The sequence below is a fragment of the Sebastes umbrosus genome, chromosome 15 (genome assembly GCF_015220745.1).
Source record: "Sebastes umbrosus isolate fSebUmb1 chromosome 15, fSebUmb1.pri, whole genome shotgun sequence".
NCBI lineage: Eukaryota > Metazoa > Chordata > Actinopteri > Perciformes > Sebastidae > Sebastes > Sebastes umbrosus.
The window spans coordinates 25,892,741-25,998,211 of NC_051283.1; the positions used below are offsets into that span (position 1 = coordinate 25,892,741).

General features: G+C 39.7%; 4 protein-coding genes across 17 annotated transcripts; 3 read left to right on the forward strand and 1 right to left on the reverse strand.

The window, feature by feature from the left end:
• Nucleotides 1-498: 498 nt before the first annotated feature.
• meaf6 (MYST/Esa1-associated factor 6) lies at nucleotides 499-6,502 on the reverse strand. 2 transcript variants are annotated; one of them, XM_037795106.1, is made up of 8 exons: nucleotides 6,365-6,502; nucleotides 4,391-4,506; nucleotides 3,632-3,719; nucleotides 3,488-3,533; nucleotides 3,187-3,379; nucleotides 2,008-2,037; nucleotides 1,456-1,489; nucleotides 499-962 (listed from the first exon to the last, which is right to left on the reverse strand). In XM_037795106.1, the coding sequence occupies exons 1-8, from the start codon at nucleotides 6,452-6,454 to the stop codon at nucleotides 948-950; spliced, it is 612 nt and encodes a 203-aa protein (XP_037651034.1). In that variant the 5' UTR covers nucleotides 6,455-6,502; the 3' UTR covers nucleotides 499-947. The 2 variants fall into 2 exon arrangements, with proteins under 2 accessions (XP_037651034.1, XP_037651035.1); XM_037795107.1 differs by lacking the exon at nucleotides 2,008-2,037.
• Nucleotides 6,501-12,531, forward strand: stpg1 (sperm-tail PG-rich repeat containing 1). Its single transcript, XM_037795103.1, has 8 exons — nucleotides 6,501-6,694; nucleotides 7,861-7,985; nucleotides 8,066-8,167; nucleotides 9,518-9,697; nucleotides 9,782-9,890; nucleotides 9,995-10,157; nucleotides 10,260-10,450; nucleotides 12,261-12,531. Exons 1-8 carry the CDS (start codon nucleotides 6,673-6,675, stop codon nucleotides 12,332-12,334), a joined length of 966 nt encoding a protein of 321 aa, XP_037651031.1. The 5' UTR covers nucleotides 6,501-6,672; the 3' UTR covers nucleotides 12,335-12,531.
• A 7,749-nt stretch (nucleotides 12,532-20,280) lies between these two features.
• Nucleotides 20,281-72,147, forward strand: LOC119503357 (MAP7 domain-containing protein 1-like). Of its 6 annotated transcripts, none has more exons than XM_037795097.1 (18): nucleotides 20,281-20,633; nucleotides 44,223-44,432; nucleotides 48,592-48,660; nucleotides 48,888-48,908; nucleotides 51,801-51,964; nucleotides 53,130-53,238; nucleotides 54,047-54,151; nucleotides 59,206-59,325; nucleotides 60,485-60,627; nucleotides 61,907-62,049; nucleotides 62,576-62,823; nucleotides 64,600-64,951; nucleotides 66,477-66,657; nucleotides 69,183-69,287; nucleotides 69,407-69,457; nucleotides 69,555-69,609; nucleotides 69,694-69,948; nucleotides 71,523-72,147. In XM_037795097.1, exons 1-18 carry the CDS (start codon nucleotides 20,567-20,569, stop codon nucleotides 71,531-71,533), a joined length of 2,409 nt encoding a protein of 802 aa, XP_037651025.1. In that variant the 5' UTR covers nucleotides 20,281-20,566; the 3' UTR covers nucleotides 71,534-72,147. The 6 variants fall into 6 exon arrangements, with proteins under 6 accessions (XP_037651025.1, XP_037651027.1, XP_037651028.1 ...); XM_037795099.1 differs by having other exon boundaries at nucleotides 60,509-60,627; XM_037795100.1 differs by lacking the exon at nucleotides 54,047-54,151.
• Nucleotides 72,148-76,607: 4,460 nt separating this feature from the next.
• Nucleotides 76,608-102,321, forward strand: thrap3b (thyroid hormone receptor associated protein 3b). Of its 8 annotated transcripts, none has more exons than XM_037795091.1 (13): nucleotides 76,608-76,629; nucleotides 88,271-88,425; nucleotides 88,751-88,798; nucleotides 91,869-92,681; nucleotides 93,942-94,553; nucleotides 95,338-95,504; nucleotides 95,667-95,778; nucleotides 95,869-95,944; nucleotides 96,586-96,761; nucleotides 98,356-98,587; nucleotides 99,022-99,225; nucleotides 100,621-100,671; nucleotides 100,761-102,321. In XM_037795091.1, the coding sequence occupies exons 2-13, from the start codon at nucleotides 88,304-88,306 to the stop codon at nucleotides 100,986-100,988; spliced, it is 2,841 nt and encodes a 946-aa protein (XP_037651019.1). In that variant the 5' UTR covers nucleotides 76,608-76,629; nucleotides 88,271-88,303; the 3' UTR covers nucleotides 100,989-102,321. The 8 variants fall into 8 exon arrangements, with proteins under 8 accessions (XP_037651019.1, XP_037651017.1, XP_037651023.1 ...); XM_037795089.1 differs by lacking the exon at nucleotides 76,608-76,629 and adding an exon at nucleotides 81,090-81,437; XM_037795090.1 differs by lacking the exon at nucleotides 76,608-76,629 and adding an exon at nucleotides 81,488-81,509.
• The last annotated feature ends 3,150 nt before the right edge of the window (nucleotides 102,322-105,471 follow it).

Below are 105,471 nucleotides of genomic sequence, written 5' to 3' on the forward strand. Positions count from 1 at the left end.
TAACAGCTGTAACTTTCACAAACATTTGTTGACCAAATAGTATGAAAGAAACAACTTTCTCTGTATTTGAATCACCTTATTGTTAAAAAACAGCATTAGATATTCAAGTTTATGACTGACGGAACCCAGAAAACATTGGTTAAATAACATGATACTGTCATCAGCTTGTGTTCTGTTTATGCAAGTTACTATTTTCATAAAACAAACTGAGGACTGTCAGAAGAGAATGCGCTGGCTATTCTCTATATTAGTTGGGTAAACAGTGATAATACTTGGGAATAAACTATTCCATAACACAACTTTTTATGGACCCTATGTGTGGGAACTCCATCCAACAATTGGGCCAATTTCAAAGTTTTCACAGGCAGGCATCTGCCAGTGATTGACACAAGAAAAAACACGGTGATTATTACAGCTGCTTTACAAAATCCCAACAATCCTTTAACTTCTGTGATGAGCGATGCCGAGCACTGCTTTTTAATAAACAACCAAAACATATTCACGTTACTGGGATTTTATTATTTTTTGCAAAAAACAACCATGTAATAAAAGAATCCGGGGTATTCGGGGGTAATACGACTATGTGATGCTTAAAAAAAAAAAAAAGACGTTCTTCCAATTGGAAATTAACTACATAATAAATACAATCTTTTTAACACTATACAAAATGGTGTGTTACTGGAGGGGCAGCCTCGTCAGGCCTCGAGTAACATGCAACACCATATTTTTACTTGGTAGGTTAAAATGTTAACCTCAACCGAAGGTAGGTGTCGGGGGGGGGGGAATGTTTCAAGCAATACACACAGTACAGGCTGAAATATGACAACTGGAGAAAAAAAAAAATGACGAAAAAAAAAAAAGGCATACAAAGTTAATAAAGTCCAGAAATCTTGTGTTTCTCTACAGGTATCCTCCTCAGGTGTGTCCGGGTGTTCCAGTCCTCTTTGTTAAGTTGAATAGTCCTGCAGAAGGAACAGAGGACAAAGAATGAGAACAATTATTGAAGTAAAGACGCAGATCATCACAGTCAGAGCTGCAACAATAAGATTAATCGATCGGCAGAGAAAATTAATTATTTTGATTATAAAATAATAATTTGAGTCAGAATGGTCGGATTTTAAGCAAAAATGCAAAATATTTGGGTGAGTATTCTATGCTTTTTCTTTATAATACATGATAATAAACAGAATATCTTTGGGTTTTGGACTGTTGGTCAGAAGATGCAATCTTCGTCGGTGGGAAATTCTAAAAAGACCATTTTCACTATTTTCTGACAGTTTAGTCACTAATGAAAATAATCGCTAGTTTCAGCCCAAATAACAGTATTATTAGACAAATAAAACAACAATAACTCAATTTATAGCTAAATAAAAACAGAAATAAATCAATTTATAGCTAAATAAAACAAAAATAACTCCACTTATAGCTAAATAAAACAAAAATAACTCAACTTACAGCTCGTGGTTTCTTGTTAACCTTCATGTCAAATCTGCAATAAAACAAAGGAAGGCTGCGTTAGATATTAACAGATCATAAACCTGGTTTTGATGGGAATTACGGTTAAGAAACGGTACCACTACTGTATCATGAAGAAGCCTATAGAAATAAGCCCATAACAAGAACGCTAAATGACCATGTGTTTGTTCTTGTTTGTGCACAGACCTGTAGCCAGCCCAGCATCTGACAACACCAGCAATGCTTTACTTAATAATTACTGGCGTTAGGGGAAGCACACTTGAAATGGATCTGGGGGTCAGAAAGATATGAAAATACCCCCAGTAACAAGCAAGAGAATCTAATGGAGAGATCAGAGTGCTGGATGCTGATGTGCATTCAAGTGATGGAAGTGTTGGACATGCAGTATGACTGAATAAACTAGCAGGCTTAAACTCAACGTCTAGGTCAGCAGAAGCAAGACAGAGAGAGAGCAGGGAAAACAGTGGAAAAGGTGGAGGATGCAGGCAGGATGTAAAGACCACAGGAACAGGAAGTAAAATTCAGACTTACTCAAAGTCATAATCAAACATGGCAGAAGGACTGGGGGGGTCAGCATTAGGGGAAGGAAGAGAGCAGCAACTGTTAGTTCACCAACCTGAGTCTAAAGCCCTACGTCTACATAATAATACTGCAGTCCAGACTTTACAGAGTGAGAGAGCCACTCCGTCACAGTGTGTTAGGAGGAGCACCTGCTGTGTTAATATGTGGTTAGAACAGTGAAGCCTGAGTCAGGGAAAACAGGTTGACAATAAACAGTTACGGTAACACACACACACAGCCACATTACACATATAGCGTAGTGTAAACAACAATTCTACTTAACGAACCAGTCATTTGTGACGACATCGACTCTTATAATAACCAAACTAGACTCACCAATAAACAATCAGTGTGTTTACATGCTCTTAAGTTGGAGTTTAGCTAAGTGTTGGAAATACCCAAAATATGAGAGGTTCTCAAGAAGATTAAAAGGTATGACAGAGAAGAAAATTATATTTAAGTATTACATTTAAAGACCTTACATTTAAATGTTCCCAACATCAGATATTCCCTTCACTTTTTACTTATCCTTGGACTAACAGCGTCTCTGGGAAACTTCCCCAACAGGACTAGTCTGAAAGCATTTTGTATTTTCAGATATTTTTCCAAAAACAAGCTTCGTATTGTGGTCATCTTATTTTCTGGCCACTACGGTATATTTCTCTTATACAAAATTATGTTTGTTTTTTCTTGACTTTTTCTTGTAAAACACTTGATACTTTGACCTCTTTATGTCTCTAAAAAATCCTTCAAATGAAACAACTTGAGAAGGAAAAATCGCTCTTTGATTGAACTGCTCACAACTAATGCTTATACTGAGGCCATAAGCTCTGATGAGGGTTCACAAGTAGCTTCATTTTAAGGGGTCACAAGTCAAAAACATTGGGAATCACGCCTTAAGGTAACCGGGTTATTCTGTGTCTGAATTGGAATCAGAAAGAAGCGTCTCGTGTCACTAAGAAGTTTAAAATGACTAAGCTATGGTACCAAAATAGGATCAGGATAGGCGGGAAATCAGAATCTTGAACAGACCCCTTATTAAGAAATCATGAAATTTGATGTCAATTTAACAGCACAGTCTGAAGCAAAAAAAGAAGCAGAGACTAAACGGCATGCTGACACACTGCGTCTTGTAACTTCATTGTGTACCTGTGTCTGTTTTTGTTCTTCCTCTTCTTATGGCTCCCGTGATGGCTGCCTGAGGAGGAAGAGGAGGCAGCTTTCTGAGGCTTTAGGTCTTGCAACGTCGAGTCCACGTCTTCCGTGTCCTCCTGGCTGGGCTCGTTCTCTTGGTTCTGGAGATCCGGAGAGGCGTCGCTTTCCGTGCCGCTGCCCGCCTCACCTGACGGGGAACCGAAGCGACAGCAGTGTCAGAAAGTAGCAAAGACTACGATAGAGAAACTTTTCCCCAACGCTGCTTGGTTTGAGAAAACTACAAAAAACTACTCACGTTTTTCATTCATGTGATCCGGAATCCCACCGAGTGCGCACACTGCCTGCAAATCAAAACAGAGAGTGCGGTTGCATTAGTAGTCATGCAGCAAATTAGCAACTAATATATTGTGTGAAAAAGTCCAGTGAGAGAGGGACTTACTGCAACTGATGTGACGGATGACTTGCTGAATAAACGCTCGGCTTCCTTGAATTTCCTATTCCTTCTATCAGTCTTACTATTGGAGTTCCTGTTGAAATGGCAGAAATATGGTTATGATCAAATGGAATTGCACAAAGTTCCCACCATGCACCAGCTCATTAATTCCATAACACTTCGACAGTGTTGAACCATTTTCTTGCCAGTTTTCATCATATAACAAAGCAAAGAGATAAAAGTCATAATATTACGAGAAAAAAGTCTTAATTTAATGAGAATAAAGTTATACTATTTCAAGAAAAAAAAGTTGTAATAATATAAGAATAATGTCATAACTTTACGAGAAAAAAGTCGTAATATTACGAGAATAAAGTCATAACTTAACAAGGAAGAAAAGTTGTAATATTACCATAATAAAGTCGTAACTTAACGAGGAAAAAAAGTTGTAATATTACGAGAATAAAGTCATAACTTTACGAGAAAAAAAGAAAATAACGCGCAAAATTACTACTTTATAAACCTATGACTTTATTCTCGAAATCTCACATTTATTTATTTTTCCTCAATGTGGCCCTAATACTCCGTCGTACCGTCGTACCATAGACCTACAACAATGATAAATAAAAATGAAAATGTAAACAAAAAACTGTTATTCATTTCCATTTTTATAAATCCACAGGGAGCCACTGGAGAGGAGCTAAAGAGACGCATGTGGCTCCGGAGCCGCAGGTTGCAGACTAGAGTAATGTATCCGATACTTACTTTTGGTTGGTGAGGTATCGGTCCCATCCTCTGATGATGTTGCCATACATCTGGGTGTCTTCTAGGTAGCTGCCTTCAAATGCATATATTTGTCTTTCCAAGTTCACCAATGTCTCCTAAGATATTGTATAAAAAAAAGAAGAAAAAAAAGATTAAAACTTGTATTAATTGTGAGAAATTAGGTGGAGGAAGGATGAAATGATGTAATGTTACACAACCCTGTCCAGTAGGTGGCGGTATACTCCTTTAACAAAGCTGCCGTTAAAAGCGAGAGAAGAAGAAGAAGAAGAACCGGGCGGCTAAATGTAGCTATGCTAGCTGGTTAGCACGCTGGTTAGCACGCTGGCTGCGGCACAAAACGTTTCATATTTTAAAATCAAATGGATTTAGCAACACATGAGTGAAACGTTAGCTGACTAAACATTACCGGCAAAGTCGCTGTTAGATATCTGGACAATAGTTAACAACGCTCTCTACAGCATTGTCTTAACAGTAGCTAGCTAGCTTAGCATGAGCTAACCAGCTAGCACTGCTGGAGTGAACCAAGGCCTATGGAAAGGAGGCTGCGTCACGCGTCATCAATACGTCATATCTCCGGGGGTATTGCACATGCGCAGTAGAATCTGACCTGCACTCGTCGAGATGGATAGATGATAGATAGATTGATAAATGGATGGATGGATGGATAGATAGATAGAGAGATAGAGAGATAGATGGATAGATGGATAGATAGATGGTAACTTTATTGATCCTGAGGGAAATTCAAGTTTCCAGCATCACAGTTCCATAGTGCAAAACATGTTAGTAAAAAAGGCAGTAAAAAAGTTAATAGTGCAAAGTACAAAAAAAATGTACCAAATATAAAAATACAAGAAGATGAAGAAATGAAGAAAACTGCATTATTATTATCTGTCCTGCAGGCCCTCCTCCTTTGTCGTCGTCGTCCCCCCCCCGAGAGGTGTTGTACAGTTTGATGTCTCGGGGGACAAAGGATTTCCTGAAAAGTGGAGGAGGTTCTGGCAGGAGGTTAAAGTCCATCAGGACCAAAACCTCACGCCATAAAAACAGTTTTTTCCTCATGGCAGTGGGGCTCTCCAACAGCCTCTCACACATATACACCGATGCCCTGCCAACACTGACTCTCCCCCTCTCTTATACACTCTCAATACCACCCCCCTACTGTATCCCTCTCTCAATTTTTTTCAATTCAATTCAAATGTTGTTTGCACTCTGGCAATATTTGCACTATCTGTATATATCATGTTTATTTTTGTTTAAAGCTTATTTTGTATATTGTATATTCTTAAAATTTAAATTTTTTTAATTCTATTTTATTCTAACGTTTTTATCTATTTTGTTATTATACTGTTTGACTTGCACCAACATAACCAAAGCAAATTCCTAGTGTAAATCTCTTACACCTGGCAATAAACACAATTCTGATTCTGATTCTGATTCTGAAATGGCTTTATAGGCATGACGTAACACTGTACATGTTGCCAAAGCATATTCAAATGATGGAAATTTACAATAATTATCTCTCTCTGGTACCTGATTGTTTGCACAATCTGTTTATATCATGTTTATAGATTATATTGTTTATTGTATATTGGTAGAAATTCATTTTTTTAATTCTTATTTTATTCCAACGTTTTAATCCATTCTTTTTTTATTATACTGTTTACTTTCACCAACAAAACCAAAGCAAATTCCTAGTGTTTACCTCTTACACCTGGCAATAAACACAATTCTGAGTCTGTCTGTGGAGCACCTGAGTTACACTGCGCATGCGCAATACCCTCTCACCCGTGTCCCATCCTCCTTCTATAGGCCTTGTAGCCACCGTTAGCAGCATTAGCTTAGCACGTAGCTTAGCCCTTAGCATGGCCTCGGTTTCGCCTCTAACGGCTGGCATCAGAGTCCCGTTCTCTCTGATTCTTCGGTTATTAAACATTCATATCTGATGAAACTCACAGCGAGCTCTTGTTTCCTCTTCACCAGCTCGGCCAGCTCCCGGCGGGTGTCCGGGATCTGTGGTGGAGTCGCCTTCGCATGCATCGCCATGATGGATCGAAGCTATCTGGTTTAGAAACAAAACACAGAGGCGGTTCGGTCGGTTTGGTTTGAAGCGGGCTGGTGGTGAAGAAGGACCGCCATGTTGCCGAGAGATGGCGCTGAAGGACCGGAAAGGACGTCAGCGACGTGTTGTCACGTCGCCATGGCAACGAGATCTTTATTATGGCTTCAGATTTGTACTTTCTACATGATGAACTATAGGCAACATGTACAGAGGATATCATCAAAGTGAGTCTAAGTGAAAACTTTACTTTACTAACTTTACTAATTAGATAAACTTTTTTTAGCAATTAAATAAATAATAAAAAAAAATAATTATTCTAATAAATATAATATTTTTTTAAACATACACAATAATATTTTTAACAGATTCTTCTGCACTATATTGACATTTGTAATAGTCATGTATCTCAGTTGTTACCCTGCACTATATTCAGTTTTAACAGTTTCTTCTGCACTTTGTCTGAAGTGAAAACTTTATTTAATTTTTTATTTAAGCTAATAAATATAATATATCTTTTTTTATAACATACACAATAATATTTTTTTCACAGTCTCTTTTGCACTATATTCACTTTTTTAATTTTAATAGTCCTGTATGACAGTTGTTACCCTGCACTATATCCATTTTTAACAGTTTCTTCTGCACTATATTCACATTTTTAGTAGTCCTGTATCTCAGTTGTTACCCTGCACTATATTCAGTTTTAACAGTTTCTTCTGCACTTCGTCTTAAGTGAAAACTTTATTTAATTTTTTTTTTTAAGCTAATAAATATTTTCTTTGTTATAACATACACAATAATATTTTTAACAGTCACTTTTGCACTATATTCACTTTTTTTTTTAATTTTAATAGTCCTGTATCACAGTTGTTACCCTGCACTATATTCAGTTTTAACAGTTTCTTCTGCACTTCGTCTTAAGTGAAAACTTTATTATATTTTTCTTTAGCTAATAAATATAATGTTTTTTTAACATACACAATAATATTTTTTTACAGTCTCTACTGCACTATATTCACTTTTTTAATAGTCCTGTATCTCAGCTGTTGTTACCCTGCACTATATTAATTTTAACAGTTTCTTCTGCACTATATTCACTTTTTTAATAGTCGTGTATCACAGCTGTTATCCTGCACTATATTTAGTTTTAACAGTTTTCTTCATCTCCTTGTATTTTTATATCTGGTATATTTTTTTGTACTTTGCACTACTAACTTTTTTACTGCCTTTTTACTAACATGTTTTGCACTATGGAACTGTGATGCTGGAAACTTGAATTTCCCTCGGGTTAAATAAAGTTACTATCTATCTATCTATCTATCTATCTATCTATCTATCTATCTATCTATCTATCTAATATAACAATTATTATTTTTGATTTTTAAAACAGATAAGTATGGGGCGTATACCGCTTCATGTTCAATACCAACAAAATACCAAAGAGTGGTGATAGCACATGAAGAAAAGAAGGGGTTTTCATCTCAAGCGAGGAGATTCACTTCAGAAGTCTGTCCGGTAGGGACGTCACTATAAAGTATCAGCTAAAAAAACAAAACAATGCAATATAAACATGAAGATGTGTGTTTGTTTTTCAGAATGTAAATCCAGGACCAGGCAGATATGGCCGTAGTTTCAGCGCTGAAGTCAAAAGTCCTTCCTTCTCAAAGAAAGGCACCACAGGCTTTATTGCATCTAAGGTCAGGTTTCCCCAAGTCATGTGCACTGATTTCAGGTTGCATGCTGAGCAGGGCCATAGACAGGATTATAGAAATACAGAGTTTAAGAAAGAAAAATAAATTTCATACTTATTTGAAACCTTTAATCTGCTATTCATTTAAAGGTCCCATATTGTAAAAAGTGAGATTTTCATGTCTTTTATATTATAAAGCAGGTTTAAGTGCTTTATAAATATTGTTAAACTATCAAAACGCTCAATATACGGAGAAACACACACAGCCCGTATTCAGAAATTGTGCGTTTGAAACAAGCTGTTAGGATTTCTGTCCATTTGCGATGTCACAAATATACAATATTTACACGGTTTTAAGCATAAACATTCTAAATGTGTCCCAGTTTATTTCCTGTTGCAGTGAATGTAAATAACATCAGCTGACAGGAAGTAAACATGGACCCAAGCTGTTGCCTAGCAACGCAATCCCGTTGCAATTCCGTCGAAATGCACTAAAACGGAGCGTTTAAGACAGAGGGTAAATACAGGCATATTCAGGCCAACAGTATGAGGAAAATAAAGTTGTTTTTTTAACATTACAGCATGTAAACATGTTCTAGTAGAAACACAAAATACAAGAATGAAACTGAAAATGAGCACGATATGGGACCTTTAAAGGATAACTTTGGTATTTTTCAACCTGGACTCTATTTTCCCATGTCTTTGTGTGACTAATGGGGACAACACTTTTTGAAATTGGTCCAGTACTGAGGGAGAACACTTCCGACGGCAGCAACTAAACAAGCTGTAATGTAATCATTGACAGGCTCAGATTGTTATTATAAGTGTCTGATAGCATTATGTAAAAGGACCCTACAGAGAAATTAAACCTTTTTTCTTACCTTTCGCTTAATCCGGTCTGTTTGTTATTGTGCGTCTCGCTCGGAGAAGCATCGCTCTGAAATCCTGCATCGCATCCACATTGTCGAAACCACATTGTCTAAATATTCAGCCATGACACTGAAAATCCTTAACAACAATCTGAGCCTTGCAGTGGCAAAAACAAGCACCTTTAGTGGACGTAAACTGACGCTACCAGGTTGCCCCAAGTGATTACATTACAGCTTGTTTAGCGGCTGCAGAGTTCTCCCTCAATACTGGACCAATTCAAAAAAATGTTGTCCCCATTAGTCACTTAGATGTGATCCTTTAAGTGTTTACTTAATTTAACGAAAATTTCTGTAAATCTTATTTCCCAACATGACTAAATTGTGTCCCATGATTGCTAAACCCCCCTAAAAGTGTAGATTCTGCTGATCGCCTGTCAATACACCATATATGTTTTTAAAAACTGTGTGCATTTCATCCTCTCTAACAGACTGCCTGGATTTCCAATAAACGACTGAGATCCCTCCCAGCACCAAATGCATACAACCTGGATAGCTCCTTCATAAACAAGGATAACTTCAGCATTGGAGCCTCCAGGGTGTTCAGGTCGCCTGTGGCTGTGCAGCTGGATGGTCCGAAGGACAGAACTCCTGCTCCGAATCAATATGATGTATGTATGTGAATTATGCAAGTTGCTTTTAAAGACTATGTTGTGCATCTTGTGCAACTTTTTGTGTTTCTTCTGCATGGACAGGTCAGTTGTGGCGGAAGAAAGAGCTTCTCTGCAGTGGATGGTACATCAGCCTTCCGGTCAAAAACTGGACGCGACTCTTTTTACCAAATCAAAAAGGGGCCGTCTCCAAGTAATTACCTCTCTGTGAAAAGTCATGCATAATCTCATTTCATCTTTTTAGTCTTCATTTTATTTATCTTAGTTTAACATCTTACATCACACATTTTGTTAAAGGCCACTACGTGTTGAGCAGCCACTTAATCCAGCACGGCTCCAAGGCGGTCTCGTCCCCCTTCAAATCAACAATTCAGAGATTCCCTCCTCCGGTTGACAACCATGTACCAGGCCCAGGAGCCTACAGTCCCCATCAGAGCCCTGAACCGGTCAAGAGGACCAAGTGAGTAAACACACAATATCTATCGCTTTGCTTATGTGTCCCCCAGTTATTTCTCTTCAATAGCCTAAAAAAATGTGAATTCTGTGAACTGTGTTTTTACAGGAGGGGATATTATTTGGCGATAACAGCGCCTCCTGTGATCGTTCCAAAGGACCCTCCCTTGCCGGGACCCGGGCAGTATGACATAGGGGATTATAACGGCCTGTCGAAGCATCCCATGCCCACTGCTGCATTCGCATCCAGAACTGAAAGGATCCCCCAAAACTCACCGGCCGACATGATGCCAGGTCCAGGTAATGCCTAAAAAACCCAAATCTACTACATAAAACATAAATACTTTTTTTTATAACTTGTATTTTACAGGACATTTTGGTTGTCGGTATGTATGTGTTTTCTTATTTCTGTAACTAACTAGACAAATACAGGTGATGTGATGTCAGGATTATTTAAAGAAAACTCTTTGGCTCCCCAAAACACAATAAACACCAGACGGTCCAGAGAAAAGCTTTCTTTATAGCCTAATCATTATATACAGGATATGTTGAGATACTGACTTCTGCAGCGAGCTGGTTGTGGTGTGAAATATAGTCACGTGCTAATTTGTACATCTTTAAATAAATACATTGGGATTAGATTAGGTTTGCATTAAATTTGCATCCCCGCTCTGGGAGCTGTTAAAATGTGGGGAATGTAGGAAACTGCTGATTTAAGTATTATGCAAATGAGGCCGGGTAAGGAAAAGTAGGTGCACATGAAAATTTAATGACAACATTTTATCATAACGTTACTCCCAGAAGCTGCCTGGGATTTTTCCTTTAACCCCGTCAGTCTCACTGTTTATCTACATCAATAGTCTTCTTCCTTATGAGCAAAATTATCTTAACTGTACTTGTATGGCTACCGAAGAAACATGTACATATAAGTACGGTTCTGTAAAACTTTATAAAGTCAGGGAAGACGCTGGAAAAAATGTCTGTTTGCCTATGTTTATTGGTTATGATGCTTTTGTAAATAATTTACATTCTAGGGTTTTGACCCTTGACACCTATAAAGTCAGAAAGGTTAGTGAGGGTTGACTGGAGTAACTGTTGTGAAATAAACTGTACACTATCCTGCTTATTACACGACAGAGTCTGACATCAAAACTGCATAGCAACGTCTCTATAAAGAAATAACAGACCATAGAACGCCATGATTGACCAATCAGAATTGAGTATTCAACAAAGCCGTGTAATAAATGCATTTTGTAACTGGAGTTTTCAAGGCAAACCTAAATTCTACATGTGTATCGTCATATCATAAATCTGTAATGCAACTATTCACATCAAATGTTTCTCTATTTTTAAATAGCCCTGGTTATCCTTAAAAAAGAAAATGTGCAATACATCCATATTTGAAGCCAAGAAGTGACCTAGAGAAGTAGATTACGATACGATACGATACGATACGATACGATACGTTTGTCAGTTTACATTGAAAGTGATATTGCATCCTTCGGCAGTTCAGTTCAAGATATTTCATAAAGTTACACATATGACAAACAGTTATGACAGTTAAACATCTCACATTTTATCCTCTGGATTCAGATCTTATTTAGCAGCACACTGATTTTGGTTTAGCAAAAGGATAGACTGATGTATAAAAGAATTCTTCAGCCTGTTGTGTTTAAATGTAGGTACTCTGAATCGCTGATTGGAGGGCAGAAATATTCTCTGTTTAAAAGAAGTAGTAGTTTTTTGGCGTGGAGCTGAATGGGTAAATTCTCCACCTACACCAAGCTGTGACACATTTAAACAGGGAATGCCCCTCCTGGACTTTTGGCATTTTAGCGAGAGACCAAAGCTGTTGCTCATTGAACATTCATCTCTGTCTCTTATCGCCCTGAGCATGAGAGAAGTGTAACTCCCCTGCAACTGGTTGCTGTCCTATTATATAAAGTTCAACTTGATTTAAAGCTACAGGCATAATTAGAAGCTCAGGTTGTCCATTTGTCTGACATCACTTTCTCTGGCTATAGGAGAAAGACATGTCTGTAGTCTTTAATTGTGTCATATGATTGCAAGTATGAAAGCATTAAGTTCAACTTTCTCTCCTTCTTTCCAGGTTTCTATGATCCACGGATTTTGCCAAAGCAGTCCTTCTTTTGCAACGAGTCCAGAATCTGGCTACCTGTATGAAGCTTTCAAGGAAAACTGCCCTGCAGATATGTACATTCATCACACACATGATTATCTGTATAAAAACGCTTCTATGCAAGGTATGTGTTTCTATGTTTAAATGTGCACGGGTTCATGTATCTGACTTTTATATATATATAGAGAGAGATCAGTATTTGTTGAGCAAAAAAAGGATGAAAATTAAATGTTTGCAACCATTTAGCCTCTATTTCTATGTTTAAGTAGGCCGATGAGATGTTAGAGATATTTTGAAAGATGAATCACATAGTGTATTTATTCTATAATGGTAATGTAAGGGAGTGCCAAAACACTTGAAAAGCCATACATTTTATCCTCACGTATATTTCCTGATGCTCTAATGTGGAGATGATTATAGAAGTGAGTGTCGCCACGGTCCCCGACAGCTGCTGGTCCAGTCACTGGTACGCCACAGTAACAGCTGAGAGCTTGAGATGACACCGCTGTGCCAACTGCTAGAGGGCAGACAGAGGGGTGGAGTGGGACTGTATGTGAGCAATGTGACTGACTGGGCATGAGGCAGGGATGGCGTTTAACCCGAAAGACAAATGCACACACATCAGTCGTCAGCCTTTATCACATTGTTATATTGTTGGATCAGTGGCTTTACCACTTTTCTGACCTCACGTTTGTTTTGAAGTTTCACATTTTGGGTAATGTGCTTGTTTGCTTTCTGGCATGGAGTTGATTGATACCACTCTTATATTTAAAGCAGCTACAATATTTTCATCATAATGTATCAGATGACAATGGAAAGCCATGTGAAAAGGGTCGCTCGTAGTGATCAGTGGGCAACCTCCGGTTCTCAAAAGTGAAGCCAATGCTGAAGTGCCTTAAACTTGCATTCTTTCTAACAGCCAGCAAGGGGCGACTCCTCTGGTTGCAAAAAGAAGTCTGATCGTATAGAAGTCAATGAGAAAATGAGCCTACTTCTCACTTGATTTATTACCTCAGTAAACATTGTAAACATGAGTTTATGGTCTCAATCTCTAGTTTCAAGTCTTCTTCAATACAGCATGGTGTTAATTTAGTAAATTATGGTCCCATTTAGAGTCAAATAGACCATAAAGCAGGGGATGCTTTAAGGCGGGGCTACCTTGTGATTGACAGGACGCTATTACGGCGTTGTCCGGTCTGAGAGTTGTCTGTGTTTTCGTCTTAAAACTTTAACCCTTTCAGTGTGTTTTCAGTTCATGAAAGTTAATTTAACATTTTGGTCGCCTAAAAATGTCTTATTCAGCTGCGGTTGTACTTGGCTCCACCCTCTCGTGTCACTTCTGCTTGCAAAAAAACGACATGGTGGCGGCAAAAAATCAAGATGGCGACGGCCAAAATTTCGAACTTGAGGCTGAACAAACAGAGTATTATCATCTGAATCTGCAGCTCACCTCGGCTTTACGGAGCTTCATAGTGAGTTTCAGCTCATTTAGTTGTTCGGCCACAATTTATTGTTTTGGTTCACTGCCATAGTGTAGCTTTAAGCGAAAAAACTCTAAAATAAAATCACTGTACATTACCAGCTCAGCATAAGACAGCAGATATTGGACTTAGATTCATCAGGTGACCAGAAACACTGCCTCCAAATGAATGATAATGTTGCTCCGTAACAGCTGGGAGTGTAACATGTTTGCTTTATCAACATAATAGGTGACGAGATGTCATTGTTGCGTTCACACCGTGTTTCCACTGCCTCCAAATGGCCCCAAAAAAATCAGTTTTTGCAGGTTTGAATATGAGGCTACAGCCAGCAGACGCTTAGCTTAGCTTAGCTTACACACTGGAAACAAGGGGAAACAGTTAGCTTAACTCTGTGCAACACTAATAAAAATCAGCCCAACATGTTATATCTTGTTTGTTTAATCTGTACAAAAAAGGACAAAAAAAAAGGAACTAGTATTTCTTGACTTGGTACAGTAACTTGCTGCAGGTTGCCTGGCAAACTGCAAAGTTTTTGCACATACTAAACAAACAAGATATAACATGTTAATTAGTGAATTTTAGAGGTGCTGTTATGCGTTTTTGTAACCTGTAGACCGAGCCAGGCCAGCTGTTTTTGAGTCTTTATGCTAAGCTAAGCTAAGCACCTGCTAGATGTGGCTTTATATTTGACATATAGATAATGTAATTGGTGTAAATTGTCTCATCTAACTCTCCGCCAGAAAGCAAATAAGTGTATTTCCTTAAAATGTTTTCACTCCGGGTAGTTGTCATGGCATCTTGTGTTCACCAGATGCAGCTGTTGACATGGAAACTACTCTCACGGAAAGATTTCTGCTCTCTGGAAATGACAGAATAAAACAACAACATGGTGCCAACGAGTTTTTATTTATACCTCAAGCTTTTTTTTTCCATCTGCAAAGAGCGAGGATGCTATCCAGTTTAAACCACAGTGTCATCTGCTCGCAAGGAAATCAGTCGGAGATTTTTTTTCTCCAGCTCTGCACTCGATAACCGCACCAACTGCAGACATGCTTGACTCCCACACTGTAGCAGCTGTAGTTATATTCAGACTCTGACTTCAGCAGTGTGCTCTCCAAATATGTGTACTCGCCCTGTAAAATCAAACCTTTGTGCACATGAGGGTTTTTTACAATAAGCAGAGCATTTTATGACTCCCTTTTGCAGACTGAAATGTGCTCTCCCCCTCTTGGTCAAACGTGCAGGGAGGATCCAGACGGATGTTTTAAGTGTAACTGCAGGCTCTTTAGGCCGGCGGTTGCCTTTGTGGTCGTGTGTAGGAGGGGCAATTAACTACGTGCCTCTGTGGGTTTATGGGAGAGTCTCTGAACCTCCCCATGTCTCAGTCAGGTGTAGGCGAGTACGGACATGCACTCTCTCAAAAGGAAGTCTCACTGAGAAAGCTCTTTGTTGTAGGATGCATGCAGGTTGAATCGGTTCCTCATCGATCTTTGCTGATTAAAGATCTGACCTTATTCATGCATTTAATAGTCTAACCATATATATTAGGTTAGATTTGGCTCTAAATTATACCAATAATAGTCTGAGAGATCCAATAAAACTAATTTGACTCGCTAAAGTGACGCTGCCTGAATCAGAGTTAAGAGATAATCATGTCTACTTATGTCTGTTGCCTGGCAGTACATCAGGGGATCGCAGGCACAATTCGTTCTGCTGTAATTTTATAAGTCTCGCATAAAACGTTTAAAGACACATGGTGTATTTATGGAATCAGAAATATGAGAAAAACACAGTGAAGCATTTGAGGATTTTCCTATCCTGCTTGTCCATCATATTTAGTTTTTTAGCCATGCTAGTGGCGATTGGGATGACAATGTGGGTCAGTCAGTCGGTCGGTCCGCACCAGACCGCAATAACTCAACAACTAATGGATAGATTGAAACTATAAAGACATTTATGGTCCCCAGAGGAGTAATCTTCATGTCGTTGGTGATCCCCCTGACTTTTCCTCTAGTACCATCATCATGGATGGATTGCAATGACATTTGGTAGTAGATGTTCATGGTGCCAAGAGGATGAATATTAAAGAGGACATATGCTCATTTTCAGGTGCACACTTTGTATTTTGGGTTCCTATACTTAAACATGTTTACATGCTTCAATGTTCAAAAAGCGCTTTACTTTTACCAGCTGTGCTACAGCACCTCTTTTCACCCTCCGCTATCCTCTGTTATGAGCATTTCAGCATGCTGATGTTAGACTCTCAGAGCTGCTAGTATGGCTGTAGACTAGGGCGGCAACCAACGATTATCTTCATTGTCGATTATTTTCTCGATTAATCGATTAGTTGTTTGGTCTATAAAATGTCAGAAAAATGTAAGAAATGTCAATCAGTGTTTCCCAAAGCCCAAGATTACGTCCTCAAATGTCTTGTTTTGTTCACAACTCAAAGATAATCAGTTTACTGTCATAAAGAAACCAGAAAATATTCACATTTAAGAAGCTGGAATCAGAGAATTTTTACTTTTTTTTCTTAAAAAATTACTCAAATCAACAAATTGATTATTAAAATAGTTGGCGATTAATTTAATAGCTGACAACTAATCGATTACTTGTTGCAACTCTACTGTATACTCTGTTATTCTCTTATATTTCTCCTTATATAGAGAGTGTGGCCGTCAACAGATGCATACAGCTGCAGTAGATGGTAAATGAGACCTGATAACTTTAAAGGTTTAGCTCTAGTCTGTTTATCGCCTCACTGCGATCTTTGTCTGAGTACCTTATCACCAGTGCAACAAAGAGTCCCTTCACTGATCGAGATGCATGCGCTCTTATAAGTTAGATCATGTATTTATTTTGAGGTTGTAGCCTTGAAAATAACATCATTCCTTCAATAACACATGACTTACAGTAGTAGAAAAACAACACGTTTACAGTGTGACCAGTGTCATCACGCTGCTCTCAACCTGTCTGCAGCAACAAATACTGTAGTATGTATACGGTAGTATATTGATCCAATGTGTCTGTTCAGAAGGAGACAAAGGTTCTCGTGCAGATAAACAAGATATGTGAGGTTTATTGAGCGCTGCCTGCCTTTCCTCTACAGACGTATTGCATTTCCTGCCCTTGCATTTCCAAATCCCGTTACTGCATCAACAAATCGTTTTTTACCAGAGACTCCAGACTCAACAACAGAGCCGTTCGCTCCCTCACAGGCACCAACAGTTCAGATCCAACTCCCATTAGCCCCGATGGAGCTGCTTTCATGTATCTTAGGGCGCCCAGTGGATTGATTAGCAGTGTTTCAACACATCACAGGCTGTCTGTAGCCTCCATGTACCATGTTTAAAGGAATACTGCAAAATAAAAGAGGGTATTATCTGCTCCCCTCAAGTTTTTTTTTTTCAGAAGGACAGATTTTGGTCATGTGAAATTAGAGTTTTAACTGGCAACGTTTGTATTTATAAGGGAAAAGGAATGAAGCGTCAACCACATAACCAGAAGTCCTTAGTGTCTTCACCAAGCTAAGTGGGTCATGCATATTTTATCTCTCTGGTAAAGCTTGCATACATTTGGCCTTTTAAGTACAGCTCTAACATCATCATGTTGTATCCTACTCTAAAGAGTCTCTAAATGAGCGTTTGGGGAATTTTTATTATGCTTTTTAATGTATATTTGTACTCAGTGCCATCCTATATGTCCTGCAGATAAATGATGAACATAGATGACCTCATCTAAAATTAATCTGATTTTTCTTTTTTGAATAACCAAAAAGGTGTAGTGGGTTCTGGTCAGACTATTTATAAAATGCCTCTTTTTTAAAAATTAATGACACTCCTCCTCAACCGCTGCAGAAGACGCTTTTATCTTCGAGAAGATGTCATCATTTCGATATAATAATCACTAACACAAAAGGGTTATAATATGTCCAAGTTATCCAATAAATGCCATATATATAAACTGAGTTAGGGTTTGTCTCCTTGAGATTATTTTCTTTGTTCTTCCATCCTCTTGCTGCTTCCTTTTCTTTTATCAGATAAGACTGGGCAGCAGATTTCCTCCTGGAAGACTGCCCTGCTCTGTCTCCTGCAGTGGCAGGAAGGTCATGTCAATTGTTAATCAGCTTGTCAACACCAATATCGCAAGCAGCATACTAATGCCCTGTCAGTTTTTCTTATACAACATTTTGTGCTTTATAGTATATCCCTAAATAAATAATGATTTTTTCCCCCTACAATATAGGATTATTTGTCCATTCATTGGTAGGTTTATAGAGACATTTGAAGGGTAGTTTTTCCTTATTAGTATCCAGTAATATTCCAGTGAGGTTTCTGTATTAAAGGTCCCATATCGTGCTCATTTTCAGGTTCATACACGTATTTTGTGTTTCTACTAGAACATGTTTACATGCTGTAATGTTAAAAAAACAACAACTTTATAACCCTCTGTCTGAAATGCTTCGTTTTAGTGCATTTCAATGGAATTGCATTGCTAGGCAACTGTTTGAGTCCATGTTTACATCCTGTCAGCTGATGTTATTTACATACACTGCAACAGGGAATAAACTGGGACACGTTTAGAATGTTTACATTTAAAACCGTGTAATGGTCTAAATATTGTATATTTGTGACATCACAAATGGACAGGAATCCTATAACGGCTTGTTGCAAAATGCAAACACAAAATTTCTGAATACGGGCTGTGTGTATTTCTCCATATAATGAGCGTTTTGATAGTTTAACAGTATTTTTATAGCACTTAAATCTGCTTTATAATATAAAAGACCTGAAAATCTCACTTTTTACAATATGGGACCTTTATTGTACTAATTAAGAGTATTTTTCCTAATATATATCTTGGCCATAAAGAAAGAATGACTGTTACAGCTCCATTAATTAATAGCTGTGATTACACATACAGTGTGCTGTTATGATAACTCACCTCCTTCCAGGCAGCAGGGCTGTTTCAGCTGCTGGAAATCATCTGATGGATTAAACCATTCGCGGGGGTCCAGGAGGACACTTTATATCCTGTTACTGCGGTTTAAACCGACGAAAGAGGCTTTACGGTAAATCAAATGTAATATTTCACGTTTTTAATCAATCTTTGATTGGTTATTTGGGCTGGTGTTTTATGGGCAAATGAGTTCTGTCCGTTGCGAAACAGTTGGTACAGTCCAGTTGTCCGGCATGCGGTTTTTCGTTGCCATTCGATGACGTCAAGTTAGCAGGAAGGAGAGGAAGACCACAGCCGGAAGTTAAGCAATGTTGCCTTCAAAATAAAATGTGATTATTTTAAAATGGAGTGACATAAATTAAAAATTGTATGTAGTTGTGCAATATCATTATCATTATTATTACTAAGGTGTAATTCTCACTGTGCAATATCATTTTCCACTTGTGCAATTGTGTTAATAGTCTGTTTATTGTCAATACTGTATATACTGCTTCTATTTTTATACTTTTATTCTATTTAAATGGTTCATATTTTGTTTCACTTTGTTTAGCTCTTTTTTTTACTGTGTTAGCTGATGCATCTTGTTTTCTGCACTATCCCCTTTGCTGCTGTACTCTGCAAATTTCCCCACTGCGGGACTAATAAAGGAATATCTTATCTCATCTTAAAAACTTTTTTTTGTATTAATAATTGACTATGAATTATTTATTTCAACCATAATAGTAGTATGTGTTTCAATGAAATTACATCGGGGCTGTTCCACTTTGCAGTGAAGAAAATTCTGGGACAACGGCTGTATTTTGTGCATTAAAATAATACAAAATTATTTCTTTTAATTATCTGTCTTGTCTGTTTAGTGTTGTACATCATTGTTTGTATTTTCTAATTGTGACCTACCAAAGGACTGCAGACTAAAATTGGCTTTAAGCTAAATCTGGTGCAATAGTCTATACTCAAGGGAAGCATTTGTGTTTGAGGTATGTATTGTTGTCAGACCTTTTGAACAAAATAACCACACTTTGGAAAAAGCAAAATACAACACAGTAAAAAAAGCAAAACAAAATATGAACAATTTAAATAGAAAGAAATATAAAAATAGGAACAATATTTACAGTATTGACAATAAACAGACTATTAACACAATTGCACAAGTGGAAAAATTATATTGCAATGCCACTTATTGTCTGTTAAAATCAGAAATATATATATATATATATAAATGTATTACTAAAAATTGAACATACTGATTCAAGGTCCACTTACTAGCTTTTTTTCTGGAGCTTCACCTGCATATTGTGGCCTTCCTCAGTGGATGTTTTCTCAGTCATGTGATGACATCTCCAATTCAACTGAGCAAACTCTATCCGCATAGGAAAACCACGCAATGCAGTTGAAAGTGATGGGAAAACATAGTAAGTGGACCTTTTAGTTTTACTTTTAAAATTAAAATAGCTACTTGAAATAATATGGCATTATTTTATTCTGAAATCTGCAACCGGAAGTGGTTACATCACTCATTGTAACTTGCCTTCACTTACAGGACTCACTGAAGCTTTTTTATTCCCACACTGTAGATTTTCCTCTAAAGAGCTGCTGGATTGGACTGAGTCTCTTTATTCTATAACAAGACACTGAAGACAGTTTATCATAATTTAACATCTCAGACATCCCCAGCTGTTTTCAGTCGGATCCTGTTTCTTTATTATACATTATTTGTTTTGGTCACTTTTTCTCTTCTATTCCGGTTGGATTTACAAAGGGCGTGTGTTGGGAGTTTCATCTCCTGTACTGGTGCGACTCTGAGGAATGACAGCAACTGGGATCAGATCAGCCTGAATGGAAACAATGGATTATAAAGAGCTGGGACATCATTTCGAGGAGAAGCTGACACTAACAGACAAATGTGAGTATATTAATGACAATATACATATATATATATATATATAAAAAATAGGTCATGCATAACATTACTGTAGAATTAAAGAGGATGGTGATGGTGATTCTGATTATACATGTTTTTTTTATTCTTAATCTTTTCATCCTACTAATCATAATGAAAGTGTGAGGGTATTTTCCTGTGCAGTGATTCAACAGCTGCAGCAATGCAACACATCACATTCCTCCCTTCCTCCTTTAACATGTTAAAAGATGGGATGTTTGTCCATCCTGTAATTCCCCCACACTCACACACATACACACAGTGGGCTGTCTGCAAGAAGAGATCCTGGAAATGCTGCACTGGAGCTGTGCTCTCCATTACCAAACACGTCAGTGGTGCACAGCACAGGGTGGAAAAATGGCCCATATAAACAGTCAGGCAGGCAAAGCTGATGCAGCTGGAGAGATTCTGCAAAAAAACCCCAAAACAATCACTCTTACTGCACAATGTTAGTGAGATACTAAACAGATTACATGCAGGAAAACTCTTCCTTTATCTCCTTCAGTGTCTTTGCTCAAGAGCACTTCAGCAGCACAGATATACTGGTTGATGCATGCAGAGCTTCAACATCTGCATCTCCAGCTGAGGGTTTCTCACACACTGCACATCAGCCTCTTTGTAGCTGATCCAGTAGCCCAGAGGAGATTTTCTTAATTCCAGTGAAACCTTTATAATGATAAGCTGATATTAGTGAGTCATTTATTCTTATGTTGTATACATGCTGATAATAATAATAATGATTTAATAATGTAAATATTACATAAACTGGACCAACAAAAACCCTGAAATATTCTTTCAAAAGCCTGGAAAGGAAGGACATATGGCTGATGTGATTAGGCTGGTATTCACTCTGATTTCTCCAGTATTATCAGATTTATTTGCCAAGTACGTGTACACACACAAGGAATTTGACTCCAGTTTTTACGCAGCTCTCTCCGTGTACTTAAACAGAATAGAAATAACAGCTAGGAACAATAATGACCAACAATACAATAAGCATACAATAATAAAAATAAAATGTATACTGTATATACAAGTTAAGTGTTCTGGAAGTTGTAAACAATACAAATAGTGCAAAGAAATAAATACAGGATGGATATAGATGGACTGGATGTACAGTATGCACAGTGTGTAGGATTTATATGTAAAGTGACAGATGATATGTACATATTACAAAACATGTGCATTAAAGATTGTAAATCATAATCTAAAAATGTACATTATAGACTGTAAATTATTATCTAAAAATGTGCATTATAGACTGTAAATTGTAATCTATTACAGCAGCAGCAGGTATTTTTGTGTTAAGAGTGTTATTGACAGTGTATGACTGATCATAGAGTAAATGCTTTTGCCAGTGATGTATGATTTTTGGTAAACAATGAAGGTCTGAAGTGGTTCGAGTTCTTTATTTCTGGTCTTACATGTATTTTCAATCTGGTTTATGTGGATTGGTGGTGCCTTGTAAGCAATGATACAATTATAAAACCACATCTCCCCTTGACCTGTGTGCTGGTGGAAGGTGACTGTGTTCACTGGCAGCCCTCCCCCTCCCCCTACACTGTTTCCACTTGATGTGGAGAGCGTTGGATGGAAGGAGAAACGTCTGCTGCAGCTTTTTATCACCGCAAAGGCAGAGCTGTCATGGCTCGCTGCTGATGTGTGGGTGTCTATGTTTACATTTGCTGCAAGAAGAAGAAGAACAGCAGCTACAGTCCGACGGATGCTGGAATTTTGAGGCCAATACTGATATCAATATTTGGGAATTCGATATATTGGTATATATTGGTATAACATAAACAATCTTTTATTATTAATTTGGTCTCTTTGCCTACATTTGATAGTGACAGTGATAGCTATGAAATGGGGAAAGAGAGGGGATGACATGCAGCAACGGGCCGTATAGATCAGCTTCGAACCACGGGCCACTGCAGTAAGGACTCAGCCTTGGTACATGGGGCGCCCAAGAAACGTACAGAGTGAGACATTTTATAGTTGACAAAATCCCTGGTGGTCAAACTATGTAATGGTGACACTGTTTGGCATTTCTGCTGTGCAATTTCTACCTATTGGCTGACGTATACCTCAATACAGAATGATATATGTGCAATAATCTGGCCAATTTATCATTCTAGCTCTAAATAGCAACCCCTTAAAAGTCCCATATTGAAAAAGTGAGATTTTTATGTTTTAGATTATAAAGCAGGTTTAACTGATATATAAATACTGCGAAAGTATCAATACACTCAATCCACAGAGATATACACACAGCCCGTATTCAGAAACTGTGCGTTTCAAACAAGCCGTCAGGATTTCTGTCCATTTGTGATGTCACAAATCTACAATATTTAGACCATTTCACAGTTTTAAATGTAAACATACTAAATGTGTCCCAGTTTATTTCCTGTTGCAATGTATGTGAATGTCATCAGAATAAACACCATTCTGATTCTGATTCTGATCAGCTGACAGGATGTAAACATGGGCCCAAGCTGTTGCCTAGCAACGCAATTCTGTTGCCATTCGGTTGAAATGTGCTAAAACCGAGCGTTTCTGATAGAGCGTGAATACAGGTATATTCAAACAGACAGTGTGTGTAAAATAGTGTGTTTTTTGAACATTAAAGCATGTAAACATGTTCTAGTAGAAACCCAAAATACAAGTATGAACCTGAAAATGAGCATGATGTGTCCCCTTTAACATAAGCATAAGCCCACAAATAAAAAGGTTCCTGTTCTTGACTCCTTTCGGTTACAGTCCTGATCCTGGTGTCTTCAGAAAGGAAACTCTTTGGAGTTTGCAATCAAAAAGTCAGAATTCGTAAAAACATTTATACTAAGCGAAGGCACCGACATGGTAGGCCTATTCTAAGGTTTTTCCTTCTCCTTTATTTCTCTGTCTTTATGAATTCATGTTGGAAAAAAAACCCACCAATTGCTGCAGTGATATTTGGATCTTAAAGTGGATGAATTGTGATGCCTTATGCTTTTACATGTATAGTCTGTCAACTGTGAGTAAGGATTTAACTGGATGCTGCTTGTTTAGTAGTTAAGAGGAGGGAAATGTCATCCTGTGTACGTTTTTGAGGCATGGTTGTCAGCTTTGAATCTGTCTTTTGGTGCTTAATCATGATACATTTGTGTAAATTATTCTTCAGAGGTGTAATTTCTGCTGTAAAAGTTGCTTTTATTGAAATACTCAAGAAGCATTGTATTGTTCTTGAGCACATCCACCCATCGATAAGGGAATATAAGGTGGAAAAACAAAGCATGTTTTGGTTGCCGGCCTTCCAGTCGGAGCTGCAGCACGCAGCATGGGTTGATCAACATGTGACGTTATCAGGAATGCTAGACGCCGAAAAAGGCATGGCGTTGGATAAACAGAAACATTCTTTCTCTCTGGCTCCTTTCTGAGCGCTGTGAGTCTCCTTGTTCTTAAGAAAGACAGAAAGACAAGCCAACTAGGGTATGTTTGTTTTTGTACAGCCTGCAGATCTGTCAGAGGGGATTATAATCTCATATCAAAGTGATTTATTCAGGTCGGAGGTTGGCAGACCTTTGGTTGAGCCCTAATACATGTAGACCATCCAAATCCCTTTCACACATACACAGATGCATACACACTCACCCCTCCTGAACTCATATATCTGTTGTCATCCCTCACACCCCCTGAAACCAGTCAACCAGCTACATTACGCCACTTAATCAGTCTGTTTCACTGTCTGCTGGTGTTTCGATGTTACAGAGCAGTTTTGTCTAAAAGGAAACACAGCTAGCGGCTGCCTTTCTTACTGACTGCAAGTGCTGGAGTCAAACCAAGACTCTCCAAGACACGACATGTTCAAAGACTCTTTGTTTACGGCCCACAATAGGAGTGGCACCGGCCTTTTTTGTGCGGTGCAGACGGAAAACCTCTGCTCTTGTTTGTAAAGGAGTTTAAATTGTACAGTTGTGTGAGTTGTTATCTGCAGTGTGGCTGTACCAGCTTTTACAGCCTCCCAGTCAAGAGTCTCAGTGTGGAGCTAAACGCTCCTCTGTGGAAGTAATCATGAGACGTGGACTCCCTTTGGCCCCGAGAGCTTCCCAGTCATGCTGGCTGACGTTATGTTCTTGGCACACATTCAACATCGCAGCCGGGGCTGGAAAATGTAGATTTTGGCCTAGAAACCCTCCTTCCACCCGCTTTTAATTTGCCGTTATCATCAGTCATCCTTAACTCAGAAAAGAAGTAACCTCAGCCCGGGGTTTACAGGCAGTAAATAGAGTTGAATTACTTACATGTAGAGCTGCAATGAACTATTATTTTTCATTATTGTATTATAATTACTTGTTTTGTCTGACCAGCAGTCCAAAAACCACAAGAGAAGAACTAAAGGGGGGGTTAGCGAACAGTCCATTAAACATCAAAATAGTTGAATAGTTGTAGATCGTGTAGCCCCGGTGTAAAAACAAATTAGTTCCGTAAATGTAACTATTAATGACATTATGGGATATGCTATTCAAAACAATTGTGCTGTAATGTACCTAGGGAACATTGAGGAGGTTGTGCATGGAGCAGATAGATATCTGGCAAAAATTCTACTTATAGCCAGCAAAAAAGCTAGAACAAGAAACTGGTATAAAGCAGAACCTCCAGGGAAAGATCACTGGTTTGAGATGTCCGTGATATTTTTCTGTTAGTGTTTGTGTGTGTGTGTTTGCACAAGGCTGACTTCTGTGAGTAATGCTAGTTAATATACTGAAATCCTGTAGCAGTTAGCCGCTAAGCTCCTCAGGATGCTAATTATTAAGTGTGTTGGTAGCATCGGCTAGCAGTGACCTTGTGTGATTAGTGGATATTAAGTGAATAAGTCGAGTGTGAGCTTGACCTTGGTGGAGTCAAGGTCAGACAGCTGTAATGGGTCCTCTGATGAAGACACCTGTTGGTGCCGTTCAGATGCTACCAGGTGGTATATGACGCCATTGCTGACCGGAAGTGACGGTTGGTGTTTATGTTCTGATGATGATGATGTCACCTCTGCTGCCGTCTGGTTCCATCTTTCGGACCATGTGCTGGTTCTCCAGGACCGACACCGAACTGTGAGTTGGACCTTCTGTGTTTTTTGCACCACAATCGTCCGGAGCAACTCCCAGGCTTGCAACTTTATTATATTTTTATTTTTGAGTGTGAGTGTGAGGGCCCAGGTTGGGGTTAGAGTGTCTAGTTAAGTACAGTATTGGGGAAATAGTGGTAAAAGGGGTGAGAAATAGAGATTTTTCCAAAGAAAGCTACTAATAACTGGTAACTAGTCACTACCAACAGGATTTTTAATTGATGACCACCACTCTTTTAAACCTCATATACAGAGTCTGGTGAAAAAGTTGAAATTGAAGGTTTTATTTTAGAAACAAGTCTTGTTTTTCTCTTGATGTCAGACGAAAACTGGTTGAAGCGACGTTCTTGCCTGTTCTTGACTATGGGGATCTGCTTTACATGAATGCACCAGTCCATTGTCTCCATGTGTTGGAGACTGTATATCACAGCGCTTTAAGGTTTGTTACAAACTGTAGAGCCCTCACTCATCAGTGGATATTGTACTCCAAGTCAATTGGCCTGTCGGCTTAGCCATTGGTATGTTTTTATCTATAAGGCTATTCTGGGTAGACTCCCCTGTTATTTATCTGTCTTTCTAACCAGAAAACATGGCAATTATGGGTTACGGTCTCATGACACTATGCTTGTGACTGTTCCCAGAGCTCGGACTGAGTTGGGAAAGAAGGCCTTTATGTTTTCTGCACCATCTGCATGGAAAAGCCTGCAAAATGAACTTAAACTCCAGGACCTATAGTCACTCTAAAGGAATTGAAAGGCATGGTGAAATCTATAGAAATGGACTCTATCGATAATCATACTTGTTTTGATTGAAATATGATTATATGGCTTCCCTGCACTTTTACGGTATGGCACCTTTGAGCTGATCTATTGTTTTTTTTTAATGTGTGTGTATGAAACTGTTTGTACTGTTTGCCATTCTTGGCCAGGTCGCTCTTGAAAAAGGTAATGAATAAAAGTAAAGGTTAATGAAACTAATATGCCAATTCAGTTAATTAGAGAGTTAATTTTGTTATTTTAAAAGAGTATAATTTGGGTTTTTGTTTCAACTGAAAGGGTAAATATTATTTGTACATTTAAAGAAAAAGCAGTCAGTAAACTGTTATTCCCTTTCATTACAAAGACTTGACTGGAGTCAGTTATTTAAAACGGAGCATTTTCAACTTGAATAGATCTACTGCAAGTTTGACAGTTTCTTTGTTTAGTCGTAGGGTATTATAAGTTTCACCCAAAACAGGTAAACCTTCGTGGTAGTTACCTTATTAATAATAATAATAATAATAATAATTTTATTTATATAGCATCTTTCAAAACAAGGTTACAAAGTGCTTTCCAATAAAAGCATGATAAAAAAATAATTAACATCCAGAACTTAAAATCTAAACAAAATAAAATCATATAAATAGTTACAACAATTACATTTAATTCAGTTCAATTTATTTATATAAAGCGTCAAATCATAACAGAAGTTATCTCTTAAGAAACAAAAACGCTAAAATTGTTTAATCCTAATGTCAAAAAATTCGATTTTAAAGTTTTTAATACTGTTTCTATTAGCATCGGAGGGAAAAACAAAAACAAAAAGATAAGGCTCTTCAGCTCCTGCCGTCCGACAGGGTTCAAGTTCTCACAGCTCTGCTGCCAACTGTGTCTTGTTTGCGTCCTGAGGGCTTGAATGCTTGTACATGGGGGTGGGAGGGTTGGCTGTGATGAGATCGGCTAGAATGACTGTGAGAAACGGGATGGGGAGTCGAGGTTTCAGCAGGGTTTATTGTGGTTTGAGTGAATCCTTTAAGAAGAAGAAGTGAGGAGGAGGAGGAGACCTCTCCCCTCTACACTCCACGTCAGCGGCCCCTGTGACCAGATGCTATAAATCACAGCCATGACTCCGACCGCTCGCACAAGAAAGGAGAGGAAATGCTCCATTCTGCTGCTGAGTCTGTAGAAGGAGAAGCATGTAGCTTCCTGAGCGCCTATGCACAGATTAGTCATGTTTCCTCTTCGTATCCGGTATTAGAAAAAAAAAGCAGAATTCATGAATGGGTTGTTGATATAATCCTGTTTGCAGCATAATCCTGTTAGGGAATGGTGTGAGGCAGAGTTCAGTCATAAAAGGAACTGTCATATCACATTTTCTAGATTAGACTCATTGTAGCATCACCTACACACCTGGGACTATTTTAGAGCTAATGTCGAGGCAGTAATGGAAAAAAATCAGACTGATGATCTCTTTATGATTCAACAATATCTACAAATACTCCAAATGTTTCACAGCTAATCCAAAATTACCCAATTTTCAATCATGATATTTTTGCTGTGCGCTTCCTAAATATCACTTTAGTGCTCTCGGTATCTGTTAGTGCTAATGCTGTTTCATCCTCTGTTGCTGCTTCAGGAAAAGCAAAACGCATCACTTCCCGATTGTGCACCAGAGGATGTTGAGTATTGTAAAATAAAAGCCTCTATGACTGAGTCAGACTTTAATCATTGTCGTGTTCTATTGATAAGCAGAGGTGTGGACTTGAGTCACCAGTCTGATGACTTTAGACTTGATTAGATAAAATCAAAAAACGATTTGCAACTTGATTATTGACTTAAACACCAAGCCCTAAGATTGAAAGTGCTTGGTACAGCCACAGCAGACCAGCTGACAGACAGATAATGACTTGTTTAGGACTCAAAACACACCAAAAGTACAACCTGGACTTCACTTGGGATTTGCGAAGCAGTGACTTTATCCCACATCTTTCGATCGGTAAGTAAATGTTTTAGATGATCAGTTTTACATACAGTATATGATTTGGTAAATTGGACAAATGTTAGAGAAAGTCACATATCTAGATAAAGAAGACGATAAGAAGGGGCACGTGAATAATTATCATCATAAAACAATAAAATCTTGATATTATTTAGTTGCAACCTACTGTATGTTTGCTTGCTAATTTTATTCAATTTAAAGTAATACGCCTTATCCTCTCGTGATTGTTTATTTTCACATCCGTTGATTACTTGTCTTTTGGAAAATTGTGTGATTTATGGTTACTGGTAGGGCTGGATATGTTAAAATTTCAGCACCAATATCACAACGGTACTTTCTTTTTCGATGCTTTACTTTGAGATGTATAAAAGACGTTTAACAAATCCCATGTTTCTTTTAATAAAGATGTAAAATTTTGCTTAAAATTAGCAAGATTTTGATTTTAATCTGGAACTATTTGATAAAAGAATTATGAATCATTCAATATTTAGTCATTTGTTAAGCAAAAGTGCCAAATATTCTGTATTTCTAGCTTCTTTGAATATCTTTATGTGGTTGGATAGTAATTTCAAGACGTCACTTTGGATTTTGGGAAAGTGTGATGAAAAATGTTTCTGTATTCTGACATTTTACAGACCAAACTATAATTTGCAGATTAATCAATACTGAAAATAATTTCTATTTGCACTGTTTGGTGCTGCAGCCACATTTTGGTCGGTACCAAACAAACACTGAGGTTTGATATCCAGCCCTAGTTACTGCGAACGGTCACATGAATTTGGCCTTTTAACCCAGTGCTGCTTTGCACTTACCTTGCATGGCAGCTGGATTCTCGCTGGATGTCACGAGACCACACAAGAATCACGGGATCACATGACATCACATACGAAAATCCATGTTGTCAGGCTTCAAGTGATGCGTTTGTGTCCGGCGAGCCAGAGCACGGACCAATCAGCGTCCTGTGAGGAGCTACTGGCAGCTACTGGCGTGTCTTAGGTGTGTGTGAGGTGGTGACACGGAGAGGTGACTGAAGAGGTTAGCGTAACTGCTGCAATAGCACCAGTTCTATTAGAACTAGAGAGTATTTCTTCATTAATAGAAGAGCAAAGAACGACACTGAATGTGATGTTTTCGCTCTTCTCCTGACTGACAGTTTGATTGACAGATGGTTCATCTAATCTGCCAAGTATTTTCTGATCAAGTGTTTGCCCTTTTCCAAACAGTTTCCAATGACGGCTTCTCAGATGGTTCTGCGTAATGAACCATCTGCCGTGTCAGGGTAGCTCTGTACTTGAATGTATCTTAAACATGCAAGATGAAGATTCACTTTGATGTATTAACACAGAGTACTACTGTATTGCTTGTGTCCTCAGGGGCCTTTCCAGCTAACCCAAAGGCTCTCCCCTCACTCAGTCCTTTTTTAAATTCTGCATCTCACTCAGATTTGACTTCCTTGGGCATTGGGCTGTTAATTAATGTTATATTGATCAATATTAGTGTTAAATATAGGGGCGTTTTTGCTGTACTAGCTGTAACGGAGACGTCGCCTCATAAGCTCAAATTTCTTTCTTTGAAGGAGCTGATACACGAACATGTTGAGTATTATTTTAGGAAACAACTCCCTATTAAAGCGTGATTTTGGTTTAGGCAATTCAGCTGTATCTGTTTGGTTCCTGTCCTGCACTTGTCGCCCGTTACCCAAGCTGCCTTGCAGTATGTACTAGATGTTTTTGTTGATGTGTTAGTCCAACCTCAGGGGAATCGCTAACAGATGTACGCCCCCTTCCTCCTGCTTTGAAGTGCACGTGTTCTTATGTGTGTGTGTTTGGAGATAACAGCTCTGATGTAGCTACATTTGACGTTCATGCCCACTTAAACACGCACACACGTCACTCAGCGCACATCATCTCAGTCACAGGACCCACAGGCTCTAATATTAGAGCGCAGATGATGGCTGATGCATGTTGCTAACAGGCTGTGTGACTGCAACCTGATTTAATCTGGAAGACAGGACAACAAAACTCAGAATAATAACAATCAAACAGATTTATATGATCAGCCATGGTGACTTAAAACAGATCTGACAATGGTGCATTGTTCCCAAACACGTTGCAAAGAGAAAAACCTTTTGGTTGTGTAAGGAGGATGCGTCGTCATGTGGTGTGTCAGATGTTTTTCTTTCTTTCTTTTCGTCCTCCATGTGCTTTCCTGATCTCCAGATGGCTATTTTAGAACGGCAGATGAGCAGCATTTAACCAGATCAAAATGCAGCGTCTCCTTCTGCACCAGTCAATTGATTACCTCTGCAGTCTTCTTCAATGACGCCACTCTGCTTCTTCCATTACACACACACACACACACAAGTTGCGGTGACCCAGGCAGCAGCTCTCTGTGCCTCTTTATGCCCTGAAATGATCATTGAAAAGCTTTTCTCCAGGAGGGAAGATGAAGATTAAGCTGCAGCAAAATGGCGTTACATTTTGGCTGCAGCTGGTCAGGTTTCCCTCTCGTCTAGCATCTATCACACATCATCTTTGTTTGCCAGATTTGATGTGTCTGAAGGTCAGAGCTGCAGTAAATCACGCCTGACCTCGGTTAGGCATCATTACTGTCCCTCCGGCATGTTGATTTTAATCTCCAAAATGATTGAACATCTGATGTTTATGAAGCTGATGCTGCAGGCAGCACCCTCTTCCTGTTGATTTTAGTGAAAGCAGGTATTGAATCCTCATCTTCATGGCATTTAGGAAATGAAGGAATGGATTAATTCACTGCAAGTCTAATGTTTTATGCTTGCTTCATAATTTAGAAGGGTCAAGCTGTCAATACTGGATGCAGAAAGTGCACTAAATATTTAAATCTGTTCCTCAAGAGTAATAGCTGTAATCATATGTATCATAATATACAGTTTATATATATATTTTGTTTAAATTCTAACATTGAATAATAACATTCAAAAGAAATGTATGCTTGTGAAATATGTTTACAACAGTATATCATTCATACAGAGTCCAATTATACTTCCATTTTTGTAAAAAAAAAATAAATAAAAAATGAAAAGACATTTGACATATCGTGCAAAAACAAAAATTTGAATTAATCAAATTAACTTTATATATCGCCCGGCTCTAGCCTCAAGATGCATGTCAGTTTTCCATTAAAGCAGCATGAGGTAAAATTGGAGCAAATATGATTAAAACAAATATTTTTATAAAATGGTCACTATATCCTGACAGTAGTGCATGAGGCAAATAATCCTCCGATGCTCCTAACGGCATCTGCAAGGTTTCACAGATCGGAGGAATACAACCAATCAGAGCCGAGCTGGAGCCTTGCCGTCTCTGAGCAGCTGTCAATCACTCGTGAACTTCGATCAAACGGTCAAACTAGGCAGCGCAGATCAAATATTAATCAATATTCTGTTACTGTAAATGAGACAGTTTGTGACCCCGCCACCATGTTGAGATCAGTTGAGGAAATACCAAGCACTGCCCGCCAGCCGGAGCAAACTTTCTCCTTTTACAGCTAAACGGTACACTACAAGATGTTTATGAAAACATTTTTACGTGAGAAATAAGCATTAGAGTAACAGAATATTAATTCATATTTGATCAGCGCTGCCTAGTTTGACCACATGATCAGAATTTGCGAGTGATTGACAGCTGCCTCCGTTGAGAACAGCCAATAGGAACACTCTCTCTCTCTCTTTGAAATGACCTGTGATTGGCCAAAGTCTCCCGTCACATGGCTCTGTTTTAAAGCCTGTAAACAGAGCCATGAGGAGGTGGAGAAGTCTAGTTTTCTCTCAGAACACTTGAATAACAATATGCTGAAAGGTTATTATGGATTTTTTGCGCAATGATGTCAAAAACAGTCTGCCTAATGATGCTTTAAGAAGATTTACGCAACGATTCCCAGCCCTTCATCATGTGTCAGGAGATCTACTTCCCCCCCCAGTTCCTCATAATAGCTTTTCAACTTGCTATTAATAGTAGGCCTAAAGTATTTACCAAAATCCCTTCCTGAGAAACTTTACTGAGTGAAACTACAAGAGAAAAAGAAAGAAAGTCAGCTCTAATGGAAATGTGTTGACCCACTGTGACGCAGCACTGAAACCAGACCTCAGCTGAGATTAAACTTGGTCGGTCATCACACCTCACCACGCTGCCAGGTCAACATTAGTCAGCCTGATACATTTATGCCCTACTTTATGAGTCCAAAACAAGTGGGTGACTGTGGTTGGGCAGCTGTGGTCTATATCCACTTGATTCTGATGTTTCCATCAGAAAAAAAAAACGATCAAGACTTTTTTACTTCATATTGACTCCCAAGTTTTTAGCCACATGTTAGCTGAAACTGTTACGGGTCCTGCTGACAAGAGTACTCTCTGTCTTCTTGGCGAGGTCTCTCTTGAAAAATAGTTGGTTAAATAAAGGAAGAGAAAAGGCTAGTTGTAATCAGGAGTATTGTTGCTCTGTAAAAACACATGAACAAATAATTGCTTGCAGACTTTCTTCCAGGCTCTCTGAAGCAGGAAGTGATGAGTGTCTGAAGGAGGCCTGTGGTCTGCGGTAATGAGAGAAATAAACAGGACAGAGATCAGCCGCAGTGCGACTCATTGTTACTGCAGATCTGTTTGCTTTTTGTTTCTGTTTTTTGACATTATCTCTCGGAAAATCCCTTTTGTTACTTATTTTTTTCAGCGGTGTTGTACAGGGCTGCGATACTGAAACGTTAAAGGCCTACGTTTCAATACCGTGTTATAGACAAAGTCCTTTTTCCATTTAACGAAAGTTGTTAAAATGTTAAATGTTGTCTCAACATAAGCATCTGTACAAGAACTCTGGCATTTTTTGGCCACCTGAGGGCATTGCAACAAGCTGTAAACACAACATTGACATATTATAAAGTTGTTTCAGTGAACATTTTAGCCAACTGTTGCATTATATTACTTATCTAGCAGACATGGAGGAGCATTCATTTGTAGTCGCGTGGCGTCTGATGAATTTAAGTTCAATATTCTCTCTTATAGCTCTGTTTTTGGTCTCCACCAACTCCTGAGGGAAATAACTGTCCCCTTAGCTGCTAAATGCTCCACTATGTTCACAAAGCTAGTCGCTAACTATGTTTGTTTGACGTTTGGTACTGGGTTAGAGACCTTACAGTGGTTTTATGAGAGCTTTTCTGCTGAAAACATCTGTTCGTGGCTGGAAACGGGGTTGATGAGAGCCGTGAGACTCAACCAAAACAGTAAAGCTGCAGGCCAGAAAATTCAAAACAAAAAACTGAAAGATGCTAAAACACCGATTGGAACTGCACAGTCTTTTTCCATTGTTAATATAAAAATATTGATGAGTGCAAATTCTGATTTAAATCAGGAACTATCTTGATCAAAGAATAAACAAGATTACAAATGACCAGACATTGAATGCTAGCTTTCGGTACTTGACGGTTTTTGATACTCTGTGCTATTGACACAATTTGGGCGATCCCAAAAAAGTATTACAGTTTATTATAGTGCTAAATTTCTCTCTCTCTTTTTTGTACTTTTCCTTTTTGTCACTCTTAAAGCAGTACCCATACTTCTGCTTTTTACTGTACAACCTTGTAGACAGTGTGTGAATGACTGAGTAGGTCTGTGGCTGCTTTATTGATTTAGCTTCCTTCTGTGTGCCTTCAACATAAAGACCTTGTGGTAACTCGTTGCTTATTTACATCATGCGTCTTGCTTATCTTATCGTTGCTATGTCATCGAGATGATGACCTAATGATGATGTCATGCCTGAGGAAGTGAAACTCCTTGACTACAGCCTCAGTCAAAACAAACCACGCCTGAGCTATTTTCTCCGCGTCTCGAAGAAAAGCTTTTCTCAGCATTTAAAAATGGTTCAGAAATCGTCCCTTCTCACTGCATCCCCTTTGACCTTATTTTTTAACTATCAACCCCGAGCCGGAGAATAGAGAAGCAGGAAAACGTTAATAATGGATGATCCATATATGATTCATGCTTGGCTCTGTTGTACGTCTTTGTGACTGGGTAACCCACTTCTTTGTGGTTAAAAGCATCTGGAGATCCCTCCGGTTTGCGGCGGAGTAACATCCTGTCGCCTGCCATTCGCCACTCTGACTGAATCTATTTTAGATCTCATTTTTCAGACCCATACACTCTATGTAGTACTTGTATTAACTTTTCATAGCTTGCCCTGTATTCAGAGACAGAGGAGTTGTTGAGATAATGAGTAAATGGTCCCTGATGTTTGCTATTATAAACCAGCATGTTGTGTCAGGATCCGATTTTTGGTTGTTTGAAGGCAGATAACAGGTCATATGGGTTAGTATTAAAGAGACAGTTCATCCAAATTACAAAAAAGAACATGTTTTCTCACTTACCTAAATAATAATCAAATAATACCCAGTGATTTTCGAATAGTATTTTTGCTTGGAATGCACATCCCTACGAGCTAGCGGCCGTCATTTCATTCAACTGAATCCCTGGTTCTTGGGTAGAAATGAGAAGCTAAATATCGTCTACCTCTGAAGACCCATAGTTTTTAAAATGACTAAGAACAGAATGGAAAACTTGGCAGGCGTAGCGGTGGCGTGACTTAACGAACGGTCAGCTATGATCACGTCTAGCCAGACTCCAAACAAAGGGAAAACGCAGAATTGTCCGTAGAGCTGACACACAATGCTCTGTAATTGAACCCTAGCTTTAAAAGTGAAGGTTTCTCTTCTATCACGAGCACAGAGAAGCCACATGTCTTCTTCTGTGACGGTGATTAGTAGCTGTGCATGTTGTAAATGCTTGTTGCTGCGACCTGGAACTCATTGCAAACACAGCTGGTGGTTCTCGTGACCTCGCACGGCGTAACGGGAGAATCTGAGGGGTTCAAAGGTTCGTGCAGCATTGTTTCGTGAGGCCTGAAGTTTTCCTGTAGCCCTCAGAGGCAGTTTGTGTGGTTGACATTTTGTTTGTGGGCTTTTTTATATCATGTATGCTTGAATTTGGACTCAGTGACCTTTCGGTGTACTCTGTCGTCTTGTCATGAGAGGGGAGCTGGGGATTTTCAGTTCGGTACAATGCACACCAGATACCATTTTTTCCTGCTGCAAATTGGTGTTAAACTTGAATATTTAATTATATTTTATTATGTGAACGTTTCACACACGCTCACTGGCTGATAGCTCTCCAGACATCCAAACTGGACGGCGTGTGTTTTGGCTTTTGTTGCTTTCAGCACCACCAACGTCCCAGGAATGTTCTTCCTCTGCTTTTCCCTGGGGCGTGGATGCTTGTAGCCCAAGAGCGTTTCCGTTTTTTCTATCCACAGAGGAAGAGGTGGCGGAGGCGTCCATGAAGGCCACAGTGCACAGTGTGTAAGCAGTCAAATACGTCCTGCAGAAATGAGAATTTATGTCTCAAAATGTCTGTTTTTGGTTGGAATATTACAAATTCACGGAGTCATTTAATCTGCGTTTGTGCATTTTGTGGAAATCAATCAGATATTGTCCCCGTTGTTTTGACTACACGTACAGTGTTTAATCTCTTCTCTTTTTTTGGATGATTTTAATCCTTTGAGTCCTTGCCACATGCAGACCATGCATGCAGACACACACAAAAGACACATTTGCTGTATAAACACGTGCAAGGGGGAATGTGGATGCCAGGGATTCCTGAGGTTGGCCTGACCCAGATCCAACATGTCCCACTCATCACAAAGACACACATACACATATATATGCGTTCACATACTGGCTCTCTCATGCACATAACTCCAAACAATAGAGATGTTTAATAGAGTCTGACCTGCTTCACACAGCAAGGGGCTCAGCTCCCCCACCTTTAAAAAAAGACTGATGAAAGAGACGCTTCACTTTTTAATATTTTTAATATTTACTGTACCAACAATCAGAACAAACTCATAGTACCTTTTTTTAATATGAAACCCACTATTATATTACAGCATGGAACAAATTCTTCCAGAAATGCATCCCCAGCAGCTGTAGGCGCATGTAAACAGTGTGATGTAATTCACTTTCTCAATCCCATGTTGATGTTGAAGTGAGCAGCATTGTTGCAGTAATACAATATTTACAATATTGCACTGAGTTGCCAGTTTATTAGGTACACCTAGTTAAAACTATTGCAGTCTAATGCAACAGTTCATGAAGGTTATAATATTATGTAATTTAGCCTACGCTCATTGATAAATATGGGTGGACAAAAATGATCGAGTTTTCAGAAAGATCCCAGTTTCCAAATGTTAATTACATCTTGGATGTTGATGTTAACAGGACAAGTCAACAATTTGTAATAAGCTTTTCTCATAGAAGACATTTTGACATGCCACATAAAATCAATTCAGCTGCTTTTGGTTTCAAGGTCGTGGATGTGGAAACCATGACTTGGCATTTACTGGGACACTTGAATAGAACAGAGCCATTGTTAAAGGTGCTTTATTCCAAATTCAGAGCAATGATATAGCAGCAAGCTATACTATTTTGCAATCCAAAGATATAGAGGAGTAATGTCTACCTGAGCAGAGAATGAAGTCACTCTCCCTCTGTGTGTGTGTGTGTTGTAATTCAAGCTTCTCCGTGCTTTGTTTATGTAGCCGGTCCGGCCGCTCGTCGCCGATCTGCACTGCGCTCATACGCCAGTTACCGCTGATAATGCCGTCCCGACCCACGGCATCGTCACAGAAGCGTAATGCCCACCCTCCGGTTGTTTGCACTGTTCCTGCTGTTAGTACTGTTAGTTGCTAGCTGCCAGCTCAGCCGTCGCCATGTTGACAGCTATGTGGACGCAATCCCTCAATCATAGATAGGATCTGAATTTGAAATTTAGCACCTTTTAATGTTATGAGTATTTTTGGGAGATTCTGCCTTTTTTCGAAAGTAGACAGTAGAGAGATGATGACAGGAATAAGGGGCCAAAAAGGTCACCAGCTGAAATCAAACCAGGGATATTGAGATCGCAGTACAGTCCATGAATTATGCCCCTTACAGGTGCATTTTATTTACTTTTCGGATGAGCTGTTGCCACTAAAAACTGAGCTCAATTAGGCTTATCTTGATCACCCAAAATACTTTGAAACTGTGTACAAATGCATAAAAATATAGTGAAATTCCCCCAAAGTTTCTTTTAAGAATGTCCATGTTGTAACGGTAAAGCCAGACTGAATGCAGAGAAAATGAGAGAATATGTGACTGGTTGGCCTACTGCCCCACTTACCTGTCTGACACCATCTGTATTTCCATCATGCTCATTGTGAGGGATACCCCTCTGACGAACTCACTGCGTTTGCTCTGCTTGTAATGTAAGTTCTCTTCTCTCCTCTTAGCTTGGTGCTAAATTAAAGAGAAGATCTATTGGAAAATACTAAAATGTAACATGCCTCATATTTCTGGGACCATTTTATTTTCTATTTTTTGTTTTCATAGCCGTTTGTTCCACATCACTGTTTTCTGTCAGTCCCTCTACATTCACATACAAGCCACAGCCGCCACACCTGTTCTCAGGACTAGGGATGCTCATTTTGAAAAATGTTCTTAACCGATAACCGACCCTCGTTAACCGATTATTAACCGTTACCCGACAAGATTTGTGTCTCACGCCAGACTTATGAGCACAACAGACAACTGAGAATCCAGTTCACCCGTCCGGGAGCGTTAACTGTAGCAGCCACGATGCTGCGTGTAGTGTCGCGGACATGCAGCCACTTTCCTAGTAAAAGTCTCCACCGCACATTTAGTTTAGTTTAGCAGGTTGTCAGTTGTGTGTCTGCCCGGCGGAACGACTCTCTGTCTGCCCGGATTAACGATAGTGATTGTCCGATAAACAGTGTGTGTATTTGTGCTACCTTAGTGGCTCTAGCATTGCTGGAGGCTTCTTGCTCGCCGCCGCCACACATACAGTCAGTCAGCGCAAAATGTAACTTTAACGAGTGTCCGCGTGTGTGTGTTGGCGGTGAGTGTGAGGTTGTTGGTGGCGTTCTAGCTGTGAACGTAGGTGTAGCAGTTTGTGTACAGTTTATTTGTCGCTACCATCACTGGTAAATTTCAGTCTTCAGTCAAGCTTGGCAGGTTACCAACTCTCATTTGGACGTCCTCCTCTGTTTTATTCTGTTATTGGTAGCAACAGTTTTTTTATGCCAGATGGGTTTGGATTTTATCAGCCAACGCGGCCCACACACAAACAAAATGAAGTTTTCCTGCCCTGCCCGTGCTGTAAATCTGGTGTACCACATGCTGCAGTTTGTGGTCACTGTGCCGTCCCAAGGTGCCTCGACAGAAGCCAGCCCCTTTTATGGCCGACATTCTCAGTATGGTGCTTATCGCTATTTATAAACCCAGAGTCTGTCACAGTGGCACAGAAACCTGAGAAGGCTGGGGAGGGACGAGGAGCTCTGAGGGAGGGAGGAGTGACGGGTAAACATCATGCTGAATTTGTGTTTCTGTGTTAAATGGAGCCTGTTACATGAAGGGCTGATCATGTGTGATAAGATGACTTGATGCTGAACATGTAGTTCTGCAAAGGCTGTGTGGATTGTTGTTGTTGCAGGGACACCACTGTAAACATGTATTAATGTTAAGTCTGCATATTTTGATGAAGGTTTTCCCATGTTATGATTTAATCTTTCATAAGTAATAAGTAGTTGTTATTATATTGGAAGCAATTGTGAAATTTTGTCATTGAATTTCACCTAAAACGACCAGGGGGTTTTCCTAAACAGCCATGCCAACAAACATTGAAAAAGTTAATATTCAAGGATTTTTGTAACTCATATTATTATTCTTCATCTTCTTTTTGTCGGTAATGATTCTCTAACTTTTGGAAATACAGTTCCTCTAATGCTTTGTGGGGAATGTAAACAGGAAGTATAATGTTACCAAGGATTCACTATGCTAAATGCTGCTACAACTTCAGCCCTGATGTTTTTTTAGGCTGTATTTAGTCACCATTACAAGTATGCCAAATTAGCTATTAGTAACTCCTGTTTATAATGTAGTCACTTAAAATCGCAATGATTCTCAGGCAAGTTCTGGAGTTGTAAGGAGCGTCGTTTTTTCTCTGATTTCTGAGCGGATTTATGGACGTTAATTGGCAAAAATGATGATATCTTCGGAAGGTATAAGTCACACTGAATCTAAATATGTACGTCACGTCTTAGTGTTTACATTTGACTGAGTTATGACTCAGAGAAGGAGTGTGATTTTGGATGCAAAGTGTTTTAAAGTACCTTAACTGCCTCCATGAGCCATGAAAACCTCTGATCTAGACTAATAACTGTAATAATATGTGGCTATAACACAAGCATGTTCATTTCAGCTGTAATTATGAGGCCTTATTGGACACTTTGAAACAGCTGCTAGTCAGTCATTTGGTGTTTTCTCTCTTTTCATGTTAATCACTAATGTTTTGGGATTCATTTCTGTTCTCTTTTTTCCACCACTGAAAGTCAAACTATGCAGCTTTTGCAGAACAACAGACACTGTGGCCACTTCCGAAATGCTAAATACTAATATTTACATAGTGTAGTTTAACAGTAGCACAAGTAGAGAAGTGAGTCATAAAGAGCTGACTCAGCAATGCCAGCTAGTCAGCAGTATATCTGTTAAGTTTGGCTAACATTTATCAAGTTTAAGCTGCTGGCCATACTAGACCAAGTAAGACTGTAACATTAAAGCCAGTGAGTGTGTTGAATTGGGCGAGGCTGTGTTTTATTGCTCATGAATTCAAAAGTTTATACTGTAGTCTTGCTTTAACACAACTCCTGTCATCACGGTACAGTTTGGATGCAAGAAAACACACAACAGCCACACCCATGCTGTGCTTATGGTAATAACTATAGTTAGAGTCAACTCTGCAGTATAAACTAGAGTCATATGAGGGATCTGGTCCTCTGGTCTGTAGTCTTCTCTGTGCAGCTTATCACAGTGGTACCTGGTTTACACGTCACACATTAGACATCAGAGGTATCCGATGATAATAAAGATGCAGTAAAATAAACTTTGTTTTAGGTTTTCATAAGCGATCACACCCACAAAGTGAAACATACGAGCTGGAAAATAGTCCTGCAACCCTAAAATGGAAATATGAGAGCTAAAGAGAGGAAAGGAGAGTCTTTATCAGTCTTTCTAATAATGATCTTCCTCAGTAGACCGAGTCACCAGACGGTACTGTTGGCCGCTTTCTACTTATTTAATTCAGCGACCAAAATGTTGACATGGAGTAAAGTAGTCACCCTCATCACTGTTAGGGGTGTGCAAGTTGTTTCACCTTCTGTTGCTCAGCATATACACCATTAAGGCTCAATGCTGATCGTCAAAACATAGGAAATAAATATCCAGAAAATAAAACCATCTATAAAAATGAGAGGAAACCATACAAGTAAAATAATAGAAAAACTGTTAAAATTAAGATGAAAATGAAATTAAAATGACAGTCAAATCATTTACAAATTTCCAATTGTTGCCAAGTCTTACAGTAGCTCAAAACTCTTATTCTACATATCTGGTTTTATTTGTATGATGTTTTTCTGGCAGTGTTATGGTGGATAGTATAATCAGCACCACTTGTCAATGTGCTTTTTGAGTATATTTCACTTGTCTGGCCAGTCTTATATACTCTTATATACTCTTATATACTCTTATATACTTCTTTTTCCCCCCCAGGAATATTTTGAATTCTAGGAAGGGATTTTAGTCGTCCTTCTCTGTGTCTCTTACAGCCATATAAGGCTGGTAAACTGTCCAAATTCAGAAAGTCAGCCACTGACTTGGTGAACAAGTAATCTTCTCAAGTGAGGAGGAGCACTGAAATCCTCTTTTTTACCAAATCCTAATCCTTTTTTTCAGGTAGAAGCAGAACCATCCTGTTTGAACATGATCCTGCATCTTCTTTTTCTTACTCTCTTATCTAAACACACATGGGGCTCTAATTTACATCCTGTCATTCCTCCATTAGTATTCTATAGTGCAGCTGGTGCTTTACGCTGTGTGTTGAAGTACAGTGGGGGTAGCTGGAGAGGAGCCCAGTGTTAAGCAGTGATTTATGCAGTTCGGTGAGCGTTTGGACGGTTCTGAGGAGAGCGTCACTCTCCATCTGCCCATTGTTGGCTGACTGGTGTGGAGAGCTGGCCTGGAGCCTGCAATCTCTCACCTTCCTACCTCACCACCTGAACTACTTTCTCATTATTTCTCCAGCTCTGGGTCTAGCCGTTACTGTCTTTATCTCCCCTCCTTTTTTTGTCTTTTCAAATCCTGCACTTTCTTTTTCCTCCTATGTCATTATAAAAGCAGCCTGCTGCACCATTTTTTCCACTCTCTCATTGTCCTCCAGCTCTCCTTTCTCTGTAAATCTCTCCACATCTTCCTTGTAGAAGTGCACAAATTGTCCCTTCTTCATCTTCCTGCTCCAGTCGTCCCCCCCCCCCTCCATGCGTCATTGCAGCTCTCTTCAGTTTGTCACCGACTTCTTCAGTGTGACAGGGATAAAGGGTGGGAGGGAGACGGACAAGCAGCAGCCGAGCAGCTGAACTCAGTGACAGTATCAGCAGGAGTGTGAAAACAAAGTCAGAGCAGGGATTAAAACAGGATGTGTTTTGTGGCTTTTTGCTGCCTCTTTGTCACCCTCCGTAAGGGTCAGAGGTCAGGAAGCCTGGCCTCATGGCCGGATCTGTATGGAGCTATCAATGGTGGGAAGTTTTCATACAGATGCCTAGAGGCCTTTATGTAACATAAAACATTACATATTGAATGTAGAGCTGCAAGTACAGATTACTTTCATTATCAATTCATCTGTCGGTTCAAGGGCTACTCTACCAACTTTACATGTCAAAGTCAAAGTCAGGCAGCGTACCACACAGACAGTTTGTACCATTCTTTTTAAAATTTGTCTCCCACCTTTATGGAAATGCAATACTAAATCACTCACATACTCGTTTAACTGCTCAGTCTATAAAAATGTCAGAAAATATTGTCCCAGAAACTCAAGCAACATCTTTAAATAGCTTGTTTTGTTCAACCAACAGTCCCAAACCCAACATCTAACAATAAAGCAACGAGACTCTGTCTGTCTGTCTGTATGTGTGTATGTTCTTCGCATATCTCGAGAACCGCTCATCCAACCTACCTCACACTTGGCGGGCATATAGTTGGGGACCCATGGGAGTGCTTTGTCAAATTTGGTACAATGTGGACGCGCGACACGTGCAAATCCATTGGTACCAACCTTGTCATGCTAGCATGTCAGAAAGGAGGCTAAATAACACTCCGAAGTTAGGCTAAATCTTTGCGACGGAAAACTGGCATTTTCAAAGGGTACCCTTGACCTCTGACATCAAGATATGTGAATGAAAATGGGTTCTGTGGGTACCCACAAGTCTCCCCTTTACAGGCATTCCCACTTTATGCTAAAACCCATGCAGTTTTGTGCAAAGATAATGCAGTTTTTTGCATGCGGTACAAATTCGCCTATTTTAAAAATAACAATAACATTACCGCCAGCAAAATACCTCCGCTAATTAAATCCATGTTCTACTTTATAACTGCAGGAGTTAAGTCAAAGCAAGCGACTAATACATGTGTTTTGAAATTACATCATTGTTTCTGACAGTGAGTGGCCGCGACCTGGGTGTGTGATGCAACTATGTCATGGCAGGTATATTGCTCTGGACCCAAGGAAACACAGTCATGATTGTGAAGTTTGTTTGTATAAGTGCGTCTTGAGAAAGCTGCAAGCAGCAACACCACAGGCCAAGCATTCAGCCCGTTCTGATCATGCATGGTTTACCGGGCACTGCACTAGTACATTCAAATTACAATAAATCAAAAGCAGCAAACTGGTATTTGAGAAGCGGACACCAACAAATGTTTGGCATTTACTTTAGAAAATAGCTTTAACTATTATTTGATTATGAAACTTTCTGTTGATTTACTTTCAGCTTTAACAGCTATGAGCATTTTGTGCCCCAGAGTGAAGTCAGGGGATTTATAGCTCAGTTTGGCTCTGTGGGGATAATTAAGCCAATTACCATTAATTATCCCCCAGATAACTACTATGTGAGGATTCTTATTTTTAGGGAAGCAAGCTGAAATAGACTTTACACAACAACCTCCACTGTTTCTTCCGCCCCTACAGGAAAAATCAATGTGTACTTTAGCCTCTCTGTCTCTCTTTTTGATACTGTGATTCTGTTGCTTCAGTTGCACTCCTTAAAAGCTAACCTTTAGAGATTTATTCCCACGCTTGTGTCTCACCTACTGCTCGTGTATTTAATGCTGTTGACAGGAGGCCTTCTCTCTGCAGGACTGAAAACCTTCAGGGACGGAGGGGGAAGTGCAGCGTCTAGTTGTCTTGCTGCGAATCGACTGATGTGTGTGAATTGCGTGTGAAAGAGATGTTAATGATTTCTAATGAGGCGAGAGCGTTGTGTTAATGAAGTCGCAGAGGGATTTGCAGGTTTACAGTAAAGGTGTGTCAGCAATGGATGTAGAAAGAAAGTCACTTGCGTTTATTGAAAACGTCACTTTGGAGAAAACACTACTGATGCAACAAGACGTCACATATTGGACAGAAAGCATAAGTGACAGCACGCAGAAAACTACATGAACATTATCAGGATGATTTAATGTTGTGACACATTGGATAATTAAACATCTGTGGCATCTTAATCAATTTGTCTTTTTCCGTCCTCCAGCTCTTCCTCTGCAGACGGAGTCTCCGTCCATCCAGAATGGGGACAAGTCTTTGGGGAAAGACATCCTGACGTCAGACGACTCAGCCGTCACAGACCTCTCTCCTAAAACAGACTCCAGCCCCATAACGGAGACCCCCACCAAGACAGATGCCTCCTCCAAGACAGATGTGAGGCCCTCCACCCCGGGCAGCAGCCCTCAGCCCAAGAAAGGTAGAGTTATGGATGTTCTGTTGTTCAATATTCAATTCAATTCAATTTATTTGTATATAGCGTCAAATCCCATCTGCCGAGACCGGCTTGGGGGGGATGGGGGGGGGGGACAATGCCATCTAGAGTAACTATATCATTAGATAATTTGTTTCGGAGGCGTTCAGGGCCAAGTACAATAACTTCAGTTTTGTCTGAGTTTAACATCAGGAAATTGCAGGTCATCCAGGTTTTTATGTCCTTAAGGCATGTTGAAGTTTAGTTAACTGGTTTGTTTCGTCTGGCTTGATCGATAGATATAATTGGGTATCATCTGCATAACAATGAAAGTTTATGGAGTGTTTTTTATAATAATATAATATCTGTTATGTACTCACAAGAGTCAGTCTTGGTTTAGCTTGCAAAGGTCCAAAGCATGTTCCAAAGTATCAAAGTATCTGAGAAGCCGTCATTGGAAACCGTTTGGAAAAGGGCAGGTACTTTCAAAAAATACTTGGCAGGTGATTGGTTGAACTATCTATCAATCAAACTGTTGCTGAAGCCAGTCAGGAGAAGAGCGAAAAGATCTTCTCCATCGAGAAAAGCCTTCAGTGCCGATCCTTGCTCTTCTTTCAATGAAGAAATATTCTCTAGTTCTAATAGAACTGATGCTTTAGCAGCATCTATAAAAACCTCTTCAGGAGCCGCCGTTGTTGTTTACAACAAATAGTCGCCTCTCTGTCGTTACACACACTGTAAGCCGTCGACACATGAGCAGCGATGAAATTGCACTGCGCTGGCTGTGACATTGATTTCCTATGGAGAGAGAGCGAGGCCGCATTACTAGGTGGAGAAAATATGGCTTTGACTGGTTGAATGTTCTTATTTTTCAGCAGCGTTTTGTTGATATTTGAAATGATAAGCTACTTTTTTATGCCACCGCGCCGGCGATGACCGTGGTCGGAGCCATTATGCTTTCAGGTTGTCTGTACCATTGTCGTGAATGCAATATCTCAGGAACGCCTGGAGTAAATTTCTTGAAATTTGGCACAAATGTCCACTCGGACTCAAGGATGAACTGATTGGATTTTGGTGGTCAAAGGTCACTGTGAACTCACAAAACACGAACATTTATTTATTATGACAATTTCACACAAATGTCTAACAGGATAAAATGAAGTGATGACATTTTGGACAGATATGGATGTAAACGGCAACCTGACTGGTTGGGAGAAGCATACAAACCGTGAGGCGGTAATTCTAGTTTGTCACATATAAGCACTAATACACGAGAGGGTCTGCTTTAGTGTGCAGTATTGGCACTTGTGTGCTTCATTTGCATGCAGATAGCAGAGTGCTGGGATCAGATAGGATGCCGGGTTCCAGGTATAAAAAGGTAATTAAGGCAGAGCGATGCAGCAGGGAGATAAAGGTGCTCATTCGAGCGCCTTTCACAAGGTCATAGTTGTTGTAATGTGGTGTTGTAATGGCAAATTAACAATAGCAACTATTACCACTGCTGGAAATTGGAAGCAGAAGCAATTTTTGCCCTTGTTTTTGTTACAAACTGGTTAATTTTCTACCCTTTTTTTCACAGTATTAAGTAAATTTAATTGCTGATGTAGTGTAAAATGTGGAGTCAGCTTTTTCCTCCTACTGCTTCTGGCCATGTGACTGTGTCGGGCTGTGGGCTCATTTATTTTCTTCTTCACCAAAACCTGCTCCGTGTTAATCGTTCAGTCGCTCCACATGAAACACTGCAATGCCTCCCACATTCTCAGGAAAACAAGTTGATCAAAAACACTTTAAAAGGCATTAAAAAGTATGAAACTGTTAATTAATGTGGGGTATTTTTTTATCCTCCATCTATCACATGTAAAAACCTAAAAGTATTCATGCATTGTTTTCACATACGTTTAGTCCTAATGGAAGTTTCAATGTATATTGAGTCGTTCCCTCCAGACAGATGGTAGTGGCTGAAAGCCAAATGGTCTTTTTCTATGGGATGTATAGAGTGGAGGAAGACGGATGGTGGAGTGGGGAGGGACGGATGCATTAAGTGACGTCTCAGTGGGGACGAGACCTTCAGGCCCGTGAGATTTATTTTTCTCTGCACTCCGTAGCGTCTGCATATCAGCCAGACTGAAGTGTGCAGCCGCGTAGGAAAAAACTCTCTGAAAGGTGGGGAGCAAATTCAGGTTGCCATGGAGACGGGGCTGAAGTGCTGCAGGAACCTCCGTGATTGGTTGAGAATGCGCGGCATACATATTACATAGCACGGAGGAGCAAGCACAAAAGGAGACGGGCACCCCAGGGGTCCTGGTTTTTCAGCGTTGTGTAGGGCTCTTCATTCGTGGCTTTTCACAGCCAGTTTTAAAGGTGGAAAGAGACGCACAAATCTTCGTGTTACATCAGGATTCATGCTGATTATCACTGCAGACGGGAACGGCTGAAAAGCAGATGCTCATCACAGTTACTGTTAAGCTGCACAAGAGTTTTGACATCGTCAGTGTACGAAGAGATGGAGCTATTTTGACCTTGAGAATGAATGAATGAATGAAACCTGCAGATCTGAAATAAACTTCCTATGATGAGTCTTAAGGTTTTATACATTAAGAAGTTTTATATCTGTAACATGTTAAGGGTTTCAGCCAAATGCCAAAATCATTGAATAATTTTCTGTGTGAAATCTATCCATGCAAATCATTTTGGTTTATTAATTCCAGGTTTTGATATACGCTCTATGTCTCTGAGACTTCTGCCACCACCCCAATGCAATGGAAGTCAATCAACAGTCAATCACAGCCTTAAAAAATGCCATATATATAAAAGGTCTGCAGCAACATGTCTCTCCAGAAACGATGTCCTTGTTACTCTGGATAACACACAGAAGATGCTGTCAGCTCTTTTTAACTGGACCATTTCTCTGTGGTACAAAGCAGTTTCATTAATAACTGTTTGCAGGATTGTGGATTAATCAAAGTAACAGGGAAATTGTGTCAGGAATGATGTATTTCTGTTGAATTTCTAAATTCTTTTTCAATGCTGTGACCACCACAAATCTGTAGCCCAGGCTTTCTTCTTCTCCAGCTACTCCTGAGGGATCACAAGACATTCCCGGGCCAGATGGGACATGTAATCCCCCTCAGCATGTTCTGGGTCTGCCCGGGGTCTCCTCTCAGTTGGAGTTGTTCCTGGAAAACCTCTAGAGGCAGGCGTCTAGAACGCATCCTTAATCAGATGCTCAAACCCTCTCAACTGGCTGGCTTTGATGCGATTGAACAGTGGTTCTGCTCCAAGCTCCTTTCGGATGTCTGAAGCAGTTCTCCTCAGCTCTACTGAGCGTTTTATTGTCTTTAAGCTACCAGTGCAGCACTAAACAGCAGACAGACACAGTTAGAGACATAGTGGAGCATTTAGCAGCTAAAGAGACAGATATTTCCTCCAGGAGTTGGTGGAGACGGAGCTTGGACTTACATTCATCAGGTGGACAAACACGACTCCAAATCAATGATAATATCGCTCCGTATCTGCTGGATGAGTAGCAACTGTTTGCTACCAAGTTTGCAGTAGATTAGTCAACTAATCAGTTGTTTTGGTCTTAGTCGATTAAGATTTATTTAGTTGATTAGTCATTTTTGTATGCTTTTTTCATGCTGAATGACGTATGTAAGGATGCACTAATCCGACTTTTTCAGTCTCGATATCGATACCTGGGCTTTGGGTAATCGGCTGATTACTGATCCAATACCAGTGTTTGATTAATAAGTTGTATGCCTCACTGTGTGGAAGTGACTGTAATCATTCTTTTATGTGTAAGCCAACATCAGGCTTGACTTAAACATTGCTTTCTTAACTTTATAGAACAAAATGTGACATTTAAATACATTGATATAAATTTACTTAATTGTTATTTATTATTAAAAAAAAAATCGTATACCAGCAACTTGGTAAAAGAATGGTAAAACAAGAATTAAAAAATGCCAGTATATAATGTATCATGATGTCGATCAGTTATCGGTGCATCCCTAAACTTATGAGCACGTCTCTGGTAAACATTACATTTAAAGTGATGCTTTGAATGTGAGTTTAAAATTGTATGAGTGTTTGTCGAGTAAGAATTTCTTTGGTCGGGGACGGGGAAGATTCAACTGAGAACATTGTTGTTTTTTTTCCCCTGCAGATTCGATGAGCTCAGAGCAACGACAGAAACTTGCCAAGGAGCGGAGGGAGGAAAGAGCCAGATATATCGGTAAGAATAAAACTATATTTTGAGCTTTTTAAACTTTGAATAAATTGGATTTCCTAAAAATCTACTGGTGATGCATGAAGCTGGAATTTGTTATAACCAACTTGATGCATGCACATCTTCTATTCTCAATGTAGTATTAACTTTCCTCTTTCCTCTGTCACTCTGCTCTGACGTGACTGACAGTTATTGTCGTCTCTTATTGTTTCTCCTCCTCGCATGGCTTTCAGAACAACAAACTCAGCTGCAAGGTAAGGGGCTTCACTAAAACCCTCAGCGTCCGCAGCCGTCACGCCATTTAGGGAATAATCAAACTTGTGATCGGAATCACAGTCGTGCCTTTTCTTCTTCCCTCCATGAATCGATCATGTTTTTGTTGTTCATGTAATTTGGGTTTTCTGTCGTCATTCGCTGGAAAGTTTTGAACCCTCTGCACTTCTACTTTTGACATAAATGTTGATTATGTTTCTTCTTCTTCTACATTCCCGGCCAGCGTGCATGTACCACACCTATAATCATGGTTTCACTTTGTGGCTGCAGAACGAAACTTTTCTCTCTTATGAAAATAAAGTTCTAGCCCAAAAACATGAAACACTAGATGTAGTTTTCAAGCACAGGGCTTCTCCCTGCGGATGAAGGCAGCCAATCAGAGCCGAGCACGGCGGGCGTCTCCCCGCAGAGACGTCCCGCGGAGCCAAGGGCGTGAAAAATGAGCAGTCATTACCATGAACTGAGACCAGACCTCTCAGACAGATTAGATTTAATTACTACTTTCATTAGCATCAATAATGTAGTCATGCCGCAGCACAGTCAAAGGGGAGTTCTGCTGCCTTTTTATCGATAATATCTGAGCTTCAGTTGTGATAAGTTTAGTTTCCTGCAGTCTGTTTCTGTCTGTAATTACATGGTTAAGGCTTTTTTCATGTGGAGCATGCAATTTGTTCAGAACAGTATGCACATTATGGCATGTGGGTCAAAAAACATGTTTACATTTATCCCTTAAACCACAAATATATCTGCAAATATCGTGAAGAATTGAGCATTGTTATGTAACAGCAGCCGTGCACTGAATATTTTGTGCAAACTCTGCAAAAATGACAATGCTCACAGGCATTTACCCAACATATTTTTCAATCCTGCTGCACAGAACGCAGACGTAATTGGATTTTCAGGAATTAGATTTATGGAGGAGTGAAGAAAGGCTTTCTCTTCATCGATGAGGCTCAGACTTGTGTTCCTCATTAGTGATGATGAGCTGCAGAATACCGAACTAAATACAAAACACGTCTTTGCCTCACAACACGGCTACATCCTCGTAGAGCTAAATCCACTAAAAAGTCTAACTCGCAGCATTATGAGGTAATATTGAAACATGTCATTCCATTACTTTGGTTGGCTCCAGCATGTAACCCACCCTCATCACCGTCATCCATTGTTTAAACTCTCCACCATGCTAAAAAATATGTTGTGTAATCAGGCTTCTATGCAAGTGTTAAGAAAGCTATAAATCTAAGCTATAAGAGAGGCAGCTGCTGTCCAGCCTATAGAAGGTTTAATTCACGAGGATTGATTGCTGTTTAATTGTTCCTCTGAGAAATGAGCCACAGCGGCGTATGTGCAAAGAGAAGCAGGCGTCTGCTGCTGGAGGGTGCTGTAAAACACAGCGGGGAACTTCTGCTTATTTACTGTTATCGGGATTGTAGTGCAATGAACACAGTGTCTTCCATCTGCTTCACCCATTCTGTTTGAGCAGCAAGAGATTAAGTGATTAAACACTTGTCGGATTCAAAGAATGGAATAACCTACGTAAGAAGACGTTTCTTTAAATCACTGTTGAATTACTATATTTCACATTTAACTTTTATGTATCTTTTCATAGTCCCCTTTTAATAGCGTTTATGTTTTATCCATGCTAGCGGCTCACTAATACACACTAGTTTGACATCTGTTTAACCCTCTGAGACTCAGTTTTAAAGTTAGAGTGAGTACCAAATCACAGCATGGCTTTTTCTACGGCATCCCTCAAGGCCTTGGTGTCTTAATGTGGTATTTTGGAGGGATTATTGATCATTTTTATCAATTATCGAGTGGTAAAAAATGGTTAAATTTAGCTTCAAATCTATGTTACAAATCTGTATCAACCCATAAATTGCTGCAACAACTTATGAGACAAAATATCACTGCATCTCAAATTAATCTTCAGGTTCCCAGCTGTCACGTATGTCACCTCTATGTGACATCTACACGGGTCTGTTGTGGGTCTCAGATGGTTAATAGACTGCATTGAAATTTGGTTCAGATATTCATGATCTCCAGAGGATGAATCCCGTGACTTCCCTGACTCTCCTCTAGTGCCAAAGTTTTGATTTATCCAGTGAAATATCTCAAAATTTACCAGATGGATTGGCACAAAATGTAGTGCAGACATTCATGGTTCCCAGATGATGGATCTTACTGACTTAAGTGTTCTCCTAAATTTTCCTCCAGCGCCACCATGAGGTTTGTGGATTTGAGTGAAACGTCTCGACAACTATCGGATGGATTGCCAATGAAATTAGTTTCAGTCATTTGTTCATGTCCCCATCAGGATGAATTGTAATAACTTTGGTGATCCCTTAACTTTTCATTTAGCGCCATAATCGGGTCAAAATTGTAATTTGTCCAATACTTTATGACCAAATACCTGTAAAACTAATGAAATTCCCATCAGCCTCGGCAATATTTTGTGTTTTATGCTAATTGGCAGCTTGCTAACACGCCAGACTAAACCGATGAACACAGTAAATATCACCTAGACGTCAGGATGCTAACTCGTGTTTAATGTGTTATCATTTAGCTAAAATCATTGATGTGACTAAGTGCAGCCTCACAGAGCCGCAATGCATTTTCTAAACATTATTTAAGAAAGGTGCCATATAAGAAAAGTGTGTTATCATTAGGATGCTGTTATCATCGTGGTAGGGAAAGAAATAGGCTTACAAAACACTATTCAGATAATCACAAAATTTAAAGAAAAGATATCAGGCAAATGTGATCCTCAGCAACCTTTTGTTTTCTAACTTTCTCATGTAATCTCTATTACTCTCTTTCTCCTTGGTGTTTCTGTCTAAATGTTAACCCCTCTGTCTGTGGTGATCCTGCAGCGGTGAAGAAGACCCAGTGGCTGGAGAAGGAGAATAAGGCCCGACGTCTGAGGGAGAGCCAGCTGGAGGACCGCAGGAGGAAGCTGGAGGAGCAGAGGCTGAAGGCGGAGAAACGCCGAGTTCTGCTGGAGGAGAAACAGAGACAGAAACTAGAAAAGAACAAGGTGAGATGTTGTAGCGTGTTAGCATGCATTGTGCAATGAACAAATGATGGTCTAACCCACTGATGCAATTTCAAAGCTGAGCTAATATGGTTTTAATCGATGGTATCTAACACAGACTGATTTCTGTTATAGCCAGAGACAGGAATGTGTCCTGCTCGCCAAAATATCTAGTGTTAATTGAAGTCAGGGTGGAAAAAGCCAAGCATAATGCTTAGTACAGTTATGCCCTTGTAACCGGGATTTGATTCCATCTTGAATACCAGTTGTGATGCCAAGTATGGGCTCTGTACAGCAGCTTTTCCAGTGGTCATAAGTGCAGATTTTTCATTTCATTTTCACTGTAATTTAACATTTTATTAATCACAGCGGTGGTTCCCAACTATTTTTTGGTTTCTTTTTGACCTCTTAAAATGAAACAGCGTCTTCCTGTGACTCATTGTCACGAGTTACACATGCCTATGAGCCGGGAGCATTTCTACCAGACAGATAGTTTCTCTTCTAAACTGCAGATTGCTAAATTTATTTTTTTGTGTCAAGAGTTAAATGATCAATATCACACTCATGTCTGGAAGCAGGCAGAACCAATAGTTTACTCTGGCTCTCTCCAAACTTAAAAAATACATTTACCAACGCCTCTAAAAACTCATTATTAAACACTTTGTATCTTGTTTGTTTGACCCGTATTCAGACAGAAATGACAATGACAGAAAAATGACAATTGTAATAATATCTTGGTTAACATCAGCCGAGAGCAGTGACTCTCTGGAGTCTTGTCATCACAGTGATGTTGCCAGGTTAAGGGCGGAGACGCTGCACATGAGGACTGGCCCGACAAATTAACTGTTGTCATGAAGTCCCTAATGAGCAGTTTTTTAAAAATGTTGGACAAAGCCAGGCAGGCGCTTTCCCCTGCTTCTTGTCTTTATGCTAAGCTAAGCTATTCACCTCCAAAGGACCACTGATACCCCCATAAAACCACAACATGTTGTGTACGAATAAGGGCTGCCTGCTCTTGATGTTTTTAGTTGATTTTTTTATGCTTTTTCATGCTGAATGACTTATTTCCTCTCCACAAGAAAGCAAATTTCCCAAAATGCCTAACTGTTCCTTTAAACAAATGAACTGTTATGAGTGTGACTCAGTTGTGACTGTGTGGTCCCTCCAGGAGCGATACGAGGCAGCTATCAAGAGGTCGACAAAGAAGACGTGGGCCGAGATCCGCGCGCAGCGGTGGTCCTGGGCGGGCGGACTCAACCAGACCTCCCGCAGAGAAAGTGAGTTTCAAATGAACCGCAACCGCTCGGGGGACAATCCCGACACAATGACAGGAGCATATCACGCCCTCGCTGTAACTCAAACCTTCATGTTGAGCAACGCTGCACAGACTGTGACTCACTGGTCCAACTGATGCAATTCAAGGAAATAACTTGTGAAGGGTTTGCTGTCATAAAGGCGGGGTACCAGAGGCAGATGGGCTCCACTCAGTAATTTAAACCTTTGTAATTCCTCAGTGAATGTCTCTATGATTTTAGGCAAAAACTCGGTTTTGAGTACCAATTTGAGAGTGATCACAGAGGCAAGAGAGAAGAGCAACAAGGGAGCTGCCATGAACATGTTTTCATTAGATTAGCAGTGTGAAGAGTTTTTCAGAGAGCTGTGAGCTTATTCCCCTTTTCAGCCCGTCAGACATGTGACGGGTCTGCCTCTTTTGGACCCCGTGACACTGAGGTCGAGACACGTTTTCTCTCCTTCAGTAGTGTGAAAGATCCTGAATGTGTGTGAGAGCGAGTGTGATAATTTCTTGCAGCAGATAAAAAGCACTCTAAATAATGTGATTTCTAACTAGACCACACCCTTCCCACGCTTTTCCTCAAATTTCCTCCCCATTTTCCACCCCAAAGTCAGATTAATCTCCTCCTCAATGTCAATGAGAGTCCTCAGAGAATGGTGAGTCGCTGATCTCTCCGATCAGATCAGAGGAGAAGGCAGCCCCCTCCATCTCTTATCAGTCCTCAGCTGGGGCCGCCCGCACCCCGGCCGCCTTGTGAACAGTTGTTGTCTGTTGCGTTCTCTCCGGTGCAGGCAGATGCTCGGCCTCCACGGTCAACTTGCCGAGACAGGTGGACCCTGTCATTAACAACAGGCTGTCCAAGTCCTCTGCCACGCTCTGGAACTCCCCCAACAGAAGTAAGGACGACCCGACGTCAATGTCCACCAGGCTTCCTCCTTCCCTCCCTCTTCCCTTCCTATTCATCCCCTTCCACTTCCCTCTTCCCCCACTCCTCCTACCCTAATCTGGTTTTTGGTTTCTTTTTATGATTATAACTGTCGTCTCTGGTGGCCTGCCTGCCTGCCTGTGCTTGGTGACTGGTCATTTACCACCTACTCCCTCCTCTTATCACGCTCTCGGTCTCGTATGCATCGTGGTTTTTGTTGATTTCAGTTGGTGGTTGTCATTGATTTGAGTCTCCTCTGCATTTTTGATCAGCCTCCCTTTCACCTTCGACATCACCGAGCCATATTTTGTGATACATGTGTGTTTTGTTTCATAGGTTTTTAAGTTCACATTTTGCCTTTTATTGGTTGTCCCCCTCCACTTTACTGTTGGTGGTTTGGTGTGGTGGTGGTGGTGGTGGTATTTTGGTGGTGGATATTATAGTGTGACTGTTGTCAGTGAAAGTAGAGCAACTTAATGCACATGTGTTGTATTATATTTTGGTTATTTTATGTATATATATATATAGCCTGTTTCCATAGAGATTAAGCCTTTCTTGCTTGGTTAGTTATTTACAGCAGCGTTTTGTTGCCTCTAAGACAAAAACACATTTGCTCAGTTTCTCGTTATAACATGAAAAGTTTCTTGTTGTAACTCAATCCTTTTTACATGATATAACATCATATTTGTAATGATTCTGTGACATATTTTCTCGTCATTACTTAAAGAAATATTGTTAAATCATGAACTTTATGTAATTACACAAAAGCAACATATGGTTAAAAGCATTTCTCATCATAACATAGCAAGTCGGCATGTTCTTATAACAAACAGTGTGCACGGCCATGCTAACGGCTACTTAGATACGGCAGTGCTTTGATGCCAGCATGCTCACAATAACAATGCTAACATGCAGATGTTAGGTATGATGTTTATAATGTTCACCATCTTAGCAGGTTAGCATGCTGATGTTAGCCGAGAACACCAGTCACTGTGGTCGCAAACCACATGATTACGGGATAATGTGATGCGTTTTATTACTTATGAATTCATCATTTCATTTGTGAGAGGGAAACTGTGTTATTTCTTCTTTCAAAAAGTTAGTTAGTTAGTTAGTTTCAAAGTTAGTTAGTTGGTAAATCATTTTGTTAGTAAGTTATAAACCAAAGTATTCAACAACTTATCCGATAGTTGTCGAGACATTTCACTCAAAACCACGAATGTGAACCTTGTGGTGGCGCTAGAGGAAAAGTCAGAGGATCAACAAAGTCCTTAGGATACATCCTCTGGGGAACATGAATGTTAGGCCAAAATTTCATGACAATCAACCCGATAGTTGTTGAGATATTTCAGTCTGGATCAAAGCGGTTGGCCGACACCGCCGCTAAAAGCGTGGCTGAAAACTTCTATATGTTGTTTTAACGGGAAGGTTTCGTTATATAACAAGATGAAGTGATGTGTAACCAGAATAATTTGGTATGTACTTAGCAGGCGAGGACGGACCCGGTTCATTTCATTTAACTATTGTATGTGCTAAAAACAAGGAAAATATGTCAAAACAAAATGAAAATCATCTTGTTACTCAAAAGGATCTCGTTAAAACAAAAAACTTTTCATGTAACAAGAAACTGAGCAGATGTTTTTTTTTTGTCTTTGCGGCAGCAATACGCTGTCGTATTATGATAAATATTTAAATGAACTTGTTATATCAAACTCATTTCATCAGACTCCTGAGTTGCCACATGCACATAAGCAGCGCTGTCTTCATCTCAGATTCGTCACATCTCTAAACATGTGTCATTACAGATCGTTATCACCCACAGTGCAATCAGCAGTCAGGCTCTCGGCTCTCGGCTCCCCTCGTCGCTACGATAGAGATACAGATTTTGTGCTTGATAATCACTAATAATACAGATACTGCGGGAACATGAAAGGACGATTTCAGAGCTGAATCATATTTGAGTTGATATCAGAGCTTGTGTTTCTGGTCTTGGGAGATGCTCAGTGTACCAGTAATAGTATGGTGGTGGTGGTAAGTTTATAGATGTAGTCATCAATCTACCTCCAAGTGAGACGTCGATCACCAAGCAGCAGCTCAGCTCAGCTCGGCTCAGCTCGGCTCATCTCAGCTCAGCTCAGCTCAGCCTCCTCTTGCCGCATTGGAGAAAAAAAGAAGAGGAGGAGGGGAAACCACTGTTGCCTAGCAACGGGAGGTAGTCGAGTTATCAGTTAGTCATTAAACATGTTGTAAAAATGATGCGTCCATCGTTACAGCAGAAGTGACTGTTACATAAGAAAGGCCAGGCTCTGATACAAGAAGGGTTTTTTAATATAAAATGCGTAATAACAACACAACTTGTGTCGTTCCTGGCAGCGCTGTTGTCATTGCACTATTATCTATGTGTGTGTGTTTGTAGCTGTCATGCATACCAACAGAGTGATGCGCTACAATAGAGCATTGCAAAGGAGCAGTACACATGGTCGAGTTGTCCCCTAAACATACATCTTTGCACGACATGTTGTCAGTTTTTGTTATGTGAGAGGAAAACTGGGCTGAAAATCTGTCGTGATTCATTTGATCTCCGGTTGAGATGGTGCATTCTGTGTCCATCTGTGTGTTGTTGTTGTTGTCTCCTGTGCACTCGCGTCTTTTCTGTTGTATTGTACTGTTTCAAAGGAGCAGGACAGGACAGTGAAAGAACAAATCCTACATTTGTTTTTTTTTAATTGATATTCTCATCTAACTCTTGGCAAGAAAGCAAATAAGGGAATTTCCCAAAATGTTGAGTTACGTAAAAAAAAAAAAAAATACTCACAAGTAAAAGTCCTGCATTAAAAATCTCAAGAAAACGTACATTATTATTATTATTATTATTTCAATATGTACATAAGTATCAAAAGTAAAATTACTTGTTCAGCCAAATTACAGCTATCAATGTTATATTATTGTATATTATGCTATTAGATTATTGTTACTGATGAAGTAGTTTAGCTCATTTGAACTACTTGGTAGTTTATCTACTGTATAAAAATGGATCATATTTTAGAAACACATACGTTTTGTATGTAAAATCTGAAAGAAATGTAGTGGAGTGAAAAGATAAATATGAAGTCTGCAGGTCTAAAGTTTAAATTATTTGAAGGGAAATGCTTCAAACGTTTGTTTCTTTATTCCAGTTACTGTTGAAGAAGTTTGAGCGTCCTCTCTCTGATATTCTGAGTGAAGAGTCTCTAAATCGGAGCTCTCACTCTGCATCATTCATCGTCTTTCTCCGTCTATTCCCTTTTGGGGTTTTCTAGTATTTGTCTTGTGCTTTTTAAAATTCATACACAGGCATCTGTAGTTTCTAACAAGACTGATTTGATTCCGCCAGAATCAAAGACGGTGCCGACCTCTGGCGAAACACAACTTTATTCTCTGACATTAAGTTTGCTTTACTCACGAGAGAATGATTTATTAGTCTGTGTGTATTTTCCCCCATCATTACAATGCATTTGATTATATTCTGGACATCATAATGTGCTGAATTTTCATCACATGACACTCAATAACCGTTAGATTCACACCGTATGACACCAGTATATACAGTTTAAAGTCAGTAGTGTGCGTAACGCTAATGTTGAACTCACCAGAAACTGACTTTGCACTGCATTTTGGTTTGATTGGATTCAAGTAAACAGCTATGCTGGCTTTTACATGATGTGATTTTTGAGTGGTGAGTAATGAAAATTAACTTGGGTTTGCTCCTCTGTGTGTTGTTATCTAATGTCTGGTACTGTGTGCAACATGTGGGCTAAAGTTCAGTCATTCATCCGGTGTGATTTCTCTGTATCTTTGAGTCTGAGAGTGTCTGATTGGCAGACTGGAGTTTGAGTTGTAAAAACAAATTTCACTGGATGAGTTAAACCACAATGGTGGAGTTAGCTTATAGGACGACTAGTGTGGGTCTTGTTTATGTTTCTCTTGGTTATGTCAGATACCAGTGTATTCTCACTCTGGTATCAGACATCACTAAAAATGTGAAGAAACCTGAGTAGTCAGATGATCAGTTACGTTTTTTTTACCCAAAAATCCATCAAAGTTTACAGACTGACGTTCTGCTTCAACCTTGATCTACCTACTTGCTGCAGTTGTGCACACTCTTTGTTTTCCTGTCCAATAAGTAAGGGATTATTAGCAACTAGGGCTGTCAATCGATTAAAATATTTAATCACGATTAAACGTATGATTGTCCATAGTCCATAATCCATAGTCCATTTTTTATCTGTTCAAAATGCACCTTAAAGGGAGATTTGTCAAGTATTTAATACTCTTATCAACATGGGAGTGGGCAAATATGCTGCTTTATTCAAATGCATGTATATATTTATTATTGGAAATCAATTAACAACACAAAACAAGGACAAATATTGTCCAGAAACCCTCACAGGTACTGCATTTAGTATAATAAATATGCTCAAATCATTACATGACAAACTGCAGCCCAACAGGCAACAACAGCTGTCAGTGTGTCAGTGTGCTGACTTGACTATGACTTGCCCCAAACTGCATGTGATTATCATAAAGTGGGCATGTCTGTAAAGGGGAGACTCGTGGGTACTCATAGAACCCATTTACATTCACATATATTGAGGTCAGAGGTCAAGGGACCCCTTTGAAAATGGCCATGCCAGTTTTTCCTCGCCAAAATTGAATCAAGTTTGGAGCGTTATTTATCCTCCTATCTTCACTATAGCTTTAAAACTGAGCCTGCTACAAACCTAAAAATTGCAAGTTACGATAATGCAGAAAAATCAAACCCAGTTCAGTGTGTGTGTGTGAGTGTGTGTGTGTGTGTTTGTAAGTGTGTGTGAGGGAAGCGAGGATGTGCTGCAGTGTCATCAGTGAGGAGCTGTACACCTCCTGCAGAGCGAGTGTGTTCACCTGTGCGACAGTCTGCAGGAGATACGAGGGGTGTCTTTGTGGTGAGTAGCTGTGGTGCAGCTCTGACACCAACCCGACACTGACTGCGTCCTCTTATGTCAGCCCGCAGCCTGCGTCTGAGCCCGTGGGAGAGCCGGATCGTGGAGCGGCTCATGACGCCCACGTTGTCCTTCTTGGCCCGGAGTCGCAGCGCCGCCACCCTCCTCAACAACAGCGACTCCAGTGAGTAGGAGACCCTGTCTGGGGCATATCTTTATCTTTCTCTCTTCATCTCTTCATCTCTATGAATAAAACTCTGCGTTGATATTTGGTTAGATTGAAAGATAGGAAACAATCTCACCACAAGGTCCATGTTCTGGAGCTTTTGATCATATCATATGACCTTCATTCACAGACGGAGTTCACCCAGTTATCTTGAAATTGTAGATGTTCAAATTTCCATTTTTGTTTTCCGAGCCCTAGTCTGGACAGTTCGCCAAAGTCACCTTAAAAGTTGAGTTTCAACTTTGAAGTCCTTAAAATGGCCAGAAAAAAATGCAAATAGACCTTGTGGTCAGAAGAATTATTTTCATTATTGATTAATCTGTCAGTTATTTGTTTGATTTATCATTTTATGCTTGTTTTGTCTTACCAAAACCAAAAAATATTCCTTTTACAAAGACATAAATAAGAGAAAATCAGCACATTCTCACATTTAAGAAGCTGAAACCAGAAAATGTTTGGCAATTTCGCTTTATAAATAACTTGTTTCATTTCAGTGTTTATCTTTTCCCCTCGCTATTACTGTTTCTTTATCTCTATGGATCTATGTATTCATATTTCTATATAACATCCTGTGGTGATATTTGGTTTGAAGATGAGGCTGCAATTTACATCTTCCATATCAGTTGATTTGTTGGATTAATCGATTAATTGTTTAGTCTAAAAATGTCAAAACTTAGTGAGAAAGGCACAAATATTCAATTTACAATTATATGAAACAGAGAAATGCAGCAGAATCTCACATTTAAGAAGCTGGAACCAGCAAATATTCAGCATTTTTTCTTTATAAATGATTAATCTATTATCGGAATAGTTATTGATTCCTGAGGGGAAATGGGGTCAAAAGTCTCTAATGGATAACAATAAAAATATGATTAAGCTTTATACGTGAAATCAATAAAATATGTCACCTCCTCCTCCTCAGCTGTCATTACTTTATCTGCCGGCTAGATTGAGTCATTGTCTCGCAGCATGTTGTTTCCTCACTGAGAGGCTTTTTATTATCACTCTGCATGGTGTATGTGTGTGTTGTGTATGTGTTTGTGTGTGTGTTGTGTTTGTGTGGGGCCCCTGACGATCGGCCCTGCTGCCGCTCTCTGCATGTTCATGTGTTACTCAGACTCTCATCACTGCTCCCGTTCAGCCTCCGCCAGCCCGCTGACCGCCTGCTCCCATCACCACCCGAACGCCGAGCGCTGGAGGGTCTCCTCCGCCAGCACGCCGGACATCACCCAGCGCCAGCGCCGGCGAAACTCCACACCGGTAGGCACACATTAATGACTCTCATATACACAAACCTACTGTAAAGATATGCACTGTTTGTTGTTAATTTCTTATGTAGTGATTCGGATTTAAGTGTTTTATAATGTAATTTTTTTAAATTGATCTTTTGTTAACCCTCATCTTTGGATCTTTCATGCCCTAAAAGCCGACCATCATGACACATTTAACATCTTCACTGGAAATCGTACTAATGAAATCATTTCTAGGGATCCATCAAACCTGTTAGACGGAAATTGAAACCTAGATTTGGACTTTAAACCTGCACTAATCTAATGCTTTATATGAACAATGGGTCGTATGAATGTAATGTGAAAGGTGTCGCTCGCAGTGACAAACTCACAGAGAATTATCACCCTACATTTTAGCATCTTTCAGCTCATTGTTTTGGTTTTATGCAACTTTACTGTTTTGGTTCGCTCTCATGGTAGCACTCTACGCTACCTGCCCAGCACCAAACAGCAGACAGACAAAGTTAGAAACCACACATTGGTTTGTGGACTGCCGTTTTGAAGCCTTTTGAAGTTGCCATCTTGTTTTTTTGCAACCAGAAGTGACACGAGAGGGTGGAGCTAAATACAACCGAACACTGAATAAGACATTTTTTAGGCGACCAAAATATTACAATTAACTTTCATGAACTGAAAACACACTGTGAAAGGGTTAAAGTTGTAAGAAGAAAACAAGGACAACCTCCAGACCGGACAACACCGTGGTAGCAACCTGTCAATCACAAGGTAGCCACGCCCTAAAGCATCCCCTGCTTTATGGTCTATTTGACTCTAAATGGGACCATAGTTTACTAAATGAACATCATGCTGTATTCAAGAAGACTTGAAACTAGCGATTGAGACCATAAACTCATGTTTACAATGTTTACTGAGGTAATAAATCAAGTGAGAAGTAGGCTCATTTTCTCATAGACTTCTATACAACCGGACTTCTTTTTGCAACCAGAGGAGTCGCCCCCTGCTGGCTATTAGAAAGAATGCAAGTTCAAGGCACTTCAGCATTGGCTTGTTACGGCAAGTGGTAAAAAATACATTTTAAACTGCCCCTAATTTCACAATTCAGTTATTAAATAGCATGTGCAAAGGGAATAAACTGTCATGCCAGGTTGAAATGCTTGTTTTATAATGTGATGTGTAATGTTGACGATACTGACATTTAACGAAAGACCTTTAACTGCAATATACCGTATATATATATCAGCCTCAGCCTGAGGTAATAACTGATTGTTTGTGTCCCGTCTTTCTTCAAGGTGGACAAAAAGAAGAAAGAGAAGAAAGACAAGGAGAGGGAGAATGAAAAAGAGAAGAACGCTATCACAAAAGACAAAGTGCAGAAGAAGAGACAGACGATATCGCCCACCACCACGACCCAGAGATCCAGGCCAGAGACCAGGTATCGTACAGGGTGGTGTCTGTAGATCGATACATCCCGTATTTTAACCAGAAAAATGTTCAGTTCATTCTATATTGAGGATTTGGCAGGAGAGAGGCTGAGAGAGAGAGAGAGAGAGATAGGAAGCTCATGTGTTCTCATGCTTTATCCTCGGAGCAGGTTAATGTCTGACAGATGGTCCAAGGTGCTATAATCTAACTAAACGGGCTGGACACCGTTCAGTCAGCAGGCGAGGGCCAGTCTGCCAACAGGACAGTCAGACAGAAAGGGGTTTTCCTGACTGATGCACAGGGGGAAATAAAAGATGGCTCATCTAAGGTTACACCCCGCCTGCAGCCAAAGATTCATGGAGATTCAGACGGAGTCACTAATGTCTTACACATGACCTAGTTATGGTTCTTATGAAGTGCACTGGGAACCTCATTACCTTTTCCTACACCGCTATGAAAACCTCATCTCTTGTGCCACCAACTCTCTCTTTGACTCATGTTTCACTTCCTCCTCCATCTCCTTCTCTTCTCATCAGCACCCCGAAGCTCAAAAACAGACCTCCATCACCCGCAGCCCCCAAAGGTCAGCCCCTGTCCCCGATGGTGCCAGCAGCAGCAGCAGCAGCCTCCAAAACCCCCACGGGCAAAAAGACACCTACTGGCACCAAGACCCGACCCAAACGAGCCCAGACGCCCGCCAGGATGCAGCCCCAGACGGTCACTGCGGTCGCCGTGGCAACGGGCCACAAACCCCAGCAGCCCGACGCTCCAGAGGAGAAAAAGGGTGAGTTGTGGTTACCATGGAGACGATATCCAAGCTTCAAGGTGACCTGGAGGTTTTGGCCCACGTTCGTGTTAAAAAACGGTGTGATTACTGAGTTTGTGGGAGATTCTGACCGGCCTCTAACTGGAGTGATTTGAACACGGGTTGCACAAAATTGAACCAGTGTAATTGTGGTTTGATAGACTGTCATAAAATAACCACAGAAACCTCCCTGCTTATGTTGCACATCAGATGTTTTGGTCTTTTGATGAATTATTCCACGTAATTTCCACTGCAAATCAACAGCCGTGTAGGTGACATTGAAAACTGTTCACATATTTTAATTTAAACTTCTCTCTCCGCCGATAACTTCCACTCCTACCAGCCCTCCCCCGGTGTATCCATCCGGGTGGAACGGCTGCAAGCATCACCTGCTGGAGCTCTGCATTTTTAGTTCCAATGCAGGTAGACTTGTGGCCGTGGTCATCAACATCATTTGGTTTAAATTTTATACTCAAGATCCCAGAAGCAAAAAGATTGTTATTTTTTTAATTCCCAATTTATTTGTGTAATTACCGTAATATGAAGATTAAGCATGTAACTATTTTGTTCCCTGACAGTTATTTTTCGTTCACATGCCGTGTTTTTTTGCGCCCCGCAAATCCATTGTTGCACCCGAGTTAAAAGTTGTTGAAGTTTTTGGAATGCGCACTGCATGTCATGTGACGAGGAACAACCAATCACAGCCGGCAGATATCTTTCCGTTCTTCTGTAATTATGAGTGTATGCTGGAGAAGAAGTTGATCATATAGTGAAATATCATAGATATGTTATGTTATTAATATTGTATTAGTAAACTACAGCGTTTGGAAGAAGATCAGATGATACGGTTAGCTGGCCATGGTCGTTTAGCAATGTCAGGTACAAACTGCCTCTGTGCCCTTGAAAGTTGGCACAAGAGTAGGAACCCAGTAACGGACCGAAGCGCCTGGCGGTGTCCAGGCGGTTAAAGAGGCTGCGTGTGTCCCTGCCTTAAATCAGTCCAATCTAACTGAGTAAAAACAGGAATATAATAATAACAACAAAACAAAATTGGCCGCATTTTAAATTCCACTTTTATTTTATTCATGGCACTACGGTGATATTGAACTGCAGACTGTTATTGTATGGATCATTGTGATGTCTGTAATATTACGCCCAGAAATGACTGTAGGATCTTCAACGTGTCCTGAGAAGTGAATTCAATTTAAAAAGAGACATCATCTCCTGTTGGTGGGATATTTGAGCTGCCGTATTCACATTTGACTCTCTGCATAAAGTTTCCTGTGAGGAAAACTCTCCACAGGATTTCCCAAACTGTCCGTGTGTCATGGCGTCCGCTGTGTTTACAATAAAAAGGGATGAAAGTAGCAAATGTGATTAGCCATGATCGTCACAGCACAAAATTACCAAAAGTATGTTTGGCATGCCGCCGACGCACTGGGCAGGGCGCACTTCACTGCAATCTACGCCTTGTTGCTGTGTTCATGAAAATAGAGTCCTTTATGTCTGTTTTTAATGAATCAGCTTTACTTTAAATTGTTAATTTAGTCAAATGAAAATTCAATGTTGAATCATAGCTGCATAATAAACAATTTCAAAATGCATCATCTGGCAGTCTGGAGCGATTTCCCCTCATCTTATTCTTCAGATGTTTTTAATGAGTATGTTCTTGGTAAACCAGATGTTTGCTTCCTTATTATTATGTTTTTAGAAACATAAGCACCACCTGTCCTCTCTTTGTCTTCTCTCTAATAGACTCCAGTAATGTTCCTGCCATCGTGGTGTCCACAGCACCGCTTACACCTCCCTCCCTCAGCCCAGCGGTTGCATCAGCGGCCTCTCCAGCTGCTCCAAACGTAGAGCCGGCCGCCTCGGCTGCTTCTCCTGCTGCAGCCTCCACCGGTAATCCTGCTCCATCTGCTGCACCCGCTGCCACCGCTGCTGCTACCACTGCCTCCACCACCCCGGCTGCACCGACCAGCAGACCGTCAGCAGGCACCAACAACCAGGAGGAGGCTGCTCGTGTCCTGGCAGAGAAACGCAGACAAGCCCGAGAGCAGCGGGAGAGAGAGGAGCAGGAGCGTCTGGAGCAGGAGCAAAAGAACAAGTAAGGCTCAATGTCAACATGAATATATCAACACAACAACTTATTATTCATCATATAATATCATTTCATATCTATAAACAGTGTGACAATAGGTTGATGCCGTTAAAGGGCATGAAATGAAATGTCATCTTTACTGCCAAGAGACCGAACACTAGAATGACAAAATAACAGGAACACCTTACAACATGATGTAATTCAACACAACACTCCTGCAATAAAAACACCTTCTAAACTTGCGTTGTATTGCATCACATTGTAAGGTTGGTAGTTACCTTGCTGCAGTATATTTGTTTTTCTGACAAAAAAAATAGATGATTTTGTGACGCTTTATTTTACAAGTCCTTAATTTCCTAATAATTTCTATGTAATTTGGCAGTGATTGCAGGAAAAATAGGAACTTCCATGAAAGAATTGCTCCATTTAAAGGACCAGTATGTAATATATTTACTGTAATAAATGATATGTCATCAGAGATTGAGGAAACATGCTGAATTGAAATACTGGCTTCTCTGTCAACGATGCTACAGCCAGTATGTTCTCATTTGAAATTTCCATTACGGTCCGAAACATCTGTTTTTGTTTTGGCCGGTGTGATCCCGTCCACTGCCCATTTCAACACACCGTTGCCACATAATATGAAACAAACTGGCACATAAACACAGCCTCCTGCAGCCATGGAAGCAAGCAAACAAACTGGATCAACAGAGATAACGTTAACATTAGATTCTACCCGACCTGAAAAGCCTCGGCACATCTCTCTCTGTGGTCCGTGTGCTGCCGGGTTATCAAGACAGACAGAGAGTATTTGAGACACACAGCCGGTGAAGTGATTCAAACTACTTCTGCTGGCCAGAGACTAACAGCGTGATGCTAACACACGCTATCAGTCACACAGGAGAAGCAGACGGGCCACGGCTCCAGTGTTTTGAATTTGTACCCATTTTGTACCCATTTTAAACACTAGCTGTCAGTGCTACATATTGCTCCTTTAAACCCAAATAAATGGGGGAAAAAAGCAAATAAAATGAATGATCGCAATTCATCATTTATTGGAAACTTTGTTATTGCCATTTATTATTTACGCTGCCCGGAGACAAGTTGTTGTTGAGTAAATTATTTGCACTTGTACCTCTGATACTTGTCTGTCTGTAATTATGACCAAGTTACATCGCTCTTCCCAGGAAAGGTTGTACAGAATTATTAGAATTATAGAGACATTTTTGCCCATAAAATAAAGCGTTACCGACATGTTTTTACCAGGTTTTTTTTTACAGTGGAGGTTTTGAATAACTGAATAATTTTTCATTTAAAAGTTCCCTTTCATTTATAAAAGAAGGATCATTTATGTGTTTAAATCATTTTAGTGGCCTCAGGCCTGCTACTTTATGTGTCAGCTGCGGTTTTAGCCTCGGGTACGGAAGTATGACTTCTGAGAATTGTGGGACAACTAAAGGTTGTTCTCAGGTTTACAACTGCAGATATATAATAATATATATGGTAATGTAACACGGCTACGTCTTTTCAGGATCCTCCGGGAGGAGGCGATGGCCCGGGAGGCCGAGGAGAGGAAGCGCAGAGAGGAGGAGGCTCGATTCATGGCCGAGCAGCAGCGCGTCAGGGACGAAGCCCAGCAAGCTCAGGAGGAGCAGGAGGCGCAGGAGAAAGCCAAGGCCGAGCAGGAGGAGAACGAGAGGCTGCAGAAACAGGTCAGTGACCAGGACACGTACAGGACATGTGATCTGGTGGATGAGATTGAAAGTTGTTTTTGATAATTGTAGTGGCTGTTTTAACTTTGTTCCAACCAGGAACACTTTTAGTCTGCAAGGCATCTCAGTTTAACCTCGTGCTCCATTTAATTGAAACCTCCTTGTGAATCAAACCAGTGTTCTCACAAGGCCTGGAGGCAGGAAACTGGTGATTGGGGGGTTTATTTAAAGGTTTAGATCACAACATCAGGGCAGGTGATTCTTATCCAAAAGTTACATCTCAGTCTGGTTCGTCACCATCTGAATTGTACCGTCAAAAACTTGTTTCAGTTCAAAATTTGCAGACTTCTCTACATCTTACAAGCACGTTGTTCCTAAACTTTTTCACCTCTGTGCACTAAAGACTACCTTATACAACCATTACCTCTCCTCAATAATAATAAGTTATGTACCTGTATTCCGGTACTTAAAGGGAGAATACGTATATAACTTTTCTGTAATTAAAATATCTAAAAACGACTAGACCTGTTATATATTTTGTTGAGTTGTGTTCTTATATTATCCCAGATGTTTACAACACTTTTCAAACCCAGAGGAATCCGTAATTTTAATCAACGTAACGGTCCGCTTCATTTGGTCGCCTGTCGATGGCATCATATCTCCTTGCACATGCGTCAGCATTCTGGTTGTCTATTAGAAGCCGTCATAAACTGACATTTTATCCGCCACAGTTTAACGATACACTTTTTATATCTTGGTAGTTTTTAACTATATATTTTAGCTGGATGAAGGAGTTCAGTCATCGTACGTCTAGATCTTAAGGGGACTGTTTGTAACTTCTTACACATATAAATCGTACCGGGTCGGTGTCCCATGAGCTCGCGTGTGGCTACGCTGTTCAGACAAGACTCCAACACAAACTACACGGAAACACCAAAACCACAAAGTTATATCTTGTGAAGCCTGTCTTGCAAAATAGTGTTGGCCGCGGTCGGAGGATGCGGGGAGAGACCGTAGCTTTGGTCTCCAGGGCCGGAGTCTCTGCTGTACTCTGCTCCTCTCGCCTGCCTTCACTCACACACCGCGCTCGTTCTCGCTCGCTCAGCTCGCTCCACCTCACGTGCATGCGCGCACACTCCACACTGCAGAAGAGTTAGTTTAGCTCTGAGAATATCTAGTGAATGTACAGTGGACGTTTTTGCGGAAATAAATGCTGCAGCTCCTCCAGACCAACAGAGGATACCCGGGTTTTGTGAAGTGACGGGGCTCCGCAGAGAGAAACGTTATCTTCTCCGACCAAAATTCCGGTGTCTCCCCTGTTCCCTCTGGCAGCTGGGATTTTTTACTTGATCCTGAATAAACATAATGCTTCTATTATCTGTAATTTGGCTTAGTATTATAAATCAAAACCCCCATGATTTCAGTGAAAGAATAATTTAAATCCATTTCCTTGAACCCACTGCCAATATCTAGTGGGTATCAAACCCTCAACCCGAGTTAACCACCACCACTTCCATCAGTGAGACACATGATCAATTCCTGTTAACTGTAAATACTGTATGAACTGCAAACCCTCTAATTTTCCACAAACCAACATGAATCCCTTTGATCCCCCACATGCAGTAAGCCCACTTACCATCTGGGCAGATTAATGCATAGGAGGATGCCTGAGCTGTCGGGGGGGTTTGTTGCTGTACGTGAGCCCGAACATCAGACTCACTCACCCCCTGACTGACTGACTGACTGTCTGGCAGATTAAAGGACATAAAATATGTGCTGCTGTCACGGACCACTGGTGAGCCCTGTGAGTCAGAGGGCCCTTGTCTGCCCGGGCACATGCCAGCTGGTGACCTCCATAATGGTGATGAGCAGAGGCTGAGGGAGCCATTGTGATCTGGGAGATAGTGACAGGCCTGTGCTGCCTCTGTCTCCTCGTACACTTGGCTCTGCAGTGGGCTGATGGTTGGATAAGCAGCGTCAGTGTACGCCGTGCCCGAAGCACTCCGCCACGCTCCACTCCCCTTCTCCCCTCTTCAATCGGACCATTGTTCCACCCTGACAGCTCCAGACTACAGTGGCCTCATATTTTTTTTTACAGCTCAAGTGTTGCGGGAAACTAAAAACGTGTGTGACTATTTAAAGATTTGTGTCCAAAACTAATCGCTGCAGTCAAAAGACAGTGTTAAAACGTGTGAAACTGCAGATTTTAAAAACAGCAGGTTACAACAGTTGTGACAGATGTGATTTATGCACACATCATAATCTTTGTTTTCATTGCCTACTTCAACACATCTGCTTGGTTGGTGCTGAATCTAAATACCCAGTGAGGCATGTAATGGAGTTACTCAGATGATATCAACTCTGGCCTGAAGGCTGCAGAACTGACTGAGCATGTGCTGCCACCTGGTGGTCAAGAGGTGTTCTGCATTACAGTACATCCACACACACAATGTGACACACCAGAGGTGGAAGAAAGTGTTATTTTTGTCAGTGTTGTAATCATGTTTTTGTCTTCTTTTTTTCAGAGGGAGGAGGCCGAAGCCAAAGCTCGCGAGGAGGCCGAGCGTCAGCGCCTCGAGAGGGAGAAACACTTCCAGAAAGAAGAGCAGGAGCGGCTGGAGAGGAAGAAGGTGAGGAGAGAAAACAGAGAAAAATAACAACCTCACAGTTCAGAAAAGTTCACACTCAGGAGTTCATCCCAGTACTTCCCTCCCTCTAACTCACTGATCTCTCTGTCTGATCTGCACAGCGCCTTGAGGAGATCATGAAGAGGACTCGGAAAAGTGACGCAGGAGAAAAGGTTTGTGTGTTTCCTTTTAAACAAGCTTGAAGGAACTGAACTTCCTCGTGACCTTTTTGAAACAACAGAAGTCTTTTTGATCTTTTTCTCATCACAGAAGGATGTCAAAGCTTCTCCACAGGTCAACGGCAAGGACACAGAGCTCAGCAAGAGTGAGTGTTACAGTTTCTACGCCGTATGTTCAGTCTGAAATACAATCTCATTTATTCATTTACTCATTCTGTTTCTGTTTGCAGCTGGGACCCTGCAGAGTCCCGACGCTGCAGTCCTCAGCGCGTCACAAAGTGTGTCCGGTCCGGTTGTAAACGGCGTCCAGAACGGCGTCTCGGCCAACGGAGAGGCGGCTCACTTCGAGGAGATCATCCAGCTGAACAACAGCGGCAACCCGACGCAGACTCAGAGCGGGCTGGTCAGCGAGCCCATCCTGGCGTTCGAGGGCGGAGAGCCCTTCCTGATGAAAACAGGCCCCATGAAGCCTCAGCATGTCGCAGGTACAGTGAAGAGACAACACATGAGACTGTGATCATACATTATAACAATGTATCAGGACATAAAGGAGGAGAAATGTTCACGTTTCTTTGGAATAAAAACTGTCAACACCCCGTCATCCAATCTTAATCCTACATCAGTGTTCCTTAACATAAAATAATATCTCCGTGTGATAATCACAGTTCAAGGACTTTTAAGTTCATCCAACGATTTTTTTCTTTCCACATTGTTTCATTTGAAGGAGTTTTACAGGCTTAAACATAAACATATTCAGTATTTCACAAGATAAATGGCAGAAATGTGAGAAGTCTAAAAAATGCTACAGAATTTTGTGCCAAAAAAATTGTATTTTATCAATTTAATCATCTTGTGACCCTCATATTTATCTTAGGGAGCGCTTTGAGGGTCCTGAAACCAAAGTTGGGTCAAACATGTCATTCTTTCATGGAAGGTGCAACAAGAAAGTCATCCCCCTGAATTTAGCTAAATTGGACAAAGGTGGTGTGTCTTTAATTCTGTCTTCAAACATTCCCTCTAATGTCGAATCCCTAAAATGCTAAATTTCCTTGGCTTTCATTGACATGTGACCAGTGGTGTCTCAGATGTCAGTTTGAGAAATGATATCTTGTTATCTTATTATTATTATTATTATAGGGCCCCCATTCGACCAATCTATGTCACCTGAAAGTTGCTCCTGTAAGTGAAATGTAAATTTCAAGCCATTGGAAAGTATGTAAACCACTGCCTGTCCCAATGCAGCAAGACATTTCTTTCTGTAATTCATAGCTTTTATCATTTCTTCTTTAATGTGTGTATCAACAAACGGCTTTTTCCCACCGCAGGGACGAGCAATCAACCAAAAACATTTTAAAAAAGGAGATAATGCCCACTGCAAACCTCAGCATACACAGTACAAATAGAAAATACTAAAAGAAGATTGTCTCGTAGGAAAGAATGCAAATAAACCCAGTGTGCACCCACTACTGGAAACACATATACTGTTAATAGAAGAGAGTATATATACGTAGACGTGCTGTCATGCAGTTACCATAAAACAGACAAATACAAACAAAATACCTGCTCATTAACACACAAATAGCTATAAGTTCCTAGTCTAAGTTCGGGCTGCAACTAACTCATCTTATTTTCAACATTGATCAATCTGTATTTGATTTTTTTCCATGAATCGATTCATGTTTGTGAAGTCATAATTTCCCTAGAGCCCAAAGTTACATCTTCAAATTCTTTGTTTTGTTTGACCAAAAGTCCAAAAACCAAAAGATATTCAGTTTAATCTCATATATGACAAAGAAAAGCAGCAAATCCTCACGTTTGAGAAGCTGGAACCAGATATTTTTTTTTGCATTTCTAATTGATTTTTAATCAATGATTTTAAAAATGAATTGATGATCAAAATAGTTGTAGTTTTCTTTCAAGACATCTCCCATTCATCTGGTATAGTTATCGCTGGAATCAATAATGTTTGAAGATGAAATCAGAAAACGAGAATAAAAACTTATCATACAACTATTAGTTCAACTTCGTTCGTCTCACCTCTGTTGTTCTCTCCCTGCAGAGGTCCTGTGAGTCGCCACACATCTCCATGGAGACGCGCCTTATGTCTCTGCTCGAGCTAAGAGATTCATGCCACACCACAGCGGCTTATAAAAATCGTGTGCCAAACAAACAATGAACTGCGCTGAATTCACATTTTTACCGTTATCTGTCTGTCGCAAGAGGACAAAGAGGAGTTCTTTCATCATCTGACATATACCAACATGCAACAACGACAACAACGACAACCACAACAAGTATTCTCTCTCCGTCTCCACCGCGTGTTCTGGTGCAGCATCTGTCAAGTTTTACTGAAATGTCACATGCAGATTTTATGGTGCACCTTAAAGATGACTGACTGTGTAACAAAACTTTTAGAAAATACAGTATAAGAACCCTGGAAATGCATAATATTTGACAATGGTTGTTATTATTACCGTCGTTACGATATCGTTATTGTTATCTTAAGTTGAACAGTGTGCGTGCGTGTGTGTTGTTTTGTTGTTTTTGTCTTGAATTATTGAGTTATTTAACATGGGGAGCATTGTAAGGACTGGCCACAGACAGTGTATGTAAATGTATAATGAGCCTGGCTGCCTAGGCCTCCTGTTACAGGGGATCTGTGAAATAAAGCTTTATGAAAGGGACTGGGCTCCGTGTCCGTCTGTCTGGAGTTATGTTTATTATTATTACCTCCGCCAAGGCCGAAGGCCTAGGAAGGAGGTTATGTTTTCACCGACGTTGGTTTGTTTGTTTGTTTGTTTGCTTGTTTGTCTGTTTGTTTGTTTGTCTGTTTGTTTGTCTGTTAGCAGGATCCGATCAGCATGTGCATTAAGACCACAGGGTATAACACATGCGCAGTGTAACTGATAACACGTCATTGACGCGTTGATGATGCGGTGAGAAAGGAAAAAAGCGGTAGATGACGGGATGAGAGACAACGTAGTGTAATGTTATACAGACATAACAAGGCTGCTGAATGAGAGAGGCATTCGCCGACACGTTACACGGAAACACACCGTGTTAATATAAAAGGCCGACTAACTCATGCTACCGTGAGCTGTGATCTGTTTTTAAAGTCAGGCACCTTGGCGGAGGTCTGCGCTCTCCGAGTGCCATTCTAGTTATTATTGAAAACATTAGATATCCGTTTCTACTTCCTGCAGAGATCTGGAAGCAACTAGTAGTACATGTACTCAAGTATGATACTTAAGTAAAATTTTGAGGTACTTGAGTATTTCCATTTTCTGCCATTTTATACTCCACCACATCTCAGAGGGAAATATTGTAATTTTTACTCTGCGGGAACGAACATATGTCAGTATGAAGTGCAGATCCTTTAGCTGCATTACACAGTAACATGTTCAGAGAAGCCAGAAGGTGGCAGCAATGATGGTTTAAATGTAAATGCTTTCTGCACCTCTATCTACCAGACTGTGGTTCTGATGGTGGAATATTTACATGTAAAGTATGTAAAGTACATTTTACTTTACCCACATACAAATGCCTTTTTTGTGTTAACCAAATGTATGCTGGGATATGGTAGACACCTGAAGCTTAAAGAGATTCTTCAGGGGTTTAGTATTGCACTTTCACAAAGTCATGGGAAATTATAAGAGACAGATTTAACAAAAAGAAGAAAAGAAAAGCAATAAAACATTCAAGCAGCAGAAGCCGAGATATCCTGACTTGTATCACTAGTAAGGATCAAGCCTCAAAAAGTGTTCATCCTCTGGGGAACACAAATGTCAGCACAATATTTTATTGCAATCCATCCAATTGTTGTAGATATTTCACTCAAAACCACAAATGTCAGCCTCATAGTGGCGCTAGAGGAGAAGTCAGGGGCTCAACTATGTCATTAAGATATGTCATCTGGGAACCATGAATCTCTGCACCAAGTGCTATGACAATCCATCTAATAGTTGCTGTGATATGTCACTCAAAAAAAACAAAATGTCAACCTCATAGTGGCACAAGATGAAAAGTCAGAAGACCACCAAAGACGGTAGGATTCATCCTCTGGGGAACACGAATGGGTGTATAATATTTTATGGCAGTCCATCTAATGGTTTCTGACATATGTCACTAAAAAACGAACTGTCATTAGGATACATCATCTAGGAACCATGAATCTCTGCACCAAGTGCAGACTAGGGTTCGGGTTCAACCCCGTAAACTGCAACATCTTTATCATTTCACAGTGATTTTAAGACCAAAATTAAGATTTTTATTTTCATGAATAACTGTTTTTTATTATAATATATTAAACAATTGGTCCCTGATATTGTAGGCTTAAAAGTGTTTAATAAGTTTCACTACAATTTACACTTTTATTAACAAATACTGTAAGTGCAGCCGGGCAGATGAAAAAGAGTGAGAAAAAGAGTTAGAGGGGTGAAAAGTGTAATTCTTTCTTTCTTTATTTGTTCATTTGTTACCTCTTTGTTAGAAGGTGTTGCCCCAGGCGACCGCCTATATGGCCTTAAGCTGTGTGTGAACCACATTTCACCTGATTTACATACAGTAACAAACAGTATTTCTGATGATTAATGAACCACAAGTGACTGAGAGTGTCTGGATTTCCATTTCGGATTTGAAAACAACTAAATTTTTTGTTTTTTTGGCCTTTACTCGACAGTCGACAGTGTAGCGAGGGGAAATGAGATTTTACGTATGAAATAATTTTTAAAAATGGGTTAGATTTCAACAGGGCATCTCTGTTTTCAGTCACCGTCTGTGTTTGTTTGGCTGTGGCTTTATGTCACACGCACACAGAACTGACCCCCAGACAGCTCTCAGGTGACGTCCAGCCAAAAAGGATCAAAGGTGTGTGAGTGAGACTCGCTATAATCCGCTCTAGCGATCAAATATTAGAAGCCTTGTGGTCGCTCTTGTTTTCCCCTTCAGTTCCAGGTAACGTTGACTCTCGTTGCTGCGGTGGTCCGGTCAGTTTGGGTCACGGTGCATCTGCCACGGGGTCGCTAACCATATCGAATGTCTAACAAAATACACTGGAGCTTGTTTCAATGTGACCACGCCGCCGTTCGGCACAGAGATGTGATTCTGGACAGAAACCCGCGGGGGAGGACATGTTTGTCTGGATCTGTTTGCTTTTGGTTTGGACGGTGACTTTGTAATTAGAAAGCTTACTCACCGAACAATGCAGCGCTGCATACAAAGAGCCTCTCTGCCACAGTCCACGCTGTGAATCATGAGACCCTGTTTACTTCTTTGTCTCTGCAGTTCATGGTCCTAATATGTTTCCATTGTTTATCAGATCAGTGGATGTTTACATGGTAACGTTACGCCGGTTCCACCTGCATGAGACTGGTGCAACACAGCAGTATTTCTTAACTTATTGACGGCAATGTCAGTCCACCGCCTTGGTCCAAACTATCTCAATAACTATTGGATGGATTGCCATAAAATACACCCATTTGTGTTCCCCATAGGATGAATCCTACCGTCTTTTGCGGTCTTCTGACTTTTCATCTTGTGCCACCATGAGGTGGATATTTTAGTTTTTAGTGACATATCTCAGCAACTATTAGATGGATTGGCGTGACACTTGGTGCAGAGATTCATGGTTCCCAGATGATGTATCCTAATGACATAGTTGAGCCCCTGACTTTTCCTCTAGCACCACTATGAGGCTGACATTTGTGGTTTTGAGTGAAATATTTACAACAATTTGATGGATTGCCATAAAATATTGTACACACATTCGTTTTCCCCAGAGAATGAATCCTACCGTCTTTGGTGGTCGTCTGACTTTTCATCTTGTGCCACCATGAGGTTGACATTTTTTTTTTTTGGTGACATATCTCAGGAACTATTAGATGGATTGCCATGACACTTGGTGCAGAGATTAATGTTCCCCAGAGGGTGTATCATAATGATTTTTAATGATCACCTGACTTTTCCTCTAGCGCCACCAGGAGATCAGACCTTTCACTTTATCTAGTGAAAATTCTCACCATCTATGGATTGGCTCAACATTTTTGTACAGAGATTCATGGTTCCCAGAGGATGAATCCTAATGACTTTCGTGATCACCTAACTTTTCCTCTAGCGACACCAGTAGTTCAGACCTTTCACCTATCTTGCAAAAATTCTATCAGATGGGTTGGCTCAAAATTTTGTACAGACATTCGTGGTTCCCAGAGGATGTATCCTAATGACTTTGGTGGCTGACATTTGTGGTTTCGAGTGAAAATATCTCAATAACAATTGAATGGATTTCCATGAAATTTGGTACACACATTCATGCCCCCCTTGGGATGAATAGTAATAACTTTGATGACCCCTCATCATCAGGTCAAAATCTTTGCTTGTCCCGGTACTTTGGTTTATGACCAAATGCTAATTAGCAAATGTTAGCATGCTAGACAAATACAGTATGCATTGAGCCAGTTCTGCTTCCAAATAGAGGATGAGAGTTGTGCTATCTCGTTGCAAATGTTTGTCCTCGTTATGTTCCTGAACAGTTTGGTATTTGCATAACCACTTTATGACTGTGATATGAACAGTATCGTGGTCTGTACTTGTTTGATTATGTGCTACTATGTGAGGTCATATTTATATAAATATAGCCAGGTGTTTGCCTTCTTTCAGGCTGCTATCTCTGGTCCCACATTGACCCTATTGGTTTATTGCCCAATCAAAGTGGCAGCAGAGATAGCAACCTGGAAGGAAGTGGCTACTATAGCTGCTTAAATTTACACTGGACTTCAGCCAACAGGATACACACTTGCCCATCCTTCACACGACAAACGAAACAAGATCATTGTCGCGTATAAAATGATGCTGAACCTTTAATCCAAATGTGTACTCAAATAATCAAATACAGCGTCTACCTTTTACAGCAGCAGACCCTGAAGGCGTCTTATCATGTGGAAGCAAACACATAACTGTAACTCATAGATCATCATTGAAAACGCTTCCAGAGAGAGGGAACTATTTATAATTGAGATGTGATTTCACCAAGTGGTTGTCAGACAGTTTGGGTGCTCGTCCTTAAACAGCCATCATCACTGAGGTTTCTTCTTCTTCACCTGTTTCTATAAATGAGGAAGCAAAAAGACGCTCTTCTGTGTTCATAGATCTTTCACTCTCTCCCCTGCAAGGTGAGCCTTTTTCTTTTCTCTCTCTCTCTCTCTTGCAAGTTTACATGTTTTGTGCTGCTATGTTTCTCTGATAGTAGACATTGTAATTTCAGTTGTAGGTTTCAGTGTCTTACATTTACTCAAGTACTGTACTTAAGTACAATTTTGAGGTACTTTGCTTGAGTATTTCCATTTTATGCCACTTCATACTTCTACTCCACTACATCTCAGAGGGAAATATTGTACTTTTTACTCCACTACATTTATTTGACACTTTACTTTATACATATAAAAACACATGATATGCTTGTATGTTATGATGCAGTACTATAGTGCTAATCTAGTAGTATACATAGTATCTGAAATTGTCTCCACATTGATGAACTACAACATTAAAATGCTTCTAAATGTATTCATCATAGTGATAAAAACATAAAACAAACAATATTCTCTAACACTGTGAAAGGAGCCATTCTGCGTAACAAGTACTTTTACGTTGGATACTTCAAGTACATTTTGTTGATAATACTTTTGTACTTCTATTAAAGTAACAATTTGAATTTGGGACTTTTACTCATAATGGAATATTTAAGACTTCTTCCACCACTGAAAGCATTATTATTTACAGCCTTTTACAGTGTTCTTATTTAATGGTCTCTTAGAAAGTTCATTGTGTTTTATTTTTGATATATTTACATACAATCAGAAGAACAAGTTGGTTGTAGAAATAATAAATATATAGAGATATATTATCACTATATAAAAGATCATATTTCTTGACCTTTTTTTGTGTTCTTTTGCTATAATTTAATTCTTGCTCGGTGCTCGTTTGCTCTATTTTGAATGATGACACAGATGCTCCCCCCGTTTCATGTTGCAGCCACAATCCCTTTAATCTTACTGACTTTTGATTTCACTTTCATCTCATGACCTCACCGGTCAGAGCTGTCTTCCGCCCCCTTGGAATTCAAGCCTCCATAAACAGCTCATAACAGTGAGTGACAGACAAGGAGTCATGTCTGCTCTCACATTGTGGTTGGGAGGGGGGGGGGGTAATTTTAACTTTGGCACGGCCGAGTGTCCGGCACCTGTGCTGCAAAGGAGAACGACAGCGAGTGGGAACTGTTTGCATATCTTTGTCAAAAGGTCAACGAGGAGTGACTCGATCACAGCGTGCCATGCAGAGTTGTGAGAATTCAAACCAGGTCTTTTATGCAGGCTGTGGACCAGAGGTTGTTATTATCATACAGAACGAATGGCACACGGTTGGTTTTAAAAGGCTGTAACTGCTGCACCAGGTTTTCCGTTTTATGGATTAGATTCAAACTTTATTGACAGCGTGCAGATGTTACAACTTACAGATTAATGTATTTATGTATTGAAAAAACAAGATATATACAGTACGAACAAAAATATATATACAGTGCAGGTATAAATACAAGTAATGGCAATAGAGAGACATTATATACAGAAATAGGGGTGTGCTATAGACCAGTGGTCAACAATAATTTTGTAACAAAAATTGCAAATCCTCAAACAAAATCCTCAATTTGAATAAAGTGGTCCAGTGTATTAAATGAGTTAGTTTTCTTTCAGATATATAACTCGTCAGTGCGTGCCTCCCTTTGTTTGCAACCAGCGGGAGAGCAGTGTAAAAGTTGTTTTTGAAAGGCTAAACGCCAACAAATATGGATTGAAGCAGAATATTTAGTTAGATGAAAACACGTTGTGTATTTTGGAAACGGTTACATCTATCTTTTTTTTTTTTTTAATCTTTTTCTCTAATAAGTTTTGACTTTTAAACTTTACATCGCTCTGGGGTTATTGGAAATGTCTGAATCACACGAGTCGGAAACGATCTTACGCAGCCACCACTGGAATCTAATTCTACAGATAGTATAATACTAATAATATAATATCTGCAACTGGGAGCAAATACCGAATTTTAACAGAATATGGCCGACGAAATAGTTTCATATACAGAATTTTGTATAAATTATTATATCCCCACGACAACGTAGTCGGGGGTATGTAGCGTTCCGCGTGTCCGTCCGTCCTTCCATCCTTTCGTCCGTTCGCATGTCACACTTTCGTTTTTGGAGCAGAACTCGGAAACTATTTAACTTAGGAACTTCAAATTTGGTATGATGGTTGACAGTGTGGTCTAGTTGTGCCTTTTGGTGGTTAGAAGTCCAGGGTGCCCAAATTTTCTGAAATTTTTCCAAAAGGGCAAAACCTTTGGCCCCTACTTTGGTAGGGGTCAAGCAATGAGCGGGGGTATGTGAGCCATGCTCACTTTTGCCTTGTTCAGTAACTGTATTATTATGATTTTAGTTATACATGTGCAAATCTAATTTTGACAATTTTCAAAAAATGTTGGGCCCCTTACAGGGGAGTCAATTTTCCAAAGTCCCCCTCCTACATGTAATCTTAACACCGATTAAGCATGTTACTTACTACCATTTGTACTCTTGATGCCATTGGGACTATTTGTATTCTATAACTTTTCAAGCTAAATACTTCAGACCTGTTTCATAGTGATAAACTGAAACATGCACTCGTTGCACCCTGAGTGAAGTGACCGAAATGTCTTATTTTCTTTATTTAATTTCACCACATCTCACCAAAACTTGTTCCTTAGCTTTGAATTCATCCCATAGAAAGAAATGACTAACCTCCACAAGGGGGATACCATCAGGCAGCAGATTCTTACAACTCTAATATAAAAGATTGTGATAGATCTGTTATTCATTTAACTCTCCAACAGAAAACATGTCAGCGAGATGAGACAGAATATAACTTCAGTAACTGACTGTGTTTGTGTTCGGCCCTGAGAGGTGTTCAGGGTGGAATCTGTCTCTGTGATAGGAGGCGTTATGTGGCTATTAGTCAGATAAAAATAGTGCAACAAACGGCACAGAGCCGACGGACACCAACGTCAGGCTGAAAGACAGCTGTGTGGTTGAGGGGGAGCAACAACATCTTCCACAACAGATGAACACACAACATACGTTTCTAAAACTGGGAAATGGGAGGAGGGCTTTTGTTTCAGTGATGTAATTAACCCTAAAAAGAAAAGGTCAGTGTGAGAGGATCCTGACAATTACTATAATTGTATTTATTTATTTTTTTCGTCCAAAGGCCCAGAGAATACATAAATGTACAGGGAGGAAAAACAACATGTTTATTTATACTTATATAAGAAGAGAAGAGAAGATAAGTATAGAAAATGAATTGAAAAAGAATAAATAAAATAAAAATTAGAAATAAAGTTAGAAAATAGAAATTGAGAATACAAAAATAGAATAGGAAAAATAATAAACAAAACTAAATAAAAAATAAATAGAGAAAAATAAATAGGGGAAAATAATTATAATATTAATAATAAATAAATAAATAAATAAAAATAAGAGAAACAAAGTAAATAGTGATAATAAATCACAACAAAACAAATAAATAAAACAAATACATAAATACCAACAAAAATTAATAGAAGAATAAAAAATTTAAATCCCCAATTTGTTACATATTTATTTAGTTCACATCAATTAAAAAAATATTTTTATTTATTTATTTACTGGGACATTAATACTTTCTATAAATGTGTCATTGATTTTCTAAAAAAAACTGTATGAACCAGTTTCTTCCATCAGAAAACGAAGAAGGTGATACTGAAACTTCTATGTTTACAATTTATCATCATGAAGACATAAACAATGCCTTCTTAAAACATATACAGTATGTACAGTATAGAGAAACGTTATCGTCTCCGACCAACACTCAGGTGTCTCCCCTGTTCCCGCTGACCGCGGTTGGGAGGCTGAGGCAGGAAAAGCCATCACTAGGATCAGCATTGATTCATGGAGAGACCTTGGTCTGGTCAGCTAACATTACTGCCAAGCAGCTGAAATATAGTGATATTGTGGTTTTAGCTGACGTGTGTCACCTCACTGTTTTGAGCGATGCTCGTTAACATTTAATTTAGAGCGAGCACAAGCGTGAGCCCGACGTTGACTTTCGTTGACTTAACGGCCACAGGTGTCGCTGTTAACAAGCATTTCTGAAAGTTACAACAGTCCCTTTAAGTAGCTTACAATTTTTAGGTACTTGTAGCCTACTTGAGTATTTAAATTTTATGCAACTTTATACTTCTACTCCACTACATTTCAAAGGCAAATATTGTACTTTGTCCTCCACTACATTTATTTGAATACATTAGTAACGTTGCAGATTCAGTTTATGAACACAAAACATAAATCAACCAATAAATTATGATATACTACTACCCAGCAGTGTATAAAGTTAATGAAATACACAGTTAGGGGAGGAAAACAGGTGCCCCAGGCACATTAATCAAGCTATGTACCTGAGCCACAGGTGTTACAGAAAGAAGAAAAACACACTGCACTAGAGTTAATGAGCTCATCAGAGGAAAGTTAACTCTCCTCCAGGACATCTTCACTTCACGTCACGTCACACAAAATCTCGCGAGATTTTGAGCGTTAGCCAAGCTAGCATCGTGAGCTAACTGTTAGACTGTCGACGCCGCCAAAAACACACATTTAGCACAATTAACAAACACATAGACACATCCACAGATATATCTAATGGCGACGGACACGCCTGGTGTCTTATAAAAGCCGTAACGCGTCTGTTTTCGGTGGCTTGGTCGGTTAACGGCTGCCGTTGCTAAGAAGCTAGGTTGCTAGGAAGCTAGGTTGCTAAGGAGCTAAGTTGCTAAGAGGCTAGGTTGCTAACATCCGCCTCCACTAGCTGCTGGAACCAGGAAGGAGAAGCAGTTGACCAGACGAGCAGCTTTGGCCTCAAAGGTTAGTCAGACACTCTCTACTCTACTTCTGCTTTTAATAGTCATAAAACGAGCCTCGTGTAAAGGGAAAAAGGTAATTGTAACTTCCTTTTTGTAGCTTAAGCTGATGGTTGAAGTCTTTGCTAACAGTCATGTTGATAAATGTCGTTAATGTTGTCGGTTTCAGTATCGATAGATGTCTTTAGTGTTGTCCTCACAGCTGCACGTTAAGCTGAGCTAACTTCACATTTTTATGTCTGTTATCTTTGCTGTTGATGTGGTGACACCTTTTCTCTGCTGGTGCACAGGTAATCTTATATTACCTTGCCTTAAATGGTGATTATTAACGCAGCTAACTAGCTAAATATACAACCAAACATGACCAAAGTAACCATTAAACCCCAGTTCCAGTGGCTTGTGTTGGTGACATGTGGTGGAAGAAGTATACTTCAGTAAAAATAGCAATACTACAGTGTAAAAAAAACACTGTTACAAGTAACTCCTTCATTCATAATTGTACTCAAGTAAAATATACTTACACATCATAATTTAGTAGTTGATTTACATTTAGTGTCAGTAATAATCTGAATCTGCAAAGCAACATAGTCACTAATGTTGTGAAATAAATGTAGTGGAGTCAAAGGTACAATATTGGCTTCCAAAATGTAGTGAAGTTGAAGTATAAAGTACCAGGAAATGCAAATACTCAAATATTTGGGGGCACCTTTTCTATGCTGGTGCACAGGTAACCTTATATTGCCTTTGCACGTAGCCTTAAATGGTGATTATTAACGCAGCTAACTAGCTAAATATACAACCAAACATGACCAAAGTAACCATTAAACCCCAGTTCCAGTGGCTTGTGTTGGTGACATGTGGTGGAAGAAGTATACTTCAGTAAAAATAGCAATACTACAGTGTAAAAAAACCCACTGTTACAAGTAACTCCTTCATTCATAATTGTACTCAAGTAAAATATACTTACACATCATAATTTAGTAGTTGATTTACATTTAGTGTCAGTAATAATCAAAATCTGCAAAGCAACATAGTCACTGATGTTGTGAAATAAATATAGTGGAGTCAAAGGTACAATATTGGCTTCCTAAATGTAGTGAAGTTGAAGTATAAAGTACCAGGAAATGCAAATACTCAAATATTTGGGGGCACCTTTTCTCTGCTGGTGCACAGGTAACCTTATATTGCCTTTGCACGTAGCCTTAAATGGTGATTATTAACGCAGCTAACTAGCTAAATATACAACTAAACATGACCGAAAGTAACCATTAAACCCCAGTTCCAGTGGCTTGTGTTGGTGACATTTGGTGGAAGAAGTATACTTCAGTAAAAATAGCAATAGTACAGTGTAAAAAAACCCACTGTTACAAGTAACTCCTTCATTCATAATTGTACTCAAGTAAAATATACTTACACATCATAATTTAGTAGTTGATTTACATTTAGTGTCAGTAATAATCTGAATCTGCAAAGCAACATAGTCACTGATGTTGTGAAATAAATGTAGTGGAGTCAAAGGTACAATATTGGCTTCCAAAATGTAGTGAAGTTGAAGTATAAAGTACCAGGAAATGCAAATACTCAAATATTTGGGGGCACCTTTTCTCTGCTGGTGCACAGGTAACCTTATATTGCCTTTGCACGTAGCCTTAAATGGTGATTATTAACGCAGCTAACTAGCTAAATATACAACTAAACATGACCGAAAGTAACCATTAAACCCCAGTTCCAGTGGCTTGTGTTGGTGACATGTGGTGGAAGAAGTATACTTCAGTAAAAATAGCAATAGTACAGTGTAAAAAAAACACACTGTTACAAGTAACTCCTTCATTCATAATTGTACTCAAGTAAAATATACTTACACATCATAATTTAGTAGTTGATTTACATTTAGTGTCAGTAATAATCAAAATCTGCAAAGCAACATAGTCACTGATGTTGTGAAATAAATATAGTGGAGTCAAAGGTACAATATTGGCTTCCTAAATGTAGTGGAGTTGAAGTATAAAGTACCAGGAAATGCAAATACTCAAATATTTGGGGGCACCTTTTCTCTGCTGGTGCACAGGTAACCTTATATTGCCTTTGCACGTAGCCTTAAATGGTGATTATTAACGCAGCTAACTAGCTAAATATACAACTAAACATGACCGAAAGTAACCATTAAACCCCAGTTCCAGTGGCTTGTGTTGGTGACATGTGGTGGAAGAAGTATACTTCAGTAAAAATAGCAATAGTACAGTGTAAGAAAAACACTCTGTTACAAGTAACTCCTTCATTCATAATTGTACTCAAGTAAAATATACTTACACATCATAATTTAGTAGTTGATTTACATTTAGTGTCAGTAATAATCTGAATCTGCAAAGCAACATAGTCACTGATGTTGTGAAATAAATGTAGTGGAGTCAAAGGTACAATATTGGCTTCCTAAATGTAGTGGAGTTGAAGTATAAAGTACCATGAAATGCAAATACTTAAGTATGTGGTTGCACCTTTTCTCTGCTGGTGCACAGGTAACCTTATATTACCTTTGCACGTAGCCTTAAATATTGATTATTAACGCAGCTAACTAGCTAAATATACAACCAAACATGACTGAAACTAACCATTAAACCCCAGTTCCAGTGGCTTGTGTTGGTGAACATGTGTATCCAGTGGTGGAAGAAGTATACTTTTATTTATTTTTATTTTTTATTTTTACTATTATTTAAAATTAAAAATAAATATAATATAATATAATAATGATAATAATACATAATATAATATAATATAATATAATATAAATATTATATAAACATGTGTATCCATTGGTGGAAGAATAGAATAGAATAGAAAGCTTTATTGTCATTGTATTAAATACAACAAGATCCACAGGTTCCACTTCTGATCAGTGCTTTAAAACAAATACTTGACAAGACTAAACGAGGCAGGTAAAACATATAACAGGTAAAACACACATAGTTATAAAGCAAATAAAACAGGTAAAGTAGATGTAATAAATAAATATAAACAGAGGTATTACACTAGAGGAATAAAATAGGTAATTGCCCTTGTAAAATAGGTAGGGTAGATGTAATAAATAAAATGTAAACAAAGGTAGTTGCACTTGAGGTATATATTGCACAGTCAGTGTATTATTATTGCACAGAAGTATACTTCAGTAAAAATAGCAATGCTACTGTGTAAAAAACCCCACTCTGTTACAAGTAACCTCAAAAGTCCTTCATTCATAATCGTACTCAAGTAAAAGCACCAAAGTATTAGCGCCAAAATATACTTAAATTACCAAAAGTACTCATTATGCAGAATGGCCCATTTCACAATTATTAAAGTTACATCACTGGATTATAATTAGTGATGTATTAATGTACAGCTGGTAGAGGTGCTGGGTAGCTTAATCCATAATACATCATAATTTAGTAATTGATTTACATTTAGTGTCAGTAATAATCAGAATCTGCAAAGCAACATAGTCACTAATGTTGTGAAATAAATGTAGTGGAGTCAAAGGTACAATATTGGCTTCCAAAATGTAGTGGAGTTGAAGTATAAGTACCATGAAATGCAAATACTCAAGTACCTCAAAGTTGTACTCAAATACAGTACTTGAGTAAATTAATTTTATTTATAGTTACATTCCACCACTGGTAATAGATCTGCTATAGTTAAATTAAACAGCTATCTGTTATCATATTTTGGCAGCTGTGCTCTATTAATGATTAATGATAATAATATAATCAACAGGGATCAATATTGAACTACATTGTATGCAATTTCAAGAGCTTAGCTTTAGGTAATTACACCATTATCAAAGCACTTAAATTAGACTCCATATACTTTTAATTAGGGCTGTCAATCGAATAAACCATTTAATCGCAATTAATGGCATGATTGTCCATAACTACGATTAATTGCAATTTAATCACACATTTTTTTATTTGTTTAAAATGTACCTTAAAGGGAGATTTGTCAAGTATTTAATACTCTTTTCAAATATGCTTGCTTTATGCAAATGTCTGTATATACAAACAATGACAAATATTGTCCAGAAACCCTCACAGGTAACCCATTTTCATTCACATATCTTGAGGTCAGAGGTCAAGGGACCCCTTTGAAAATGGCCATGCCAGTTTGTTTTTTTTAACCTAAAAATCACAAGTTGTGTTAATGCATTAAAGAAATTTACGTTACTATCGTGTTAACCTTGACAGCCCTACTTTTAACTGGAGCCACCCTTACCCAGTCTTTGGCTATTGTCTCGGGCCTCTCAAGTTATTTGCTTCACAGTTATTGTGTCTGTCTTTGGTTGGCCGGTGCATACACTTCTTATAACATCAACCCCCACAACCATTCTAGCGACTCTTCAGGGTAAACCAGAACCAGTTGTGCATCCTTAACCACACAAGTTGGTGCACCCATTAGTTTATTAGATAGTATGTAAAGTAAAGTGTTGCATATTTAAATGTAGCTACATGTAAATGTTTATTTTAATAGATGTTTGCAGTCTGTGCAGCTTTACAGGCTGTCAAAGATCTTTGCTAGTGATGAAATGGAAAAACCTGAAATTATTCAAGCTCTCTTTCACTTCCTTTTTTGGTTTTGGGGGCGGGGGACCTGGGCTTTGGTGACATACAGTTGATAATGTGGTCAAAAAATCAACTCACTGATGCACCTCCCTGTAATTATCATTCAGGGCGCCATACATGTGAAGGCTGCAGGGAAGAGAAGAACAAAATTCAGAGAGGATGCTGTGAATACATACTCTTAAATTACCTTAATAACCATAATGCTTATTATAAGACCTTTATGCATTTTTAGGCTACTATCACTCACTCTGTAAAATCTGCTCATTGAGAATTCCAGCCATACAAATCATAATGTTGACTTTACATTTAAAATAAGAAGCATTAATGTCCATTCTTGATGAGAGACAGGTTTTGTCCCTTGCATAATGGGACTGAAGTGGCTGAGATACCTAACAAACAGGGGAACCTAGGCATGCAAAGAGGTACCTTAATTATGTGTATTGAATGTTTTGAGGTTCAGCAGAAGAGTGATGTGGGCCTTCAGTGGTCAATAAAATACTCAAGTGGCCCACTTTAGATTTGGACATGCAGGAGAAACCCTTTATGAACACGTAGCAACCATTGTTTAACACATAGCAACATGAAAACAGCCATTCCACAACATTCGGTGGAAAACAAAAAACACTATTATGCATTTCATTGGGTTCTCAAAGGGAATCTTGAATAAGATGCAAAGGCTTCAGACTTTGGTTTAACCAACAGAATAGCAGATTGACGTCATTAGAACCAAGGAGGACACTGCCTTTTCAGCATTAGGAAGTCCCTGTAGTACAGTAGTGAAAGCTTTCTGCTTGCCCCACTGCACTAAAGCACCACTACCTGCTCCAGGGCTGCTGCTTGGTAAGACACTCTGATCTCCATTTTGTAGAAGAGATGCATTGTTGTTTCATTTTGGCAAATAGGTCGCAAGATAGACAAATACTGCTAAATTTTAGTCGGTAATTTTATATTTTTCTTGGCAGAAACTAGCATATATATAAAGAAAATCAATTTTCCTGTTCTGAAGTGATGAAACAAGTGATGCCATGTTGTCATTTTCGGTTAGTGTTGATTCACTAGTTTGCTTTGGGGTCAAAGTCAGTTAACTGAAGCTCTGTTTGTTTACCCAAAGTTAAGTTTTCTTATGTTAAGCAGCAGGGAAATAGTGACACGGTAGCTCAATGGACGATGTCCAGTGTTTGATACTTTTTTGTGGTTACAAAACAAACGAAAAACAAATCGTGCTTACATAACATTTGTCCTGCCTGGTTAGTTCTTTTGTTCACTGCCAGGTTTGTTCTTTCACGTCACATTTCACCTCCTTTAAAGTCAGACATGTCCATTTGAAATTTATTTTTAACATATTCTTGTCAGGTATTGTAATCAGATCAAATGCACAGAATACAGTTATATTAAGCTTGTCTTGATGTATATGTATTAGGGCTGTCTATCGATTAAAATATTTAATCGTGATTAATCGCATGATTATCTGTTCAAAATGCACCTTAAAGGGAGATTTGTCAACATGGGAGTGGGCAAATATGCTTGCTTTACGCAAATGTATGTACATATTTATTATTCGAAATCAGTTAACAACACAAAACAATGACAAATAAATAAATTGCCTAACTTCAATACAGTTACCCAGAGAGCTAAAGCTTTAACTAGACTTGTTTGATATATTTTGTTTTAAAGATGACAAATTCACCAAATCTGATCCTGTGCCGTAGGCTGTATCCTGTTATTGGAAGGGTCATGCTTTTGGATAGCTGCACTATTTAGGTTGATTTATGTTTGACGTTGAGCCAGCCTTCACTCCTCCTCCTCAGCAGCAGCCTTCAACATCTTGCTACACAGAAGCTCAACTTGTCTCACATTGCTGCCGCTGGCTCATGTGCTCGTGTTTACATGCTGCTCCAGCTGTCTGCTACAGTCTTAAAGCTAACCTGTTGGCTTCTGTGTGTGTGTGTTAGCACTGCATCGGTCTTGACAGTTCAAGGTCATGTGGGGCTTTAGGGCCCGCTGATGGCAGGCTTTAAAGCAGATAGGTGCAGGGGTCTTGGTGACGGGGGGACAAGGTGTCATGTATGCTGTCCACTCCAGTCCCATCATGTAGCGGCACAATCCTGATGAAGATGGAGGATTTCTTTGAATTAAATTTGTTTTCCCTCAAAGAGCATAATTGTTCAGCATAACCGTTGGTATCTGTTTCATTCGTCCTGTGAACAAACCAATGAAATTCACTTGTTTTCTTGTTGTGTTTTTTAAGGAAAAGAATATTTATACGGTCCTAAGTGCAAAGATGTCAAAGGCTCCGGATTCTCCAGCTCGGTCCCGCTCCAGATCAAAGTCCAGATCCAGATCCTACTCCAGATCTCACTCTAGAAGCCGCTCCCGCTCAAGGTCCAGAAAACGTCGCTATAGGTAAATCCAGTTTGTGGGTTTAGCTCTGGGATATTAGTCAGAAAAAAACACACAAACATCAGCTGAGTACACTGGTGTACCAATATCAGGTTGGCTCCGTTTGTACGATAGTACAAAGCAACAAAGAAATGGCCAGCTCATGTTTCATGTCTCATGTTTACTCACCATTTGCTTCATCATGACAGCCACTTCACTTCAGTGACACAGCACTCTTGTGTAGTTCCCTTCAAGGAATACTTCACCCACAAAATGACCATTTGTATATCGATTACTCACCGCATGTTACCTTGAATTCTTGAAGAAAACATTGATTCTCTGTTCACAGTGGAGGCAAGGGAGAAAAATTTTCTTCAACATCTCAAGCTAACACACGGTGAGTAATTGGATATTCAAATGGTCATTTTAAGGGTGAGGTATTCACTTTTTAATCTGAAGGCATATTTAAAATCTAGATTTAAAGTGCAAGTCCAGTGAGTGCCCCCAAATTAATGTTTTATTAAAGGGGAATTCCACAGATTATACACATCAGAGTGTGTTTACAGGTCTTGGGGAGTACTACTGCATTGTGAAAAAAGTAGCATAAAGCCTTTTGTGGCTGCAGAGGGAGCTGCCCAAAGTGTGTTAAATTACCTCAAGTGATATCACTTGAGTCAGCGTCAGTTGGGGCTGAAGACAACAAGTTTGAAAATGAAAAAAGAAAGAAAGAAGTGAGACCTCTGTAGCTCCTCATCTCTGCTTGAGGCTAGGGGCTCGAGGCTACAACAGCCGAATAACCAACCCAACTGTTGAATGTCGAGTTGCATTGTGGGTAATGTAGGAGCCATGTTTTGACAAGGGAGAAGAACACATGGAATAGAGATGTCACAAGAACTGATACCTCGGTACCAAGTCAATGCCAAAATTCTGAAAACGTGATGGTACTCTTTTTTTCTACAGTACTGCATCTACCGTAGGTACCATCAGGGCTCGACACTAACGGCGTCCTGTCGTCCTGGGGACAATAGAAAATGTGTTTTGGAAGCTGTAAACGTACTAACGTCTACAGGAATCACTCCATTTTTCCCTAATAATGCTACATTGCTAACAACAAATCTGTGTTGAAATCGGCAGCAAGAGAGCTAGTTAACGTTAACTGTTAGCTCCGGGCAAGACTGTGCTGCTTACCGGCTGCTAACGTTAACTAGCCCACTTCCTGCCGATTTCAACACAGGAGGTGCCATTGATTTACATTAATTAGTAACATATGTAGTTTTTGGTGAGAAACTTTAATAAATACAGTTGTTTGAAGGAGATGTTTTCAACGTATGTGTGCAATGTAAAATAGATAATAGAGAGGGAATTATGACCTGTTTAACTTATTAACAAAAACAAGGGTGCCAACAGTGATAGGGCCGCTCTTGGAAGGTTGCGCTCCTGTTGCGCCTGCTGTTGCTAAGCAACCAAAACCTGCGTGCTGAGATGACTATGACGACGGAGTTGTGGTGATTTAGCAGGAAGCCTCACTGACTAAACTGAGCAAAGTCAAAACAAAGATGAATGTATTTCCAGCACCGTAAATCCCTCACAGTATCAATATGTCTGTGTTGATCTGGCTGACCTTTCAGCCGGATGTTGTGCCGTACTCGGACAGAAAGGCCAGTGAAATAGTCCTTGGGACAGATGGTAAAGCTCGACTACTAAATTTCTGTTATCGTGACATCCCGAACATGGAATAAAAAAGACGATATCTCAGGTTCTGCTGCATCAGTTTAATACTTTTTTGTTTTAAAAACTGTTGATTATGAGTCTGACAATTTTATAGGAATATCTTGCAATGCTAAATCAGTGGAGTTCTCTTTAAAGTAGCCTGTCTAGGGTTTGCAATTACCACAAGATGCAATTACCACAAGATGTTTATTGGTAGGGAGTTACCAGATACGTACCTGATATTGTATTGTAATTAACTCTAGATATATTAAAATGTAACTAGAAGTTAGTTCCTTATTGTTCTTCTCTAACTGGGCCCAACTTGTTCTCGGTTTGCTCTCAATTTGCATAAATGTTTTTCCCTGTGTGGGCAATGCTGACGAAGCCTCGAGCTATTTGCATCAGCTCACCTTCTTTCTTGTTAGGAAGTCATCTAGTCATCTATATTTGTGTTACAGTTTAAGATGTCAAGCCATATACCCATCATAATGTTTTTTATTGATTTATTGTTATGGTTTTTCCTTATTTAAGCGAGGGAGTGCTTCCCATGCTGGCTGCCTTGTTGTTGTCGGTCCATGTTTGTGTTTGAAGCTCGAGCCGTTAAAGCACTTTCACAGTGAGCAGTTTGAGTGGATGTTTTTTCCTTGAAGAGCATTGCTACATGCAGCATGTCAATGATTATCAAAAGGAAAAAGAGAGTAGAGAGCGAGCACTCTTGGCCTTGTTGGACCTCCCTCCCCTCCTCACTGCCTCCTCCCTCTGTGGATTAGAGCAGGTTGTGTCCTGGGTGTACCCTTTGCCCAACACATAAATTAAAGCCACACATAGACTGTCCTGCTTTGTGGGAATACACTGTCTTTTGTCCAGGACTGCTCTGCTCCAATGAAAAGGTACAAGTATATAATTGGCATGTACTTGTAATCTTAATGGTTTTTGTCTGTTGCTTTACGGGCCATCAGGACGGGTGTCGTGTTAACACCGTGTCAGTTAAAGTCACATTTGTTCTATCCCTGAATTTACATGCTATTTTACATTTCTCTAGAATAGGACGGTTGTGTTTGGATGGCTTTTATTTGTAGTCTTTCATAGGTGAAGCTACAGTTTGCTGTTTTTTTTTATTTGCAGATACAACGTCATGATGATTAATTTGCTGTCTGTCATCACGTTGAACTCTTTTTTAAAGTTCTCACTTCAGAGTTATTTGTCTGCAGGGTAGCAGCATGCTGAAAGTTGTTTCAAAAATGATTCTTGGTGTCTGTATAGGTGTAACATCCTGTATGTAATTTAAGTTTTTGTTTACATTTATGTCTCTCCGAGTGATGACAGAGACAACGCTGCGCTTAGTAGAGAGTAGAGACGTTTCCCAGTCAACACTGAGCTTACAGCTCCCCCTGTTGACAGTGGGCAGTAGTAGGTCTCTGTCTCTTGTCAAGGCTACTCAAAATATGTTTTTTGGGACCACCAGGAGCCATTGGGTACGCCTGGGGGTCCACTAAACAATGAGGAATAGATTGATATTATTTCAATCTCAAAGGTTACCACAATAAAATAGGTATTGAAAAGTTGTCATAAGCTCCTACTGCTGGTCAGATAACTGAATTATCAGTCCTATCTTTTAAAACTTTCTCTTGTAAGTGTATAATATAATATAGGGCTACAACTAACAATTATTTTCTGTTTATCTTCCAATTATTTTCTTTGCCCTCAATAACATAATTTTTCTTCTTCTGTCTTTTCCTTTCTCCTCTCTCGTCCAGTTCCAGGTCTCGTTCCCGCTCTCGCTCTCACTCTCCGTCCTACAGAAACTATCCTACCAGGGACTACCAGAACAACAGAGGTGGTGGGTTCAGAGGCTACAACCGAGGCTACCGGAGGCCCTTCCACTACCGCGCCAGAAACCGAGGCTATTACCCACGCGGCGGCCATTACCAGAACAGGGGAGGAGGCTATGGCTACAAGTCCAACTGGCAAGGTGGAGGTGGAGGTGGAGGTGGTGGAGGCTGGCACGATCGCCACCATGACCAGGACCACCACTCACACAGCCCCAGGAGGGGGCGCTCACGCTCACGCTCCCGCACACCCAAGAAGCGCTCGGTCAGCAGGAGCCGTTCCCACAACTCCGACCGCTCGTCTTCCCGGGGATCTCGACGCTCCAGGCGTTCCAGCTACTCTTCACGGTCCCGGTCCTCATCACCACGTCATCGCAGCAGCAAGGGCAAGCCTCCCAAGGATGCTAAGGATGTAAAGGTAGAAAGTCGAGCAGAGAAATCAGGTCAGGCAGCGGACGGCAGCGCCATCGAGAAGGCATCTGGAGGTAAATGGATTGACTATGACGCCAGCCCGAAACGAATCAGCCCAGAGACTAAAAAAGAGGATTCTCCCACTAGTCCTGATGGCAAAGGGCCCGCCGCAAGTTCTGGTTCTCTGTGGAAAACCATCGGCACCGCGTCGCCTCCAGCAAAGAGCCCCACAAAGTCCGGACAGACTGCCTCCTTCAGCGGCTTCGGCTTCTTCTCAAAGGAAGACGCCAAATGTGGAGATAAGGCCGGGATCTCTGCCGCCTTCAAAAAGTACGTCCATTACCTTTTGCAGTTATTTGAATGTAATTACACAGTTTTCATTTTTCATTTTTTCTAACAAATCATGAACGTTATTTTTCTTTCAAACATGTTTAGCCTTTTTCAAAGATCCCTGGAGGAATACAGGTTAAAAAGGAAAACAGATTTTAAGTGCATTGAGAGTGGTTGAGAGGAAGTTGTATGAAATCCCACTTACTTAGGACGGTGGTGCTTACGTGAGTATAATCATTGCAATGTGAGTCCTGGTCTATACTGTTTGCTTTAGGGATGGGCTTTTTTATTTATTTATTTTTTTAATTTCATACAAATGATCAAGATAGGAAATTAAAACCAGCACTTAGTCTGCTGCTGGAGTTTGTAGGTTTATCTATCTGCCATTTTGGGATTCAGGCAGCCGGCAGTGGTGATTTAAAGTTCTTGTTTTTATTTTTAAGAATAATTTGATTTGGGAAATATACTGATTAGCTGCAAAGCCAATTATTTTTCCAAAGAAGACCCCATTGCCATTGAAAATATTTGTTTTAATCAAAGCAAATATTTAAATAATAATACAATCATTTATTTCCTTATGAATTGTGTGTTTTTATGCAATTAACTACCATAGATGACAATAACAAAGTAAAAGGACAACATCTAGGCTTTCTGACGGTTGGAATGCAGCACAACATTTATTTAAATCTGAAATTGCAATAAAAATACTTTGTCCCTAAAATCTATGAATAATCGTGGTCGAAAAATTGTGATCTCCACTAACATATAGGGCAATATTTCTCTTTCACATACACAGAGACATGAAAATGTTTTGGCACAGTCCAACACTGTCAACATGTGATTGTCAGTTCAGTAACTCTTAAAGTTCTTCGGCCGGTAAGGGAATGAAAGTTATTCTCTCAACAGCCTCTTGCACAATAACCCAGTTAAAACTGAGTTGCATTGTTTGTACATGTGCATTAGTACCTTGTTAGTTTGGAGCAAGGAAGGAGAAGAGATTAGACTTACAAAAGCAGGAAAATAGTTGACAGAAGTTGATAATAAATAAATAAATAAATAAATAGTATATATGCAGTTTTATCATCTATTTGTAAGCTTGCCCATCCCTGGTGTGTATTACATTGTTATTTTTCAGCTTGTGAAAATATGTTGGATTGTTTTCCCCTCTTACATTGTTCATCTCAGTCAGAATGTTTAAAAATAAGCATATTGGTTATTGGCATCGCAGGTACTAAAGCTCAGTCTGGTTCTCTGTTTCAGGTTCTTGGCTGAGAATAAAAACAAAAAACAGGCTGCTGAAAAGGAGAACGGTCGCGATAAAGAGCAGCGCGCCACAGATAGAGAACTGGAGAAAGGAAGCAAGTCCGGAGACCTTTTCAACACCTCGTCCACTTCTTTCGGCGACTCCAAAGAAGACATGCCTTTCTTTGACGCTGGCGAAGAGGAGTTCCTCAAGTCTCACGGGCTGAAAGAGGGGGACATCGATGAGGACGGGGAGGTCAAAACCACCCTCACCGCTCGGGACATTTTCGGGAAATGGGGGGACGAGCCGAGCTATTCCACGTCCTACCCGTCGGTTAAAGAGAAAAGCCGGAGAGACGCTGAAGATGTCGAGCCTGTAGACCACTTAGAGGAGGAGATGTACCGAAGCCGCAAGCACAGCTCCAAGAAAGAGGAGAAGGCCAAGAAGAAGGAGAAGAAAGAGAAGGAGAAGTCCAGAAGGAGTCCGTCCTCTCCCGCAACTTCCAGAGAGAAGGAGCGGCCGCTGTTTCCTGGAGCTTTCCCTCCTCGGAAGGAGTCACCTGTACGACACATGTCTGCGTCAAGGGACGACTTTGAACAAAAAATCGGCTCTGTAGATGAAATGCCCAGGTATGTGTAGTAATACTCGATCATACACTTACTATTGAAATATTACCGCATTGGCCCGAATATAAGACCCCCCCACTCCCCAACAGTTTCAACTAACAGATCCTCGTTCTTGCAGCCTTTTGTCTCGTACGAGTGAAACATGACACGCTTCCATTACAAGAGAATGTAAATCTCTAATTTGTGGAGCTTTTCTATCATTCACAGACTCGCATAACGGTCGGAATGATTTTCTCTGGCTTTAGTCTGAGTTCCCCATCATGACATGTTGTTACTAGTAATTGTTGTTAATTCTCCAGTCGGGTGCCACTGAATTATCGTAAGTAGAACAGTACCAGTCAAACCTCAGATGGTGAAAAACCTTGTAGAAAACATGATGGAAATATGGCATTTATGTTAGTTTCATGTATGAATTTGAGGAAGGTTACAGTCTCCCCATCGCTGCTCACAGATCTGATGTTTTTCTTCTCTTCAGCGGAAGCTTTATTGGATGTTTAAGTCATGTGCTTCATGTATATCATGATTTTCTACTTTCATATGATGCCAGGATCTTCACTAGTTTTAAAACTGAGCCCGCTGCAACCTAAAAAATTGCAAGTTGCATTATTGCATTAAAGAAATGAGTGGCGTTGAAACAAATTTGCGTTCACGCGTTATTATCTTTGACAGCCCTAATAAAAAATAGTTCTCGAATGTGATACGACCCCCTCGTCCTGTATTTGGGCCAATACGGTAGATGTTTTTACTTCTCATTGTTCAATGTTCCTGACCTCTTCTGTTCTCTCAGCTCCTCCCTTTCTAAAGAGCGCCTCACTCCCCGAGAACCGCTGAATCCCACTAAGAAAGATCCCGAGTTTCGTTCCATTTTCCAGCACGTTCAGTCGGCGCAGCTCCGCCGCAGCCCCTCTGAGCTGTTTGCTCAGCACATAGTCTCAATCGTGCACTACATCAAAGGTAAAGTATGATCTGCGCCGGTTCTGTCCGACCTCTACAGACTCAAGACGACAAGAGGCGTTTGGACAGTTGACGACATCCACTGCACATTTCATTACTTGATTATTACTGCAGCTGGTGCCGCTGTATCTGGAATAATCGTTTGTTGTTCTTTATTTGCAGCTCAACACTTCCAGTGCTCAGACATGACTTTAAGTGAGCGGTTTGCCATGTACCAAAGAAAAGCTGCAGAGGTAGAAATGATGAAGCCAAGGAAGAGCCCAGAAATCCACAGGTATCCACGACGTCTGATCATCTGATCTGAAGTGATTTAATAAATAATCATCTGTTATTGACATCAGGGCTTTTTCCTTCTCTCTCTCAGGAGAATCGATGTTTCCCCCAGTGCCTTTAAGAGGCACTCTCGCCTGTTTGAGGATATGGAGGAGACGAGCTACAAGGTGACCCGCCATTTTGAAATTTGACGTATTTGGAGCAAGCCAATTTGCGACGACCCAAAGCAGCAGTGTTCAGCTTTGTGCTTTTCTTTCAAAGGATGCATATTTCTAAATCAAAAGCCCAATTGTGTTTTGTAAGTGCCAAGCAAGCCCCCCAGCCTATGAGATATGGTTATTGATTGGGTATGTACGAACCCAGGCAAAGGCTAAAAGGAAGTGAATTAAGATCCCGAGTCCAAGCCTCTCAAGGGACGCTTATCAGTGCCTTTACCTTGTAAGTATTTTTCTTAAAAAGAAAAAAATCAAGCTACAAAAAAACTGTGAAATTCAATTTATTTTGATAAGCTACATGCATGCTGCTGGTTTCCACAAATACTTTAATATTAAATTGTGAAAAGTCATTTTGTATTATTCTATATGTGCTTTACTGCATTAATAACCACCTTAGTAATGTGTAATGTAAGAATTCACAGTATTCACATTTTGTCTTAACCACTAGAGGGAACACTTAATATATGTTGTTCATCTTTATTTGTAATGCAGCTTTCCATTCCTGTGTCATGTTTACCAAATACTTTCTGCCATTTATGAATCTGTTCATGAGTATTTGAAAAACAGTGGCTAATAAATACATGTTTCTACAGGATCCAAGTAAAAAGTTCAAAGGCGACGTGATGGACCTCCGTCTGGATATTGAAAGACGTAAGAGGTTTGCTGGGAAGGAGTACAAGCGTGAAGGAGGCAGGAGCCCCGGAGGCTCCCGAGGACCGAGCAGAGAGAAGTCCTCTGAGAAATCTGGGAAGCACCACAAGAAATCCAAGTACGTTCAATATGTTGTCTCCGTTTTTTCCGCCCTAGAGAGGTTGATACAGTCCTGTCTTCAGATCAGCAACTTGGTAACACAATGTTTGGAGGAGTGGTTCCTGTTGTTACTATGAATATATTGCCATGTTCCTTTACAGCAGCAGAGTAAGATAACAAATTACCACTTCCTTCTTCTTTTTTTCGCCCACACATAATATAATTTTACCACCCTACTGCATGTATGTCAGCACAAAGTTGGCTTTGTGCCCATCACTTGCTACAGTTAATAGATTAAATTTATTGAAAGATAGCAGTCAGTCGCCAAGATGGATGACAAATACCACTGCGTTTCCTGTAACCACTTCAAAATGAAAGCGTTCTTGTGGTTCAACGATGGAAAATCAGAGTCAGCAATCGGTTTATTGCCAAGTAGGCTTTCACATGCAAGGAATTTAACTTGTTTTTTTTTTAGCATAATGGTCACAATAATCACAGTAGTAATGCAAAACACTAGAATCATGAAAATAAAGTAGAAATTTACATTATAAAAATATGTAAAATATATCTGTATAATGTGCAGTTGTTCATAGTATGAAGGATGTGAAAGCTTAAAGGGATAGTTTGGGTGTTTTTGAAGTGTTGTATGAGGTACTTGTCCGTATTCAGTGTATTACCTACGGTAGATGACGGTCGGCACGCCCCCAGTTTGGAGAAACCGACTTAAGAAACCGCACAGAAGCAAAGCAATGTACTGCTGTGGACGGGGCCGGCAGCAAAACGTATTTTAGCCTCCTAAAAGAAAGACCATACTAAAATAAATCTATATTAGTTTTAAGTGTACTCTATATTTTGAGTATTTTCGCCGGTTTACCTTGCCGTGAGACAAAACGGTATGTTTCTGACGGGAAACTGAAGCTGTTATCTACGCTCTCGCCAAAGCAACCAGACTCCATGGAGGAAAAAAACTGTTATTTTACCTCTCAGAACACGGGGGGTTGCTGTTGTGAGACTTTGGTGAATCCAAACTAACCAAAGTCACACAATAACACAAACAAACTATCCGATCGTGGCAGCGGTAGACCAGCAACCCACCCCTGTGTTCTGCAAGGTAAAATTTCAGTTTTTTCTATGGAGTCTGATGGCTTTGGTGAAAGCATAGATGGATATAACTTCAGTTCCCCGTTGGGAAGGGCTGTCTGATGGCAAGGTAAAGCAGGGAAAATATTCTAAATATAGCGTACACTTAAGTGTTTTGTTTTTTTTAAATCTAAGCCCTGCTAGAGGCTATTTTTCTCCATTTTCCTTTTATCTTTGGCTGCCTGTTTTCAGATTCAAGCTTAGGTTGAATATTGGTGGATGGGCTTGTGCAAAAATGTAATGTGAGAAGAGTCATGCATATTTAATGTATGAGACACCAAAATGTAGGGCATTGTTTGTTTTTGTGAAGGAGGAAGAGGTGAAAGCATTAGTCGTGTCTCCTGTAACCATAGTAACCACTCTAAACCTTCCACAACCTGCACATTGTACCATCAAACAGTTTTGACAACATCTGTAAAGCTAATTTTTATGACACTTACATCCAACCTTTTTTTTAATGTTTGTGCTCACAGGAAGGGTAAGAAGAAACGGGATCGCTCTCCATCCTCCTCTTCCTCTTCATCCTCTACATCCCCTTATCCTCCACCTTTCAGAGGTAAAGAGTTCATGGGAGGAGAGGGGATGGAGCACTCGGAGGAGGGCTACGGTCACCCACGTTATCCTCCGCGGGACTACAGTGGGCCCGGAGACAGGGGGGGCCACTATGAGGGCCACAACGCGGAGAGAGGCCGAGCGCGTGGATTTGTAAGTTCCCGTCTGTGCTTGGTTTTTATCTCTTCTGCTGCTGTATTAGTGTGTTTTGTCACTTGAGGTACTGACATCTCATCTTCTTGCAATTTTTTGTCCTAATGGCATCACAGTAGACTACGCTTCTCTGCTCTGTTCCTTCCTCCTAATGATAAGGAACATAATGTGGATGATGATGATAATGATGATGACTCTCTATCATACATATTCCATGCACTTTTTATTAAGGTAATGTAGCGTAACTCAGTGGAACTTCTACCTCATCACTAAACAAAATGCCTGATTTCCATCAGTATGGCTTCTTATTTGTGTGTTCTGTCCTTCTCATCATCCCCTGGGACCACAAAATATAAAATATAATAATCCAATTTATTGTAGTGTTTGTCCCCTTGACTGCAACTTTAAATCCACCTTGTTGTTTTTGGTTTCAGTTCCCTAGAGTCAGAGGGAGAGGGTGGAGCAGGGGGAATTATCCAGGAGGCGGTGGCGGAGGCGGCGGCGGAGGCGGTGGTGGTGGTGGCGGCGGCGGCGGCAACAACAGCAATGGAAACCCTGCCAATATGAATCCTGCAGTGCGCCCTCCGGAGGAGGAGTGGGACCCTGAATACACTCCCAAGAGCAGGAAGTATTACCTGGTGAGCTACTAATTGATTTAGTGGCACACATAGAGTCTTATTCACTGGAGACATTTTGACATGTCACAGTAGAAACAATATTGTTGAATGATGCAGAATTTTATTTAGCTGCTCCTGTTTCAGCATCCTGGTTTTGTACACGCTGGCTTACTGGGACACTGAAACAGAAAAGAGCCATTGTTAATATAATGTAATTTAACTTGTGCTTTTCCTAGTATGACAAGTCAAAATGCAACAGATGCTGCAAAACAAGCTTATCAACCTATTTTTTGAGGGCTTAACCCTTCCACCTCATTTTGTTTTGACTTTAATTGATATGTGTCATGTGATATGTTTCTACACCAAGCTAGGTCTCTTGTTTATTGTTTTTGGATATATTTCTTTTCTTTTCTATATTTACATAGCAAACTATCGGGACCGGAACAGTTTCCCTAAATGTTGGAATTTGAAGAACCAAGAATTTATCAATGTCTTTAAAGATTATTTTGACAGTAGAGAGGCCAGGAGGAAATAATATATTCAGCTACTAAGGCGCCTATAACTTGGACTTTACTGATGTTTTTTTTTGTTTTTTTTAAAGTTATTTTTTTGGGGGCATTTTTCCATTTTTATTGAGGACAGTGGATAGAGTCTTGAATGGGGGGAGAGAGAGAGTGGATGCGGAAAGGGCCACAGGCCGGATTCGAACCCGGGCCGCCGCGGTCAGGACCAAGCCTTGATACATGGACGCCCGCTCTACCAACTGAGCTAACCCAGGCGCCCTACTGATGTTTTTTTTAGGGGTGTCCAATCAAATAAATAACACATTTCTTTATCTGTTCAAAATGTACCTTGAAGGGATATTTGTCAGGTATTTAATACTCTTATCAACATGTGAGTGGGCAAATATGCTGCTTTATGCAAATGTATGTATATATTCATTTTTGGAAATCAGTTAACAACACAAAACAATGACAAATATTGTCACAGGTACTGCATTTAGCATAAAAACATATGCTCAAATCATAACATAGCAAAGTCAAGCCCAACAGGCAACAACAGCTGTCAGTGTGTCGTTAAAGGAATTAGTGGCATTAAAATTAATCTTGACAGCTCTACTTTATTGACATTTCTTTCTAAGTTTTAACTTTTTAAATGTACATAAGCCAGCACTTGAATATAGAACCCACTTCTTGTCTAAACCAAACTATATTTAATTTCTGCTTCCAATTGTATAAACAGCATCCTAAGGAAACAGATTACTTTTTCCTTCCTGTTGCCAATTGTAGCCAATATACAACGCTTTCATGAACTGTAGTGTAGTTCTGTATCTGATGATTATTTTACACAGTAAAGGCTGTAATCTTGACTAAAATTTGTTGATATTTATTTAAACATTTGAAGCATGTTTTGCAGCGTTATGATAAGCATGAAGAAGAAGAAGAAGAAGTTTCAAGTCAGTCCAGAGTTGAGTTTGGTGGGGTGGGGGAAAGAGCAGCACCCTGATCCTTCTGACCTCTGACTTGACCTTTAACGTTGTCTGTGTCCCCTTCCAGCATGACGACCGTGATGGTGAGAAAACCTGGATAGACAACCGCGGAAGAGGCCGGGGTTCCTTCCCGCCTCGCCGCGGACGCTTCGTCTACCGCAAGGGGGGCAGCAGCCCGAAGTGGACCCACGACATGTTCCAGGGAGGACAGGAGGGGCAGATGGGAGACGACAACATCGAAGTAGAGCGCAAAGAACCCAAGAGCGCTGGAGACGCCTCCGCCCAGAAGCAGTAGAGCCGCTCACTCCCATCGCCATCACCATCTACACATTCGTCAGAACGGTTCCAGCGATGATGAAGGGGGTTATTCTGCTTTATTCTCCACGTCATCTCATCATTTAATGGTTAAAAAACAAAAGTGAGTTTGAGCCTTCTCACAGTTAAAGTGAAGAAAGAAGTGACTTGAATGAAGAGCAGCACTCGGTTACGTTTTGTATGTGAGGTTAGCTTCATTTCAGAGTGGTCTTTTTTTATGTAAAGGTGAGTTTTTGTTTTACAGCTGGTCGACTTAATCGTTTTAAGGGAGAAAATACTGAGGCAACAAAGATGAATATTCTGTGAAAATATGACATAAATAGGAAAATGAATTTGTGCCTTAGAAAATAAATAATAATCCATCTGTTCGACGGTACAGCCCCCCGGCTACGAGAGGTACAGCTGTATACCTATTTCAGTGTAGAAAGGCATTAGATGATTTCCATCTTCTCGTTTTTCTGTTTGTTTTTTGGGGCTGTGATAAATCTTCGATGTTACTGCATGAAAGCGTTTGATTCATACCTCGCTCCTCGGGACCAATCAGCAGCGGGCTCAGGGCTCACGATCGTCAAATTATCAGACATGGAAAAAGTTCGATGAACCCCCCGACCGATTGATGTTTGTCACTCATATTATCCGATCTTTTTCATATAGTGCCACTTCACCTGTATTTCTCATTAGTTGGGGGGGGAGACATTTTTATGTGTGTGTTACAGTATATTCTCATTGATTGTGGGTGTTTTCAGTTCAAAAGAAATTGTAAAGAATTTGGCACCAAAATCCCCTGATTTAGCTTTAAACGTAGATTTTCTGCCTCATCAATTTAGGTAAGTGGCTACCTTTTGTTTAGACTTTTAATAAAAAAATGAATAGTTCTTACAAAAGGCTAATACATGTATAGAATTATAAGGACCTAAATTATTGTAATCTTAACATCTGGGGGAAGGGAAAACTGAATATAGTTCTTTTTTTTTTCTTTTTTTTAATACAACAGTTGCAGTAAATCCTCTCGCAAAAACAAGCTTAACATGAAAACGTGAAGAGAAACCCTAAAGAATTTGTGACACAACATTTTGTCAAAGGCAACGATGTAATTTTTAAGAGGAATTGACGCGCAGACTAGCAGAACTAGTTTTGTGAATCTCACTGTGCTGCTTCGTCCCACTTTTGATTGTACATACTGCATGTACTAAAACAGAACTGTAGGACTTTTTTTTGTTTAATCTGAAGCTGAAAACTTTTGTACTGTTCCCAAGAGCTTTGGAGTATTTTGTCTTTTCATTTTCAATAAATCTTTCTTTGATTCAGGGCAATTCTGCGAGTGTGATTGTTGAGATCTGCAGATGAACCGACTAGGGGTTGTCCCGAATACCACCTTTTGGGCTTTTAGACGCTTCGGTGAGAAATATTCGAAGGTATTCGAAGCTTTGTGGCGCGGCGGGTTGACATGTTCTTCAGTCTGTCTGTCTGTCTGTCTGTCTGTCTGTCTCTGTCTCACCCGTTTCAGTGCTGCTGCCACATTACTGTACACAAACACAGCTCTACACAAAACAAACAGAGTTATCTGTCTGAGAGTAACTAATAATAGTTGATGTTTAATCTGAATAATGTGGGATTTTTCCTTATTTCATGGGATATTTGGGGATTTTTACATTATTATATACTTCTATAAAAAAAAAAGTAAAACGAAGCATTGGAATACTGATTTGGAGGTCGATTACCATGGCAACGGTCGAAGCTTCGAAGCATTCGGGTCAGCCCTAGAATGGACTAGAAATGTTAAATATCTTATTTAAATTTCTGACCTTATATATATGTATAAAAGTATTGATGTGGTAACTTTAAAGGTCCCATATCGTGCTCATTTTCAGGTTCATACTTGTATTTTGTGTTTCTACTAGAACATGTTTACATGCTTTAATGTTCAAAAAAACCTTTATTTTCCTCATACTGTCAGCCTGAATATACCTGTATTCACCCTCTGTCTGAAATGCTCCGTTTTAGTGCATTGCAACGGAATTGCGTTACTAGGCAACAGCTTGGGTCCATATTTACGTCCTATCAGCTGATGTTATCCACATACACTGCAACTGGGACACATTTAGAATGTTTATGTTTAAAACCGTGTAATTGTCTAAATATTGTATATTTGTGACATCACAAATGGACAGAAATCCTAACGGCTTGTTTAAAAAGCACAATTTCTGATTACGGGCTGTGTGTATTTCTCTGTATATTGAGCGTTTTGATAGTTTAACAGTATTTATAAAGCACTTAAACCTGCTTTATAATATAAAAGACATGAAAATCTCACTTTTCATAATATGGGACCTTTAAGCTTAGCCACAAAGTGGGGTTGAAGTGACAAAATAACCATAAAGAATCTTAGGGCTGCAACTATTGATTACTTTCATTGTCAATTAATCTGTCAATGTTATTTCACTCTTTGTCTATAAAATACCACAAAGTAGTAAAAAAAAAATGCCCATTATAATTTCCCAGACATTTCTTTGTCTGTGAATAATGTTTTCAAATTGTGGTATTGCTCCTTATGTGGCTTTGCATTGTTAAATAGGTTCCCAGGACCACAAACAAGTGTGAATAAACTATCTGTCCCAGAATGAGCTCCACACCATCAGGTCCTGAGTGTCTCATTTTGTCAGCATTGAGAGTTTCCTACAACAATCTCCATTCAGTGCCACTTAACGGACACTGGACACAAGCTGCTGCAGTCAGTAACATAAGGAGCCTTTTCATGGACGGAGGAGGAAAAATTCAGCCAACAGAAAATATAGAGCGTCTCCGGGGACATGGCTGGGATCCAGTCGGAGGAAGAAGCTGTGCATTGGTAATATCTATAGTATGGCTGAGGTGAAAGGCTCTTTCATAGCCACCAAACAGACATATGTCTTCAGCAGAGAGAGCTGCAGTGTTGGAGCTGAAACTGGGAGGGGAGGGGAACTGGGAATTGTGGGAAGGGAAACACAGGAAGTGATGGGGTCAGAGACACAAGCCAATTTAAAGGCTGGGAAAAAAGACTGTGGGAAGCTCACTTCTCTGCTAAGATTAGTCCACCATGTGGGAGCAGTTTATCAGCAGGGCTGCAACTGTTTTTGCTTAAATATACATACAGATTATTATTTTTGAATAAATAAAAAAGTCAGAGATTAAAATCACAGTTTTCCAGAGCCCAAGATAATGTGCACAAATTGCTGAAATTATTTGTATTATTTAACGATTAGTTGATGAACAGAAAAATAATCAACATTTTTTAAGTAATTTATCAAATAAAAGGCAAAAAAAAAAATTTGATTTAAGTTTATGAAATGTAAGGAGTTGCTGTATTTCCTCTTTTATATTATTGTAAATTTTACTTTTACAACTTTTTTGCTTAATATACATTACAGATTATTTTCTTGAATAAATATAACAAAGTCAGAGAATTAAAAATGCCCATCACAGATTTCCAGATAAGATAATGTGTACATATTGCTAGAATGATTATTATTTAATGATTAGTTGATGAACAGAAAATTAATCAACATTTTTAAGTAATTTATTAAAATAAAAGGCCAAAAATATTTGATTAAAGTTTATAAAATGTGAGGAGTTGCTGTATTTCCTCTTTTATATTATTGTAAATTTCCTTTTGCAAATTTTTTGCTTAATATACATACAAATTATTTGTCTTGAATAAATATAAAAAAATTCAGAGAATTAAAAATGCCCATCACAGTTTTCCAGATAAGATAATGTGTACAAATTGCTGAACTTATTATTATTATTTAACGATTAGTTGATGAACAGAAAATTAATCAACATTTTTAAGTAATTCATCAAATAAAAGGCCAAAAATATTTGATTCAACTTTATGAAATGTGAGTTGATTAAAATGAATCAACATTTTTTAAGTAATTTATCAAATAAAGGCCAAACATATTTGATTAAAGTTTATAAAATGTGAGGAGTTGCTGTTTTTCTTCTTTTATATTATTATTATATTATTGTAATTTTTTTGGACTGTTGTTCAGACAAATCAAGCACTTTTAATGATTGAAAACACCTAATAAACATATTCAATTTACTATCTTATAAGACAAATAAAGCAGCTAATATTAACAGATGAGAAGCTGGAGCAGGATTGTTTGGGGTCGGACTATTTCTTGGAGCGGACCGGTAACTTCCTGGAGGCTCTGACGGTCAACGTCAACGTCAACGGTCAACGTCAACGGTCAGCGGTCAACGTCAACGGTCAGCGGTAAACGTCAACGGTCAACGGTCAACGTCAACGGTCAGCGTCACAATTTGTACTTTTTTACAGTCAGAGGTTCTGGTAGGACGGATTCAAAGTTCTGGTTCTGGACCATCTGGTAGGTATATTTCTTTATCGCCAAGAAAGCAAATAAACATATTGTTTGACACATAAATAATCACAGATGGACACTGTTACATCCAATGATTAA

What these genes read in the sequence shown, in the direction of transcription:
- meaf6 (XM_037795106.1), bottom strand. Translation starts at nt 6,454, where the DNA reads ATGGCGATGCATGCGAAGGCGACTCCACCACAGATCCCGGACACCCGC. An exon ending in CGATACCTCACCAACCAAAA is followed by an intron (nt 3,720 to 4,390) that starts GTAAGTATCGGA and finishes CCATTTCAACAG; the next exon opens with GAACTCCAATAGTAAGACTG. An exon ending in CATCCGTCACATCAGTTGCA is followed by an intron (nt 3,534 to 3,631) that starts GTAAGTCCCTCT and finishes TTTGATTTGCAG; the next exon opens with GCAGTGTGCGCACTCGGTGG.
- stpg1 (XM_037795103.1), top strand. Translation starts at nt 6,673, where the DNA reads ATGTACAGAGGATATCATCAAA. An exon ending in GTACAGAGGATATCATCAAA is followed by an intron (nt 6,695 to 7,860) that starts GTGAGTCTAAGT and finishes TTTTTAAAACAG; the next exon opens with ATAAGTATGGGGCGTATACC. An exon ending in CAAAAAGGGGCCGTCTCCAA is followed by an intron (nt 9,891 to 9,994) that starts GTAATTACCTCT and finishes ATTTTGTTAAAG; the next exon opens with GCCACTACGTGTTGAGCAGC.
- LOC119503357 (XM_037795097.1), top strand. Translation starts at nt 20,567, where the DNA reads ATGGAAACAATGGATTATAAAGAGCTGGGACATCATTTCGAGGAGAAG. An exon ending in CGCTCCAGAGGAGAAAAAGG is followed by an intron (nt 62,824 to 64,599) that starts GTGAGTTGTGGT and finishes TCTCTCTAATAG; the next exon opens with ACTCCAGTAATGTTCCTGCC. An exon ending in ACGAGAGGCTGCAGAAACAG is followed by an intron (nt 66,658 to 69,182) that starts GTCAGTGACCAG and finishes TCTTTTTTTCAG; the next exon opens with AGGGAGGAGGCCGAAGCCAA.
- thrap3b (XM_037795091.1), top strand. Translation starts at nt 88,304, where the DNA reads ATGTCAAAGGCTCCGGATTCTCCAGCTCGGTCCCGCTCCAGATCAAAG. An exon ending in TGGAGGAGACGAGCTACAAG is followed by an intron (nt 95,945 to 96,585) that starts GTGACCCGCCAT and finishes ATGTTTCTACAG; the next exon opens with GATCCAAGTAAAAAGTTCAA. An exon ending in AGAGCAGGAAGTATTACCTG is followed by an intron (nt 99,226 to 100,620) that starts GTGAGCTACTAA and finishes CATGTTTTGCAG; the next exon opens with CGTTATGATAAGCATGAAGA.